Source organism: Lingula anatina, chromosome 5 (assembly GCF_051362555.1).
Source record: "Lingula anatina isolate TDL-2025a chromosome 5, LinAna3.0, whole genome shotgun sequence".
Classification (NCBI taxonomy): domain Eukaryota; kingdom Metazoa; phylum Brachiopoda; class Lingulata; order Lingulida; family Lingulidae; genus Lingula; species Lingula anatina.
Genome location: NC_141771.1, coordinates 20,275,910 through 20,416,505, shown reverse-complemented (window position 1 = coordinate 20,416,505; position 140,596 = coordinate 20,275,910). Strand labels below are relative to the sequence as shown.

The window sequence follows — 140,596 nt, the reverse complement described above, 5'->3', positions numbered from 1 at the left end:
AGCTTATCCCAGGTTTTTATTGTTGTTATGCATCATTTGTACAAATTTGAAAAACATTGGACAGGACTTGTTAAAATGATTAATGTTTAACTATTTTTAACGATGGAATTTGAAAGTGTTTTTAGTGTAATTTTGAGATTTCTCAAATATATTGTCTGAAAAAAATATTTTTCATAAGACACAGACAACTGGTCATCTTATCACAGACTTTTATTGTTGTTAGGCATCATTTGTACAAATTTCAGAAATATTGAACCATATTTGACAAAATTATTCATGTTTAACTATTTTAAGTCCTGTGATTTCCCAGTCTTTTCAGTGTAATTTTGAGTTTTCTCAAGTATATTGTCCTAAAAAACACTCTTCATTAGATACAGTCAACTGATCAGCTTATCCCAGATTTTTATTGTTGTAAAGCATCATTTGTACAAATTTGAGAAACATTGGACAAGAAGTGTCAAATTGATTAATGTTTAACTATTTTTAACGATGGAATTTGAAATTGTTTTCAGTGTAATTTTCGGATTTCTCAAATATATTGTCCTAAAAATCACTTTTCATTTAATACAGTCACTTGATCAGCGTATCACAGGTTTTTATTGTTGTTAAGCATCATTTGTACAAATATCAGAAATATTAGACTAGATTTGACAAAATTATTAGCAATTAACTATTTCAAGTCATGTAATTTGCCAGTCTTTTCAGTGTTATTTTCAGTTTTATCAGTTACATTGTTGTTTTTCCAGAGTACCCTTAACACGAAAAGGCAGGCAGTGCAAATCAGCAGCAAGAGCAGTGCTATGTGTCATCCATGTGAACAATACATGATATGTTGCAAGATTTAGGACATTGTCAAAAATTGTCCTAACAGGCGGATTCCAGAAACCCATTGTAAGGCGTCATCTGCATCTGGCATTGGTAGTAAGGAGAAGTCTTGTATGAGTATATATTGTTTTCTAGATGAGAGTTATAGGTAATTTGCAACTTCCTTCACAAACAAACACAAATCATCACATTTGCTGTTTTCTTTTACTGTGAAATATATATTGCAATATTGAAATATTTGATTTAGTTTATAGTCACATTCTTCTGATTATAAATTTCCAATAAACTTGACACTTAAAACAAACACAGACAACTGATCATCTTATCACAGACTTTTATTGTTGTTAGGCATCATTTGTATAAATTTCAGAAATATTGAACCAGATTTGACAAAATTATTCACGTTTAACTATTTTAAGTCCTGCGATTTCCCAGTCTTTTCATTGTAATTTTGAGTTTTCTCAAGTATATTGTCCTAAAAAACACTCTTCATTAGATACAGTCAACTGATCAGCTTATCCCAGATTTTTATTGTTGTAAAGCATCATTTGTACAAATTTGAAAAACATTGGACAGGACTTGTTAAAATGAATAATGTTTAACTATTTTTAACGATGGAATTTGAAAGTGTTTTTAGTGTAATTTTCGGATTTCTCAAATATATTGTCTGAAAAAAATATTTTTCATAAGACACAGACAACTGGTCATCTTATCACAGACTTTTATTGTTGATTGGCATCATTTGTACAAATTTCAGAAATATTGAACCAGATTTGACAAAATTATTCACGTTTAACTATTTTAAGTCCTGTGATTTCCCAGTCTTTTCAGTGTAATTTTGAGTTTTCTCAAGTATATTGTCCTAAAAAACACTTTTCATTAGATACAGTCAACTGATCAGCTTATCCCAGGTTTTTATTGTTGTTAAGCATCATTTGTACAAATATCAGAAATATTAGACTAGATTTGACAAAATTATTCACGTTTAACTATTTCAAGTCATGTAATTTGCCAGTCTTTTCAGTGTTATTTTCAGTTTTATCAGTTACATTGTTGTTTTTCCAGAGTACCCTTAACACGAAAAGGCAGGCAGTGCAAATCAGCAGCAAGAGCAGTGCTATGTGTTATCCATGTGAACAATACATGATATGTTGCAAGATTTAGGACATTGTCAAAAATTGTCCTAACAGGCGGATTCCAGAAACCCATTGTAAGGCGTCATCTGCATCTGGCATTAGAAGTAAGAAGAAGTCTTGTATGAGTATATATTGTTTTCTAGATGAGAGTTATAGGTAATTTGCAACTTCCTTCACAAACAAACACAAATCATCACATTTGCTGTTTTCTATTACTGTGAAATATATATTGCAATATTGAAATATTTGATTTAGTTTATAGTCACATTCTTCTGATTATGAATTTCCAATAAACTTGACACTTAAAACAAACACAGACAACTGATCATCTTATCACAGACTTTTATTGTTGTTAGGCATCATTTGACAAAATTATTCACGTTTAACTATTTTAAGTCCTGTGATTTCCCAGTCTTTTCAGTGTAATTTTGAGTTTTCTCAAGTATATTGTCCTAAAAAACACTCTTCATTAGATACAGTCAACTGATCAGCTTATCCCAAATTTTTATTGTTGTAAAGCATCATTTGTACAAATTTGAGAAACATTGGACAAGATGTGTCAAATTGATTAATGTTTAACTATTTTTAACGATGGAATTTGAAATTGTTTTTAGTGTAATTTTCGGATTTCTCAAATATATTGTCCTTAAAATCACTTTTCATTTAATACAGTCACTTGATCAGCTTATCACAGGTTTTTATTGTTGTTAAGCATCATTTGTACAAATATCAGAAATATTAGACTAGATTTGACAAAATTATTAACAATTAACTATTTCAAGTCATGTAATTTGCCAGTCTTTTCAGTGTTATTTTCAGTTTTATCAGTTACATTGTTGTTTTTCCAGAGTACCCTTAACACGAAAAGGCAGGCAGTGCAAATCAGCAGCAAGAGCAGTGCTATGTGTTATCCATGTGAACAATACATGATATGTTGCAAGATTTAGGACATTGTCAAAAATTGTCCTAACAGGTGGATTCCAGAAACCCATTGTAAGGCTTCATCTGCATCTGGCATTGGTAGTAAGGAGAAGTCTTGTATGAGTATATATTGTTTTCTAGATGAGAGTTATAGGTAATTTGCAACTTCCTTCACAAACAAACACAAATCATCACATTTGCTGTTTTCTTTTACTGTGAAATATATATTGCAATATTGAAATATTTGATTTAGTTTATTGTCACATTTTTCTGATTATAAATTTCCAATAAACTTGACACTTAAAACAAACACAGACAACTGATCATCTTATCACAGACTTTTATTGTTGTTAGGCATCATTTGTATAAATTTCAGAAATATTGAACCAGATTTGACAAAATTATTCACGTTTAACTATTTTAAGTCCTGCGATTTCCCAGTCTTTTCAGTGTAATTTTCAGTTTTCTCAAGTATATTGTCCTAAAAAACACTTTTCATTAGATACAGTCAACTGATCAGCTTATCCCAGGTTTTTATTGTTGTTATGCATCATTTGTACAAATTTGAAAAACATTGGACAGGACTTGTTAAAATGATTAATGTTTAACTATTTTTAACGATGGAATTTGAAAGTGTTTTTAGTGTAATTTTGAGATTTCTCAAATATATTGTCTGAAAAAAATATTTTTCATAAGACACAGACAACTGGTCATCTTATCACAGACTTTTATTGTTGTTAGGCATCATTTGTACAAATTTCAGAAATATTGAACCATATTTGACAAAATTATTCACGTTTAACTATTTTAAGTCCTGTGATTTCCCAGTCTTTTCAGTGTAATTTTGAGTTTTCTCAAGTATATTGTCCTAAAAAACACTCTTCATTAGATACAGTCAACTGATCAGCTTATCCCAGATTTTTATTGTTGTTAAGCATCATTTGTACAAATTTGAGAAACATTGGACAAGATGTGTCAAATTGATTAATGTTTAACTATTTTTAACGATGGAATTTGAAATTGTTTTCAGTGTAATTTTCGGATTTCTCAAATATATTGTCCTAAAAATCACTTTTCATTTAATACAGTCACTTGATCAGCGTATCACAGGTTTTTATTGTTGTTAAGCATCATTTGTACAAATATCAGAAATATTAGACTAGATTTGACAAAATTATTCACGTTTAACTATTTCAAGTCATGTAATTTGCCAGTCTTTTCAGTGTTATTTTCAGTTTTATCAGTTACATTGTTGTTTTTCCAGAGTACCCTTAACACGAAAAGGCAGGCAGTGCAAATCAGCAGCAAGAGCAGTGCTATGTGTTATCCATGTGAACAATACATGATATGTTGCAAGATTTAGGACATTGTCAAAAATTGTCCTAACAGGCGGATTCCAGAAACCCATTGTAAGGCGTCATCTGCATCTGGCATTGGTAGTAAGGAGAAGTCTTGTATGAGTATATATTGTTTTCTAGATGAGAGTTATAGGTAATTTGCAACTTCCTTCACAAACAAACACAAATCATCACATTTGCTGTTTTCTTTTACAGTGAAATATATATTGCAATATTGAAATATTTGATTTAGTTTATAGTCACATTCTTCTGATTATGAATTTCCAATAAACTTGACACTTAAAACAAACACAGACAACTGATCATCTTATCACAGACTTTTATTGTTGTTAGGCATCATTTGACAAAATTATTCACGTTTAACTATTTTAAGTCCTGTGATTTCCCAGTCTTTTCAGTGTAATTTTGAGTTTTCTCAAGTATATTGTCCTAAAAAACACTCTTCATTAGATACAGTCAACTGATCAGCTTATCCCAGATTTTTATTGTTGTAAAGCATCATTTGTACAAATTTGAGAAACATTGGACAAGATGTGTCAAATTGATTAATGTTTAACTATTTTTAACGATGGAATTTGAAATTGTTTTCAGTGTAATTTTCGGATTTCTCAAATATATTGTCCTAAAAATCACTTTTCATTTAATACAGTCACTTGATCAGCTTATCACAGGTTTTTATTGTTGTTAAGCATCATTTGTACAAATATCAGAAATATTAGACTAGATTTGACAAAATTATTAACAATTAACTATTTCAAGTCATGTAATTTGCCAGTCTTTTCAGTGTTATTTTCAGTTTTATCAGTTACATTGTTGTTTTTCCAGAGTACCCTTAACACGAAAAGGCAGGCAGTGCAAATCAGCAGCAAGAGCAGTGCTATGTGTTATCCATGTGAACAATACATGGTATGTTGCAAGATTTAGGACATTGTCAAAAATTGTCCTAACAGGCGGATTCCAGAAACCCATTGTAAGGCGTCATCTGCATCTGGCATTGGTAGTAAGGAGAAGTCTTGTATGAGTATATATTGTTTTCTAGATGAGAGTTATAGGTAATTTGCAACTTCCTTCACAAACAAACACAAATCATCACATTTGCTGTTTTCTTTTACTGTGAAATATATATTGCAATATTGAAATATTTGATTTAGTTTATTGTCACATTCTTCTGATTATAAATTTCCAATAAACTTGACACTTAAAACAAACACAGACAACTGATCATCTTATCACAGACTTTTATTGTTGTTAGGCATCATTTGTATAAATTTCAGAAATATTGAACCAGATTTGACAAAATTATTCACGTTTAACTATTTTAAGTCCTGCGATTTCCCAGTCTTTTCATTGTAATTTTGAGTTTTCTCAAGTATATTGTCCTAAAAAACACTCTTCATTAGATACAGTCAACTGATCAGCTTATCCCAGATTTTTATTGTTGTAAAGCATCATTTGTACAAATTTGAAAAACATTGGACAGGACTTGTTAAAATGAATAATGTTTAACTATTTTTAACGATGGAATTTGAAAGTGTTTTTAGTGTAATTTTCGGATTTCTCAAATATATTGTCTGAAAAAAATATTTTTCATAAGACACAGACAACTGGTCATCTTATCACAGACTTTTATTGTTGATTGGCATCATTTGTACAAATTTCAGAAATATTGAACCAGATTTGACAAAATTATTCACGTTTAACTATTTTAAGTCCTGTGATTTCCCAGTCTTTTCAGTGTAATTTTGAGTTTTCTCAAGTATATTGTCCTAAAAAACACTTTTCATTAGATACAGTCAACTGATCAGCTTATCCCAGGTTTTTATTGTTGTTAAGCATCATTTGTACAAATATCAGAAATATTAGACTAGATTTGACAAAATTATTCACGTTTAACTATTTCAAGTCATGTAATTTGCCAGTCTTTTCAGTGTTATTTTCAGTTTTATCAGTTACATTGTTGTTTTTCCAAAGTACCCTTAACACGAAAAGGCAGGCAGTGCAAATCAGCAGCAAGAGCAGTGCTATGTGTTATCCATGTGAACAATACATGATATGTTGCAAGATTTAGGACATTGTCAAAAATTGTCCTAACAGGCGGATTCCAGAAACCCATTGTAAGGCGTCATCTGCATCTGGCATTAGAAGTAAGAAGAAGTCTTGTATGAGTATATATTGTTTTCTAGATGAGAGTTATAGGTAATTTGCAACTTCCTTCACAAACAAACACAAATCATCACATTTGCTGTTTTCTATTACTGTGAAATATATATTGCAATATTGAAATATTTGATTTAGTTTATAGTCACATTCTTCTGATTATGAATTTCCAATAAACTTGACACTTAAAACAAACACAGACAACTGATCATCTTATCACAGACTTTTATTGTTGTTAGGCATCATTTGACAAAATTATTCACGTTTAACTATTTTAAGTCCTGTGATTTCCCAGTCTTTTCAGTGTAATTTTGAGTTTTCTCAAGTATATTGTCCTAAAAAACACTCTTCATTAGATACAGTCAACTGATCAGCTTATCCCAAATTTTTATTGTTGTAAAGCATCATTTGTACAAATTTGAGAAACATTGGACAAGATGTGTCAAATTGATTAATGTTTAACTATTTTTAACGATGGAATTTGAAATTGTTTTTAGTGTAATTTTCGGATTTCTCAAATATATTGTCCTTAAAATCACTTTTCATTTAATACAGTCACTTGATCAGCTTATCACAGGTTTTTATTGTTGTTAAGCATCATTTGTACAAATATCAGAAATATTAGACTAGATTTGACAAAATTATTAACAATTAACTATTTCAAGTCATGTAATTTGCCAGTCTTTTCAGTGTTATTTTCAGTTTTATCAGTTACATTGTTGTTTTTCCAGAGTACCCTTAACACGAAAAGGCAGGCAGTGCAAATCAGCAGCAAGAGCAGTGCTATGTGTTATCCATGTGAACAATACATGATATGTTGCAAGATTTAGGACATTGTCAAAAATTGTCCTAACAGGTGGATTCCAGAAACCCATTGTAAGGCTTCATCTGCATCTGGCATTGGTAGTAAGGAGAAGTCTTGTATGAGTATATATTGTTTTCTAGATGAGAGTTATAGGTAATTTGCAACTTCCTTCACAAACAAACACAAATCATCACATTTGCTGTTTTCTTTTACTGTGAAATATATATTGCAATATTGAAATATTTGATTTAGTTTATTGTCACATTTTTCTGATTATAAATTTCCAATAAACTTGACACTTAAAACAAACACAGACAACTGATCATCTTATCACAGACTTTTATTGTTGTTAGGCATCATTTGTATAAATTTCAGAAATATTGAACCAGATTTGACAAAATTATTCACGTTTAACTATTTTAAGTCCTGCGATTTCCCAGTCTTTTCAGTGTAATTTTCAGTTTTCTCAAGTATATTGTCCTAAAAAACACTTTTCATTAGATACAGTCAACTGATCAGCTTATCCCAGGTTTTTATTGTTGTTATGCATCATTTGTACAAATTTGAAAAACATTGGACAGGACTTGTTAAAATGATTAATGTTTAACTATTTTTAACGATGGAATTTGAAAGTGTTTTTAGTGTAATTTTGAGATTTCTCAAATATATTGTCTGAAAAAAATATTTTTCATAAGACACAGACAACTGGTCATCTTATCACAGACTTTTATTGTTGTTAGGCATCATTTGTACAAATTTCAGAAATATTGAACCATATTTGACAAAATTATTCACGTTTAACTATTTTAAGTCCTGTGATTTCCCAGTCTTTTCAGTGTAATTTTGAGTTTTCTCAAGTATATTGTCCTAAAAAACACTCTTCATTAGATACAGTCAACTGATCAGCTTATCCCAGATTTTTATTGTTGTTAAGCATCATTTGTACAAATTTGAGAAACATTGGACAAGATGTGTCAAATTGATTAATGTTTAACTATTTTTAACGATGGAATTTGAAATTGTTTTCAGTGTAATTTTCGGATTTCTCAAATATATTGTCCTAAAAATCACTTTTCATTTAATACAGTCACTTGATCAGCGTATCACAGGTTTTTATTGTTGTTAAGCATCATTTGTACAAATATCAGAAATATTAGACTAGATTTGACAAAATTATTCACGTTTAACTATTTCAAGTCATGTAATTTGCCAGTCTTTTCAGTGTTATTTTCAGTTTTATCAGTTACATTGTTGTTTTTCCAGAGTACCCTTAACACGAAAAGGCAGGCAGTGCAAATCAGCAGCAAGAGCAGTGCTATGTGTTATCCATGTGAACAATACATGATATGTTGCAAGATTTAGGACATTGTCAAAAATTGTCCTAACAGGCGGATTCCAGAAACCCATTGTAAGGCGTCATCTGCATCTGGCATTGGTAGTAAGGAGAAGTCTTGTATGAGTATATATTGTTTTCTAGATGAGAGTTATAGGTAATTTGCAACTTCCTTCACAAACAAACACAAATCATCACATTTGCTGTTTTCTTTTACAGTGAAATATATATTGCAATATTGAAATATTTGATTTAGTTTATAGTCACATTCTTCTGATTATGAATTTCCAATAAACTTGACACTTAAAACAAACACAGACAACTGATCATCTTATCACAGACTTTTATTGTTGTTAGGCATCATTTGACAAAATTATTCACGTTTAACTATTTTAAGTCCTGTGATTTCCCAGTCTTTTCAGTGTAATTTTGAGTTTTCTCAAGTATATTGTCCTAAAAAACACTCTTCATTAGATACAGTCAACTGATCAGCTTATCCCAGATTTTTATTGTTGTAAAGCATCATTTGTACAAATTTGAGAAACATTGGACAAGATGTGTCAAATTGATTAATGTTTAACTATTTTTAACGATGGAATTTGAAATTGTTTTCAGTGTAATTTTCGGATTTCTCAAATATATTGTCCTAAAAATCACTTTTCATTTAATACAGTCACTTGATCAGCTTATCACAGGTTTTTATTGTTGTTAAGCATCATTTGTACAAATATCAGAAATATTAGACTAGATTTGACAAAATTATTAACAATTAACTATTTCAAGTCATGTAATTTGCCAGTCTTTTCAGTGTTATTTTCAGTTTTATCAGTTACATTGTTGTTTTTCCAGAGTACCCTTAACACGAAAAGGCAGGCAGTGCAAATCAGCAGCAAGAGCAGTGCTATGTGTTATCCATGTGAACAATACATGGTATGTTGCAAGATTTAGGACATTGTCAAAAATTGTCCTAACAGGCGGATTCCAGAAACCCATTGTAAGGCGTCATCTGCATCTGGCATTGGTAGTAAGGAGAAGTCTTGTATGAGTATATATTGTTTTCTAGATGAGAGTTATAGGTAATTTGCAACTTCCTTCACAAACAAACACAAATCATCACATTTGCTGTTTTCTTTTACTGTGAAATATATATTGCAATATTGAAATATTTGATTTAGTTTATTGTCACATTCTTCTGATTATAAATTTCCAATAAACTTGACACTTAAAACAAACACAGACAACTGATCATCTTATCACAGACTTTTATTGTTGTTAGGCATCATTTGTATAAATTTCAGAAATATTGAACCAGATTTGACAAAATTATTCACGTTTAACTATTTTAAGTCCTGCGATTTCCCAGTCTTTTCAGTGTAATTTTCAGTTTTCTCAAGTATATTGTCCTAAAAAACACTTTTCATTAGATACAGTCAACTGATCAGCTTATCCCAGGTTTTTATTGTTGTTATGCATCATTTGTACAAATTTGAAAAACATTGGACAGGACTTGTTAAAATGATTAATGTTTAACTATTTTTAACGATGGAATTTGAAAGTGTTTTTAGTGTAATTTTGAGATTTCTCAAATATATTGTCTGAAAAAAATATTTTTCATAAGACACAGACAACTGGTCATCTTATCACAGACTTTTATTGTACCACCAGCGTTAGCGCTGGCGGTACACATGGTTTCGGTCCCGTCCGGATCGTTCCGCCGGCTCCGCCGGCTCCGCCGGACGGCTACCGTTACCGCTTCTCCTCCTAGACGGTAAGGGCCCCCGTACCCATCTCATGGATTTAGGTCACCTATAATCTCAACTCGTTCCACGTAAAATTTGGGCTTTGTCGGTATTGGGGTCTGGGTGTGGCACTCATTGCAATGCACCCTTGTCTAAAAATGGCAAAATTAAATGCTAATTATCTACCCTACGGAAGGAGTTATGGGAAAAATTTCTATAGACGGCTTTCCAAAAGTCATATGTGTAGATTTCAAATATACCCTTGGATTTGACCTTTGACCTCTCCTTCAAGGTCAAATGGGCCAAAATTTTCAAAATAATGAAATTTTTTACGAAAAAAATTTTTTTTGCCCTGTTATTCAGACACCACACAGACTTAACCAATAATATTATTGGAAAGTGTTACCCGTCAGGTCATCTTTCATCTCCATGAATTTGGGGTCAATCGGTGCATTTTCACGGGAGTAGCGGCCATAAGATACCGAAACTGAAAACTGCCTCTAATTCGGGAACCGTTAATGCTAGAGACCCATTCTTTTTTGCATTTTGTAGAGCATGTAAAGCCCAACACTGGAGGTGGTCTCGGTTTTTTTGTATTCCATACGGTTTCCGAGTTACGCTGTATCAAAAAGTACATATTGGTGGTAAAAGCAAAATGTGCAGTACGGTAATGGATAATAAATTTTGAACTCTGGAAAAATAAAACATAAGGCTTGGCAAAGCAGACAACTTGTGTTCAAAAATGACATTATTTCATCAAATTTGAACTTCTGAAACTTCAGAGCACCTCCTATTTCAAGAATTTTGACCAAAATGACATTTTCTTTATTTTAATTAATTTTTTCTGTACGAAATTTAAGGCACATTATGGTAACTCCAAAATTATAACATCTAGTCCCTTATATCTCCAAAACTGGCAGAGATAGGTCCATAGTTACTATTGAAGTTGAATAGGAAGTCATATACTGGCAATCTTACTATGACCTTGAAATTGACCTTTGACCTACTTTTCACCATGAACTGAACTTTGCAAATTTTTCTTCCCTTTTATCTCCAAAACTGGCAGAGATAGGTCCATAGTTACTATTGAACTTGAATAGGAAGTCATATACTGGCAATCTAAATGTGACCTTAAAATTGACCTTTGACCTACTTTACACCATGAACTGAATTTTGCAAATTTTGCTTTCCTTTTATCTCCAAAACTGGCAGAGATAGGTCCGTAGTTACTATTGAACTTGAATAGGAAGTCATATACTGGCAATCTATATGTGACATTAAAATTGACCTTTGACCTACTTTTCACCATGAACTGAATTTTGCAAATTTTGCTTTCCTTTTATTTCCAAAACTGGCTGAGATAGGTCCGTAGTTACTATTGAACTTGAATAGGAAGTCATATACTGGCAATCTAAATGTGACCTTAAAATTGACCTTTGACCTACTTTACACCATGAACTGAATTTTGCAAAATTTGCTTCCCTTTTATCTCCAAAACTGGCAGAGATAGGTCCATAGTTACTATTGAACTTGAATAGGAAGTCATATACTGGCAATCTAAATGTGACCTTAAAATTGACCTTTGACCTACTTTACACCATGAACTGAATTTTGCAAATTTTGCTTTCCTTTTATCTCCAAAACTGGCTGAGATAGGTCCGTAGTTACTATTGAACTTGAATAGGAAGTCATATACTGGCAATCTATATGTGACATTAAAATTGACCTTTGACCTACTTTTCACCATGAACTGAATTTTGCAAATTTTGCTTTCCTTTTATCTCCAAAACTGGCTGAGATAGGTCCGTAGTTACTATTGAACTTGAATAGGAAGTCATATACTGGCAATCTAAATGTGACCTTAAAATTGACCTTTGACCTACTTTTCACCATAAACTGAACTTTGCAAATTTTTCTTCCCTTTTATCTCCAAAACTGGCAGAGATAGGTCCATAGTTACTATTGAAGTTGAATAGGAAGTCATATACTGGCAATCTAAATGTGACCTTAAAATTGACCTTTGACCTACTTTACACCATGAACTGAATTTTGCAAATTTTGCTTTCCTTTTATCTCCAAAACTGGCTGAGATAGGTCCGTAGTTACTATTGAACTTGAATAGGAAGTCATATACTGGCAATCTAAATGTGACCTTAAAATTGACCTTTGACCTACTTTTCACCATAAACTGAACTTTGCAAATTTTGCTTCCCTTTTATCTCCAAAACTGGCAGAGATAGGTCCATAGTTACTATTGAACTTGAATAGGAAGTCATATACTGGCAATCTAAATGTGACCTTGAAATTGACCTTTGACCTACTTTTCACCATGAACTGAACTTTGCAAACTTTTCTGCCCTTTTATCTCCAAAACTGGCAGGGATAGGTCCATAGTTACTATTGAACTTGAAAAGGAAGTCATATACTGGCAATCTTAATGTGACCTTAAAATTGACCTTTGACCTACTTTACACCATGAACTGAATTTTGCAAAATTTGCTTCCCTTTTATCTCCAAAACTGGCAGAGATAGGTCCATAGTTACTATTGAACTTGAAAAGGAAGTCATATACTGGCAATCTAAATGTGACCTTAAAATTGACCTTTGACCTACTTTACACCATGAACTGAATTTTGCAAATTTTGCTTTCCTTTTATCTCCAAAACTGGCAGAGATAGGTCCGTAGTTACTATTGAACTTGAATAGGAAGTCATATACTGGCAATCTATATGTGACATTAAAATTGACCTTTGACCTACTTTTCACCATGAACTGAATTTTGCAAATTTTGCTTTCCTTTTATCTCCAAAACTGGCTGAGATAGGTCCGTAGTTACTATTGAACTTGAATAGGAAGTCATATACTGGCAATCTAAATGTGACATTAAAATTGACCTTTGACCTACTTTACACCATGAACTGAATTTTGCAAAATTTGCTTCCCTTTTATCTCCAAAACTGGCAGAGATAGGTCCATAGTTACTATTGAACTTGAATAGGAAGTTATATACTGGCAATCTAAATGTGACCTTAAAATTGACCTTTGACCTACTTTACACCATGAACTGGATTTTGCAAATTTTGCTTTCCTTTTATCTCCAAAACTGGCTGAGATAGGTACGTAGTTACTATTGAACTTGAATAGGAAGTCATATACTGGCATTATAAATGTGACATTAAAATTGACCTTTGTCCTACTTTTCACCATAAACTGAACTTTGCAAATTTTTCTTCCCTTTTATCTCCAAAACTGGCAGAGATAGGTCCATAGTTACTATTGAACTTGAATAGAAAGTCATATACTGGCAATCTAAATGTGACCTTGAAATTGACCTTTGACCTACTTTTCACCATGAACTGAATTTTGCAAATTTTACTTCCCTTTTATCTCCAAAACTGGCTGAGATAGGTCCATAGTTACTATTGAAGTTGAATAGGAAGTCCTATACTGGCAATCTAAGTGTGACCTTGAAATTGACCTTTGACCTACTTTTTATCATGAACTGAACTCTGCTAATTTCTTTCTCTTTTAACTTCAAACTTGACAGAGATAGGTCCATAGTTACTCTTGAACTTGAATAGGAAGTCATATACTGGCAATTTACTGTGACCTTGAAATTGACCCTTGACCTACCTTACGAAGAACTTAAATTTGATTGTACCATATATATTTTTTGCAATAGTTAAAAAATTCTTGTTGATTGCATTTTTACAGCTTGTCAAGCACAAAACTGGTGGCTGTGTCCCTTATTTTGTGTATGTGGGGGTCTATACGAATGCGTTTGCTCCAGCTGGTGGTACAATATTTGGAGGCGGTATCGCCTCTCTGATCCTCTAGTTGTTGTTAGGCATCATTTGTACAAATTTCAGAAATATTGAACCATATTTGACAAAATTATTCACGTTTAACTATTTTAAGTCCTGTGATTTCCCAGTCTTTTCAGTGTAATTTTGAGTTTTCTCAAGTATATTGTCCTAAAAAACACTCTTCATTAGATACAGTCAACTGATCAGCTTATCCCAGATTTTTATTGTTGTAAAGCATCATTTGTACAAATTTGAGAAACATTGGACAAGATGTGTCAAATTGATTAATGTTTAACTATTTTTAACGATGGAATTTGAAATTGTTTTCAGTGTAATTTTCGGATTTCTCAAATATATTGTCCTAAAAATCACTTTTCATTTAATACAGTCACTTGATCAGCGTATCACAGGTTTTTATTGTTGTTAAGCATCATTTGTACAAATATCAGAAATATTAGACTAGATTTGACAAAATTATTCACGTTTAACTATTTCAAGTCATGTAATTTGCCAGTCTTTTCAGTGTTATTTTCAGTTTTATCAGTTACATTGTTGTTTTTCCAGAGTACCCTTAACACGAAAAGGCAGGCAGTGCAAATCAGCAGCAAGAGCAGTGCTATGTGTTATCCATGTGAACAATACATGATATGTTGCAAGATTTAGGACATTGTCAAAAATTGTCCAAACAGGCGGATTCCAGAAACCCATTGTAAGGCGTCATCTGCATCTGGCATTGGTAGTAAGGAGAAGTCTTGTATGAGTATATATTGTTTTCTAGATGAGAGTTATAGGTAATTTGCAACTTCCTTCACAAACAAACACAAATCATCACATTTGCTGTTTTCTTTTACTGTGAAATATATATTGCAATATTGAAATATTTGATTTAGTTTATAGTCACATTCTTCTGATTATGAATTTCCAATAAACTTGACACTTAAAACAAACACAGACAACTGATCATCTTATCACAGACTTTTATTGTTGTTAGGCATCATTTGACAAAATTATTCACGTTTAACTATTTTAAGTCCTGTGATTTCCCAGTCTTTTCAGTGTAATTTTGAGTTTTCTCAAGTATATTGTCCTAAAAAACACTCTTCATTAGATACAGTCAACTGATCAGCTTATCCCAGATTTTTATTGTTGTAAAGCATCATTTGTACAAATTTGAGAAACATTGGACAAGATGTGTCAAATTGATTAATGTTTAACTATTTTTAACGATGGAATTTGAAATTGTTTTCAGTGTAATTTTCGGATTTCTCAAATATATTGTCCTAAAAATCACTTTTCATTTAATACAGTCACTTGATCAGCTTATCACAGGTTTTTATTGTTGTTAAGCATCATTTGTACAAATATCAGAAATATTAGACTAGATTTGACAAAATTATTAACAATTAACTATTTCAAGTCATGTAATTTGCCAGTCTTTTCAGTGTTATTTTCAGTTTTATCAGTTACATTGTTGTTTTTCCAGAGTACCCTTAACACGAAAAGGCAGGCAGTGCAAATCAGCAGCAAGAGCAGTGCTATGTGTTATCCATGTGAACAATACATGATATGTTGCAAGATTTAGGACATTGTCAAAAATTGTCCTAACAGGCGGATTCCAGAAACCCATTGTAAGGCGTCATCTGCATCTGGCATTGGTAGTAAGGAGAAGTCTTGTATGAGTATATATTGTTTTCTAGATGAGAGTTATAGGTAATTTGCAACTTCCTTCACAAACAAACACAAATCATCACATTTGCTGTTTTCTTTTACTGTGAAATATATATTGCAATATTGAAATATTTGATTTAGTTTATAGTCACATTCTTCTGATTATGAATTTCCAATAAACTTGACACTTAAAACAAACACAGACAACTGATCATCTTATCACAGACTTTTATTGTTGTTAGGCATCATTTGACAAAATTATTCACGTTTAACTATTTTAAGTCCTGTGATTTCCCAGTCTTTTCAGTGTAATTTTGAGTTTTCTCAAGTATATTGTCCTAAAAAACACTCTTCATTAGATACAGTCAACTGATCAGCTTATCCCAGATTTTTATTGTTGTAAAGCATCATTTGTACAAATTTGAGAAACATTGGACAAGATGTGTCAAATTGATTAATGTTTAACTATTTTTAACGATGGAATTTGAAATTGTTTTCAGTGTAATTTTCGGATTTCTCAAATATATTGTCCTAAAAATCACTTTTCATTTAATACAGTCACTTGATCAGCTTATCACAGGTTTTTATTGTTGTTAAGCATCATTTGTACAAATATCAGAAATATTAGACTAGATTTGACAAAATTATTAACAATTAACTATTTCAAGTCATGTAATTTGCCAGTCTTTTCAGTGTTATTTTCAGTTTTATCAGTTACATTGTTGTTTTTCCAGAGTACCCTTAACACGAAAAGGCAGGCAGTGCAAATCAGCAGCAAGAGCAGTGCTATGTGTTATCCATGTGAACAATACATGATATGTTGCAAGATTTAGGACATTGTCAAAAATTGTCCTAACAGGCGGATTCCAGAAACCCATTGTAAGGCGTCATCTGCATCTGGCATTGGTAGTAAGGAGAAGTCTTGTATGAGTATATATTGTTTTCTAGATGAGAGTTATAGGTAATTTGCAACTTCCTTCACAAACAAACACAAATCATCACATTTGCTGTTTTCTTTTACAGTGAAATATATATTGCAATATTGAAATATTTGATTTAGTTTATAGTCACATTCTTCTGATTATGAATTTCCAATAAACTTGACACTTAAAACAAACACAGACAACTGATCATCTTATCACAGACTTTTATTGTTGTTAGGCATCATTTGTATAAATTTCAGAAATATTGAACCAGATTTGACAAAATTATTCACGTTTAACTATTTTAAGTCCTGCGATTTCCCAGTCTTTTCAGTGTAATTTTGAGTTTTCTCAAGTATATTGTCCTAAAAAACACTCTTCATTAGATACAGTCAACTGATCAGCTTATCCCAGATTTTTATTGTTGTAAAGCATCATTTGTACAAATTTGAAAAACATTGGACAGGACTTGTTAAAATGATTAATGTTTAACTATTTTTAACGATGGAATTTGAAATTGTTTTTAGTGTAATTTTCAGATCTCTCAAATATATTGTCTGAAAAAAATATTTTTCATAAGACACAGACAATTGGTCATCTTATGACAGACTTTTATTGTTGTTAGGCATCATTTGTACAAATTTCAGAAATATTGAACCATATTTGACAAAATTATTCACGTTTAACTATTTTAAGTCCTGTGATTTCCCAGTCTTTTCAGTGTAATTTTGAGTTTTCTCAAGTATATTCTCCTAAAAAACACTCTTCATTAGAAACAGTCAACTGATCAGCTTATCCCAGATTTTTATTGTTGTAAAGCATCATTTGTACAAATTTGAGAAACATTGGACAAGATGTGTCAAATTGATTAATGTTTAACTATTTTTAACGATGGAATTTGAAATTGTTTTCAGTGTAATTTTCGGATTTCTCAAATATATTGTCCTAAAAATCACTTTTCATTTAATACAGTCACTTGATCAGCGTATCACAGGTTTTTATTGTTGTTAAGCATCATTTGTACAAATATCAGAAATATTAGACTAGATTTGACAAAATTATTCACGTTTAACTATTTCAAGTCATGTAATTTGCCAGTCTTTTCAGTGTTATTTTCAGTTTTATCAGTTACATTGTTGTTTTTCCAGAGTACCCTTAACACGAAAAGGCAGGCAGTGCAAATCAGCAGCAAGAGCAGTGCTATGTGTTAGCCATGTGAACAATACATGATATGTTGCAAGATTTAGGACATTGTCAAAAATTGTCCTAACAGGCAGATTCCAGAAACCCATTGTAAGGCGTCATCTGCATCTGGCATTGGTAGTAAGGAGAAGTCTTGTATGAGTATATATTGTTTTCTAGATGAGAGTTATAGGTAATTTGCAACTTCCTTCACAAACAAACACAAATCATCACATTTGCTGTTTTCTTTTACAGTGAAATATATATTGCAATATTGAAATATTTGATTTAGTTTATTGACACATTCTTCTGATTATAAATTTCCAATAAACTTGACACTTAAAACAAACACAGACAACTGATCATCTTATCACAGACTTTTATTGTTGTTAGGCATCATTTGTATAAATTTCAGAAATATTGAACCAGATTTGACAAAGTTATTCACGTTTAACTATTTTAAGACCTGCGATTTCCCAGCCTTTTCAGTGTAATTTTCAGTTTTCTCAAGTATATTGTCCTATAAAACACTTTACATTAGATACAGTCAACTGATCAGCTTATCCCAGGTTTTTATCGTTGTTATGCATCATTTGTACAAATTTGAAAAACATTGGACAGGACTTGTTAAAATGATTAATGTTTAACTATTTTTAACGATGGAATTTGAAAGTGTTTTTAGTGTAATTTTCGGATTTCTCAAATATATTGTCTGAAAAAAATATTTTTCATAAGACACAGACAACTGGTCATCTTATGACAGACTTTTATTGTTGTTGGGCATCATTTGTACAAATTTCAGAAATATTGAACCATATTTGACAAAATTATTCAGGTTTAACTATTTTAAGTCCTGTGATTTCCCAGTCTTTTCAGTGTAATTTTGAGTTTTCTCAAGTATATTGTCCTAAAAAACACTCTTCATTAGATACAGTCAACTGATCAGCTTATCCCAGATTTTTATTGTTGTAAAGCATCATTTGTACAAATTTGAGAAACATTGGACAAGATGTGTCAAATTGATTAATTTTTAACTATTTTTAACGATGGAATTTGAAATTGTTTTCAGTGTAATTTTCGGATTTCTCAAATATATTGTCCTAAAAATCACTTTTCATTTAATACAGTCACTTGATCAGCGTATCACAGGTTTTTATTGTTGTTAAGCATCATTTGTACAAATATCAGAAATATTAGACTAGATTTGACAAAATTATTCACGTTTAACTATTTCAAGTCATGTAATTTGCCAGTCTTTTCAGTGTTATTTTCAGTTTTATCAGTTACATTGTTGTTTTTCCAGAGTACCCTTAACACGAAAAGGCAGGCAGTGCAAATCAGCAGCAAGAGCAGTGCTATGTGTTATCCATGTGAACAATACATGATATGTTGCAAGATTTAGGACATTGTCAAAAATTGTCCAAACAGGCGGATTCCAGAAACCCATTGTAAGGCGTCATCTGCATCTGGCATTGGTAGTAAGGAGAAGTCTTGTATGAGTATATATTGTTTTCTAGATGAGAGTTATAGGTAATTTGCAACTTCCTTCACAAACAAACACAAATCATCACATTTGCTGTTTTCTTTTACAGTGAAATATATATTGCAATATTGAAATATTTGATTTAGTTTATTGTCACATTCTTCTGATTATAAATTTCCAATAAACTTGACACTTAAAACAAACACAGACAACTGATCATCTTATCACAGACTTTTATTGTTGTTAGGCATCATTTGACAAAATTATTCACGTTTAACTATTTTAAGTCCTGTGATTTCCCAGTCTTTTCAGTGTAATTTTGAGTTTTCTCAAGTATATTGTCCTAAAAAACACTCTTCATTAGATACAGTCAACTGATCAGCTTATCCCAGATTTTTATTGTTGTAAAGCATCATTTGTACAAATTTGAGAAACATTGGACAAGATGTGTCAAATTGATTAATGTTTAACTATTTTTAACGATGGAATTTGAAATTGTTTTCAGTGTAATTTTCGGATTTCTCAAATATATTGTCCTAAAAATCACTTTTCATTTAATACAGTCACTTGATCAGCTTATCACAGGTTTTTATTGTTGTTAAGCATCATTTGTACAAATATCAGAAATATTAGACTAGATTTGACAAAATTATTAGCAATTAACTATTTCAAGTCATGTAATTTGCCACTCTTTTCGGTGTTATTTTCAGTTTTATCAGTTACATTGTTGTTTTTCCAGAGTACCCTTAACACGAAAAGGCAGGCAGTGCAAATCAGCAGCAAGAGCAGTGCTATGTGTTATCCATGTGAACAATACATGATATGTTGCAAGATTTAGGACATTGTCAAAAATTGTCCTAACAGGCAGATTCCAGAAACCCATTGTAAGGCGTCATCTGCATCTGGCATTGGTAGTAAGGAGAAGTCTTGTATGAGTATATATTGTTTTCTAGATGAGAGTTATAGGTAATTTGCAACTTCCTTCACAAACAAACACAAATCATCACATTTGCTGTTTTCTTTTACAGTGAAATATATATTGCAATATTGAAATATTTGATTTAGTTTATAGTCACATTCTTCTGATTATGAATTTCCAATAAACTTGACACTTAAAACAAACACAGACAACTGATCATCTTATCACAGACTTTTATTGTTGTTAGGCATCATTTGTATAAATTTCAGAAATATTGAACCAGATTTGACAAAATTATTCACGTTTAACTATTTTAAGTCCTGCGATTTCCCAGTCTTTTCAGTGTAATTTTCAGTTTTCTCAAGTATATTGTCCTATAAAACACTTTTCATTAGATACAGTCAACTGATCAGCTTATCCCAGGTTTTTATTGTTGTTATGCATCATTTGTACAAATTTGAAAAACATTGGACAGGACTTGTTAAAATGATTAATGTTTAACTATTTTTAACGATGGAATTTGAAAGTGTTTTTAGTGTAATTTTCGGATTTCTCAGATATATTGTCTGAAAAAAAATATTTTTCATAAGACACAGACAACTAGTCATCTTATCACAGACTTTTATTGTTGTTGGGCATCATTTGTACAAATTTCAGAAATATTGAACCATATTTGACAAAATTATTCACGTTTAACTATTTTAAGTCCTGTGATTTCCCAGTCTTTTCAGTGTAATTTTGAGTTTTCTCAAGTATATTGTCCTAAAAAACACTCTTCATTAGATACAGTCAACTGATCAGCTTATCCCAGATTTTTATTGTTGTAAAGCATCATTTGTACAAATTTGAGAAACATTGGACAAGATGTGTCAAATTGATTAATGTTTAACTATTTTTAACGATGGAATTTGAAATTGTTTTCAGTGTAATTTTCGGATTTCTCAAATATATTGTCCTAAAAATCACTTTTCATTTAATACAGTCACTTGATCAGCTTATCACAGGTTTTTATTGTTGTTAAGCATCATTTGTACAAATATCAGAAATATTAGACTAGATTTGACAAAATTATTCACGTTTAACTATTTCAAGTCATGTAATTTGCCAGTCTTTTCAGTGTTATTTTCAGTTTTATCAGTTACATTGTTGTTTTTCCAGAGTACCCTTAACACGAAAAGGCAGGCAGTGCAAATCAGCAGCAAGAGCAGTGCTATGTGTTATCCATGTGAACAATACATGATATGTTGCAAGATTTAGGACATTGTCAAAAATTGTCCTAACAGGCGGATTCCAGAAACCCATTGTAAGGCGTCATCTGCATCTGGCATTAGTAGTAAGGAGAAGTCTTGTATGAGTATATATTGTTTTCTAGATGAGAGTTATAGGTAATTTGCAACTTCCTTCACAAACAAACACAAATCATCACATTTGCTGTTTTCTATTACTGTGAAATATATATTGCAATATTGAAATATTTGATTTAGTTTATAGTCACATTCTTCTGATTATGAATTTCCAATAAACTTGACACTTAAAACAAACACAGACAACTGATCATCTTATCACAGACTTTTATTGTTGTTAGGCATCATTTGACAAAATTATTCACGTTTAACTATTTTAAGTCCTGTGATTTCCCAGTCTTTTCAGTGTAATTTTGAGTTTTCTCAAGTATATTGTCCTAAAAAACACTCTTCATTAGATACAGTCAACTGATCAGCTTATCCCAGATTTTTATTGTTGTAAAGCATCATTTGTACAAATTTGAGAAACAATGGACAAGATGTGTCAAATTGATTAATGTTTAACTATTTTTAACGATGGAATTTGAAATTGTTTTCAGTGTAATTTTCGGATTTCTCAAATATATTGTCCTAAAAATCACTTTTCATTTAATACAGTCACTTGATCAGCTTATCACAGGTTTTTATTGTTGTTAAGCATCATTTGTACAAATATCAGAAATATTAGACTAGATTTGACAAAATTATTAGCAATTAACTATTTCAAGTCATGTAATTTGCCACTCTTTTCGGTGTTATTTTCAGTTTTATCAGTTACATTGTTGTTTTTCCAGAGTACCATTAACACGAAAAGGCAGGCAGTGCAAATCAGCAGCAAGAGCAGTGCTATGTGTTATCCATGTGAACAATACATGATATGTTGCAAGATTTAGGACATTGTCAAAAATTGTCCTAACAGGCGGATACCAGAAACCCATTGTAAGGCGTCATCTGCATCTGGCATTAGTAGTAAGGAGAAGTCTTGTATGAGTATATATTGTTTTCTAGATGAGAGTTATAGGTAATTTGCAACTTCCTTCACAAACAAACACAAATCATCACATTTGCTGTTTTCTTTTACTGTGAAATATATATTGCAATATTGAAATATTTGATTTAGTTTATAGTCACATTCTTCTGATTATGAATTTCCAATAAACTTGACACTTAAAACAAACACAGACAACTGATCATCTTATCACAGACTTTTATTGTTGTTAGGCATCATTTGTATAAATTTCAGAAATATTGAACCAGATTTGACAAAATTATTCACGTTTAACTATTTTAAGTCCTGCGATTTCCCAGTCTTTTCAGTGTAATTTTCAGTTTTCTCAAGTATATTGTCCTATAAAACACTTTTCATTAGATACAGTCAACTGATCAGCTTATCCCAGGTTTTTATTGTTGTTATGCATCATTTGTACAAATTTGAAAAACATTGGACAGGACTTGTTAAAATGATTAATGTTTAACTATTTTTAACGATGGAATTTGAAAGTGTTTTTAGTGTAATTTTCGGATTTCTCAAATATATTGTCTGAAAAAAAATATTTTTCATAAGACACAGACAACTAGTCATCTTATCACAGACTTTTATTGTTGTTGGGCATCATTTGTACAAATTTCAGAAATATTGAACCATATTTGACAAAATTATTCACGTTTAACTATTTTAAGTCCTGTGATTTCCCAGTCTTTTCAGTGTAATTTTGAGTTTTCTCAAGTATATTGTCCTAAAAAACACTCTTCATTAGATACAGTCAACTGATCAGCTTATCCCAGATTTTTATTGTTGTAAAGCATCATTTGTACAAATTTGAGAAACATTGGACAAGATGTGTCAAATTGATTAATGTTTAACTATTTTTAACCATGGAATTTGAAATTGTTTTCAGTGTAATTTTCGGATTTCTCAAATATATTGTCCTAAAAATCACTTTTCATTTAATACAGTCACTTGATCAGCGTATCACAGGTTTTTATTGTTGTTAAACATCATTTGTACAAATATCAGAAATATTAGACTAGATTTGACAAAATTATTAGCAATTAACTATTTCAAGTCATGTAATTTGCCACTCTTTTCGGTGTTATTTTCAGTTTTATCAGTTACATTGTTGTTTTTCCAGAGTACCCTTAACACGAAAAGGCAGGCAGTGCAAATCAGCAGCAAGAGCAGTGCTATGTGTTATCCATGTGAACAATACATGATATGTTGCAAGATTTAGGACATTGTCAAAAATTGTCCTAACAGGCGGATTCCAGAAACCCATTGTAAGGCGTCATCTGCATCTGGCATTGGTAGTAAGGAGAAGTCTTGTATGAGTATATATTGTTTTCTAGATGAGAGTTATAGGTAATTTGCAACTTCCTTCACAAACAAACACAAATCATCACATTTGCTGTTTTCTTTTACAGTGAAATATATATTGCAATATTGAAATATTTGATTTAGTTTATTGTCACATTCTTCTGATTATAAATTTCCAATAAACTTGACACTTAAAACAAACACAGACAACTGATCATCTTATCACAGACTTTTATTGTTGTTAGGCATCATTTGACAAAATTATTCACGTTTAACTATTTTAAGTCCTGCGATTTCCCAGTCTTTTCAGTGTAATTTTGAGTTTTCTCAAGTATATTGTCCTAAAAAACACTCTTCATTAGATACAGTCAACTGATCAGCTTATCCCAGATTTTTATTGTTGTAAAGCATCATTTGTACAAATTTGAGAAACATTGGACAAGATGTGTCAAATTGATTATTGTTTAACTATTTTTAACGATGGAATTTGAAATTGTTTTCAGTGTAATTTTCGGATTTCTCAAATATATTGTCCTAAAAATCACTTTTCATTTAATACAGTCACTTGATCAGCTTATCACAGGTTTTTATTGTTGTTAAGCATCATTTGTACAAATATCAGAAATATTAGACTAGATTTGACAAAATTATTCACGTTTAACTATTTCAAGTCATGTAATTTGCCAGTCTTTTCAGTGTTATTTTCAGTTTTATCAGTTACATTGTTGTTTTTCCAGAGTACCCTTAACACGAAAAGGCAGGCAGTGCAAATCAGCAGCAAAAGCAGTGCTATGTGTTATCCATGTGAACAATACATGATATGTTGCAAGATTTAGGACATTGTCAAAAATTGTCCTAACAGGCGGATTCCAGAAACCCATTGTAAGGCGTCATCTGCATCTGGCATTAGTAGTAAGGAGAAGTCTTGTATGAGTATATATTGTTTTCTAGATGAGAGTTATAGGTAATTTGCAACTTCCTTCACAAACAAACACAAATCATCACATTTGCTGTTTTCTATTACTGTGAAATATATATTGCAATATTGAAATATTTGATTTAGTTTATAGTCACATTCTTCTGATTATGAATTTCCAATAAACTTGACACTTAAAACAAACACAGACAACTGATCATCTTATCACAGACTTTTATTGTTGTTAGGCATCATTTGACAAAATTATTCACGTTTAACTATTTTAAGTCCTGTGATTTCCCAGTCTTTTCAGTGTAATTTTGAGTTTTCTCAAGTATATTGTCCTAAAAAACACTCTTCATTAGATACAGTCAACTGATCAGCTTATCCCAGATTTTTATTGTTGTAAAGCATCATTTGTACAAATTTGAGAAACAATGGACAAGATGTGTCAAATTGATTAATGTTTAACTATTTTTAACGATGGAATTTGAAATTGTTTTCAGTGTAATTTTCGGATTTCTCAAATATATTGTCCTAAAAATCACTTTTCATTTAATACAGTCACTTGATCAGCTTATCACAGGTTTTTATTGTTGTTAAGCATCATTTGTACAAATATCAGAAATATTAGACTAGATTTGACAAAATTATTAGCAATTAACTATTTCAAGTCATGTAATTTGCCACTCTTTTCGGTGTTATTTTCAGTTTTATCAGTTACATTGTTGTTTTTCCAGAGTACCATTAACACGAAAAGGCAGGCAGTGCAAATCAGCAGCAAGAGCAGTGCTATGTGTTATCCATGTGAACAATACATGATATGTTGCAAGATTTAGGACATTGTCAAAAATTGTCCTAACAGGCGGATACCAGAAACCCATTGTAAGGCGTCATCTGCATCTGGCATTAGTAGTAAGGAGAAGTCTTGTATGAGTATATATTGTTTTCTAGATGAGAGTTATAGGTAATTTGCAACTTCCTTCACAAACAAACACAAATCATCACATTTGCTGTTTTCTTTTACTGTGAAATATATATTGCAATATTGAAATATTTGATTTAGTTTATAGTCACATTCTTCTGATTATGAATTTCCAATAAACTTGACACTTAAAACAAACACAGACAACTGATCATCTTATCACAGACTTTTATTGTTGTTAGGCATCATTTGTATAAATTTCAGAAATATTGAACCAGATTTGACAAAATTATTCACGTTTAACTATTTTAAGTCCTGCGATTTCCCAGTCTTTTCAGTGTAATTTTCAGTTTTCTCAAGTATATTGTCCTATAAAACACTTTTCATTAGATACAGTCAACTGATCAGCTTATCCCAGGTTTTTATTGTTGTTATGCATCATTTGTACAAATTTGAAAAACATTGGACAGGACTTGTTAAAATGATTAATGTTTAACTATTTTTAACGATGGAATTTGAAAGTGTTTTTAGTGTAATTTTCGGATTTCTCAAATATATTGTCTGAAAAAAAATATTTTTCATAATACACAGACAACTAGTCATCTTATCACAGACTTTTATTGTTGTTGGGCATCATTTGTACAAATTTCAGAAATATTGAACCATATTTGACAAAATTATTCACGTTTAACTATTTTAAGTCCTGTGATTTCCCAGTCTTTTCAGTGTAATTTTGAGTTTTCTCAAGTATATTGTCCTAAAAAACACTCTTCATTAGATACAGTCAACTGATCAGCTTATCCCAGATTTTTATTGTTGTAAAGCATCATTTGTACAAATTTGAGAAACATTGGACAAGATGTGTCAAATTGATTAATGTTTAACTATTTTTAACCATGGAATTTGAAATTGTTTTCAGTGTAATTTTCGGATTTCTCAAATATATTGTCCTAAAAATCACTTTTCATTTAATACAGTCACTTGATCAGCGTATCACAGGTTTTTATTGTTGTTAAACATCATTTGTACAAATATCAGAAATATTAGACTAGATTTGACAAAATTATTAGCAATTAACTATTTCAAGTCATGTAATTTGCCACTCTTTTCGGTGTTATTTTCAGTTTTATCAGTTACATTGTTGTTTTTCCAGAGTACCCTTAACACGAAAAGGCAGGCAGTGCAAATCAGCAGCAAGAGCAGTGCTATGTGTTATCCATGTGAACAATACATGATATGTTGCAAGATTTAGGACATTGTCAAAAATTGTCCTAACAGGCGGATTCCAGAAACCCATTGTAAGGCGTCATCTGCATCTGGCATTGGTAGTAAGGAGAAGTCTTGTATGAGTATATATTGTTTTCTAGATGAGAGTTATAGGTAATTTGCAACTTCCTTCACAAACAAACACAAATCATCACATTTGCTGTTTTCTTTTACAGTGAAATATATATTGCAATATTGAAATATTTGATTTAGTTTATTGTCACATTCTTCTGATTTTAAATTTCCAATAAACTTGACACTTAAAACAAACACAGACAACTGATCATCTTATCACAGACTTTTATTGCTGTTAGGCATCATTTGACAAAATTATTCACGTTTAACTATTTTAAGTCCTGCGATTTCCCAGTCTTTTCAGTGTAATTTTGAGTTTTCTCAAGTATATTGTCCTAAAAAACACTCTTCATTAGATACAGTCAACTGATCAGCTTATCCCAGATTTTTATTGTTGTAAAGCATCATTTGTACAAATTTGAGAAACATTGGACAAGATGTGTCAAATTGATTATTGTTTAACTATTTTTAACGATGGAATTTGAAATTGTTTTCAGTGTAATTTTCGGATTTCTCAAATATATTGTCCTAAAAATCACTTTTCATTTAATACAGTCACTTGATCAGCGTATCACAGGTTTTTATTGTTGTTAAGCATCATTTGTACAAATATCAGAAATATTAGACTAGATTTGACAAAATTATTCACGTTTAACTATTTCAAGTCATGTAATTTGCCAGTCTTTTCAGTGTTATTTTCAGTTTTATCAGTTACATTGTTGTTTTTCCAGAGTACCCTTAACACGAAAAGGCAGGCAGTGCAAATCAGCAGCAAGAGCAGTGCTATGTGTTATCCATGTGAACAATACATGATATGTTGCAAGATTTAGGACATTGTCAAAAATTGTCCTAACAGGCGGATTCCAGAAACCCATTGTAAGGCGTCATCTGCATCTGGCATTGGTAGTAAGGAGAAGTCTTGTATGAGTATATATTGTTTTCTAGATGAGAGTTATAGGTAATTTGCAACTTCCTTCACAAACAAACACAAATCATCACATTTGCTGTTTTCTTTTACAGTGAAATATATATTGCAATATTGAAATATTTGATTTAGTTTATTGTCACATTCTTCTGATTATAAATTTCCAATAAACTTGACACTTAAAACAAACACAGACAACTGATCATCTTATCACAGACTTTTATTGTTGTTAGGCATCATTTGACAAAATTATTCACGTTTAACTATTTTAAGTCCTGTGATTTCCCAGTCTTTTCAGTGTAATTTTGAGTTTTCTCAAGTATATTGTCCTAAAAAACACTCTTCATTAGATACAGTCAACTGATCAGCTTATCCCAGATTTTTATTGTTGTAAAGCATCATTTGTACAAATTTGAGAAACATTGGACAAGATGTGTCAAATTGATTAATGTTTAACTATTTTTAACGATGGAATTTGAAATTGTTTTCAGTGTAATTTTCGGATTTCTCAAATATATTGTCCTAAAAATCACTTTTCATTTAATACAGTCACTTGATCAGCTTATCACAGGTTTTTATTGTTGTTAAGCATCATTTGTACAAATATCAGAAATATTAGACTAGATTTGACAAAATTATTCACGTTTAACTATTTCAAGTCATGTAATTTGCCAGTCTTTTCAGTGTTATTTTCAGTTTTATCAGTTACATTGTTGTTTTTCCAGAGTACCCTTAACACGAAAAGGCAGGCAGTGCAAATCAGCAGCAAGAGCAGTGCTATGTGTTAGCCATGTGAACAATACATGATATGTTGCAAGATTTAGGACATTGTCAAAAATTGTCCTAACAGGCAGATTCCAGAAACCCATTGTAAGGCGTCATCTGCATCTGGCATTGGTAGTAAGGAGAAGTCTTGTATGAGTATATATTGTTTTCTAGATGAGAGTTATAGGTAATTTGCAACTTCCTTCACAAACAAACACAAATCATCACATTTGCTGTTTTCTTTTACAGTGAAATATATATTGCAATATTGAAATATTTGATTTAGTTTATAGTCACATTCTTCTGATTATAAATTTCCAATAAACTTGACACTTAAAACAAACACAGACAACTGATCATCTTATCACAGACTTTTATTGTTGTTAGGCATCATTTGACAAAATTATTCATGTTTAACTATTTTAAGTCCTGTGATTTCCCAGTCTTTTCAGTGTAATTTTGAGTTTTCTCAAGTATATTGTCCTAAAAAACACTCTTCATTAGATACAGTCAACTGATCAGCTTATCCCAGATTTTTATTGTTGTAAAGCATCATTTGTACAAATTTGAGAAACATTGGACAGGATGTGTCAAATTGATTAATGTTTAACTATTTTTAACGATGGAATTTGAAATTGTTTTCAGTGTAATTTTCGGATTTCTCAAATATATTGTCCTAAAAATCACTTTTCATTTAATACAGTCACTTGATCAGCTTATCACAGGTTTTTATTGTTGTTAAGCATCATTTGTACAAATTTCAGAAATATTGAACCATATTTGACAAAATTATTCACGTTTAACTATTTTAAGTCCTTTGATTTCCCAGTCTTTTCAGTGTAATTTTGAGTTTTCTCAAGTATATTGTCCTAAAAAACACTCTTCATTAGATACAGTCAACTGATCAGCTTATCCCAGATTTTTATTGTTGTAAAGCATCATTTGTACAAATTTGAGAAACATTGGACAAGATGTGTCAAATTGATTAATGTTTAACTATTTTTAACGATGGAATTTGAAATTGTTTTCAGTGTAATTTTCGGATTTCTCAAATATATTGTCCTAAAAATCACTTTTCATTTAATACAGTCACTTGATCAGCTTATCACAGGTTTTTATTGTTGTTAAGCATCATTTGTACAAATATCAGAAATATTAGACTAGATTTGACAAAATTATTCACGTTTAACTATTTCAAGTCATGTAATTTGCCAGTCTTTTCAGTGTTATTTTCAGTTTTATCAGTTACATTGTTGTTTTTCCAGAGTACCCTTAACACGAAAAGGCAGGCAGTGCAAATCAGCAGGAAGAGCAGTGCTATGTGTTATCCATGTGAACAATACATGATATGTTGCAAGATTTAGGACATTGTCAAAAATTGTCCTAACAGGCGGATTCCAGAAACCCATTGTAAGGCGTCATCTGCATCTGGCATTGGTAGTAAGGAGAAGTCTTGTATGAGTATATATTGTTTTCTAGATGAGAGTTATAGGTAATTTGCAACTTCCTTCACAAACAAACACAAATCATCACATTTGCTGTTTTCTTTTACAGTGAAATATATATTGCAATATTGAAATATTTGATTTAGTTTATTGTCACATTCTTCTGATTATAAATTTCCAATAAACTTGACACTTAAAACAAACACAGACAACTGATCATCTTATCACAGACTTTTATTGTTGTTAGGCATCATTTGACAAAATTATTCACGTTTAACTATTTTAAGTCCTGTGATTTCCCAGTCTTTTCAGTGTAATTTTGAGTTTTCTCAAGTATATTGTCCTAAAAAACACTCTTCATTAGATACAGTCAACTGATCAGCTTATCCCAGATTTTTATTGTTGTAAAGCATCATTTGTACAAATTTGAGAAACATTGGACAAGATGTGTCAAATTGATTAATGTTTAACTATTTTTAACGATGGAATTTGAAATTGTTTTCAGTGTAATTTTCGGATTTCTCAAATATATTGTCCTAAAAATCACTTTTCATTTAATACAGTCACTTGATCAGCTTATCACAGGTTTTTATTGTTGTTAAGCATCATTTGTACAAATATCAGAAATATTAGACTAGATTTGACAAAATTATTCACGTTTAACTATTTCAAGTCATGTAATTTGCCAGTCTTTTCAGTGTTATTTTCAGTTTTATCAGTTACATTGTTGTTTTTCCAGAGTACCCTTAACACGAAAAGGCAGGCAGTGCAAATCAGCAGCAAGAGCAGTGCTATGTGTTAGCCATGTGAACAATACATGATATGTTGCAAGATTTAGGACATTGTCAAAAATTGTCCTAACAGGCAGATTCCAGAAACCCATTGTAAGGCGTCATCTGCATCTGGCATTGGTAGTAAGGAGAAGTCTTGTATGAGTATATATTGTTTTCTAGATGAGAGTTATAGGTAATTTGCAACTTCCTTCACAAACAAACACAAATCATCACATTTGCTGTTTTCTTTTACAGTGAAATATATATTGCAATATTGAAATATTTGATTTAGTTTATAGTCACATTCTTCTGATTATAAATTTCCAATAAACTTGACACTTAAAACAAACACAGACAACTGATCATCTTATCACAGACTTTTATTGTTGTTAGGCATCATTTGACAAAATTATTCATGTTTAACTATTTTAAGTCCTGTGATTTCCCAGTCTTTTCAGTGTAATTTTGAGTTTTCTCAAGTATATTGTCCTAAAAAACACTCTTCATTAGATACAGTCAACTGATCAGCTTATCCCAGATTTTTATTGTTGTAAAGCATCATTTGTACAAATTTGAGAAACATTGGACAGGATGTGTCAAATTGATTAATGTTTAACTATTTTTAACGATGGAATTTGAAATTGTTTTCAGTGTAATTTTCGGATTTCTCAAATATATTGTCCTAAAAATCACTTTTCATTTAATACAGTCACTTGATCAGCTTATCACAGGTTTTTATTGTTGTTAAGCATCATTTGTACAAATTTCAGAAATATTGAACCATATTTGACAAAATTATTCACGTTTAACTATTTTAAGTCCTTTGATTTCCCAGTCTTTTCAGTGTAATTTTGAGTTTTCTCAAGTATATTGTCCTAAAAAACACTCTTCATTAGATACAGTCAACTGATCAGCTTATCCCAGATTTTTATTGTTGTAAAGCATCATTTGTACAAATTTGAGAAACATTGGACAAGATGTGTCAAATTGATTAATGTTTAACTATTTTTAACGATGGAATTTGAAATTGTTTTCAGTGTAATTTTCGGATTTCTCAAATATATTGTCCTAAAAATCACTTTTCATTTAATACAGTCACTTGATCAGCTTATCACAGGTTTTTATTGTTGTTAAGCATCATTTGTACAAATATCAGAAATATTAGACTAGATTTGACAAAATTATTCACGTTTAACTATTTCAAGTCATGTAATTTGCCAGTCTTTTCAGTGTTATTTTCAGTTTTATCAGTTACATTGTTGTTTTTCCAGAGTACCCTTAACACGAAAAGGCAGGCAGTGCAAATCAGCAGGAAGAGCAGTGCTATGTGTTATCCATGTGAACAATACATGATATGTTGCAAGATTTAGGACATTGTCAAAAATTGTCCTAACAGGCGGATTCCAGAAACCCATTGTAAGGCGTCATCTGCATCTGGCATTAATAGTAAGGAGAAGTCTTGTATGAGTATATATTGTTTTCTAGATGAGAGTTATAGGTAATTTGCAACTTCCTTCACAAACAAACACAAATCATCACATTTGCTGTTTTCTATTACTGTGAAATATATATTGCAATATTGAAATATTTGATTTAGTTTATAGTCACATTCTTCTGATTATGAATTTCCAATAAACTTGACACTTAAAACAAACACAGACAACTGATCATCTTATCACAGACTTTTATTGTTGTTAGGCATCATTTGTATAAATTTCAGAAATATTGAACCAGATTTGACAAAATTATTCACGTTTAACTATTTTAAGTCCTGCGATTTCCCAGTCTTTTCAGTGTAATTTTCAGTTTTCTCAAGTATATTGTCCTATAAAACACTTCATTAGATACAGTCAACTGATCAGCTTATCCCAGGTTTTTATTGTTGTTATGCATCATTTGTACAAATTTGAAAAACATTGGACAGGACTTGTTAAAATGATTAATGTTTAACTATTTTTAACGATGGAATTTGAAAGTGTTTTTAGTGTAATTTTCGGATTTCTCAAATATATTGTCTGAAAAAAATATTTTTCATAAGACACAGACAACTGGTCATCTTATCACAGACTTTTATTGTTGTTGGGCATCATTTGTACAAATTTCAGAAATATTGAACCATATTTGACAAAATTATTCACGTTTAACTATTTTAAGTCCTGTGATTTCCCAGTCTTTTCAGTGTAATTTTGAGTTTTCTCAAGTATATTGTCCTAAAAAACACTCTTCATTAGATACAGTCAACTGATCAGCTTATCCCAGATTTTTATTGTTGTTATGCATCATTTGTACAAATTTGAGAAACATTGGACAAGATGTGTCAAATTGATTAATGTTTAACTATTTTTAACGATGGAATTTGAAAGTGTTTTTATTGTAATTTTCGGATTTCTCAAATATATTGTCCTAAAAATCACTTTTCATTTAATACAGTCACTTGATCAGCTTATCACAGGTTTTTATTGTTGTTAAGCATCATTTGTACAAATATCAGAAATATTAGACTAGATTTGACAAAATTATTCACGTTTAACTATTTCAAGTCATGTAATTTGCCAGTCTTTTCAGTGTTATTTTCAGTTTTATCAGTTACATTGTTGTTTTTCCAGAGTACCCTTAACACGAAAAGGCAGGCAGTGCAAATCAGCAGCAAGAGCAGTGCTATGTGTTATCCATGTGAACAATACATGATATGTTGCAAGATTTAGGACATTGTCAAAAATTGTCCTAACAGGCGGATTCCAGAAACCCATTGTAAGGCGTCATCTGCATCTGGCATTAGTAGTAAGGAGAAGTCTTGTATGAGTATATATTGTTTTCTAGATGAGAGTTATAGGTAATTTGCAACTTCCTTCACAAACAAACACAAATCATCACATTTGCTGTTTTCTTTTACTGTGAAATATATATTGCAATATTGAAATATTTGATTTAGTTTATAGTCACATTCTTCTGATTATGAATTTCCAATAAACTTGACACTTAAAACAAACACAGACAACTGATCATCTTATCACAGACTTTTATTGTTGTTAGGCATCATTTGTATAAATTTCAGAAATATTGAACCAGATTTGACAAAATTATTCACGTTTAACTATTTTAAGTCCTGCGATTTCCCAGTCTTTTCAGTGTAATTTTCAGTTTTCTCAAGTATATTGTCCTATAAAACACTTCATTAGATACAGTCAACTGATCAGCTTATCCCAGGTTTTTATTGTTGTTATGCATCATTTGTACAAATTTGAAAAACATTGGACAGGACTTGTTAAAATGATTAATGTTTAACTATTTTTAACGATGGAATTTGAAAGTGTTTTTAGTGTAATTTTCGGATTTCTCAAATATATTGTCTGAAAAAAATATTTTTCATAAGACACAGACAACTGGTCATCTTATCACAGACTTTTATTGTTGTTGGGCATCATTTGTACAAATTTCAGAAATATTGAACCATATTTGACAAAATTATTCAGGTTTAACTATTTTAAGTCCTGTGATTTCCCAGTCTTTTCAGTGTAATTTTGAGTTTTCTCAAGTATATTGTCCTAAAAAACACTCTTCATTAGATACAGTCAACTGATCAGCTTATCCCAGATTTTTATTGTTGTAAAGCATCATTTGTACAAATTTGAGAAACATTGGACAAGATGTGTCAAATTGATTAATGTTTAACTATTTTTAACGATGGAATTTGAAAGTGTTTTTAGTGTAATTTTCAGATTTCTCAAATATATTGTCTGAAAAAAATATTTTTCATAAGACACAGACAACTGGTCATCTTATCACAGACTTTTATTGTTGTTAGGCATCATTTGTACAAATTTCAGAAATATTGAACCATATTTGACAAAATTATTCACGTTTAACTATTTTAAGTCCTGTGATTTCCCAGTCTTTTCAGTGTAATTTTGAGTTTTCTCAAGTATATTGTCCTAAAAAACACTCTTCATTAGATACAGTCAACTGATCAGCTTATCCCAGATTTTTATTGTTGTAAAGCATCATTTGTACAAATTTGAGAAACATTGGACAAGATGTGTCAAATTGATTAATGTTTAACTATTTTTAACGATGGAATTTGAAATTGTTTTCAGTGTAATTTTCGGATTTCTCAAATATATTGTCCTGAAAATCACTTTTCATTTAATACAGTCACTTGATCAGCGTATCACAGGTTTTTATTGTTGTTAAGCATCATTTGTACAAATATCAGAAATATTAGACTAGATTTGACAAAATTATTAACAATTAACTATTTCAAGTCATGGAATTTGCCAGTCTTTTCAGTGTTATTTTCAGTTTTTTCAGTTACATTGTTGTTTTTCCAGAGTACCCTTAACACGAAAAGGCAGGCAGAGCAAATCAGCAGCAAGAGCAGTGCTATGTCTTATCCATGTGAACAATACATGATATGTTGCAAGATTTAGGACATTGTCAAAAATTGTGCTAACAGGCGGATTCCAGAAACCCTTTGTAAGACGTCATCTGCATCTGGCATTGGTAGTAAGGAAAAGCCTCGTATGGATATATATTGTTTTCTAGATGACAGTTATAGGTAATTTGCAACTTCCTTCACAAACAAACACAAATCATCACATTTGCTGTTTTCTTTTACAGTGAAATATATATTGCAATATTGAAATATTTGATTTAGTTTATTGTCACATTCTTCTGATTATAAATATCCAATAAACTTGAAACTTAAAACAGACACAGACAGCTGATCATCTTATCACAGATTTTTATTGTTGTTAGGCATCATTTGTACAAATTTCAGAAACATTGGACAAGATTTGTCAAAATTATTAATGTTTAAAGGGACAAAAAATAGGATCTGAAACGCTTTCTTAGTGCATGGATTGCTTCTTTTTGAACTTAACTGAGAACAATTGCTATATTTAAAACATAGAATGGCACATAAATGGCCTTAATCAATATTGCAAAAAAGTATCATATTCACCGTCCCCTTTCAAACCCCGGGCGTCAGCCATCTTGACACAATTTGAAATAACGCAGCTTCTCGACTCAGATACGAGATGTAAACAATGCAGACAGCATGGCTGAATCGAAGGTGAGCGTGGGAGAGAAGAAGAAGAGGAATTGTTCACCAATTCTTTGCAGGTAAGCAAGTTATATTTACCAAAAGTACTTTAAAATGGGAAGGTGGCAGTGGAAATCAAAATGTCTGGCAGTGGAAGTTAGAAAGCGTAGATAAATGCTAATAAACGTTTCCCTGGGTAACGCACTCGCAGCCAAACCACTCGCACTGGGTACGTACTACTAGTTACATGGAGCGAGGTAGTGCACTTTGCCCCTGAGGTGTATAGTTCTTTAAAGCAGGAGGAATACCCTTTTCTGCTCAATGTGGTCATCTACCAGTACTTACAGACTAACCTCACACCATATTCTCGCAGGGGAATCCCATGAGATATACAATATGTAACTCGAGTACTAGTGGGGATAGAGAGTGTTCTTTGTACAACACGTAACTACGTTAACTTATTTGTAAATTTAATAATATTGTCAATGAATATGATTATAAGGAATGAATTTTTTAGCCTTTCAGAGGAGGAATTGGGTGATACACCCCTTCATGCACGAGTGGAGAGATCAGGTATGTTAATAATTTTAGCAGTATAACAGGGGCGGATCCAGGATTATTTGAAAGGGGGGGAGGGGTCCGTGGATGCAAAGCCGACCCCCCCCCCCTCTTGTTGGCGTGGGGTTCTGGGCCTGCTTAAAATTTTTTGTATTTTAGAGGGCGAACAGTGCCATTTGGTACGGTTTAGCACTATACTGTAATAAATTAGCTAGTCAAAATTCTAATTCCAAGTGGGGAATATTAGTGTGATTTTTTTACATCAGTTCTTTGAAACCATGTGTGATTATGTTATTTTTTCTTGTGGCCTTTATGATTTAATGCAGCTACAGATATTTAAATTTAATTTTTTTTGCCACAATCAGACTTGCTTCTTTATTAAAAGCTGGATATCACATAGTGATTATGCCCTCTAATTTGTTGATTTTTGTTAAAGAATACTGCTGTTATGATAATATCAATACATTTTTTCTTTATAACCATTTTATGCAATTTTACTATTACAGTGCCTCAAGTTATATCTGGAAAACTCATACCAGGAAGCACTCCAATCTTACAATACTGCATCACTTCAATATCGGTGTGACAAGTTGTGTAAAAGACTGCTACAAAACATTTGCATTGATGACCACATGATCCACCACCTTTTACCAAAACCGAGTGAACAGTTTTATATTATAATTCCCATGTACATGTATTTAAAGTGACAAGACTGAGATCAGCGAGAGCCTCAAGGCCTTTATTTTCTGGGCATTGTCAACTCTTCAATAATTTTATAATTTTGGCAAATACATCCAAAGATTCAATTCTAATGCAATTCTTGAAAACTTTTTTAGAATATATTTTAATGTCGAACATGTTTTTCTAAGAACTAGCCCTTTAGTAAATTAACAACATGTACTATCCAACTGTTATTATTATTAACATATTGTTATGTACAAAGCATAAGCTGCAGTATCAATGTAGCATTAACTGGGTAGAGATTATGAATGAAATAAAAGTTTAAATATTGAAACATCTTTTATTTTTATTTGGCAAAAATACAAGAATAAACAAAGTTTGCTACATAAGTTTGGAATTTGGCCAAATCATCTTTATTATTACCTGTCACATGTAATGAATAAGACATACACAGATTTTGTAAGCTAGAATGCATAATTATTTTCATACTTAATGCTCTCTTCATAAATAAGCCTTCCATTCAAGCATTCACAAACTTTCACATTGTGCAGTACAAATTATAGTATGGTAACATTTTTGAGAGAGACTTATTAACATCGGGCTATCATGTTAAGAGTCTGACGTACATGCAGACCCATGAGGATTGCAGATCAACAAATTATCCCCCTCTCTGTCAGTGTATTGACTCATGTGAGCTGACACAAAAATCTCCATGCAAAGGGATGTGTCATAAGAAAGGACTAACCCGACTTACACAAACATAAATTGTTTCATCGGTAAGATATTCACATATACTTTTCCAAGACGTGCAGGGAATAAATAGAAAGGTAAAAATATTTCTTTAAAAAATACATGCATGGCTTCCCTGCATGAATTCTAAATAATGGCTGAGTGGAGAATTGAATACAGGCACAAGTGTTCACTCAAACCATTTTTGTAGGTCTTAAAAGAAATGACATACAGTCATTTGCCAAATACAGAATTTTATGCTGTAACAAAGTCACAAAACTGCAACTGGTGATCTTACAAAATCTGACAACACCCTGGTTTAAAATCAAGTTGAAGTCACAATATGCCACCAGTACCATATTCCATAATACATTTGATGTCATTTAGATTTAAGAAGTAAATGCTGGACCAAAATGGTTTATTCTCAATATCAGGCATATGACTTAGGTTTGGGAGGAAAGACCACCTTGATTTCCAATCTGTCTGCATTATAGCATACAAGCCAGTGCTAGATGGTTTGAAGTCAGCAGATTATGCTTTGTCACATTGGCAAGATGAATTCACTGAATATATCCTGTAAGCAGCACTCGAAAGTCAGGAAAAGTCTCTCACTATCCAACTCGTCCCCGCTTTGGACCCTCGAGAATTCTTATTTTGGTGGAGAGCCATAGAGTTCCTCTTCCATGTAAAAAAACTCTTCTTCAGGACATCATACTGGCAGTTGCTCATAACCTTAAGGTCTAAAAAAGCAAATCAAAATAATAATAATAATAATTTATTAAGATTGCAACCCAGTGGGTTGAAGTTGTACACAGTGTTAAGAAAATTATAATGAAATTAAAGTGAATATTTGCTTGAATAAAACTGAGTTAAAAGACTGCTAATTGAACTTTAAAATTATTGTACTTAGGATAAGAGACAACATAATACTATTGGAAATGTGGATATGGAAACTGCATATGGAATTAAACAGCATCGGAATCTGTCGGTCTTTAATTTTGGCACTTTGTTACTATTGTTTGATTTTAAAAGACGATTGGATTGCTCAATAAAGATGTGATTCAGTTTGTCAGAGGATTCAGTTATTTTGTAAAAGAAAGTTTTGCACAGATCTTCTCTTCGTTTATCTAAAGTACACATACATGTATCTGCCAGGTTCAGGGTTTCATCATAGTGTAGGTCAGGAAAAATAATCTTCAAAGCACGAGTTTGGACAGTCTCTAAGAGTTTGCATTGCTCTATAGTTAGTCCTGGATGCCACACAGGGCAGGCATATTCTAGAATTGAGCGCACAATACTTTGGTAAAGCTTAGCTTGTTTCAGTTGACAGAGGAAATAGAGTCTTGCATTATGTTTACATTATGTGTTGCCAATTTGGAAAAAAAATTGATAAAAGAGAAATCATGCACCTATAATGCCTAATATATGATGAGTGAATATCAGCTTATAATTATTAAAATTCTGCTTACTCTAAAGACATGTTTTAGTCCCATGTTGGATCATCAGGATCCTTTAATTCCCTCTTCTTCAGCATCTTCCTCCTCTTCCATCTGCACCTCTTCCAGTTCAGACATCCCATAGGAAAAAGTTACCTTGATACTGCAACCAAAAAAAAAAAGCAACAGTACATAAAATTAAGATAATCAAGTTTGTGAAAAATCATGTAAAAACATAACTGAAATAAGTATAAAACTCAACTGAAATAAGTATAAATGCCATTTTTCTCAATATGATCACCTTAAATTATCTAGACTGTCATCTTCAGCTGCACTAGTATTAACTTCAACTTAATTTTGAAGTTTCTTGATCACTTCATATTGGGTTAATCTCCGAAATACTGGTTGGACTCTAAAGTTAAAAATTGTATGATCTAAATTATTACTCTGGACTATTTAATACATTAGAGAGATGTACCAAACATAAACATGTAATATCCCCTTTCTGATTTATTTATTTTTAATGTAAAAAGGAGACAAATTGTCTTTAGAATATAAAATCAAAATACTACTCAAAGATATTTTCAATTATAGTTGACATGCCATTTAACATTGAGTTAAACTTAGATACAATAACAGCTTCTGCACATGCATTTTGGAATTTAGATGCCTAAAGAAATAGCATCTTGGTCATACGTCTTAATTACTGTGTTTTGTATGCTTAGATGTTAGAGGCACAAGAAATGTGCCCTCGGTAAGTCACAAATTCGCCCCGGCCATTGTAATGTACATGTAATGAGACTAGTATCTCCCACCATGTCCGTTTCTAATTAAACTTTCTTTGCTCGACATATGAGCAACACTTGCAATTTCTGTCATAGATACCACTCATATTAGTTACAATTTCATGGCATATTTTGACAGACGAGCCTGACAATCGTTAGGAAATACAACGAACACACATAAATAAACATTAATCTCTGTGCTTAATAAATATTTTCACTGGTGTCTTATCTCAAACATTATTGTAAATGGTACTTACAAACCCAGTAAATACTTCGCGGCCAGGCGATCCTTCGTATCCATGGCCACCCAAGCAGGTTTTCATCTGCCTTCTTCCTCGCCGGTGATTATTGTTTGCCTGTCGTGCATTTGCTGATAAACTGTTTTTCGCATTTTCTCTGGTGTTGATTTTTGTAAAGGGTGTTTCCTTTTTCTTTTTGTTATCTTTCTTCCCTTCTTCGATGGAGTCTCAACTAATTGAGCCACCTGTGCCATGTTGTCTTTTCCTGGCAGCTTTAACTTGTTTTAACTAGGTCGCAATACGAGAATCTGGCGAGATGCGGAAGTCTAAAGAGTTCCAGTATCAAAATGGATTTGGTTGTTGGTAAACCTCCGCTTAAGCGGAGGTTTTCTTTTATTGTATTTCCCAAAAATGTTACAGAGCGATGGCGAGTGCTGGGAATGAAAGATTAAAGGTTGGTGAATCGCGGATAAATACTGTTAACCCCGGGATAAATCAATTTTGGCACGAAAATCCTCTTTTGTGTCCTTTTAACTATTTTAAACGATGGGATTTGCCAGGTTTTTCAGTGTAATTTTCAGTTTTCTCAAATATATTGTCCTAAAAAACACTTTTCATTAAATACAGTCACTTGATCAGCTTATCACAGATTTTTATTGTTGTTAAGCATCATTTGTACAAATATCAGAAATTTTGGACTAGATTTGACAAAATTATTAACAGTTAACTATTTTAAGTCACAGAATTTGCCAGTCTCTTCAATGTAATTTTCAGTAATTTTGTTCTTTTTCCAGATTACCCTTACCATGAAAAGGCAAGCAGAGAAAAATGGCAGCAAGAGCAGCACTATGTCTTATCAATGTGTACAACACATGATAGGTTTCAAGATTTAGGACATTGTCAAAAATTGTGCTAACAGGCGGATTCCAGAAACCCATTATAGGGAGCCATCTGCATCTGGCATTGGTAGTGAGGAGAAGTCTTGTATGGGTATATATTGTTTTCTAGATGACAGTTATAGGTAATTTGCCACTTCTTTCACAAACAAACTCAAATCATCACATTTGCTGTTTTCTTTTAGAGTAAAATATACACTGCAATATTGAAATATTTGATTTTGTTAATTGTCACACTCTTCTGATAATTAATTTACAATAAACTTGACACTTAGAAAAAGACACAGACAGTTGATCAACTTATCACAGATTTTTATTGTTGTTAAGCGTAATTTGTACAAGTTTCAGAAACATGGGACAAGATTTATCTAAATTATTAATGTTTAACTATTTTGAACCATGGAATTTGAAAATGTTTTGAGTGTAATTTTCCGTTTTTTCAAATATGTTGCCCAAAAAAATACTTTTCATTAGAAACAGTCAACTGATCAGCTTATCACAGATTTTTATTGTTGTTAAGCATCATTATTGGACCAGATTTGACAAAATTATTAATGTTTAACTTTTTTAAACCATCGAATTTGAAAGTGTTCTCATTGCGAGTTTCAGTTTGCTCAAATATATTGTCCAAAAAAGAAAAACTTTTCATTAGACACAGTCAGAAATATTGGGCCAGATTTGACAAAATTATCAATGTTTAACTTTTTTAAACCATCGAATATGAAAGTGTTTTCATTGCGAGTTTCAGTTTGCTCAAATATATTGTCCAAAAAAGAAAAATTTTTCATTAGACACAGTCAACGGATTTGTTTATCACAGATTTTTATTGACAAAATTATTAATGATTAACTATTTGAAAGTATAAAATATAACTATATTGTGTTGGATTACAATGTGGGTGCCTTCATGTGAAAGGTGATAATTTCTCTAACTGCAACAAATATAATTTTGTTTCCAAACATTGCTGTATATTTTAAACTTTTTAATTCTTAGTCGTAAATGATACTTAAACAGCACTTTGGTCTTAGACGCAGACATGCTGTTTGGCAGCTTATATTATTAAATTTTGCTGGGTGACAAAAACGGGTTGTCGTGCATTACCATCATTTCCATTTTCAACTTCAGTACAAAGAATTATCTCCCATACACATGAAATTGTTCAATTTCAGGATTTAAATACCCAAAATATGCTGTTTTTCTTAGGACAAAAATGTGTAAGGAATTCCTGTCATCTGAGTGTATAATCACGGATGTTTTGACCCAGTCCTGTTTCATTTTCTTCAAACAGTAAAACCACAGCTAGCGTGTAGTTTCGTTTCCCCATTCAGAATTGGCCCAGGGACTTAGCGTAAATAGTAAACACTTCCATTGATGCGTAATGATCTGTAACATGAGAGTCATTAGCTATATCCGATCCCCCTTTTTTTTTTTTTTTGGCATGTAAATCACGAAAAATGATTTTATGTTATTGCTGTTCAGGATCACGTGCTTGCCCAACTCAGTGAAGTTAAGTGTACTCTTCCCTGATAGTTTTTGTGTTTAATGCTACATTTTCAAACTTTATGAATATAAAGCAAGATAGGATGCATATTCAAAGTTGAAGGCGTGCGCATGTGAGATGGTTTTCATGCTGTCGCTGCTTAACTGCCAATTCAGGTTCACAGCATGCTTTCCCAACCTGTAAAACCAAGTGTTCTCTTTCTTGGTAATTTCTGTATGTGTTTAATGTCACGTTTTCCAAAATTTATAAATATAAAGCATATACAATGCATATTTTAAGCAGAAAGCATGCTCACAAGATCAGCCCCATGTTGCCCATGTCCCAATGTTACCCAGTATTGTGGATGTGCATATATAACTTTTTTTGTGAAAACTAAAATTTTCACACATTGGTATTTTGAAGGTGTGACTTTGAACCTCCATGGGCTTGAAAACCTTTGCTATTCACATGTTCTGAGTATCAATGATACTTATATTTTATTATTAAACATTGATGGTCATTTTGCTGTTGAGCATTATGTAACATTGCATCAGAATTGAAGAAAACCCTATTTTGGATACTGCCACCATGACTACCAGGAAAACCATGTTACTTATGAATCTCAAACTTACAAAAAAGAACCATAGGACTAAAATTCAGTCTGCGTTGGAAAAGCAGCGTAATTGACTTCTTTTTCTGGAAGTTGAACATTTTTGTGAAATTTTAATTTTTCACAAATGGACATTTTCATTGTGGGACTTGGAATTCCCACAGACATGAAGCCTAATGGTAATCAAAATTTCTAGATGTCCATGTTATTAATTATTAATAGTAGATTGTTAAAATTGGTGATAATTATACTGTTCATAATTATTATGTTATATTGCATCAGAATTGATAAAAACTACTTTGTGCACTGCCATCACAAATGTTATGAAAAGAAATCTCTGTTACTTATTATTTTAACTTACAAAAATTATTCTTAGGATTGACATACCGCTCAAATTAGAAAACCAGCTCTATTGGATTATATTTTTATTGCAATATATATTTTATTGGTATTTTCATGGGCCTGAGGCCTTACGGTAGTTACACATTTTACTGACATCCATATTACCTATTGTGCGTAATTAATACATGGTGTTGATTTGCTGTTCAGCATAATGTATTATGGCATCAGAATAGACAGTAGCCTATTTTGCTTATCATTATTTCTGCTTTTTGTCTGTACATTTTGAAGCTTTGCTGCCTTGTCTCATTCTATGAGCTATTACATAAGATTTATTAGTTTTATGAAAGTTAACTTATGATTATAACCAACCCTAGAATACAGAATATTGCCAGTGTAAAATGAACTGTTGTATTCAGTTGGTACAGTGTAACTCATAGGAAGGAAAACAATGTATAAGTACCGCTGTAGTATGTGATTATGGTTGGTCACAAGTACTGTGTAGTAATAAAACAACACAGGTCGAGATTGCCATTAAAACACAATGATTTAAAAAGGAATACTGCTTTTCTGATTTATTTGAGCACTGTTTTTGTGTCAGTGACAATTTCCCCACAATTTCCCAATAAAGAGCAGATTTAGACTCCTTTTGTCCCAGGTAGTATATATATATATATATATGTTTGTTGGATATGGGAATCTCCTGCAACGGCAGCCATCTTCAGCAGTGGTCAGCTCTCAGCGGCCCTCTTCAGCAGTGGCCAACTCTTAGTAGCCCAGCAGTGGTCAACTCACACACATAAACACACACGCACACCATCTCTTTCACTCAATTTATAGGCCCATATGAAGAAAATTGAAAAATGAAGTTAAATACAGGTCACGAATTCTATCTTTTTTCTAAATCTCGTGAAAAAAAGTGATAAATCTGGCTTTTTTATATAAATCATTGAAAAATTCTGAATCTTAAATTGAGGCTTCCGTACGGCAGGTGGTCAACTGTTTACTGTTATCTAATCCAGGCGAGAGGTGCTCAGAAATGACCAAGGTCAGGGGAAGATGGAGAAAAAAGTAGCCTCATGTACCACACTGCTACAATTTCTGCATGAAGAACGAGACTTTGGCAATGAAAACTGCAGCAGTTTGTTGTACATTCACACGTAAGTACTGTATTGACGATATAAGATTCTGATAACTCCGCGTATTTAGCGTTGACGAATATTCCCCAAAATGGTACATTTCCCACTTCAGGCATACCGTTTTACTCATGGAGGGATACACCTTATAGTCTAAGAAATCTACCTTGAGTCTGCTATATTGTCATGTATAAAATAACTAAATTGTATTTTTGTAACGATTATATGTATGCTATTTAACCAAAAACTTTTGCATCGTCCCGTTAATGTGAATTTCTTTTATTTTCAGCTCCTAACTACTACTTACTGGATGCGTCTTCCATCAAAGACATGAGTTTAGTGTTTGACAGCACCTGCGCCCTTGTCGAGATCGTTTCGCTTGTCGAAGTTTGTCTTAATTTGCAGGGTTGATTATTAGGTTGTTACGAAATGTAATCTTTGCTTCGGAATGTAATAATACGTGTATCAGCCCAAAAATCGCACGTAACGAACGTTTTATTCATAAAACCTTTGATCTGTTGATATGATAGAATGGACTAAGTCCAAGCGCCAACCCTATATATGTTGCTGGTCTAATAATATATATATATATATATATATATATATATATATATATATATATATATATATATATATATATGCGCGTCTGAGTCGTAGTACAGTACTCATCTGTCCACGATGGTTTTTATTGTAATTCGTTAGATTTCTTTTTTAGATATCAGGTCTTGAACCTGAAACGACACTTTTGAAGTACCCCTCAAACAGAACTGATGTCGATGAAAAAAGTGCCTCGGTTAAAGGATGAATGGAAACCAAAATGATTAAGTGATCGTTACAAAATTATCGAAACTGATCAATTGATTGTAATAAAATTGTCACCAAGTCATGTCTAGGTAAAGCAATGTGCTAGTACGACCGGGTTTCTGTTTGTTTATAAAATGATATGTGCGGACAAATATTTAGTAAGAATCCTTAAGAAAATGATTGATTGTTAATCTTAATTAGAATACAAATATTCAAATTTTATAAGTGTCACTGTTGGAAGGAAACTTTGTCGCAACTCCAAGACGAAAATACATACAAAAAACATTTTCGGTATACATATATTTTGTGTTCAGTTGAAGTTGAGGGATGAACGAGATGATAATTGAAAACTGACCTAAATTATGCCACATCAGAAATAAATGCATTGTAAAACTGCAAAATATGCAGGCGTTACTGCGGAATTGTCCACACATATTGAAATGCTCTTCCTAATATTGTTATTTTGCGGCGTGACGCAACCTTGGAATATGCTAACTTTGGTTCTCGGTGTATTAATATGTGTGTCTAATTAGTGTCGGACCTACATGTATAGCTTCAGTATAGAGAGGGGGCCAATATGTTTGTTTTACGAATATCAAACCAGAGGTAGGGTGGATATATATTTTTTTAATATGTATTTCTTATTACATTAGGAAGGCAGTGAGAAAAATGTTTGTAATTGGACAACCAACACTTCCTAGCAGTGTCCACAGCTGTGCTCTTTGCGACTTTTTGCTAATGTCACATAGCAGAAATGTAATGTCTTCACCAAAAAAAACCAGTGCATCCAAGAAAATGATTTTATTTTGATTGCTTTTGTCCATTTAAAGGTATCATAATCTTTTAACTTTTTAAAAATTCGAAAAATGCTCTTCAAATTCATACTGATTACATTGGCTGTTGCAAAGTGTAATGGGTATTCCCAATTATCCAAATGAAGTTTTGTACACAATTAGTCCTATCCAGCTGGCAAAAAAGGGAAAATTCAACAGGACATTGGCAAATAAATAATGGTAGTTAAAGTAATAATAAAACAGAAATTTAAATATTCACAAACCTGTTGGTGTTCTATTTAAGGTTGATTTTGTTGCTATTCCTTTCTCTATTCAATTTTTAGCCGTGGTCATTAAATGCCAGTCCTGTTGGGTTATTTTTTGCTAAGCGTTGCTTGATCACTGAACACGTAGACCACTGTTGAGTTTATAAGCTTTTGCTGAATGAATATTAAGAGTTATTTTGAGATCACTGATTTTGTGTAAACTTTTTAGTTTGTTTGCATATCATTCATAAAGATGGCTATTACTGGGATAAGGTTGTTAACGAATCATGTCTCCCTGCTGCTTTTGATTCGCACGACAAAACTGTTCACTCAAAATGTGCCATTGATGATTGATTTAGGATTTGATGAAAAGAAAACAAAATTACAAAATTATACATGAGTTTGATAAATATTTCCGAATGCGATATTGTTTCGAAAAACACTTTTTTGTAGAGTGAAAGTTATATTCAATTATTTTAACATTTGCTAGTATTAGTTTGGACAAAAATGACGTGTATTTTTCAAAATTTATACTCAAGACTGCCTAAGCATTATTTTCTTCACTTAGACTCGAACCCTTGGCTTGCTGCCTGGTTAGCAGAAAGTATTGTCGTCTTACCCACTGAGCCGTCGCCTCAGCTTGCTTTCACACGTTCACATAGTTCTTATTTAAATTGCTTATTTGGATTTTTTTCCCCAAAAGGTAATTTGCTAGGACCCAGGAGCGCCAGGTTTCGAACTTGAGACCTTCCGTCTCAGAGGCAAGCGCGTTACCTACTCCTCTAAGTGTTCCCACCCACCCTCCCCGGGTAGACTTTCTTCTTATAGTAAGCAAAAGAAAAAAAAAGAAAGTCTCTCATCTTTATTTCCAAGTACCCGAGCCAAGAATCGAACCCCCAAGCTCAGACTTAACCACTGAGCCGCGATACGGTCAAGGCAAATACAAAGCCATTTTGCATATATTTGAGAAGTTTTTTTTTTATTGAGAGCAAAACAAATTCACATAATGTATTCATGTATTTCTAAAGTATCTCCCTTTGAACTACATTGTCTTTTAATATTATTTTCGTCATCACAAGGATCAACTACGTAGAGCGAAATTATTTATATCTGCATTATTCGAACGTGTAAAAGATACAAAATGCTACTTTTTTATTTGACTAATAAACTATTAACAACTACTTGCCTTATGTTTATCTTATTTATACTAAACGAAGTATTTCAATTTCTTCAATTAAAAAAAAAAAACAGTGGCGGATCTAGTGCTCCTCTCCCCGGAGGAAGAGAAACCCATTCTCGGCTCGCATAGTCAAATTGCTCAAAATGTCAACATTTGACCTCCTTAAAAATCCTAAATCTGCCAGTGTTTTTGTCTTTTTATAACCATAAGGAAAGATGAAAAGTCCACTGTCTTTTTTAAATTAGCGAGCGTTTTAAGTGTGGTACGTGTCGTTGAGAAGAAACATGCAGTTCGCTATGTTTTGCCAAAATTATCAAAGTCGCCAGCAAGTGACGTCATCAAATGAATTTTATAAGCGTCAAATTAGAATGGAAAATAAAGGATTTCAAAATTTCCTTAACAATATCTCTCTATATACGTATATATAATTTAAAAAACATGCAACATGTACAGTTATCAAATGTGACTTAAAATCCAAGGGACATATCCTCAAGTTCCCTACATCCATTTTCCATAAAGAAAAATCGTCTATAACAAATGATGTGAAACTTTTGTAATACTTATCGATCTAAATGCAAGAAAATAAACGTGTTAATGATAGTCTGCATCATCTGGTTGATAATATAAAATATGCTGGTAAGAGAACAATAACATTTAGAAAATAAGACAACTTTCAATAACATAAAATGCCTCTTCTTCTTTACACAAAACCAAGATTCGTTCAACAAAATAATGTTACAAATGTAAGTTATATTCAAGTATTAAACATTCTACTTCAGCTTAACTGGCAAATAAACAAAAAATGCTACAATATTTATCAAAAAAAATCTGATCATGCTAATATTCGAAAAGAACCTGCCTTTCTACCTTATAAACACACAGAGTTACTTAGCAAATTTAAAACAAAAACATACATGCTATAAAAAGCTACTTTGATAAGAATAATCCGATCATGATGATTCTAAACAGGAATCCTTTTTGTAACCAAACAATGCTTCTCAGTCTTTATCAATTTTTCGTCATCAGACAACAATCCTGTTGAAAAAATGAAATACATACACAATGTTCCAAAACCTGGTAGAAGTTTAATTTCCATCCTGTGCTGGGCAATATGTGCTGGGCAATACTGGTGCACTCATATATATTCAGATCCAGATTAGCTTCTCGATAAAATGATTTCAAATGGTAACCGAAGTCTGGATTTACTCATCACTTCACTGGAAAAACAAGAAAATTGATTGCCGGTAGTTAAAATTTTAATTTCCAAAAGATTATTTACCTCCTTTCTTATCCGAGTATTAATTGAAAACAAACGTTAAATATACAGTATAATCATCATCATTTAATAACGTGTCATGTGTATACAGAACAACCAGCCCATCGGGCTTATAAGACACCTGTTATATACAGTTTTTCCTGTCTTAAATCAAACATCTAAGCATTTGACCTTAACATAGCAAACATTTCAAACTCGTAGATATTTCAACATGTTCTCATTTATCACAACAGAACACAATATTCAAAACAACATCACTTATAGAAACACGAGTCATTTACCAGTTGAGAGTTTTAGGTTTCTAGTTGCTAAGTCACTATCTTAAGGAATTAGAAAATGGTGATTTTCACTCATGTGGATTACAATTAGATATTCTAATCATTAGAATAATTCATAAAAAGGACTTAAAGATCACAATTTTCTCACCAGTTTAGATAGGGTATACATTGGCAATTAGGGGGAAATTGCTGGAAAATTCTTACTTTGGAATATTCTAATTATTTATCTATAACTAAATGTCAGGTCACCACTAGCTGCTTTGCTGCACATAGTAGGCCTACTCTTTTCCACATGCCAGTACGGCACACGTGAAGTTATGATTGTGTTGGACCTGCTTCAAGGCATACAGGAGGATTATCGCAATACAGCCAGGTCTATAACTGGTTACCACGCGCTAAAACATGTGAAGCGTTTTGAATATTCAGGATTTCATCTGTAAAAAAATCCTCATGTTATATTGATTAAATACCACATGCAAAGATCTTTGAAAAAAGCCTTTTGAATGAGCAGCGTAATACACATAATGGTCATCAATGGAAATATATAGCAAGTAGTAAATAAATTAAACGTCCCGTATGCTTCGAAGGGTTGATCTGGTCAGGGAATTGTATCGGATATAATTCCCTGATCTGGTGATCCACCAGATTTCACCAGACTCACTCATTTTAACGACTTGAACAATTGCTTAAATTGTTCCCTTCGAGTATATAACATCTAATGTGCTAAACATAGAGATAAAAGTAAAGTTTAGAAAATATTCATTTTGGATATATATGCATTATAACAAAAGTAAAAACCCGGGTGCTCAGAATTTGGTACATTCAATTTGATTGATGTTTCAATGACTGGATTACATGTCACGGTTGTGCACAGAATGTCAAAAACCGGTGTAATGGTTTCACAGATTCTTTCGGTTTATGGGGAAATATCCTTATTAAAGAAAATTATAAATAAATAAATTGAAATAAAATGTAAAGTAAAGTAGAGTGAAGTCAAGTGGGGTGAAATGAAATGAACTTGATCGGTGCTTGTTAAAAACGTTTACAAAATGCACGAGAAGCATCATTCATTCCAGTTAATCAAGTCAAACAACTTATCTTCACGCTGGCAAATCTTTTAACAATAGAATTGTGGCTTTATCATACCAATACCTGTTTTTTTTACATATGTGGCATCATCTTCATGAACTACCTGTTATTGCATGTGATAACTCAAGAAGTTATAACTTTTTGGATAACTTAAGTCGAGCTTTAATCCGGTAGTTTTGAGATACAAGATCCCAAACATACATGTTGGTATGCTTTTGTCTCTATGTTTGTATTGAATACAGTGATATATGTGACACAATAACTAGGATTTTTCACGGGTCACTCCATAGCATCCCCCCCTCCTTTCCCTTCTTGGCTATTTCACAAGTACACATTTTGGCTTCAGTTATTTCTATAAACGAAGTTTAAGATAGTTCACAAAAAGCACAGTTGCATTTTTCATTTTCTTGGGTCATGCACAGATGAAGTTATGAATGAGGAGAAATGTTTGATGGGGAAAATATTGGGGAATGGCCTAACCACTTTTAAACACACAATTGTTTAAAACTTCAAAGATGCATCACAAATAAGTTATAATAAAATGTCAAGATTAAAATTCTTCAAACGTTGCTCTGAATCGATTGAAATTTAAACATTCGTATACTTAGTTTCTTGACTGCTTCATGTCCAGTCCCTGGTCACTCAGAACTGAAGAAGTGCATGACATCTCTTTCTTGAGGTATGGTCCACTAGATTCAAAGGGGAGAGGGCATAATGAACGGGGGCTTTTTCTCTTAAATTCACATCAATAGCTGGCAGGTGAACCTTTATTTACCATTCATCAATAAAAAGATACACAAGACGCATTGGTATTTAAAATATTTTGAAATTTACCAGAAGAACAAAATCTCAGACCCTTACCCTCCCCAAAATGTCACGCCATTATGTAGGTCACTGGTTGTCCATACATGGTCCACTGAGTAATTTTTGACACGTTTGACCTGCAGACTTTACTATAATATATTTTATTACATATTTATTTTAAGGCAAAAATGCATTTAAAATGTTCATTGGATTCTTAATTACAGGCTCGTAGTCGGAGAGGTGTCTTGGGGATCGAACGGACCGCCCTTTTTTGCCGGAAAAAGGTCCGCTCTGAGTAAAATTGATCTAGGTACACGGATGTTTTATGGTAAAAGGTTGAGGTTTTTTTTTAAAAAAAATTGAAATTTGAAATTGCTGGCTACGGGCCTGCAATAAAAAAGGAGACAACAACTTGAGAACACCAAAATATATAAATATCCAAAAAATTCATCTGGAGGTAAAAAATATCGTTTTCTTAGCAAGTTAATGTTCAATTTTTTCCTTTCATTATCATTTAATTTCAAATATCAACAGTATACACATAGCACTTAAATACCAATAAAACACTTACCACACATTAATGTTTCCCATTGAAACTATCGGTTTCCATAAATCGGACACTAACGAAACGGGCCACTTACGACCCCCGTCAAGGAAAGCTTTTATTCTTTTCTTTTTTCTGTAAACAAAGACTCAGTCTAAAACAATAAAAAAAAAAAACGTTTGCTCCATATTTACTCCCACTCTCATAATTCTGTAAAATAAATACAACACACTTAAAAACACATAAGACTCAGGGGCGGATTTAGGTCGTCTTCTGGGTCTTCTGGAAGACGGTCAGATTTTCAAGTTTACATTGACGGGTGTCCAATTTTTTCTGTCGGAAGACGGTCAAAAATGGAGGACGAATCAACAAAGATAATTTGGAAGACTGTCAGAAAATTTCGCTGGATCCGCCCCTGTTAAGTTGTTGTATCAGTTATTGGAAACCCAGGGCGATACCCAAGCGTCACACACTCATCAACAGACAGAGATACAAACAAAAACATAATATAAGTATATGCAGGCATTTGACCCTAGTTGGGCGTGGATTTGGCTAAGGAGAGTGGGGTGGGGTGTGGGCATTTTTGTCTCCAAGCAAGTATCCACTCCATTGGCTCGGCAAAGATAAAATAGGGGACGAAGATAATTTCACATATCATATTAATATAGAATACAGTGATAAAATAATTGTTTGGTTTTGCTGTTCGCAGGCTATTCGTAAAATCTATTGGACATGACCAACATCCTCCGTACGTGCTTACGAACTCGAAATTCTGTAAGAAGGACCTGCGTGGGACGTGAGATTCTGCGTAAAATTTGGACGCAAACAGCCCGTAAGAGCCCGTACTTTAAGCTGTGACCGAGGCTTAAAGATGACATTAAGAGTGCATTCCCAGAGATTCAGATTGATCCATCCGGATCGACCTAACTACCTGGGGGTTCACGCTAAATTGCAGTCAGCCGAGCGCGCACGACAGTTAATTACCCCCTTACAGCTTTTAGTAGGCGGGACAGATATTTAAGCCGGCTTAGCTGACAGTAATCTAGTAAGACTCCCACGGGGATAGATCGATCTAAAATCTGTGGGAATGGGGTCTTAGAGCTAATTTGATGATGGGTCCTTTTTCTTTATTTGTAACCTGTTTTTTAACTAAAATATGATAAAATAAAAATAAAATAAAATATGATAATGCTTATTATTTGTTATGTTTCTATTATTATTATTATTATTATTATTATTATTATTATTATTATTGCTGCGTGGTGTATGTTATAAATGATCAACTACAATAAAGTAAGCATTAACATGAAACAGTAGCCATGCCTCAGTCTTATAACACAGGCAGGGGTCCCGCATAGGGCCCATCTCAAAGTTTTTCAGTTGTGTTGTGTGTGTGTGTGTGTGTGTGTGTGTGTGTGTTTTTTTTTTTTTTTTTTTTTTGAGATTTTTTCAAAGATCAATTGATGGGTGTGGCTGATACAAGTGTTTACTGACAATATTGCAGCATTTTTCCCTTTATAAACAATCCAAATAGTTTGACGAACTTACGTAGTCTTCACATAAATATGTTTTAAAAAGTTTATTAAGCGTTTTATAGACATTACACAACGGATCTCCATACCAGCAGACATCTCGTTTACCAAGCCAAGTGGGTGACTGGGGGTGGCTTAGGTCACTAACCTGTCTGACCCTGACTGGACTAGATGACATACGGAGGTGAACAAAAAAAGATGTCGTCAGGTACGGTGGTCCATCACTACCGATCGGGTGACCAAGGTTCATTGGCATTATGTGAAAGCTCATTTAGTCACAAGTCAGATTTTGCTTTATGAGCAGGAAGTTGGTACGAGCTAAGATCTAATATACCATATCCGTTTATTAGATCTTAGGTACGAGTTAGTGGATCTACACGCCGACGTACTGGGAAGTTTATCTATCGCGGCCCATTTCTATGACAGCGTGAATTTATTGAGAGGTTTACCTAGAGAGCTACAAATATATATATATATATATATATATATATATATATATATATATATATACTTCGTTTTTTGCCCTTAGGTTATAATATCTTTTGTGATTGACAGCCAATTATCCAATTCATACAGTTTGATGGAAGCTGTCAAGTGCACACGACTTTGATTGGCCATGGTATATTACCACTTCATGGGATAAATGCTCTGATTTTACTGTCAAATCGACTTCATAGGATAAATTGCGACTTCATCTCCACATAAGATATTGCCTGCGACTTCATGGGATAATGGTGAAAAAGAACCTGTTGTTGGCCCAACGTTATGAGAGAGAACGTTTTTGAAATATAATGTTTTTGTACTGTAAATATTATCCAAAATAGGTAAACTGTACGTTTTAATTCACTTGTATGACTGAATAGGGTTTCTTTAGTAGTACTGGATGCATGTTTTGAGTAATTTTAAAATACACAGGCGTATGTAGGTGAGGGTCCAGTATTTCTAAAAATCAGTACATTATGGGAGATTATGATCAGCGTTGAAGAAATAGGGGGTCCAGACCCCCTGGGAACTTCCCTCCCAGATCCGCTTGATACATAAAACTACTGGATCAGGTAAACCAGGCTATGAAAACATAATTTACGCGTAGGTTACTGGATTATAAGATGGATAAATAAACAAATAGGGATCAATTATTAAAGATAAATGAATAGATAACAAAAAAGAAGCAGAGAAGGTCGTGTATATAAATGTACTCTACAATTATCTTGATCAAGTCGCATCCCACTCTGAAAAGCCTAAATTTTCCATGAGGTAAGACACGCGCAAGTGTAATGATTTACGTCTGTCCCTTGGTTTCCGAGATGCTCTGTTCTGGTCCTACACCTGTGAATGTCCATCATGGTGTGATCAATGGTGTCCCCGAAATGTGCCCTTGGCTGGCTCTCATTTGACCCGGAAGTATTATCTGCGGCACAGTCTGCATTTGGAAACCTGTTAATAAGGCGTTCGGAGGGGGGGGGGGGGGGGGGGTAGGCCTACTTGTTGTTTAGCAGCCTAATTAACGTAGTTGATCTGCGAGATCAACAGGCTTGTAGATTGATATTTATTCAGAATTGTGGTTGCTTGTAATTTTTACATCGTAATTTCTGCTATCTACCCGTAGACCTTTAGTAGTGGCACTTTGCAGTCCTTTGGGGGGGGGGGGGTATATGTTTTTTTATATCGTTGTTACTGGTATCCTCTATCCATTAAAGTGAGGAACATGAGACGTTGGGGATATTTAAACTTGTCATTAGGGATGTGCACGTGTCCTTCGGATTTTTGGTGACTTTGGTGACCTAGGGGTGGTTGATTATTATCTTTAAATTGTATTTTCTGCTAGGTCTTTAGGTTGAGGAAACTAAAATGTCGGGGTGTGCATAGGCAGGTATTTTTTTTTTTTTTTTTTTTTGTGACCTGGGGTGTGGCTGTCCCTGGGGATGCTACACATATATATTACCGTAATTTATTTCATCTCCCCCTAGACCATTCGAATTAGGAACATGAGTCTTTGGTGCATGGGTGGGCTTACATTAGTGTGACTTGGGGTGTGGCCGTCCCTAGGGGTTGGAGTGATTAGTGGTTTGTCAGGCAATGAAGCTGATTCCATAGATTGCAATTAAGATTCCTTGCAGAGTTGGACCGACCCAGCTAGTACTACATCCTACCCTGTATGTGTGAATCTGATGGCGGTCTTCGAGTTAGGAAGGAAGGGGAAATGTACAGAAAGCAGCAGACAGTACTAAATAACAGACCTTCAGTCGTATTCTTGAATATAGGTCAAGTTAATTAAAACCCATTCAAGACCCCATACTCTCAGGAATCCTAGGGTCCAAGTCCCATTGTTCTTTAACATAAAACACACATGTTAATTACTGCTCTTGGGAAATAAACATTTTTGTTTTGTGTTAAGACACAACAGCAGTTAAACGCTAGGATTCCTGATCGAGTGTGTGGTGCCTTGAATTTGTTTTTAATTGGATTCCCTGACCTATATTTATGCATATGGCTGGAAGCCCATTTAGTTCTGTATGTGCTTCTGCTGTTCTCTACATTTCTCAAGGACCCATGCACATTCATTAAAATGACAGGTTCATCAATCTCCGTTTCATGTTCCTTAAAATTTAAGGGTATAGATGACAGAAATAAAGTTGTGAAAAATAGAATCAACCACCCCCCGGGATAGCCACACCTGAAATATCATACTAACATTCTCGGAAACCTATGCATATCCTCAATGGTAAGCTTATCAGCCCGGAAGGTTTCATGTTCCCAACTGTAATGGCGTAAGGGTAGAAGCACGAATAACGATGTAAAATTTAAAATCAACCTCCCCAGGGACGGCCACACCCAATGTCACAAAAACCCAGAAGGACCCATACACATCCCCAAAGACAGATTTTTCAATCCCCATAGCCGTACGTTCCCAGCTTAATTGGTCTCGGGATAGATATAGCAGGAATAACAATGTCAATTAGACTCAACCGCCCCCAGGACCTCCCCCCCCCCAAAAAAAAAAAAAAAAAAAAAAAAACCCGAAGTGCCCTTCCACATTCAAAATAGTATGTAGCCACGTTTCATGCTCCTAGCATAAAATACGATGTAAAAATTAGAATAGACCACCCCCAGGGTCGACCACACCCTAAGTCACAATTGAATTCCGAAGAGCCTTTGCAAATCCCTATAATGATAGGTTTATTAATCCCCGACGTATCAAGTTCCTAACTATGATGGTTTAGGAAGTAACAATGTGAAATAGATTATGCATGTATATAATAAATTGTCCACCACAGGGAAAGCTTGACCAATGTAAGCGTACCTAGCCGAGACAACCCCGTCCCCATTCCAATTCTACCTCTATAGAACTTCTCACTAGCTATTTATTGACTAAGAAAAAATTCTGGTTGCAAAATGCGTTCCGGTTGAAAAATTCGTTTTCACGATTTTCTTTGGTTGCAAAATGCGTTGCAGTTGCAAAATGCGGCTCTACACCATTTTTATGAATCCCCAGCATTTCATTCTCCCCAACATCTATCTGGACAGTTGACCGTTTCAAATCATTCAGATTTCAGACCTTTCGACCTAAGCGTTTTCATTAAGTATATAGGCCAGGAGGTCAATCTTTTTAAACGACCGAGATATTTTCGAAACATATTTGTTGCATATCAATAGAAAAGCTTATTTTTACAGCTTGTTAAATTGCAAGTCATAACATTTATGTCATAGTTACAAAAGAGATACTTCTATAACACGAATAATGGAATAGACGGCTTGTTAAAAATATTGATGTAGACCTAGTGTGGAGCAAAATTAAACCCTCTCTGCCTAGTAGAGTTCTCTACCTACAGTGGAAAGACATACATTCTTGCTACTGTGTACTAGCCACATCTATAAACCTGCGCCGTCAATCAAACCACACATGGTTAGTTTTATGCCCTAGTTTAAAGGCAGGCAATGTGTTTATTTATACACTTCGTTTGTCTTATACATCTAGTGCCTTAGACCCGCCATGATTCAACGTCCAAATATTGTCAGTTTTTAAACGTCCTGAAATCTGAAAAATTTCAAAACTACATGGGTAAAACAAAAAACTAGCTTTATGCTTTCCGCCACTGGACCGGAGCTCTTGAAATAAAGTACATTATTTATAGAAGTTAATCTCACAGGTATCTACGAGAACATATGAAAATAACAGCTTCATTAAACTCCAACGAGATAAAATACGCACTATCATGTGAGTGAGTCATGTTACTCACCCCCCCCCCCCCCCACACACACACACACACACCCCATTTCGAATACACGCGTCACTCTGGAAATCAAGGTCTAGAATGAAACATCATATCGACCTTTACGCCTAATTTCCACATCCAACCAGAACTGAAACATGTTTGGATACAATGTATCATGAAGTGGTAATATACTACGAAGTCTCCTAAGGGTCCTTATTTTTTAACCAATGAAATCGCCTTCTATCATGAAGTGGTAATTCTTATCCTATGAAGTGGTAATATACCATGAAGTATCTTAACAAACGTCAATCACAAACATTACACAGCGGATCACTATAGTCGTCGAACATGTAAAATTCCAGCTTCCCACATCCTTTGATTGACAAGGTGCCAATTAAAGTTTATTAGTTTTGATGGTTGCTGTCAAGCTAAGATCTAATATACCGTTTATTAGATCTTAGTGTCAAGTAATAACAGCTTGATTGACGGGTTATATAAACAAACGTCAATCATCTCCGATATGATCACTATTGCTCTGGAACAGTGAGTGTGCCCAGCGAAAGAGAAAAAAAAAATGATTTGGAGAGGGAGAAAAAGGACAACTTCTTGCGTCATTTGTGGAATTTGGACAATTTCATTTCTTTTCAAAAACTACACAATTTTCAATTAAAGCTACTTATTCATGCTCATCAAAACTGACATTCCTATTATATTTGAAAAATATATTATTTTAACTTATATTTACCTTTTGCTTTGCCGAAAGTTACACGTACCTGTATTGAGCATTGGTTAAAAAACAAAAGTGTTACTGTAAACAGTTCTCATGAGTTTAATATGTAAAGCACGCATCCCCATCATGATAAACATTACTAACTTGCTTTTCTAGATATCTTGTTAGATTATTTCACTGCAGTAAAGTGTGGACGACATAATACAAATCGCCCGCACATTGCCGCTATATTTGCGGCTCAGGTGATGGGACAATGTGAAGAGGAGGAAAGGTGCAATCACACAACTCTTGCATGAACTACATGTAGTTAAAATAAGGCCACACTTTTTTTATTTTTATGGATGACATCCTCTGGGTACCCCAAAATCGGTGCGAGAGGGCGAAAAAAAAAAAAAAACAGTCCAAATTAAAAAGAAATACTGCTTAAGTAAAGGAATGCTGTCAGTACACAGCTGGAAACACAAATTTTACCACAGAAACACGTATCAAGCTAACAATATGTCTTTATCCATGCTCTCAAAATATTAAAGCATTGTGAATACTTCGTAGAAATGTAAAAAAAGTCATGAATAGATATACTTCTTATTACAAAATCTATTAAGGTTATTTCATGCATTTTGTTGGTATAGCAATCAATAAAACAAATATCAAACAAACAGTGTGTCTTTATTTGTATTCTCAGAATATTAAAGCATTTTGAACACTTCACAGAAATGTTTAAAAAATGATGCAAAGATATGCTTAATACTACCAAATCTATTAAAGGTCATTTCGGACGATGCCATTTTGTCTACTTCGACTCACACGGCCAAACTGTCAGGTGGCCTGTCCGACCTTCAGCCCACCAAATACCTCGACGCCCTTGTCGACCCTTTTTTCGCTACAGAAAACCTGGTAGCCTATGTGCTGCTTTGTACAGAATGTCACTTTTTCGGAATGAAATTTTTCGGGCGATAATCGCTGGCGGCCGCCAGCCTTTCGCACAATTGTAAAAAGGTGATATCTCCATGCCCAATATCAATGGCATACCAATCCAAAACGACGGCACCCGTTCTCTTTATGACTTTAATTGTCGTGTAATTTGAAAGTAATCCTAGAGATGAATTTGACGGCAAAGCGGCCACATTTCCACGTGGCGATAATACGCATGCGCAGAAAGCTCATTTCCTGGCAAATTCAATAACGACGTTTGCGACAACCGACTTCGTTGGGGGCTGGGGGGGGGGGGATTTTTTTTTTTTCGGAGAACGGGCGAAAATCGGTGCGCGCGCAGGATGTCATCCATAAAAATAAAAAAGTGTGGCCTAAATAGACGGTAAGGACGCACAAGCATTTCATTATTCATTTCTTATAAACAATGGTTCCTTTTAATAATGGTAATTGACCCTTGAGAGTAACTGTACGTCTAAAAGCTGCACATAGTGGCATCGTGTTATCCAGGCCCTAAACCAGCAATTTTAATATAAAGGGCTGGGGGGAGGGGGGGGTCTTTTTCTGAAAAGTGGACCTCTTTACCGTGCAACCGAACCTACATGTGTATTACTTTTTTCATAAAAGATAACCAAGGTAAAACAGACATTTAAATAAATTCTGTTTAATTAAATATACTGAAACCTTTTTCAAATAAATTATAATTCTTCACTAAAAGATATATTAAAAGGCGATATAAATATTTATGTTCATTAAGAAAAAATGATTTGGAAAAAAATCCATATAAGATACAAAGTCAGTATTTATTGATTGAATAGGTCCTTTTTTTGAATTAATATACATTTCAAATATATAGATATATATAGTAACAGATATACAGGTAAAAGACACACATCTGCAGGGGTTATTTTAGAGAGATCGTTGTAAATATTGGCAAAAACCGGATCTTAAGACCAATACTTCGAGATTTGTTTCCCAAAGCTCAACTCCTCCGACTGTCCCGAGCAATCGACTCCTATCATATAAGCACTTATTCCCAATGCAACTATCGTTCTAGGTAGATCGTAGAGAGAGGAGGTGTATGAACCTGTTAAGCCTTGATTACATTTGAAATGCGATGTCCGTACGGTGCACGCATACTGCTAGTAATACCCTTTTCGTAAGGCATCTGAGCGGAGGTAGGCGGTGGCCGTGCGAAATCGCACGGAATCGTATGGATTTAAGACCATGTAATGTAGACATACTCGGCGTAGCCCGTAGCTCCTTACGATTTCAAAATAATTCGTACGGACAGTTTCATCGCACGGCGACCAAGTAAATGTAATTTAGGCTTGAATCTGATTGCATTCAGCGAAAGTCGCCTTGGAGATGGATCGATCTACGTAGCGAATTATGAAAATAAAATTAAATGTTTGTTAAATGATATTGGTCCATTCTTCCAGGTGACATTAAAACCAAAACTAACTGCACTGGGCTGCCTCGCATATTTGTCTTCAATTCAATTTAGAAGTGGGGTCTTTCCGTAAAAAGGAGCATTGGAGAGGGGTAATACTCTGAATGTTATTTGGAAGACGAAATAAAGGTTATATATTACTAATTAAGCAATTTCCAAAAATTAAATTTTTTGTGACTTAAATCATGCTTTGTGATTTGTGGGTCTGGTCATTGTCAATAGGTCAGAGGTCACTTTTGGTTACCCCCCCCCCCAAAAAAAAAAAAAAAAGCCTATGTACACTGTTTAATTTGATTCAAGGGGAATAGGTAGTTTTTAATACACTCTTGCTCAAAATTTTGGGATGCATTTCGCCCTGTTTCTTTCATTATTATTGTTATTACCAAAAATATACCGCTTATATTGCTAAATATTTGAAGCTGGGGGTAAAGTCAAAGAGAAACAAACAATGCAAATCTAAGAAAAGCGTTTATTTATTTAGTTTTTTTAATGAGTATTTTTTCACATAACAGCAACAAGTGAAAAAATAAACATAAATTTGTACTTTGATTGACAAATATGAAATTTGGGGAAATGGTCATGAAACACCTTCAGACTTCCTTATTAATCTCAGTTGCGGGTATGCCCACCGCGAGCTTGGATTATAGCCCCCAGACGGCGTGGCATACTGTGAACTAGAGTTACATGATAGGTCGCATTCAGAACAGATGTTCCTAGGACTTACAGATCCACGGATCAAATATGTCCGACGAAGTTAAAAGGCAACCGCTTATAATCCCCTGATGGTCTCCCCACGCAGTCCACACGCGCCGCCCCCTAAGCAATAACATGTAAACCCCCGAGCCGAGATTTAATCCGCTTTACGGCGTGTGTGGAGGCGGTGAAAACATCAAGGGATTAACCGGCTTCCTTTGAAGTGAGGTCAGCCATATTTAGTCCACGGATCAGTAAGTACGCGCATCATCTGTTCTAAATGCGACCTTATAGGGAAGATCGTGCTAATTGGTGCATGACTTCTTTTTAATACCAAGTGTTGCGTTTTAGAAATAGGAGTAAAAAATCCCAAAATATTAAGTTATTTTCGACGTGTACCAACCATTTTGGGCAATAGTGTACTTGCACTGAGAAACATATCTTTATTTTACAGAACGGGAGAAAATCACGCCAAGGCTTAGAGATTGAAATAGGTTCATGGTACATTAAAACCACATTATTATGTTGATTGTGTTAATTTCTTTTGGACATATTTATTAAATATTTGGTTGAACATTCTGATTCAGAAAGTTCTCATTTATACTTTGAAATGGAAGTCATACCTATACAAAAAAAAAATAATAATAAAAATAATAATAAATAAATAAAATAAAAAACAAAAATCTAAAAATAAAAAAAGCCCTCAGACTCGATGAACTAGTCTTTAATAGTCACACAATATCTAGTTGTAGCACAGAAGTATTTTTATAACCTAAAATGTTCTCTTTTAATGGTGTTAAAGTTCATATTTAAGGAGATGCTTAAATTTTTGCTGAATTTTGATCTCATTCAACCTATTGATCTAAAGGGTATTTCTAATGAGACATGACTTTCTCTCCCCTACTCCCATCTGAAAAAATGTCCTGCTGCAGGGGTGGGGTTATATAAGGTATGATAGCACACAAAAAGCTACCAGTATGAGAAGGCTATCGCACATATTTGGGCACTAGAGACATATCAGTAGGCCTTATTAAAAATTACTGTGAGTTTCTCTACTTTTTTAGTACGATGGCCAAAAATCAGGGGTCTGGCTCATGGCCCGGGCTATCAAGTTTGAAAACGGAGCTAGTGTTATGAAATCCCAGGCAAATTTCTTCAGGCAAAGTTTGATCAGCCGAATAAAGGCAATCTTTCATGGGGTGGAGGTTCTGACACTGGTATAAATCTTTTTCTGAGAAAATCTATTAGGGTTTATGTCTCATTACGTAACTATTACACAATTAAATAAGGATATGAAATGAAGCTGTTGAAATAATCTTTTTTTTTATATGAAACATAGGTGTACATGTATCTTCGCCATGTTCTTGCCACCCCCCTCCTCTCCGCATCCATAACCCACCTTCCACACGTATTCTTTGGCGCTTGTGTTGTCATGCCTCAGCAGGCCAGTGTTTGGCGGGATTTACAGTAGGTTTCAAGCTGTTCGTGCCCAAACAAACCCATTTAAAATTTCTGAACACCCCCTTTGTCGCAGATTGTTGTTTAAAAACAAAAGTCCAAATGGGCATAACGGAACATTGCTTATGGATAAACAGGATAAAAATGGGTTCTATTAGTTTACAGGCCGTTTGTTTAGATGGATTACGCAACTGGTAATACATGCTGGTAAATCGCCTGTGCTGCCATACGTTCCTTGGCTTTAATAATTGGTACTCTGTGTCCAAATCTGTAAACAGCAAGCCCCCATTGTTGTTCTGGGTGCAGGGAGCTGGAGTGGACAATACTGCAGCGATGGGTGCTTAACTCCTGACCCAGGGTAGCAACACGCCTATTTGATATGCTTTGGTTTCTTCTTTCGGCCACGGTTGCGACTTTTCGACGGGTCTAAACCAGTTCACCTTTCGTCATGGATGCTATTCATGCTGCCTTGGAAGGTAAGGCACCGTCATGTTGCCGTGAAAGGTAAGGCACCATCATGTTGCTGTGAAAAGTAAGTCATCGACATGTTGCCGTGAAAGGTAAGACACCGTCATGTTGCCGTGAAAGGTAAGACACCGTCATGTTGCCGTGAAAGGTGAGACACCGTCATGTTGCCGTGAAAGGTAAGACACCGTCATGTTGCCGTGAAAGGCGAGACACCGTCATGTTGCCGTGAAAGGTGAGACACTGTCATGTTGCTGTGAAAGTTGAGACACTTTCATGTTGCCGTGAAAGGTAAGGTACCGTCATGTTGCCGTAAAAGGTGAGACAACGTCAAGTTGCCGTGAAAGGTAAGACACCGCCGCCGGGAATAAAGCACTAGAGCACAATGAGAGCCTGCTTCAGGTACATTCAAACTTGTTAATTTATAAGAAATATATTAATGGAACCTCGTTACGAAGAAAATTGTATTATCTCATACATGACAATAACAACCATGCGTCTGTAGGTCTCAGCATATTTCTTTCTCTCCTGATGCCCGCAAGCCTTAGGTCGTGTGAAAGCTTGGACTATAAATAAGCATTTTTCAATTTGATCGTTTTATGACGTTATTAAGTCCAATTTCCAAGACAGTCTTAAGAGACGTGACTGTTTATGTTTTTACACGATGGTGGAAAAGCTCAGTGGGACTATCCATCAATACAGCTAACCACTTGAAAATAATCACTACAAAAATATATTTGCTTAATAAAAATCGGTATAACAGAAAAACCAATCGCCACAGTGTTGCGTCTTTTTCTACTCTCGCTATTTTTTTCTAGATTTTATCCGGTTGAATCCACGCCTTCAGAAGAAACTGAGTTTTGACGAGAAGAGAAGTCTGACCAAGCTAATCGAGCAGCTGTCCGGGGTGAGTGAGGTGTCAGCTGAGGCACGCCAGACCGCTCTGGAACTGCAGCGAGTACAGGCAACGCTGGACAAGGTGAGGACTTGACTCTTGGCTGTGTGGACAGTCAGTTTCATATTGAATTAGATATCAAATGTTATGGAAGTATTTAATGAACATTTAAGGAAACGACAAATATGATTTTTTCTTTTTCAAACTTTTCTTTATATATATAATATGTTTTTTCTTTTTCAAACTTTTCTTTATATATAAACCGAGACATGTCTAAACGTTAACTCCAAGTTGAGAGGAAGAAAGAAGTAAAATGTGCAACTCAGAGTTGATGTTTAGACATGTCTCGGTTTATTCATTTATTTTTTTCAACTTGTGTATAAAATACACTAAAGCCTGCATTTGAATTTGTATTTCAAGGTAACTGAAGAAAAGGTAGAGCTCGAAAACTATATACGTCGAAAAGAAGCCATACGGAAATCGTCGGAGAGAGGTTCCGCTATCGTTTCTGACATTCGAAGTAGACGAGACAGCGTGGCCAGTGAGCAGAAGACAACGGATGTGGCGCGCCTTGAACGAGAAATTACCAGAATAAAAGGTGAAACTTACGACAAGGATGTTTGTATCAAAGGACTTAAAAAAGAAATTGAAATTTATACTTCCATTCTCACATTAGTTGATAATATACCAGAGCGTGAAAGTTTACAGAAATTTTCGGAAGAGCGGCGCATGCTATATCGCGAGGACTACATTTTGCGCCTACGCCAGGAGGTCCGAAGTAGGGAGAAGGACATTTCAGAAATAAAGAAAAAAGCAGTGGACTTGAAGAAATTACGCGCTGTACTCAATGACAAACAGGCTTGTATCAGACTGTAATATAGAGTCCATCTGTAATACTGTGTCCGACATAGGAATGTAAAAGACACTGTAAAAAAAAAAAAAAAATTCGGAAAGATAGCTCTCTACCAGTAGATTAAATAAAGTTTTCAGACAATATCCCCAATTTTTGTTCAGACTTAAAAATCTTGATTCCATTATTAAGCTTAATATATATTTGCAGAAGTAATGTAAATAATCAAAATATAATTGTTTGTCTCGGGGGTTCAATGTTGGAAAGGCCGTCAAGAGAGCAAACACTGGGCCTGTCACCATTGTTTGATTTTAAGCCCTTTTGCATTAAACACCAAAATGTCTATAATTTAACACATTTTCAAAATATTAAAATGAAGGACTGGTTACAAATAATTTCATTTGTGTAACAACCAAAAGGATCCTGCTTTTCTACAGCTACACACACTGGACAATAGAAGTGTCACCTCTACTGAACAAATACTTTGGGGGAGATAAATGAATGTGGAATGATATTCTCCTGGTATCATTTTACATGTATTAACATCAAATTTCACAAAAAGACCAACAATACAATTCCATGGTACAGCGGTTTTATACTCATTAGACCAGGCATTATAACTACTCAAGATCTGCCTATTTTGATTACTCTGATTCAAGGGGTGACACTTTTGTTGTCCATTGTGTGTACATGTGTATTAAGTCACCCGGAAGGAGTTTTCTACAGCTACATGTGTATGAACTCACCCGGAAGACGTTTTCTACAGCAACATGTGCATGAACTCACCCGGAAGACGTTTTCTACAGCTACATGTGTATAAGCTCACCCGGAAGACGTTTTCTACAGCTACATGTGTATAAACTCACCCGGAAGACGTTTTCTACAGCTTCATGTGTATGAACTCACCCGGAAGACGTTTTCTACAGCTACATGTGTATGAACTCACCCGGAAGACGTTTTCTACAGCTATATGTGTATGAACTCACCCGGAAGACGTTTTCTACAGCTACATGTGTATAAACTCACCCGGAAGACGTTTTCTACAGCTACATGTGTATAAGCTCACCCGGAAGACGTTTTCTTCAGCTACATGTGTATAAACTCACCCGGAAGACGTTTTCTTCAGCTACATGATGTATTTTGGTCGAGGATTGAGATTCACATCTGACACAAATCTGGCAAAAGATATGAAAAAAATATTAAAAAAGATATTAAATATGAAAAAGAATAGAAATAATTTTAAGCGTGTTCAACATTGAAAAAATCCATTATCAAAATACATTTTTACTATCAACAGGTCTTCTGGTATCAGTTTATACCCTGAGAGTATTACCACATAAACAGTCCCTAATTTTCTCCATCAAACGTCATTAATGATGGAGAAAATGACGGAGTCAACTTCGCACTAACATGTTGGCCTACCAGTACGCAATGCCTTAGCACTCCGATCTTTTTTCCTCTTCTTGACTCCCCAATACCCGATACAAACTAATTATGTCTACAAACTTCCAAAACATTTGACACAGGCTTTCAAGTACTGGTAAGGGTCCTATAAGGCTTGTTCAATAGAATTACTGATGCCTTATCTACGTGTGTGTTAACTATTGTTTATATAGATCTAACATCCTTCACGGTTTTAATGACACAAACACTATAAGAGTGTTACTTTTCTCTTTTTAGATCATAAACACAACTTTACAATCATGCTCACAGCATACTTTTAGCTATGTGTTTGGTTTTGTAGAAACCATACAATTTCGCTGTTGTCAACTTCATCCAGAAGGAAGGCCTACATTCTAATTTTTATTATCTTAGGCTCTATTCCCATAGATTTTAGATCGATCTATCCCCGCGGGGAGTCTCACTAGATTACTTTCAGATAATCCGACTTAAATGTCCGTCCCGCCTACTTCAAGCTGTACGGGGGAAATTAACTTTCGTGTCCGCCCGGCTGACAGCTATTTAGCGTGAACCCCCAGGGAGTTAGGTCGATCTAAAGTAGGTCGATCTAATCTATGGAAATGGGGTGTTTATGAAAACAACTTTGTTGATATTTTAGGATAATTTTTAGGGACTACTTCCTTTAAACGGTGATTAAAACCTCGTATGATTCATTTGCAAGGTTTAAAAGACACAAACACAGTAACACAAATACACACTAACACCCCATTTCCATAGATTTTAGATCGATCTATCCCTGTGGGGAGTCTCACTAGATTACTGTCAGCTTGGCCGGCTTAAGCGTCTGTCCCGCCTACTAAAAGCTGTAAGGGGCTAATTAACTATGGTGCCCGCTCGGCTGACTGCAATTTAGCGTGAACCCCCAGGGAGTTAGGTCGATCTAAATCTTAATCTTTAGATCGATCTAAATCTCTGGGAAAGCACCCATAAACACGAGCATAAACACACACACAGGCCCACGTAGACATATATATACAGCATTGGTCAAAAAGGTTGTCCCACCCCCATTTCCATGTACTTTTAATTACAAATGATCACCTCACAGCTGTATATTGTTAGAAATAGTGCTTTTTATTACAGATACCGTGTCTAACATGATTAATGGTTTAAAAATACAAAATAGAGGTAAAAATATACATATTTTATACCATTTAGTCAAATTTATAAGAGGTACCCCCTCAAATCCACTGTTTCACTGTGACTTCTACAGATGAAAAGAAATGTCTATAAAATTGAAAAGACGCCATCAAATGTCCCCAAATTCACAGACAATTAGCATTAGGGTGTGCTCGTTAAAGATCACGTGCCTAACAGCGTGTGCGTCTACCGCGTACTGCAATTATCTCCTGTAGACGGCGCGACAAGCCTTCAACACGGGTAACAGTGAAACAGTGGATTTGAGAGGGTACCTCTTATAAATTTGACTAAATGGTATAAAATATGTATATTTTTACCTCTATTTTGTATTTTTTTAAACCATTAATCATGTTAGACACGGTATCTGTAATAAAAAACACTATTTCTAACAATATACAGCTGTGAGGTGATCATTTGTAATTAAAAGTACATGGAAATGGGGGTGGGACAACCTTTTTGACCAATGCTGTATATATGACATATATATATATATATATATATGTGTATGTCCGAGTTTCATATTGCTGATCTTTTAGCTTGGGGTGACATCTTATTTGTAGTATTGATGTCAAAATGAAAAATGTTCTCGTTTGAGGGACAGTTTTTTTTTATAAACGATCACCTCAGAATTGATGATTTTTGTATTTCAGTTTTTAGTTGATTTCACAACCCAGGTGTACCGGTACGTATACAGAGTGTTTATCTAGGTGTACTGTAAATGTAACTATTCCATGTTGTTCACATATTTTTATCAAATTGGATATGTATTTAATGATCGTATTTGTTTTCAATACGTGCCAAGATGGCAGTTAAACTTTGATACTGAATATGGATGTATCTGTGGGATCATATTCATATTTTTGACAAGACCAATCTCTTTGGTCAGCAAATCTTCTTTATAGCCATTATGTGTTTTCGAAGGAAGTGGGGAAGACGACTAGAAACTTATTCCCACAGATTTTAGATCGATCTATCCCTGTGGGGAGTCTCACTAGATTACTGTCAGCTTAGCCGGCTTAAATGTCTGTCCCGCCTACTAAAAGCTGTAAGGGGGTAATTAACTACCGTGCACGCTCGGCTGACACCAATTTAGCGTGAAAAACCAGCGAGTTAGGTCGATCTAGATGGATCGATCTAAATCTATGGGAATGCACTCTTAATGTCTGTCTTATAATGTAAATCTACAGCACTCTAGCAGCGTGACCTCTGTACCATGTCATGCTCATCTAGTCCATCTGCATCAATGAAATGCCTCTTAAACGCACATAATTAGCAACTATGCACGGCAGATGTTTCCCTTCATAAAATCCAGATTAGCGTATTAACCATATATGTCCTATGCGACATCACGTTGTATTACCTGGAAAGCCTCCTGGAAGCTCCTTAATCAACCTTGATTCATATTGAACGCAGTCACTCCAGTATCTACGCATGTATTGGGTTGCTTCAGCAGGTACCGCATACATATTTCAGCGTTCTCCTATTATCAGTCTCGTTTTAAATTCTGTATATCTCATATAATAAGGGTTATCAAAACGTGATAGACTGTGCTAAGATTCAAAACAGGACCCAAGATCTATTGTGAGTCGATGTGAACAGAGCAAAGCTACACCACGGTTTGCATGATAACAATGTTCCAACAAGAGCAGTTTTAAAGGGATAATTTGTCATTTCCAGCGGAATTTGCCGGTGAGACAACTGTAACCATGGCACTGTTTACTGAACTAAATGGTAGGTAGCCGTCACGTGTGTATGAAATGTTCTGGGTTTGTGTCGTGTTAAGTTTTATGTCAAACTACAACTGGGTGGAATTATCTTGCCTAGCATTTCTCTAGAGATTTACAAGCTTTACACTGTTCGTTCGCTAGTGGTTTTTACAGCTGTGGTTGCATTTTGATCGATGATCGACGCCGATTCTTGTCGGTAGGGTAAGGTCTCATTTCTTTACCCATATCATGACTTTCCATTTTTAAGAAATTATTTTAAGGGAAAGGGAAGTCAGAAATGCATCAATTAGAGTTAATAATTTTACCTTTGTCCTTTATAAAACGCTTGCTTCGCACGCAAAATCCCTTTAAAAAGGATGTTAAAATTTCCTCATGTTCGATATCCCTCCTCCCTAGCAAACCTTGCCTCTAAAATCAAGTGTCTCTGACTTAAGGCAGCACACTATAGTGCTTCATTTTATTGGTGCCTGTTTCATGCTCAGGTCTTCATGTTCCAAGGTCTACTCACGTATAGAGGTCTGATTTGATACAAGGTTTCAGGTTATTTTGATAGATGTACATATACACATTATATATATATATATATATATATATATATATATATATATATATATACATACAGAGAGTATGAAAGTGGACCCTGCTTCAGTCTCACCAACTGCAATAATCCCCTCACCAGGGCTGCGCTGATGTTATACTGTGTGTTTTAGGCAAAAGGCGATAATAACATTTTTTGAACATTTTTCATCTCTTTATTCAATTGCTATGATAAACACACATAATTATGTTGTTTTTAACACTACTGAATAAAATATGTCCTGGCCTGTTTGTGCTAGAAGCTGATTAAAATACAAGAACCACGGCTTTATTAAGTTGTCGCAGCGTGATAAATGGGGTGATAAATACAAACCCACATAGAAATATTATATCAATGGTCGTGTTTTTGATGACCCCCCTTCTTTGACTAAGTCAGTGTAAGGGTAAGTGAGGTTCTAGTAGTCGATCAGAGGCTACTGGTAAACTGAGAACCAGCCAGACCTCCACAGCGTTCATTTAAAACGTATCAATATATGTCAAGATGTTCTACAACGGCCAAAGTAAAGCGATCACAGTGGTGTTATTTCATTTTTGATGTAACACATGGATCGCTCTGCATTTCTTCCATCGTTCTGCCCGGTTATCCGTGTTCTTGTTTTTCTTTTACAGTGACTGACTGGAGGTTGAAAGGCGTTATACACGTGGTTGTCGAGGTAGAGGAGAAACATTCTCAAAACAGCTAACAAGTAATTTTTCGTCCGCAAAATCACTTTTAATGGCTAAACTTCCATCATTTATTTAAACAAAGATGAACTTGACAAAATTGCACTTGTCTGTGCCACCTCCTCCCCCCCCACCCGCTCAGGACCATTGACTACACCTCCTCCTCCCCCCCCCCGCCCGCTCAGGACCACTGACTACACCTCCTCCTCCCCCCCCCCGCCCGCTCAGGACCATTGACTACACCTCCTCCTCCCCCCCCCCCGCCCGCTCAGGACCATTGACTACTCCTCCTCCTCCCCCCCCCCCCCCCCGCCCGCTCAGGACCATTGACTACACCTCCTCCCCCCCCCCCCCCGCCCGCTCAGGACCATTGACTACACCTCCTCCTCCTCCAAGTGCAGGCAGTCGTGTATGTATTCAAGTTAGCTCAGCCGCTCTCGTTCGGTCGTTTGAACTGCGTGCGATCTTGACTCGCTCTTTGAGTTTGATTCGTAAAGTCATATTTATCATGTTGGCGTGATAAGATATGCATGTAGCTCAATATATAGGTCCATCTAACATTTTTAAAATTTAATTAAAAGTAAGCAAGCGGAATAATGTTTTGTCCAAGTGGAATTAAACTAACATCAGTCTAGCATCTTAAAAAATAAAGATAATAATTACTATAGATTTATGCGTTCTCACAAAAACATAAACGGGCTAAATCTTAAACCTTCGTTACTGTCGCTCGCAGCACTATCTCACATTCTCCAATCGATCTAGTTCATTTTTACTTAAGTACAAAATCTGCAACTTGGCAGGAAGCTAGTATGATGTCTAACGTCTCAGGTAATGTCTTGAATGCTTATTTTAAACAACCCAATTAATAGATATCCGCTTCTTTCATGGTGTCGCCGGATTTTTAAAAATTGAAAAAAGTTCGTTACGTCTTTTGGTCGTTTGATGTTTTTTTGTAATATTTTAGCCACCAATAAAATCCTCAATTCAGTTTCATACATTATTAGCAAGATAATGTGGTGACAGGACGCAGTCAAATGTTTTACAGGAAACACGACAAAATTGTATTCTCATAGAAAGTGATATGCAAAACTTTCGCTACCAGACATTGTAAAAAAATATACTTGAGGTTGAGGACAAAATGTGTCAGTAAAATCTCATAATACCCTTCAGCGCAGTCTAATTGCTGTTAGTATTGATTACGTGCGAATATTATCGAAAAGGATTTTTATTTTTAAAACTTTTGTTACCAAAATTGGCTGAAACCTTCGTTACTGAATCCCATACTAGCAGGTCATGACTTTTAAAATGTTCAGTGATTTACACAAAAAGCCAGGTTTTTCATTTTCTGTCACCAAAAATTTAGAAAAAAGTAGAATTTGTGACTATATATTTAACATCGTTTTCCACTTATCTGTTTTCTTCAAATGGACCTCTACCGGTATATTGAGAATAAGTGAGGACGGGAAATCTGTGTTGAGTAATAATTTGAGATATCCATCAGGTATTTGTAATATACTGTTTTAAAAATGTTATTTTTGCATAATTATCTATGTTTATATAATGGTTCACATTTCAAAGCTTTGGTTACCTTCTTACATCGGACTAGCGTAAAAACTGTCACTAGAACTGATGTGCAATGGAAAAGCTTCTCAATATATCTGTTTAAAACATTTAAAGAAGTATATATAAGCGATCAGCCCTTCTGCAGTCATAGGTGCACCCCCCCCCCCCCCCCCATTGTTATTGCTTGTGTTTATTAATTCTCATGTTCATTTACGTGATCTAATCTAATAAGTACTCCGCCATTTTACCAGACGTGAGGTGTTCAAAAGAAAAGGTACAATAACGTTTTGAGAATTCGCGGACGTCAAAAAGTGTAGATTTAGGCTTCATTCACATGCAATGTCTATTTTCTAAATTCTATTTTCTATTCGCGGTATGTCTTATGATCACGGTCTGTGCCCTGAATATCCCGCGGCGTAATTACTGGCAGCGCGAGCCAGTTACTATAAGCTAAGATCTAATAAACGGATCTTAGCTATAAGTTACTATAAGTAACTGGCTCGCGCTGCCAGTAATTACGCGGCGGGATATTCAGGGCACAGACTGTGATCATAAGATAGCGCGAATAGAAAATAGATTTTTAGAAAATAGACATTACATGTGAACGAAGCCTTAGCAACAGAAACCCATTAATCCCCGTTTCACGCTTGTCTTTGATACCTGACCGCTTGTTGTGAATGGCTGACACAAAGAGGGATCTCAACAGAAATGTTATTAGTTTGTTAACATATCAAGTACGTTTGTGGAGATCAATCCTCTCCCATATTAACTGGACGCGTCCGCCCCGTAACCCACTACCTTCTACCAGGGTCCCAGTTTTTTTACTAGATAATCACAGATATGTCTCTGGCTTATCCTTGATACCATTCTCTATTATCTCTCGCTGGAGGAAAGAGCACATAATCAAACTCCGTCACATTCACAGACGAGTCAAGACAATGAGACTTTCCTCAATTTCTGCATTCAATAAGAATATTAGATTTTGCCATTTTATTAGTCTTTGAGGGCTTATAACATTTACCACGCCAGCAATACAGTTGTGATAGGTCTTATGAAGTAATGAAAACGTCTTTGTTCCATGTAAATATTGACTTACAGTTGACATTTCACACCTGAGTACAATAAGTGATCACAACAAATGGTAAAATGCCAGTAAAACGTGCGACTTAAAATATAACTACTTAATTAAGTTAAACCAACGAACAAAAACACGGGAACACTGATATCCTGCCGACGTAAACTTTACCTGTAAATGTGTCAGACAGACCTGGAGTCAGGATTTGGGTGAATAACAACTAACAGGGCCTAAATTCATCTCTCGCACGGATTAAAATCTCCTCACTGCTGTGATTTTAATTTATTGACCTCTTTAATGAACTACCGGACAAGAAAAAAATCTTAAGTCATGCAGATGACTTATCACGACTGGCCAGGGTTCTGGCGTGCTTCTGTTCCTGATACAGTAACGTTCACACCAAGATAATAAATAAACCTGAGTTTTAACTTATAAGTCTTATAAGTCTAATATGATCTGGTGATGCCATTATTTTAAAATTCCAGAAATCCAGCTCAACATTTCGGTGTCCCAAGGCCCGCCCTAGACACAAAGCACCATATTGGTCTGATGGTGTCAGGCGGTCTGAGATATATTGGATTGAAGTTTATAGCTTATCGTCAACACTTTCTTGATCTGAAACTGATCAACTGTTATCTTCCAAATATACCATTGTCCAAAATGGGGACCTATTTTCTCGCTCAGTGCTGCCGTGACAGCGCACACTTTCTCGTTACGGACTATAGCCTGTACTGCGTCCACGTCCAGTCAAAGCCACACCTTGCAATATGTGCCTGGGTGGCCCACGAGGTAACCTCTACCGGGGGGAGAGGGGGGGAGAGACATTATAGGCACATTTTTCACATTTGCATTTCAACAGAGAACCAAATGACTGTCTATTCATCTAAAGACATATCTGTGAATCTTGTGAGAAATCAATCTGTCGCCCTGGTAGAGGATACCTAAGAGGTGTATCTCCCAGCATCCGCCGAAATAAATAATGAGCAATATTCGACTTCATAGTCTACTGGAGGGCCATCTTTTATCCAGGATCAGAAAAAATGAAACGATTAATTCCCGCATTGCGTTGTCTCTGACATATTTGAATTTTGCTAAATACGAGGTCTACTGAATGTAAAATATGTAAGAGAGAGCTATTGTAGGGGTATAAATGCACTTAATAATGCCTTTCTTGGATATATAAATTCGATGTTCCTCTATATACCCAGACTTATAATGTCTTTTCTTAGATAAATAAATTGGATGTTCCTCTATACCTAGAGTTATAATGTCTTTTCTTAGATATATGAATTGGATGTTCCTATATACCTAGAGTAATAATGTCTTTTCTTAGATAAATAAATGTGATGTTCCTCTATACCTAGAGTTATAATGTCTTTTCTTAGATATATAAATTGGATGTTCCTCTATACCTAGAGTTATAATGTCTTTACTTAGATATATAAATTGGATGTTCCTCTAAACCTAGAAATGTCTTTTCTCAGACATAAACTTCGTTCTACCTATAGCTGTGGTGTGGTCACTTCCCAGCTGACCGCACAACGTGGTCAATTGACTTATGTAATGACAAGCAACGGTGGAGTTCTGTTTGGTTGTTTGTGAAATAAATATTCTGACAAAGCAGGGATTAATAGTTATGGTAGCGTTAACATACCTCCTGATTAAGTAAATATATATGTAACTTGACAAACACAGGAACTATTAAAACTGGGTGCTTTATTAGTATGATGTGTAGAGGGCTTGTTACTGTATGTAAGATAATGATAATAACAAGCCTGTTTATTTGAAACAAACACCGTTTGAACAAGAAGCTGCGCCCTAGCTCTAATCACAGTATATACATGCATTGCATGTCAAGTGAACACGAATACAAACAATAGGCCTACCACTTATTTTCTCTAGAAGTGGTTTTTAGCCTTTCCCTTTTGTACTATCCTGTGGGGGTGGATTTAAACTATGTGTCAAGTTTAAATGAATTAAAATTTATCTAATGCATAAAAACAGTATGTGGATTTGGCAGTAGGGGAGACCGGGGTAAGTTGGCCCCCCATCAATTTATGACAAAGTAACTACGGGGTAAAAGAATTGATCACATCATTTTGTAAAGTGACCGTATCCAATAGTGCTAAGAAAGCGTCGGCAGTGAGTCCAAATGAAATAATTTAGCATCTTAAAGTAACTTTATTAAAGAGACTTGATGGGGGGGGGGGGGGGGGGGGGCAACTTACCCCGGGGTCCAACTAGCCCGGGTCTCCCCTATAATGTCAAATGCAATTCGATAGAAGTAAATGACTGATCTAAATTAAGTACAAACAAACAAAAGTAACAGTTAGAACCTCGTGAAATGAGTATCTCACAATATGTAATGTCAAGAATACCGTTACACTGTGTTATGTAAAGAAATATGTGTTCAGTTACAGCCTTCAGTTGCGGCCTCCACCGAGAGATGTTCGTTCTTCGAGCAGCGAATTCGAAACAGGCTTTATTTTAGGTTGCTATTATCTGAGTACACGCCCGTGTCAGCAACACGGAGCTTGCCATTCCAAGGCCCGTCTAGTTTCTTGTCTCGAAATACCGGGCCCCACACTCAGAGTTCTTAAATGTAGGGTCCCCCACTGGACACTCTAATGTCGGTACGGACAGTCCTAGGACCCCGTGTTTTAATACCGAGAATTTCGTGATCAGCATGCGATTTTATGCACTGAGGAACAACGAACATTTTCCTTTGGGTTGATTCCATTTAGACCTGAAGTATGCAGCTTAAAACAAACGTATATTGTTTAAAAAAATTTAAACAACACGACATCAATGCACCTCCATATATAGTAAGAATAAAATACAGTGTATTCCATCTTTTTTAAATGAAAGACATTTTGTACAACTTAGCATTGATGAATTCCCTTACACTAGTACACACATGGATTCCTAAAAGATAAAATATATTCAGTAAGGTACGGAGAAGCAAGATGTATCCTGTGGATGCCACTATACAATGGACAAAATTGTTAGCCTTATACAAATATCCTTGGGATAGCAGCTGTTGTCAACCATAATATCCGAAACAAAAATAAGTATCTAGCGTTTAGAAAACATCACTTTACCCACCAGATAACTGCCAAGAGTATAACACTTCCATCCAATGATAGTGTAAACCAAAGGACAGTGTTAACCAGTGTGGATGAAACTGGTCCCAGAAGGACGCTGTGCCGACCACCGACACAGTACCGCGTACACAATGATTTCAATGTATATCGAATATTGGACAGTAGGACGCTAGCTTTCAGATAAAGATTAGTCAAGGACGTGAATTCAGTTCTCGTCCTTGGTTTATTATACAGTTGTACTATATGATTGGAGGACACTGTGTGTCGTGAGATGCAGGGTCTGATATCATTACAGTACACCCAATTTCCATGTATCACGTACACTACTATCAGGGTCCAGTTATTTTAGAAACCAGACCGTCGTACGGACTCATGGAGGACTCTCTACTGCAGGCGTAGGACACCGGTCTATGTATTGATGACTGTTATGGTAGTTATGGTAGATGCAGGTTTTAACAGGAATTTTACCTGGACTGCGATGTCTACACGTGTGTCGGAGGCGGAGTCAATGCGAAGGATAGATTCATTCTACAGTATCTTTTGTTTCTTTCACGTCTGATTCTCGCATTTAATATACCCCCTATTCTACTGTTTTGTGAAGTTAAGAAGTATAGACCTTGTTTTTCCAGATGTTTCTGGCCCGTGCTAATAACAACGCGAAAACTTCATTGCAGTATAAATGAATAACCTCCGGCTAAACAACAACACCAGTCACAATACGTGCCTGTTGTCACAGTTCCTACCCTCCCTGCATACAATAGCAAAAATAAAAAGATAAAATAACCCTAAAAGAAACCGATGTGATTCATTTATTTTTTACAACGTAACTTGCTCGTACCTTTTTGTTCTCAATAAAACGACAATGACGTGCAGTATTTGTTATCTTTACCCTGGAGACACTCTCACCTCAAACACGGCCACCTTACCCTGGAGACACTCTCACCTCAAACACGGCCACCTTACCCTGGAGACACTCTCACCTCAAACACGGCCACCTTTTTATTTTCTTGTCAATGTTTTATTTGTGAATTCAGGACCAGAGGATAACAGTTACTGCTACCGGCGTTTTTTAAACGGAAACTTAACCACTTTTGCTAATGGACAAATACAAGCTAGTAAACCAATACAGAGTGTCTCAAAAGCTAGCTGAAATGCAAAGCATGCATCGTTTGTAATAATGCTCTGTTAATAAACATTTCATGTCAACTTCTTCTCATACACTAACCAAACTGTAAGTTATACCCGTTAAACAACTGACTCAGCAGAACTAAAAAAATTATAATAATGAATGTAACAATAACAATAATAATACGAGAAACTTACTTTAGCGAACAAAGAAATACAGTAGATATATAATCATAAATATCAGATAAAGTTCAAATACTCATACAAACTTTCATTACCCAGTATTTCTATAGGAGATTCTAAATGGTTTATAAACAATGTTATAACGACAACTAAACAGCAACAACATATATTGGGCTGACTCGCCCTCGCTGACTCGCCTTGATGAACTACTGAAAATCAGTGTAGTGGGTCTAGATGACAGTGATCAGATATTGTCAATTCTCCTTAATCCACCCTGTCATAAAAGTCTCAAAGTAATAGCAGAATTTGTAAAGACTGCTGTTAAAATACATAGTTCACCTGAAATCTAGTATATCACAGCCACTTATTGTCAATAATGCTGTGAATAGCTTAATTAATTAATATTATAGCATAATTTGCATTAACACATGTATGATTTAACATACTACATATGTAAACATATATAATTGTATATCCATATATATATTGTGTAAATATTGTAGTCTAGAGAGCCTGCAAATGTATTCACATCATTTAGTGCTCAATAAACTTATTACTTATTATTATTACTTATTACTTAACTCGTCTGGCTTCTGATTTGTCACATGAAAAAAACAACAGCCCGCGCAGATGGCGACACTAAAAGAGGGAAGAGGGCAAAGGGGGAGGGGAATAGGAGTCGAAACCCTTGCCGATAAGTGTCCACGACAACACGAACAGCACGATCTGGTATCAAACTTCAGGACAACAAAAGGAGCACGTCAAAGTCCACATTGTTCACAGTCCCTTGGAACTGTACTAGCAGGCGGCTTTACAGAACAGCTACCACGTCCAACCACTTCTCCCACTAGGTCCCATTGCTCATTAAAGGTACGGGACTTACCCGCCAAAATGAATTTTCCTCGAAGACAAAACAAATTTCTCCTACTTATGAAACATCGCTCGACAGTGCAGTGCAGCTAGAAATGATCTTTTATTCCATTTTAATGCAATTGTTCTGCAATTTTTGTTCTGTTTAGGGCGCCATATATCCCTGTACATTCCAAAAGTAACCATCGACGTCAGGAACTTTAATTTGAGAGGTTTTATGGTTTTAAAGGCCAGAATTGGGAAAGATGAGTAGCTTTGCAGGATATGTAGACAAAGAAAAAAATGACTATTGGAGAATTTTCAACCGGTACTGTATACCTTTAAGATAGCGTTTTTTTTTTTTTGAAAGTGGATATTAACTTCATGTTTGCTGTTCATCGTGACTGGCGAAAACCTTACCCGACAGTAGATGGCATAGTAGGTCAAAATCAAAAAAGCAAAACCACTAATTTATTATTTTTTTTACTTTTATGAAACAAGCTAGATAAGAAAACAACAACAACAAACAAACAATAATAATAATAATAATAATAATAATAATAATAATAATAATAATAAACAAATGAAACTCCCCATATCTCATCTTAATGGTGTTAAGTCGTAACGAATGTTATCTAACCGTCGTGAATAGCTGCGAAGGTGAAATTGAAAAAGTGAAATGCAAAAATTACAAGACTTAACTCAAACAACATCTCGAGTTCAAGCCCCAATCTTTTCATCTCCCCTGTAAAAATACCAGCGTTTGTATTTACCGTGCATTGTAATATGTTTACCACGCCGCCTTCTACGTCGCGGAGCTCTAACACGCTGGATTCACTTCCACAGAATCGATGCCGATGCACGGACGCTTAGAGCTCTTAGCATTGATCATCCAGGTGATAAACTTTTTACTCAGAGACGGATGTTTTCATTATCGGTGACTTTGTTTTTAGAAAGTATTTCCCGAGACAGTTACACGACACACTGTAGAACTGCAACTTGTAATCTGTATCTGGTCGCTGCTGGTGTCTGGATTGCAGTTATCAGGGTGTGAGTCACGCTCCACGATTACACTGGGTTTGCTGGGGTCCTACTGTACAGCGTCCCTTGGTGACTTTACATGTACATCTACCTGTCCTCGACGTAGACCTGGCGTTCAAACACTAAGCGTGTCTGCGGTGACCTGTTGTAACTGTGACTACTGCAGATACAGCATTGGGTTTTGGTTTTAAACAACAAGAGATTGTTCGTGGCACATTTGTATCAACCCTGTACCATAGTAGATTAAGATGACAGAGAGGGAGATGTTAGCGGAGGACGTGTCCTTGGACTTAACAGGTAGGACCAGAATACCTAGACCAGAGAGAATGAGAGAGAGAGAGAGAGAGAGAGAGAGAGAGAGTGTGTGTGTGAGAGAGAGAGAGAGAGAGAGAGAGAAGAAACGAAATTGGACAATCATTTACATTGAAGCTGTTTGAGTGCTACTAATGTCTACATGTCATGTATGACAAAGTGGCCATGTCATGTATGGCAAAACAGGAGTCATTCATCGAAGATATACAACTCGGCGACTTGATAGCAAATTGAGATGAGATCAATATGTTGTTTCTACTAATACAGTCACATAGTTACAATCAGCTGCATGGTTTAACAGCAAAGTTAATATTTACCAATGAGTATAATTACCATTGCCTCTGACTGTATTCCCATTCAGTTTAAACCTTGTGCAGATAATCTGTATTTTTACAGTTTATGGGTATAGATCTTATCTGTTTACTTGTGATATGGAGGCGAGGTTGGTCTCAGGCATATTGCTGGTATTCGTCGTTTATTTTTGGTGTCCAAATCAGACACAGGCATATATGTGAGAGTTTAATGTGAAGGAAAACAAAGAAGATGAGTTATCTGGCAGCTGAAATTAATCTCGGATATAACCAAAGCAGCTAGAGCGGAGGAGGAAAGTTAACGTTTAGTTTTAGTTCCCTAGCGGGTCTAATTTTTAACCCCCCCCCCAAAAAAAAAGCAACATTACAAGTACATGTTAGTTTTCATGTGGTGTTATGAAGATTTACAAATGAAATTGATGATGAAGACCCCGTCTCTGTAATTTTATTTGTTTTATAAGCACCAGAAAATTCCTACAGCATAGCCAGTTATATATCAAGAAAAAGAAGCACTCAACGACAAAAATAACAACGTTCATCGCATGAATATAACATCTCATAATATCGTGTGTAAAAATGGCAAGTGAAGTCAAGAGAGGAAGAATAAAACCATGAATTACGTGGATTATTGACTCCAGTGTTAGGTTATTCAGTCACGCTACCGCTCTGTTAAACATTGACAGTTGACAGTGTCTTTGGCATTGATTTCTGGAGACTCCACTGAACATCACTCTTTTCAATTCATACCTGACTTTAGCATTAAGTCGACTTGGAGACTTGCAATTGTTCAGGGAAATCACATACTGTTTGCCGCTAGTGAATCAAATATATTAGCAAAACACTCAAATTAGAAAAGCAGGTAATTAAGCGTTAATTAGATTTCGTATTATGTAAATCAGTCTTTTGTTTTTGAATGTCTACAACAAGTAAATTTTGCTTTTCTATGACTTGGGGTATTGGCAGGAGTAGGCTGATTGGGAAAGTACATCCCCACGGTCTGATTCAATTCCCTGTGCCTCCCCCCCCCCCGGTCTGATCCATCTACCTGTGCCCCCTCTCGGTCCGTAAAGACAAACATTAAACAGCAATGGACGACTCCTGCTGGTCAGTTGGCCGGGGAGGGGGGGGGGGGGAAGAGACACCTATCCTTGCTGTAGTAACTCATGTATACAGTCCAAAAATCCGACATACATGTATTAAACCCAGAAGGTATTCAGAATTAAACAATCCTTTCTGGTATAATATGAGCAGTGTGTTGACCTGGGCGGTCTATGGCAGCTTTTACCAATGACTCTGTACAGTTTCCGCTTGATCAGTCCCTCACAACGTTTCTAAGGTGAAATATATTTGAAACAAAACACCTGGTTCAAAACAACCCAGGGAATGCCTTCCAAGCCCCCTGCATTAACAAACACACTAGGACATGTTGATTTGTGCTCGTGTTTCATTGTAGGTATAAATTCCCTGATCTTCACTGCACTTTTCACGGTCAATTTCACGTCATCTGTGTTCAAAATAACCTGTTTGTGTAAAGTTTCTGGCCTTTTCAACCATTAAGTAAATCCAATCCTTTTCCAAGACCTGACCCGAGCTAGGCATCAATCGTTTAAATGCACCCATTGTTGACGGTCACTGGTGTAATGACCCTCCCCAAGGAGGTGATGTGTTACCAATTGGTTCTATTTGCCTGTCAGTCTGCCTGTCTGTCTGTCCGTTTGTCTGTCAGTCTGTTTGTCTGTCAGTCTGTCTGTATGTCCGTTTGTCTGTCAGTCTGTCTGTATGTCCGTTTGTCTGTCAGTCTGTTAGCAACTTGATGCAAAATCTAAAAGACGAATATTAAATTGGATGAGATTTTTATAAACTGTAGGGAGTGGACCAAGTAGATTTTGGTGGTGGCCCTTTAATTAAGTTATGAATCAAAAAGAAGATATAGCTTCCATTTTCGAGGGCTGAGCAAGCTACATATGATCCTGTATGACCTCCATCTTTTGAAGTTGTGTTGGTAAAACAACAATATTTTCAAGCATACTGTATAGCATGGAGTCCAAAGTTAGCAGGTGCTATCTTCTCACAATCTAGTGCCATCATTCGATCAACACAAGAGGTTGATCTTTTCTCTATGTTTGATTTAAACCATTCACTGCATTAGATGCAGCCAGGTGGCTTATTCCGCTTCAGGTCTAACATTTAGTGCACAAAGTTCTTTTTCATTCAGAGTACACACGACATACGATCCACCTTACTTGGTGAGACCATATTAGTAAAGAACGTTTGACAGCTTAAGCTGACAAAGACTGAGTTCTCCTATGACTTACCTGTCCTCACCTTACATCTTGATTACAGCTGACGGTTCAGTGCAGACATGCAATGTGGAGGCATGTTAACGAACACACTCACGATCAGCTTACCACTACTTGATTGAATACTCCGTTAATGGCAGTGACGAGAAAACACAATCACGTGTCGTTTCAAAATTATATGGCTACGCTTTCTTGAAGGAAATCTTCCGTCTATAACAAAAAATATTTTGTATTCACCGTTATTGGTTCTTAGCTAATGCCAACCTTGGTGAGGATGCCTTTGCTCTTCAAAATAGTTAAAACATTACCTGAAATATTTTGTAAAGATATGGTGTATGACTTGACAATGCTTGTTAAAACGGTTAAAATGCACCAATTGTACATACTATCACTATCACATATCTTCATGCACCAACACACTTGTAGAATAACCTCACGTTACGCCACACTTCCAAACTCAGGGACAGTTAGTAAAACATTGAGTGCACCCCATGTTACATTGAATTGCTCTCGTCCAAGGCACTGTGACAGGTATTTGTTCACAATCTTAACATGAATATGTATGAAATGTATGCTTCCCACCACCGTTCAATGATAGGTAAGAATAGTCCTTTTGATATACGACTATGAATACAAAGCGCGTCCAGTTTAAACACATGAGAAGGTCACACATGTACATCTATAAAGTTTGTCGGATATTGTATATTTCTATTTAAGAGGTATAATCGTCGGAGAAAAAAGAAATAGTTCGCCAAAAACAGTAAAATATAGTGTATCACATTAAGCGTTTTGTTGGAAAGAAGCTAGGCATTGAGCGCACGCGTGCTTCTATTTGAAAATATCGAGGACGTAAATGGTTGGTGACGCGTGATCGGATAAACAATCAAACGATTTGCTGTTAAAGTAGTGAAATATTTTAGAAAGTCAGTCAAACTCCACTCAGCACTGGGGACATACACGAACGGTGGGGATGGTGTGGAATTTGACAAATAAGGCAGGCGAACTATCACGCCTTAATAGATGTTATAGATGTTACCCCCGGTTACGGCGAGGGGAGGGAAGTCAAAATCCATGTATGATCAGTGTCAGACAACAACCCATTAGTTATATCTTAGGATGGTTAATTTCGAAGTAAAAAAATAAGGGAGGGAGAACAAGATGCAATTCTCCATAAAAACGTATTATCTGACCTAATTGATAAAAATGTCCACAGCAAAAACAGATTTAATAATGATAGTTGCTTTAAAGAACTTTGTTTTTCAGCGGGTTCCGTAAATCCCTGGGTTCCGCCCTCACGTTGACTTAAGGCCATGCTTTGTGGGCTATCCACAAAGATTCAGTTCAACCCCATTAAGGAATGTCTTTCTTAGCTTAATGACTGCAGTACAATACTAACATGATCAACAGTACATTAAGATCATGCAATATCAATAAGTTGTATTCATTATCGAATTCAGTAATTTCCTTTGGTATACATGTACTTTCAATAGGTTTTATATTTGTGTAAAACTCACTGTTGCCAGTCACAGTCGACATAGACCGTGTATGTATTTGCTTATTTTCAATGCTTCTACGACAGATTGTGCATTTTGGAATAGACAAACATAAAGAGATTATCCACGATGCAAACCCTACATAAATGAAACTTTCAAAAACGGAAAACGGAAATCTCTGTCTGAAGTACGCTTCTTGTGTATACAATCCGTAAAAACACGCCTTGGAGGTGGTTTTAGTAAAGCGCAACCTCACATTTGCATTAAATATCGAGCCGCGTATTGTATTGTTTTGGCCTCGGTGAATAACGGTTTGTTTTGTTTTTCATCGACAGAGACGTGCTATTCGGATCACAATCATTACAAAGCTAAAAAAGTCGCAATTACCTATTATCATTTAGGTATTTATCATTTATTAGATTATATTGTTCTAAATGACTGATGATTGATTGATCTCGCTTTTACACGATATCAATCAATTCTCCCGATTTTGAAATGTTGTTTCATCCATAAACATCCTTTTTTATTTTCAGAATTTTTGAAACGTCACCCGCGCCTCCAAAAGAAACTGAGTTTCCAGGAGCAGACGACACTGGTGGATTTCGTGCGCCAGAAAGCGGTGGAAGTCTCAGAACACCTGGAGTTGAAGATCCGGGTTTTACAAAGAGAAATCGACCGACTGAAAGACCTTAACGAAGAACAGGAAGAATTCTTCCAGAGCAAAGAGAAAATCTACCATACAGAAATGGACAGACGCATGCACATTCTGGAATCTCTGAAAAAGAAAAAAGAAAAGGCGCAAAATGGCAGCACCGCGAGTGTCCTAGATATTGAAGGTGAAAACCAGAAACTGAGAGCAGAAATAAAGGAGATGGCGTTGCGGATGGCAGATATTGACAGCAAGTGGAAAACTGCCATCAAGGACAAACAGCGAATCGAAGAACAGAAAAAGCAACTGGAGATCTATTATACTAGACGAGAATTGGTCATGCGCGAGGAAGTGGAGAAAACGATATCTAGGTCCACAATGATAGAGAAGCAGAGAGTGGAGGCGGCTCCTGATCACGTGCTCAAGAAGTCACACGACGAGGAGATGGAACAGCTGGTCAACGAAATCTCGCGACAAAAGCGCGAAATGTTGGAAAAAGACTTGGCGCTGAAAACTGGGCAGATGGAAATCAAATTTTTGCAGAAACTCCTCGCTTCAGTAGAAAAAGTACATAACAGTCTTCCCGTTCAGGCAAAAGAATTTCTCAGCGGATCCAAAGTATCATCCCCTCACAAACACATACACACCCATCTGGGCGCTGCGGATCTGAAGAAAATCAGGGAAGATCTCTTCCAGCGTGATAAAGAGTTGTCAGATATATTGAAAAAATGCAAAGTACAAGGGATCGATCAGAAAACAAATGATAATGGAAAAGCAACGTTACCTACAGATAAAGCGTCTAAATAATGCAAATGGTTCATGACATCTGTAAAATACCTGTACAAAAGAATATTGTTTATTTTCTTAAGTACAGACTGAGTCAAAATGCGGACTAACTAATTCATTCTCCAATTTCTGTATGTGCCTGAATACTGCTTCTTAACTTATTTTTAGGCGGCCCTGAAGTTTACCGCGTCAGTTACAAATGTTACGCAGTTCTGTTAACTACGTCACATGTCATTCTGCGATACGAAAAAAAAAACAAAAAAAAAACAAAAAAAAAAAAAAACGAGCGTTTGCGCTCGAAACATTAATCTTCAGCCAAACTTGTCGTTGACAGCATGCGACGCATATAGAGATTTGTTAACGAAGAAATTGGAACTCGGCAGACTTGAGGTACAGGGTTGCTTTCTGAGGCGTAGTCTAGTATACATGTACCTATATCTTCAGTGTTAAGATGAGATATTGAGACATGTACGGAGGAGTAGCGCAGTCTACTCCGACATGACATGTAGTTGGGTACATAAGACACAGACACCTCTTTCTATCAATGCAAGTGTGGACTGAAGCCACAAACTCTCCTACGGTCATTATTACATACACCCACTGTATATATAAGGGATATGATTGATTGATTAAACATGCATGCGTAGCAGAAGTGGTAATGGTTTTCAAGATACTCCACGAGAATCAAATATCATTTTGTTTAGGATTAAAACGTGTCTCATTCTGTGAGATGGAGTAATGACCATCTATAGCACTTCAAACTACATCACACCTTATAACTTAATGCATTCATCGTTTTACAGATATGTTCTAAAGTGGTGTTATAATAACATTTATATATCATAATAAATGATTTACGGATTTCTTTTATCAAAAATGATATCAGTTGCTATATAGCCTTGAAGCACTTGTCGGAAACTCTACCCAAGATAATCTATCTGTATGATGTACCATTTACTGTTTTACAACTTTAAAAACTCCATGTCTATCAGAAACAATTTTTTGCCAAGTTGGCTTTCATATGTATATATTATTATATATATATATTTATTTAACTGGATATATATATATATATATTTAACTGGATATATATATATATATCCAGTTAAATGTTGACAAAACATGGCGAGTACCAGCACCTTTTTAAGATCAATCTTTTAGAAAGAGGAAGTATATTATTGCTGTTAGCATGTCCTATGCTTTACATTTGTACACCCCATTATTCAATGTTTAAAAATGCGTCCACCGATTGCAGCAGATGAGCACTCCCATTTAATGAAATGGTTCTTCTGTACCATATCCCGAGCCAGGGAACAACCCAGACTTGTAAAAATGGAATTGTTGCTTAAAAAGCCAATTCAAAATATTACGAACTCAATTTCTTACTTAGTTTCTGCTATTGTTTTATTTGCTTTCGTACAAGAACGTAAAATAACCAGAAAATCGCCATCTCTGACATTTGTACTTTCACTAATGAAACCTTTGTTTATAAGACTGCATGAAATATCTTAAACGTATACCAGCACATCATTTTCAGAAGTGAAAATATGTTAAATAGCGTCCCTTAATTAAGACCCAATATTTTGGCGGCCTCTGCCGCTAACTCTCGACGGTTCAGCTTTCCGGTAGTTGTCTTTGGAAAGTCTTTGAAAGATAGGAAATATCGAGGTGCAAGCGTTAGACCATCTGGACCGGGTAAAAAGATTTCTCCACACCACAACTCTATTTCTTGCAAATCAGCCTCTTCAGATGTATCCCCTGCATTCAGTTTGATGCAAGCGCACAACTCCTCGTACAGCCTCTCATCCGGGACGCCCACAACAAATACTTCGCTGACCTTTGAATGTCGAACAAGGACGTTTTCTATCTCTGCCGGTTGGATGAGAACCGTGGCCCTTTTAATGGAATCCGCCACCCTCCCCACGGGCCTGATGTGACCCTGCTCGTCCATCACCATCATATCCCCGGTTTTAAACCAACGGAGAGGGGTGAAAGCCCGAGCAGTTGCCTCAGGGTTGTCCAGGTAACCCGTGACGTGCATAGCGCTCCTCAGCCACAGTTCCCCCATGACGCCGCGGGCAACAATACGGTCGTCTTCACCCACAATCTTGGCTTCAAAATCGGGAGCGAGCTCGAGATAACCAAACCCAGGGTCGTTTATGGTGTCAGTCGTTCTCGTCTGAGTGCTCACTGACGTGTTTTCTGAAGAACCATAGCCTTGGAGCAATTGCATCTGTGGATGTTTCTTTAAAAAGTTTTCTACCATCTCTTTCATAATGGGTTGTCCCCCGGTGAATGCGTATTTCAAGTTCGACAGGTCAAAGTCCTGGGCGACGTCACAGTGAATGAAGTCATGCATCATGTAAGGCATCGCAAGAAAATGGGTGCACCTTTCGTCCTGTAGGATCTTCATGACGAGTTGTGTGTCTGCCTTCTTCACCGATATCTCCGGGTCCATGGAGACGAGTGTGATTCCCACCACGGAGACAGGAAGCACGCCAAGCAGCAGTCCACCAACCCAGGAAAATGGTCGTTCGTTAAGGTATCGGGACTCGGTGTTGATCAGACATCTTTCTCCGACACAGAGGGCCCGCAGAATGGATTGGAAATGGTTTGCAGAGACCACCTTCGGCTCGCCAGTTGTACCCGATGTCAAGGTGCCTACCATTGGATCTTCCATCTGGACCTGCGCCTGCGCAGCACGAACTGCTGACTCATCACTCTCAGAAAGATATTGGGGATCGCTGCCAAGCAGGGCGCGGTACTGGGAAGTCTTTGGTCCACCATCGAAGTCAACACAGACAATGAGTCGAACATTTCTATCCGGTTCCATTCTCTGGCACGCATTAACTACACTTCGTCCGTAACTCTCCTTCCCCTCATATGTCTGGACAATGATTGCCGCACACTTGTACTTCGATGCCATTAGTGAAACCTCTTCAGGAGAGGCCCCATATTTCATGAACAGCGCAAAGACGCCAATTCTTGCACATGCCATTTGAATGACGAGAAATTCGCAGCTGTTAGGAACCAAGATCAAGGCACGGTCGAAGCGAGATAGTTTTAATTGAAGAAGACCTGGAAATAAGGTTGAATTGATCAAATGTTTGTCTTTGTCAATTTAAGACAAATGCATGCATTACACAAGGTGTTTGTATATTTACTGATAACTTCAGGAGCGGGTTTATCACCAATGGCTGAGCTAAGGAGGACGGAGCAAAATGAAAAGCTCCCCCCCCCCTTCATAGGCACTACTATATCCCTTTACACTGAACTTACCATCCTTGGAATGCCTTATCAGGGTCATAAATCTAACTTACTTATTTTGATCAAACTTGAAGGAAAGTAATGAACACCAAAATATTACACTTATATGCCTTATATGTGGTTTCTTAGAAAACTTCATTTCTCAAAGACATATAAAACGTAAAATGGAGCATTGTACCTTTAATAAGATTCCTATATTTCGTTTCAGATGTCAAGTTACAACATGCAATAAACAGCAGAGATGAATCAAATATCATAATATCCAGATTCAGCTATATGTTACCCCTTGTAACCGTTATCATTTCATTTCTCAGATCCTGAAAATATTTTACAATGTAGCTGCTTTGAATGAAAATAAACATTTAAAGGGATAATAACTCTTCGTTTGGGCAAAAAAAAAAAAAAAAAAAAAAAAAGAATTTTCCTGGAGTAAACAACAATTTTCCCATACTTACCAATGGTTAATGAATCCATTTTTACATTCAAAGCCAGTCTCTGTTTTTTCTAAAAAGTTTGGTTTTTTTTGTTAAAATCTCTTAAGAGATTTTAACAGTGTATAGCCATCAGTGGAGGTCACGTGGTCTAAAGACAAGCTCAGATGTCAGAATAATAGCTATAACTGCCGTTTTTGTGATAAAACAGAATATATTATATTTCTATGAGTTATTCACAATGTTTTAATTGTGAAATATGGATCTCATACGAAGAGTTATTATCCCTTTAAAGAACAGATGATTTGAATGCGAGGAAAGACAAAAATAAAGCAGGTTTACTAAACTATATAAGTACTCAATGTCGAATACCCCAGCAACAAACCTGCGGCCACTTTCATGGACTGTATGTGGTATTGGCGGAAGGTGAGACGGCGTCGATTTCCGGAATGTGTGTACATCACTAAAGCGTCGCCATCCGGGTTGACTTTTATCCGTTTCTCAAGATGATCCGGCAAAATACTACAATCGTAGATCCTGTTGGACGGTCTGTGGATGTAACTCAGCTTGGGTTGTGAATCTATAACATTTATAAAAAAGGACTGTTAAATTAAAGCCACCTAGTATTTCCCTGTTTATTTGTTTTTTTTTTTGTGCGGTGGCTTCTGCTTATAACTAATATCATCCGACACAATAAATCCAATAATTCCGCTCGAAATTTGTACTTCTCATTGTTCATAATCGTTCAGAAAAGGTCAATACAGAGAGTGTCATTTGTACTCGGCATGTACCTTTACCAGTAGTTATACGGTATTTTCGAGCTATAACTCTATAAAGTAATTTTTGGTAAGATCACGAGGACGCCATGAAATTAACTGTTGATTGTATTCTTCATGCTGAAATCGAGTGTATGGAGACTCTGGCTGTTAACCCAGCTATTGCTGGAGCATGATTATATGACTTCAAATTATAAGATACTGTTGAATTCAACTAGCTCCATCACAAAAAGAATATGGCTATGTTGGAAAGAACGGGCAAAATGGAACTAAATACAATATGATATGGCAAACAGAAACAAAAAGATAACGCAAATACAATGTGAACAATGTGATATCGCAAAGCTAATAACAATATAACAGATTTATAAATAATAGACCAGGCATTTATCTTATAACGGAAAGGAGGGGGATGCATTATTTGAATTTAATTCGGTAGCATTTCTCTTTTATTCTCAATTCTAACATTCTTTAATGTAAATCCATCTGAAGGGAATGACGTTGTTTTTAGACTCCTATAAAGCTACGTGTACTGTCCGCAATATTTTGCTTTATAATTGACTCTATCCAGCAAATACTCTGACATGCCTAGCCTTTAAATGTGCCCTTTTAGGCCAATCCGTAACCAAAAGAAATGATTAAATTTTACACCACAAAAGTGTATTGACATCAAAATTGTATGTATATACCTTTGCCGGCGCTGGTCATCGTGTATGTCTTCCAGAAAGCTGGAGTGTAGCACGGTGTGTATGTGGAAGTGGATGTCAGCGGCCAGGTAAGATAATCTTATCACCTCCAGAACTGTGTCAGCACCTTCCACAGCGGCCGGGGTTCTCTCCACTTAAGATCATGATATCTACATTAATACTAGTTACACAAAGTCAAACTGCTTCTTACGCAAGTTCTTTAACCTTGAGTGGCAGCACTAGTTGAACCTGGTTAAACAAAACTCGTTGAATTTAACTATACATTTCATTGATAATTGTAAGGTATATGCAAATATACCTTACAATTATCATTTTATTAGGAAAATAATCAGCAAACTCAGTAAACTGTTTGAGACAAGAACAAAATAACTGAAAATGAATGGATGGTTATATATCCATAGATGTCTGTCATATTATGGACGTTAACAATATACCGTATCATGATGATTAATTAGCATAGCTCTGTGAAAGAGAGTCTATTTGATCCGTAGTGAAATGTAGAACGTCAGAACGACCTTACTAGATAAAATGTTATAGATATTCGTTGAAGTCGAGGTCGTTATCTCTAATCCTGGCGTTTTGACACCATCAACATCTGCTCTTCTCTTACACAGATCAACTTACGTTACCCGGTACTTGGACATGTTTACCAGCTAGCACATACGTTGAACTCTAAGACTGGGTTCCCATACCTAGATCGATCTAACAAGGTCTATCCATCTCCAAGGGGTTTCTCGCTAAACTGCTTTCAGCTTAAGCGGCTTAGATGTCCCTAAGGGACCATTCCCAGATCCTTTCGTACTAACTGTGGATCGATCTATCTCCCAGGGGATTCTCGCTAAATTGCAATCAACTTAAGCGGCTTAGATGTCCTTCACGCCTACTGAAGCTGTTAGGGGGTAAATAATCATTGTTTAGCCTCTTCAGTAGGCGTGCCAGACATCCAAGCAAATTAATGAAAGCAAATTAGCGAGAATCCCCTGGGAGATGGATCGATCCTTTTAGATCGATCTAAGTATGGGAACCCGGTCTAATCTGGTCCTCGACAGAATGTGACCCCCGGGTCTTGAATTGGTAGAGCTGGGTCCCGGCCCGTTCTTGTCGCAAGATCTGTTTGACCCCCAAAATACACCATTTTGAAGTTTTGGTTTCAAAGTTAATTACCAGTAGTTTAGCAACCTAAGCCGGTTTTGACCGTGTACTGGTACCGTGCGACATGCTGTGAGTAGGGTGCTACAGCATTCTACAACATGGTGTATTGTATGAATAAAGGACACATCACAGAGAAGGCTTATTTCGAATATCCTACTCATAATTCCTTGTTGGGGTTCTCTGTATGTCTTCACGCTTAGCCAGGCACTTAAGTATGGAATACTTCGATGAGACCTAGCTAGCTAGCGTAAATGAACTAATACCAACTGCACTCTGGAATTTGTTTGTTTAGAAGCTCATGTAAATTAAAAGAGCTGAATTGAATAGGATATGGACGTAAAGACATCAGACAACCATCCAAATTTTACTCTGAAACGTAATACAATTGTTTGTTTTTAAGTGTAGGGTTACCATAAAAATTAATGCAAAAAAAGAATAAAATTAAAAAATAACGGTCGTAATGCTTCAGCATGGATAGAGAATGAAACACGGATTCTCTTTTGAAATAAGATTCACAAGACAATAAAATCTGGGAGAAACAAACCCGTTTTGTTACGAGGGGTAGAAATCCAGCCGCTCCGCCATGATCACGTCGACAGTAACCGCAGTGACGACCTCTTCCTCGCCACCTGAGCCAGGTGACGGCCGCTAGCATTCGGTGAAGTGTTACCAGTACCTTGTGAATTATTAAAATTTGTGTTCGTGAGAAGTTCGAAGCTTTCCTCATTTTAAGAAAGATTTTATATACATTAAGTTTATTCAACGAGAACACATTATTTGCAGACAAACTTTTAAAAATAATTTTCTACTTGGAAAAAAATACTTGTAAATTTCTTGCAAACACGCTCATCTTGCCAGGGACCACTGTCTGGTGACCTGATTTGTCAGTCATAGATTAATGGTATGATATTAAACTCCCGCATTGGAAGTTGAACTCTTATAGTCTTTGATTCAGTGCATACGTAGCCTAAGATAATATTCACAACTCGGAAGTTCAAACATTATTCTTTGTTTCAATCGTGCACGTGGTAATATCCTTTAGGTATACCTGTTGGTACCATATGGGTCCCAAGTCTGTCTGTTTCCTGGAGGCGGGACTGGTCACGTGTTGAACTGAGAGCAAACAACCACCCAGTATCACTCTGATATAATTCACTGACATTTGAATTCATGGAGTTGTGCATGGAAACCTGACGAATACGAGAACAAGGAGAGGGTGTCTTAACCAGAGCTGAAAAGTGACCTTGGTTGTATCTTTAACTATTATAACTTGGAGTCGTACGATGCTTTCTCTTGTGCAGAGTTTGTATGACGTAGCTAGAACTTGGAATTCTGCTGCAGTTCAAGGCTCGCGTTGTCCTCAACGATGCTGATGTCTGGTCTCATATGTTGCTTTGAACGGTGCAGTTGAATGAACTGTTCTTTTAGTAATCCCATTCCCTTTCATCTGCGCTCTATACAACACGTCCACAAATATTACCAAACTCTACCATGGCCTAGAAGACCGAGGCATCACCACCCTCTATAGTCCAGTCTCTCATCATTAGTCCAATATGAAATGAATCTATAATTAAAATCTCAAGCAAAATTTCATGTAACTAAAATGGGCCATTGAATGGGCCACATCTTATCTATGTGTTTTCACTTCATGAATATTTTTCATTCTCCGGCTTGGGGTCTGGTTTGGTAGTGCATTTTGAATGCCGTTATTTCAACGATAACGAGGTCACAAATTCACGTACGCATATCGCTAAGACTAGGGTACAAGTGGGCAGACTGTTCCGGTTACTGACATCCTGGCAGTTCATAAACTTGACTTATCTTATTTGCTTAACCACATTATTCCCCTGTATTCCGTCTGGTGTAGCATGTGAACACCTTGCTGTTGCACACTGATAGGGCCTGCCACACTAGCCACCGAGATGGAGGACATGAAACAAGGTTAGCTTTCTTTTTTTTACGTTTAAATAACACTTCAAAGATTTACATATTGAAGGAAATATTACTTGTTGAACGATCACCAATTTGAACTCTGCTGCCAGAAACACTGATGCACAAAACTTGTCCCCTTAGTTTTGTCGGCGGGACATGACCCTGTCATACATACACGTACTGCCATATGTTTTTTTTATTTTCAACAAGCACGTGTATTTTTTTCTTAGAGACTTTTTACAAGAAGAGTCAAACTGCGTTTTTGTTCTGAGCTTGGCAGTTCTACCCAGGCATTGTACACCCAAACCCAATATAGAGGTGCATTTCACATGTTGAAGTGTCAAAAAATAAAAATGAATGAATTCAAAATTGTATTCAATATTTCAAAACATGTATGTATATAGAACAAAAATCCACGACTGTCTCAACTGAAATTCAATTTTTAATTTTTACCATATCTTTAACATTAAGCAAAGAGCACTATTTGGTAACGTATGTTCCAAAAAACGTACGGTAACGTATGTTCTTGCCACTTATTTTTCGTTTTTATGCCGCGTTCCGATATGTTTTTTAGTGGTTAAGTCATGGTTAATTAGACATGACGTAAGGACGTTTTTATGAATATTTAAACTGTATCTCAAGGGGCTTTGCGTCATGGCTTATACTAGGTAACGTATGTTCCCTAGAAAAATTGTCAAAATGTTTCATTTTGTTCAAGTACTTGTGTGCAAGAGATACAATGTTTTCTTTTGCTGACCGAACAATATATTGTGGTTCCATGATAGTTTGACATTTCTGATATAATCTTTGGATCATGAAGGGAAACATGTTTATTCAATGCTTATTTTACTGTCGGTAGGGCGAATATTCTGTGACAAGCAAACTTACGTCGCTCAAAAACAATTAACTGGTCTATACAGAAGATTATTATAATTTTTAGCAACGTTATACTTGTAGGAGATAAATCAATGCACAAAACCAGTGATGACTGAATTTTCAAAGTGAGTAGAACGTTTCACAGTTGGACGTTTTGTATTTGTGACAGTAACGTATGTTCCTTTTTGGGGTTAAACGATGAATTATTTTTAATTATTCATGGTTCCAGGAGAGTGAAACTTTTATACAAGCTTCTTCAGGTGGGACCCTAAAATAATCAAACACAGTTAGCAATCTGTGCAGTAAATATTTTTAATAACATGCTTGTGACATCAATTGCACCTCTATATTGGGTTTGGGTGTGCAGCGGGTTAATGGAGAGCGCTGCGTTCTGGTGTAAACTGCTGCTGGTCATTTCCGGCTGTACTGTAAGATGTTGGCCGATGCCAGCATATTGAATACGTTCCCGAAAATGAGTCTAATGCGCTCTTTTGTCTTCCCCGTAGAAATGTGAGATCTTATCCCAGTAAATTACAAACGATTGCTGCTCGATAAATCAATAGATTTCATAGATAGTGGACCGTAACGTCGTTTGACACTTGTTATAAAGCCTCCATTAATAAAGAAATAAAAAAGCATCAATTCAATTTCCTTTCCAGAAATTTTGATGGCAGTACATCAGCGTGTTTGCATGCGCGCGCACACACACACACATATATATATATATATATATACCTTTTTTCAGACTTGCCAGAGCCCCTGAGTTACACATTTCACCCGTCAAGTCGAGAATACCAGAGTCACATTCTCCCTCAATATCTCGACCGAGGGGTCAAAGTTCACCCGGAAAGAGAGGCTGCTGTCATCTATAAATCGGACGGAGAAAGAACTCGGCTCACCTTTAAGCAATACCAAAGCCAGTCTATCAAACTGGCGGCAGGTATGTAAACCACCTTCATGATACTAACCAACACCATGTTATGCACTGTTACAGCCAGCAGAGCGCGCTAATTTAGATTATATTTTAATATTTAAAATTAATAATAATTAAATTTTGAATCTTATTAACATAAAAAACCATTAAAGAAAAAATTCAGAAATAATAAAATCTTTCAAATATCTTTAGGTCTTCTTCGATCCGGTCTCACTCATGGCGACCGTGTATTGCTTGTTGCACCAAACAGCCTGGAGTTCATTGTCATTCAAATGGCCTGCGCAAGAATCGGTGTGTTTCTTCTTCTGCTTAAATTTGGGGCGTCATCAGAAGAGGTTTTACAAGAGCTGACGTATTACAAATGCCAAGCAATCATGGTTCAGTCCTGTGAGAGCAGGCCGGGGTACGCCCAGGGTGTGGTGAAAGCACTTCAGCAGAAAGACCAGGGGCAAGGCGTCGAGAGCGTCCTTGCAGTCTGCGTTTCTTTTGGCGGTGGTCAAAACACCATCTCTTATGATGCTGTCATGGGACCGAACCCCAACCACATATCGGCGGAGGAAAAAGATGCAGTTGCAACAGCTCAGTCACGTGTTCAAATGGAGGATCTGCTCCTTGGAATGATGACATCCGGCAGCACAGGGAGACCCAAGGCGGTGACAATGACCCACTTTCAATTTATTCAAGCCACTTTTACTGCTGCTGAGATAACTCGACTCGAAGATGGATCCCGGCTTCTTAACGAACGGCCATTTACTTGGGCAGGGGGTGTTGGTTTTGGTATTAACTTCATGGCGGTCACCGGAATAACGCTTGTTTCCATGGATCCAGAGATATCGGTTAAAAAAGCGGACACAGATTTAGTCAAGAAGATACTACAGGATGAAAGGTGCACCCATCTTCTTGCCATGCCTTATATGATGTATGACTTCATTTCCAGTAAAGATTTTCATAGCTACGATTTGTCACACTTGAAGTACGCGATAACGGGAGGCCAGCCAATACTACAGGAGTCAGCCGTGTCGTTTGTGGAAAAAAACCCGTCTTTGACGCTCGTACAGGTCTTCGGCTCTGCAGAATTCATTCTTACCTTCCGGCAAATGACCAACAGCAGCAACGTCAAAAGACCGGACTTCGGTTTCCTCACAATATGCAGCGGTGTTGAAGCCAAAGTGGTGGACGACAATGACCGGCTTGTGCCGAAAGGAACCGTAGGAGAGCTGTGTGTTCGTGGACCAAGCGTGTTCAGCGGCTACCTGGACAACCCCGAAGCTACAGCGCGCGCCCTAACCCCTCTCCGCTGGTACAAAACTGGTGATATGATGGTCATGAACGATCAGGGACAGGTGCGTTTTGTCGGGAGGAAGTCGGATATCATCAAAAGGGCCACTGTAAAGGTTCAGCCCGCAGAAGTCGAGGAGGTACTTGTGCGGCATCCAAAGATCGTCCAAGCGTATGTTGTAGGAGTACCGGATGCCCGGTTCTATGAGGAACTCTGCGCATGCGTCCAGTTCCATGATGACGCCAATCCTGTGGAGGAGCAGCTCCAGGAGTTAGAGACGTGGTGCGGGGAGTCCTTTCTGCCAGGTCCAGATGGCCTTACACTGGCACCGCGATACTTTCTTGCTTTCCAAAATTTCCCAAGAACAGGTAACGGCAAAATCAACCGCCGAGAATTGAGAGCAATGGCTGTTAAAAGATTGGAGTTAAGTTAGATGTTTTAACGTCTGAATGTCGCGCTTCAACTTTCCTTTTTTCGAACTTTTGGAATCACAGATGAGACATTTTTCTTGAAGGCGAACTGAAACACTCCAGAAAGACCTTTTTGTGAACAACATTAAAAATTTCCTTTTCATGACAGTCACTTAACAAAAAAAGTGTATAGACGACTATATTTTGAGTTTTATTTAAACTCATTTCGAGTCTCGACAAAAAATTTTCCAATTAAGGAAAACCTACAATTTTAGTTGAAACTTGATTAAAAGTTGGCAATAGTTCATAGGCTTATTTTACAAACCGGACCAAAATTAAGTTTATGCATAAAATATATCAAACTCTTCTCAGATATAGGCTGACGGCCATATCAACATGCCCCGTTACTAGCACTTTCAACTGAAGCTTGAGTTACACTTACGTCTGACTTGCAGTGATTGTGATAATGGCGGAAACTGTTGTTGGTGTTTTTCCCTTCCAACTAAAGCCTCGGTCACAACCGGACGCACGATTTTCAGGATCGTGCGTCCCCTGCGATTTTTAGGTGTTGCAGAGGCCGTGGAGGTCGTAGAGGTAGAGGAAAGTCTGCCTTGCGAGTCGCAAGGGCCACTTGAGATGACCTTTCAGGCAGGGATTGCAAGGAGCGATGGTCGTGGAAATTGTACTCATTTCTTGAGTTTGTCTTGCTTCCTGTGTACGTGGTACAAACTCACCACTTACGAAGGGAATGCAACGCACGGCGAAAGTAGTGCCCTTTTGCGTCAGTTTTGCTTAACACTTGCCTCACACGTTTGTGATGACGTACTGACGGCGTACGTCAGTTTTGCTTCCTGTTCTCCCCTTCTTTTTTCTTCCTCCTCCCTTTTTTCTACTATGTAAGCTTCTTTCTCTTGCCTTTTGGAGGCATTTTAGAAACTAAATAGAGCAAAAATTTGAAAATTTTGAAAATTGTTGTACACGTTACACTTGCTCCTTCATTGCTTGCGACATGCGGCTTGCACAACGCGCGTCTCTCTTGCTAACTCCGTGCGAGGGAGCAAGTTAAGCTTGCGGCCTCGCTGTTCGCAGGATATTCGTAGAATCTTTTGGACATGTCCAACATCCTCCATACGTGCTTAGGGGCTGTCTGCGAACTCGAAATTGCGTTAGAAGGCCTTGCGTGGGACGTGAGATTCTGCGCAAAATTTGGACGCAAACAGCCCGTAAGAGCCCGTACGGCCGGTTGTGACCGAGGCTTAAGGTGGTTTCAGGAGGCATAACAATAGTAGCCTAAAGATTCACTAGTAAAGATTCGAAGATGCAAAAACTTGAAAAAATGATTTTGTTTATGTTTTATTCTGAACACATGGGTGAAGAAAATAGAATCAGTTATATTTTATTATATTATATCCATTATAATCACTTTTGTTTTCATTGCATCATTTATATTCAACTTTTCTGAGAGTGTGCTAGGACGTACAGTACTACAGTACATGTATATGTATACGGGTGTGTAGGTCTACAATGTATAAGTGTTTCTATGTGTTCGTGGGTAGGCTATGTTTTATCATAGAAGTAGAAGAGATTTGAAGTTGGCATTCCATTTTCTCTACTTCTATGGTTTTATATAGACATACGTTTATATGAATGCACATGTGTGGATATTGTCAACATGATGTTATTTTAACATTGTAGCGCAAGATAAAATTGGAACATAGGAAGTATTAAATACACACGTCAGATGAAACGTTTGCTCAATAAGAGCTGTTTAGTAGGTGGTTTCCAGGTGATTCCCTATATAAAAGGGAAAGATTAAATAAATGTGTAGGTGTGGAGGTTTCTGATATATTTATTAAAATCCCTTTTTATATATTGGGGTTCGTTGTAAATAATTGAAGATGGCTTGAAATAAAACACGTGCGAGAACTGGGCAAATACGCACAGTATATGTTGTTTGTGTTGTTTTGTGCTGTATGTTTTACAATGTTGTTTATTATTTAGCAGAATAGATATTCCTCTACGTAAACTTAAGGCCATCACTGAGAAATGGCACATACGGCACCCGCACGTAATACAGTTGTATAAACGAACTCGCCGTGGGCACTAGCAATTTACTATGTCGAGAAAATGGCTCAGAAAACCGTCCACGCATCAGACAGCACCCAAAGAAAACATTAATCTAGGCTTAAGTAAGCTGATAGAAAGAAATATATTTAAAAAATGATTACGAGTTCACATTTACAGGAATTCAAGAATTTCATACCGCCTGCAGCTCAACAATCGAATAAAATAGTGTTGCAATGTCCTTTTGTTTAGTGGGCGATTATTGTTTTATTTATATCCAAGCTCCCTGCATTAAAGATACAGGTGTTATTAAAGATACAGGTGTTATACTACACAGTTGGACCGAAGCTCCTTAGAGGTACATGTACATTCAATATGCTCGTCAGCATTTATTACTGGACATGATTTCATTAAGTAGATGTTCACAAACCGAACAAAGAGAGACCGTTCCCGTTCGAATGGGGGACAGATTGCCACAAGAAACTGTTTTTCAAGGTCTTTTGCGAACCTCGGACGGATTATGTGGTATTTACGGCTGAGGTCAGATTAGATCAGGGCCCCGAAACTCGAAAGCATCGCGCATTGCGACCGAGCGCAAGCGTTTCGATTCCATAACTCGCCCAAACTCGCCCCATATAACCTCGAAATAAAAGGTGATGTCGCTATTCGGAATTCGCGATGCTTTCGAGTTACGGAGCTGTGTACTGTGTACGATTTAGAATCCCCAGACTTTCTGCTTGAATTGACCTTGACGCTTGCGCGTGTCGCTCCTAGTGTGGTTAGGGAGATGTAACATCTGTCGGATCTGTAATCGGGGCTGTACTCCCTGATAGCATCAAAATGCTGTTAGACTTGACTCTTACCATGGCTTCTGAATAGGCAGTGGCATGATTTTCCTTGAACAGGTGATAATATGAAAAACATGGAGATCCAAATTATTAATTCAACGTTTATTTTTTAACTTATTATCAACCAGGTTTTTTGTAATGCTTTATTGATGACTTCAGCTGAAGAGCTATTGCCATATAGAAGATTGACCATATTTAGCCAGAGACATTATCTGTGAACATCTAGTGAAAATTCAATCTGTGGCCCTGGTACAGGGAACAGTACCCAGGGCGAAGTGCTCCAGTAACTTGCCTGTCCATTTGGCAGCCTTGGGCAATATTAAATATCCGAGATGGCTGGCAATTTCCATAGAAATATACACCCTTGCATATTAAAAGCACTAGATCTTGGTTGATGGCGCTATTACATCCAAATATGTAAGCCGTGTACACGTACAAGAAATTCATAAAAAGGAATCTCTTTATTGTTTAAAACCATTTGGTGCATTTTGATGAATCCAAATTGGCCGCCAACTGTCAAATGCTTGCTGACTTAGATCTCAAAACTGAAGATGTCCACCAAGTTAAATAGAGAAATATACAACATACTTATGCATTTTCTTAACATTGAATTATATCACTTTTCTGTCACAATTCTGAACGTATAACATACTCCAGTAACTAAAGTGAAATATTGGGCATTAATCCCAATGAGTGAAATTATTATAAGATTGTTGATTTTCACATTTTTTACAATTACATAATTAGTTCCAAAGTGGTAACCGAGCTAAATTTGGTTTTAGGATCATCCATTTTTATCATCTACTCAGAAGTCTACAAAGATTACCCCTCCCCCGGTTCGTTCGGTACAAGGTTAAGAGTTAAAAATGATTACTTTTAACATCACTTTGGGTCATCAGTTTTATAATTTTTCAAAAGCGTACAGAGGGCATTACCCCCCAGATTACGGTTAACCGTTTGTAGAGTTATTTCCATATTCATCAAAGGTGACACACACATCTGTCACATATGGATGTTTCGACGGTCACATACCCAAAACAAATTAATATTTGTTATATCATCTGTCTTTATTTAAAGAACGTGGAGTTAATCATGTACGTTTTGTTTCCATCATTTACGGTGAACCTATTCAACCTACGACAATTCCGAATCTGCTCTACATTGTTGACATGCTTCTATAGAGGTGATTATCAAAGAGTGGGGTCTGTCACATGTAATATGATTTGGGTGTCATCTGTCAATGTATCCGTGTTAAGACCATGCTTAAGTAAAACGTCTTCTACTGGTTACATATACAATGAAAAAAATTAACGGGCACAGACTCCTTGAAACGTGCCAGATTCTATGGTACGAAATCCAGTGCAGAGGCTTGATATTAAAGTACTAAAATACCATCCTTTGCTTATCTATGCAAAGCATGGTGCCGTTGTTAGCTGTCATGAGAGCTTTTTTTGTGCCTTGTCCTTTTCTATATGCTGATTATGTATCATACATATGATTTGAAACTACATAACTATACATGGTAATATTCGGGTCGTGAATCGGTCGGTAATATTGCAACACATCTCTGCATAAGCCTTGTATAGGCACGTTCGTGATGCAAAATAAAGACTTTTCCGCAATTTTGAAAGAACTGAAGCTGGCACTGCACTACGCTCTTTGATGTTTGTGTGTGTAATAATCAAATTTAAAGCCCGTTTGCCAGAATGTTCGACCAAAATGATCAAAAATGATTGTAAAAGACAACTACTTTATCTTTTGTATGATCTAGATAACATTAACATGAATGCATAAATAGCTAAAAAAACTTTTAACAACATTTCCCGTTGTCGTTCTATGACAGCTGTATTTCTTTTAGACAATTATTTTCTTAAAGCCAGTTTGCCATTTAACACATGTACATGTAGGTACATGTACACTGTACATTAGATGTGTAGATGTTCTAACTAAAATGTTTAGGGCTGTGCCAGTTGTTTTATGGCCAGCGTCTTCAATTCTCGCCTGTTGATCTTACCGTTGCCTGTTTTAGGGAACTCCCGAAAAGAAAGGAAATATCGTGGAGCTAGAGTCAGCCCATCGGGGCCCGGCAAGAAAGTCTCAGCGCACCACGCCTCGATCTCCTTCATCTGGTCGACGTCAGCGATCTCGTTTTCATTCAACTGGACGCAAGCGCACAGCTCTTCATATAACCTGACATCCGGGACTCCGACAACGTATGCTTGGAGAACTAGCGGGTGGCGAACTAGGACATGCTCAATTTCGGCTGGATGTATTTTTACTGTCGCTCTCTTGATTGTTTCCGAAATCCTCCCGACAATGTGCACCTGGCCGTGGTCGTTCATGACCATCAAATCACCGGTCTTGTACCAACGGAGCGGAGTCAGGGAACGAGAAGTCCCCTCCAGGTTGTCAAGGTAACCGATAAACACCATTGGTCCACGCACCCACAGTTCACCAGTGGTTCCCCTGGGGACAACGCGTTGATTCTCGTCCACCAGTTTAATTTCGATATCACTGCCTACTTCAAGATAGCCAAAATCGTGCCTCCTTACATCACTTATGTCTGTTATTTGGTTAAAAACAAGTATGGTTTCTGCCGTACCGTAGGCCTGTATGAGCTTGAACGTGGGGTTTTTCTCCAGAAATGCTACTGCGGATTCTTGTAAAATTGGCTGACCACCGGTCATGGCGAACTGAAGGGAAGACAGGTCGTACTGCTGGGCATCCTCGCTCTTTATGAAATCGTACATCATGTAAGGCATTGTCAGTACATGGGTACATTTCTCATCTTGCAGGATCTTTCTGACCAGCTGGGCATCTCCCTTCTTCACGGATATCTCGGGATCCATAGACACGAGCGTTATTCCTATGACAGCAATAAAGTTAATACCGATTCCAACGCTCCCCGCCCATGGGAAAGGGCGTTCGTTGAGAAATCGCGATCCCTCCGACATTTCCGCCAACTCGGCAGTGGCGAACGTTGCCTGGATGAACTGAAAGTGGTTCAAAGCAACAACCTTTGGTTTCCCTGTACTACCGGATGTCATCATTCCAAGCAGAGGGTCTTCCATCTGGACTTTGGACTGGACAGACCAAACGGCTGTTTTCTCCAGGTCGGAAATGACGTCGGGGCGGGGGGTCGTTAGTGTATCATAGGAGATGGTGTTCGGCCCACCATAAAAAGAAACGCAAATGAAGAGTGTTGCATCAGGTGCGTTTTCTTCAGGGACGTCTCTCAAAAATGCCTTGACCACGTCCTGACCGTACGACTGCCCACTCTCGGATGACTGGACAATTATTGCTCTGCATTTGTACTTCGCTGCCATTTGTATAACTTCATCTGGCGAAGCTCCATATTTGACGAATAAGACAAAGACTCCAATTCTTGCGCAGGCCATTTGTAGTATGATGAACTCCAAAGTGTTTGGAGCGACCAGCAGCGCCCTCTGACCGTGTGTCAAACCAGACCGAAGGAGACCTGCATATACAAGAATACATGAAAACAGTCAATTTCAGTTGAAGGAACTGTCACTGTTTGCGCTACAAATATTTATCGAAATATTTCTTCAATGTGATTACTCTGTTTACTGACATATTTAGGAGCCACATATGTGCGAAGTTCAAGGTACGGGGCAAGTTTGCGTGAAGAGTTGTGCTCCAAGGCATACCGAACGATATGAGGGGAAACAATGTGTATACGTCTTGCAGGTAGTTGGCCTAAACACTCACAACTAAGGGAAATACTTTGATTCTCCTATGATGTTAGAGAAGAAAGTCATCAGCTATGTTAAGTTATAAGAAATACGTGATTTTTCTTCAGTCAACAGCTTAATATTAATAATGAATAGAGGCTATTCACCTGGATAGCCTCATTCCCTGATGAAGATGTTCTGCTAGACATATTGGAGGTAAAAACTTTTTCAATACTAAGCTCTTGACTGATAGAAAATTATTTCATTCCTATGATGCTGTGTTGGATAAAATCTAGATTGTTATAGATCTGTTGGTGAGGGAGATCTTACAACTTTAGGTCGCTGTTTTGGAGTGGTAAATGTGTTCAGATATTCAGCCAAAAACAAATCGTTGCTGTAGACCTGGATGCTGTTAGCACATCGTGTCATATCATAAAATGATATACATATATTATATATTGATTTCCACAAACCTGGCTTCACTTTTTACAAAGACATTTATTTGTATTGTGGCGACGTTCGTGCCAAAATGTTTCACTGCATGTTGACTGAGTGGCTTTGGGCGGTTATAAGACAAAAAAAGCAGCATGATCGGATTATTTTTAGTTTTCGAAGAAATAAATATTGTTCCAGTGTGTGTATTCTGCTTGGTTGCTTGGTGTTCATGGCCAGCGTTGCTGTATGGATTGTGTTAGCTATTATACAGAGAGCTGTGCTGCAATGTATATTGGCAATGTGATAAAAAACACAAACCTGCCGCCACTTTAATGGACTTGTCATGATACTGCCTGAATGTGAGACTAGAGCGTTCCCCAGCCTCTGAGTACAGAACTACGGCTTCTCTTTCAGGGTGAACTTTGACCCGTCGATCAAGATAATCAGACAAAATACTGCTGTCATATGTCCTGGTAGACGGCTTATACAGATAGCTAAGGGCCACGTCTGTCGCTGAAAATACAGAGAAAATGATAAGAAAATCTCTCAGAGATGGGGCAAATGATAGTAATTACTCCGTTTTAATAATAAAAGATAATAAGAACTCCTTTTCATGTAAGTTGAAAAAACATATAAAAAACAGGGCATACTAACACTCTCTCTCACGAACGAACATTGATATTAACATAGTTAGAGTACACTGTATCCTTACAAATAAACCAAAGATCTGAGCGAAAATTTTACTTCACTGTTTTAAAATAATCTGCAGTACTTTCAGAATCATACAAACATTATTGGAAGTTTACAAAAACTGCAAATTTTCAACAACTGAGACAAGTTTTGGCTCTGGTATGGACGGGAGGAGGAGACGAGAATGGCTGACGGACACAACATAGAATTTTTGAATCCGACAAGAACTACATCTTGAGAAAAAGCAGAATGTTCGTTCTATAATTACCCCCCCCCCCCCCCCCCCCCAAATGGATCGGTTTAAGAATTTCAGGAAAAAAACACCAGCTGAGCAATCCATACTGCAACCAAAGCAATGCTTGTGACTCCTTTTTAAGACAACAGCAATGCTTGTGCGTCCTCTCTGCGTCCCTTGAGCGACCTTACAGCATGCTTCCTTCATCGCATTTTCTGTGCGATTGTTTCAAACATGCTCTAAACTATGCAGCGACCATGGCGTCCTCAGCGATGCTTGGAAGTTCTTTGTGGGATCACCGTGCGTTCTTTGAGCGCCCAACGGCGACTTGGCCAGTTTCATGGTCGCACAAAGGACGCAGAAAGGACGCCGTCCAATGTAAAGGGGGTTGTAAGCCCCAAAGATTAAAAAGCAGAGGATATTAGTACTTACTTTTCTTCACAATGTCCATACCGGTAAATGTCCGCGATCAGAGTGAGACTGCTGTGATAAAGAAGGGAGCATATGTTATCTGACATGTACATTCGTTTTACCGAGCAATGACAGATAAATGACAGATAAAGTTTAACCCGACTAGATATAGTTAGGACAGTTTACACACAGACCTTTACCTACATGTAACGACACCTTTGATTATGAGCAAAGTAGCCCTTCACCAAATTTCAAATTTCTGGTTTGAATAGAAAACTATAATGAATACATGAGTATGATGCATTAAAAATTAAATTTTACCCAAATTTGGTTTCCTGTTGTGCTGAACTGAACTGTGATCATGTTTAGTGAGACAGCGTCAGTTTGCTGACCCGTTTTGGGGTGATGTCCCCTTTAAGAACCGATGCCCTGGGTGACCCACATTTAAGGGAATCTATCAGAGTTAGATAAGTCAGCCACTGTTCACTGTACATCCAGAGCGTGATAGTATGAACAGATTACATCGTCACTATTTAACCGCTACATACGTGGTAAAAGTTTATTTTTTATTTTTTTAATTCGTTTGTTTTGTATATAACATATAATTATTGTTCACCAGAAAGGTAACGCACATACGTGCCTTCGCGCAAACACTTAAACGTGTTTCCAGCGTGCCTGCACGTGTAATGTTTCTATGCCTTTCATAACTACATAAACACCCATACGTTCTCTTCTACATTGATTTGTGCGGGGGAATGTACGTAACTGGCCCTCATTTTATGTGATACCCCATCCCACACGCGTGCGCGCGCGCACACACACACACACACACACACACACACACACACATAGAGAAAATTGTAAATTTGTTGGGTACAAACAGAACTAAGGAGCGTTCAGATTAACCCATCATACTAGCTGGATCGATCCAACTCTGTAGGAATTTTTCCCTAAATGAATTCAATATATTCGGTACACACGAAAGTGAAGTTACCCCTAGCTTCTCAAGGCGGCATGTCAGAAAATTATGCTGATAACACTTGATGCAATTTAGCGAGACTCCTCTGCGGAGTTGGACCGATCCAGCTTTTTTTAAACAACGTTTATTCAAAAGAAAGAAATGGAGGCAAGGCGCTGGAAGCATTATATGCTCTCCACAAAATTAAATAAGTAAATAAATAAATAAATAAAACAAATGGATACATATATACAACAGAGTAAATGTAAAACTTCAAATATTATGGAGCACAAATTAAGTACAGAAAGAAAGAAGAAGAAAAGAGATAGTACCTATTAAGTGATGACAAAGTTTTCGAGAAGAAAATTTGCAACAGTTTCGAAGATAATTTCATTTTGGGTGGGTGATAAAGATCCATGACCGTAGAGAAATAGGGACAGCTTTTCTTTTTGTGTTTTAAAAGAGGTCTTACTTTCATGTAGAATTTCATTTACTTTTTGGTAAAGGGTAGGGTACCTTAAATTGAGTGAGGGGCATCTGAAAAAGAAGTGCAGAGGAGTTTCAAGGGCACCACAGGTGCAGTGTGGTGTGTCAATAGTAGTCCAGTTATGCCTAAACAATTCTGCTCTAAATAAACACCCGACCCTCGCTCTGTTAAGATTTTTTTCTTGATTTCTGTCCAAGTTTAGTGTTGTTGTTGAAAGCGACCCAGCAGTGAGGTGATTTTTTATCGAGTTCTTGAAAGATGAGATTGAAGGTAAAGATTTAGTGGAGGAGGAGAGTTGATCCCATGAAGACATTAGAAAATAGTTAACTGAGGTACGGGGGTATTTAGGAGGAAGTTTAAAGTCTCTTTTGTTATTTTCTCGGGTTATGATTGGAAAAGGGTTTCTGAATGGGCGGAATATATCAGAAACATAGGAGGGGACCAAATTAGCCATAACTGAAAACATAATTTTTTGAGCGTGCATTTTTCTTCTATCAAATAGAGAAATCCAATTTAGTTGTTCAAATATTTTGGAGGTACCGATCCAGCTGTTCTGAACCCGCTCTTAGTTTTTCTTTCATTCTAGAACTCCCAAAAGTTTCCATCTCTGTGTAGGATATCTGAATAGCTATTTCTCCCAAACTGGCCTTCAGGGGACCCTCAAATTTCCAAGTCTTCAAATACATTTGTTTCCGGTCATCCGAAGTACTAGTAAATAAAAATAAAATGCATTCATTAAGATCAATAATAATTGGCATAAAGCGCCCAAGCTTTCACCTTCTTCAGTGTGATTAAAAATAAACAAACCTTTTATCTTTTAGAAAGCAACAGCCTTTATTCTTGTGTGGAATGGTCTACCAAATTTTATTAGAAAAACAGAAGACTTTGACAATTTTAAATCTCTTTTAAAGACCCACATTTTTAATTCTGTCTATATCTCTTAGATTTTATTTAAATATATACATGTTTTTTAATAAGATTGATTTTTAGTAGTGTAAATTTTAAATGGTTTCCAATGAGAGTTTATGATTAAAATATTGTAGTCATTTTAATGATTTTAGTATATTAGCCATTATTGTAAGGCGCCTTGAGATAGAATGTAAGGCGCCATAAAAGAATCTTGTTATTATTATTATTATTATTATTCTTTCTTTTCTTTCTTTCTTTTTTTCTCGCTCGCTTTAATTTATTTTTTAGCATACTTAACACGTATGTCAACTTAGTTAACTGAGTTCAAAGGTAAGATCTCAACAGACTGGTTCATAACACTAAACTAAATTTAATGCATTATTTTACCGACTTGAGAGTGTAAACTCACCTTTTGTTTTTGGTTTTCTAATTCACATTCATTTCAAGAACAACACACTGCCATGCAGTTTACTTGCTGGTGCCATATACAGTAATGAAAGTGGGATTACATAGCGAGCTCATATGTAAATATAGGTATTTTTTCTTTATCTCTTATGCAATGTAGATTATATTAGTTGCAAATCAATCTGTACCAGAGAGCTAGTGGCCAAGTTTATGTACCTGCTTAATGGAAATGGAAGGCATTTTAATAAATTTACCAAATCAGCCTCTGTTAAGAAATTGAATGATGCCTTTCTCCTCCCTTCTGATATTGCACCTATGATGTCATCAAAGTGAGAGGATCCCCAATACAGGAGTACTGGATGCAGTTAAAGGTGCTATAATTGCTACTCTCCTGTAGAACATGATACACTTCAGTCATATTCTAAACTTTACTATAACAATTGAATAATAAATAGTTAATAATAATAATAATAATAGATTTAATATTGAATAATAATAATCTAACTTCCATGGAAGAAATACTGAGGTGGTATTTGTGCTAATAAGACCCTTCTGATGCAAGTACTTGTGTTAAAACATTTCTTCATATTAAAAGAACTGGTACTAGTAATAGCATGAAAGTATCTAATATCTAGGAGTACCAGGAAAGATAGCAAATAAATAAATAAATAAATAAATAAATAAATAAAAATGTGTTATTGTTTTCTGCTTAAACATGGTTCTGAAAGCAATACAAACCTCCACAATGTTGCTAGCTTTCCTATTTTTATTTGTAATTTATCAAATCTAATTCATTTGTCTGTGTGAAGGAAATGGATATCAACTGTAAGCATGTCACTGCCTGTTCTAGATACTACAAGTGTTCAAGAATATTTGTTAAAGGATTTTAACCTCAACAAAGGGTTTAATGTTGGGTTGGTGGTAAGTACCCCATAGCTTGGCCTCCAGCAGCCAGAAAAATGCTCAATTTTTAAAGCTGTGAAAACTGTTTTGGGATGGACAGTGAAAGTTAATACTCAAGCAAACAATGTCTGAGTATGAATGGATAACAGTCAGGGAAGAAGAGGTCAATACCATTATCACATTCTGTATATTTGATACATAATATTTCCTACCTTGTGTTCAGATAAACTTGGCCTATCTACACATATACAACAGGTGAGGGACTTCAGGTACCAATCACTCTACCTGACAACCAAGAATATATGAAAGATAGAAAAGTCTTGCTTACAAGTCGGTAGCACACTGTAAATACCCACATTTTTACAACTGTCACAACACTGTAATGTTTCCAGTGTCAGGAGTCTCAATGTCATCAGATATTCCATCCTGCATATTTGCAGTGGACCAGGCTTACTCTGAGTTACCTCTCTCCAACTGTGTTCTGCTGACTCATTTTTTACATAACACTGTGGAACAAAGTAACTGATTTCCCATCATGGTTCCTTTTATACATGTATGTTACACGTGGTCTCATTCAAAAGACCTATGAACTTAAAACAATAGCAAACTCAATGCTCAGAATAAACTGTCAGAGAAGAAATAGTATATACTGGTATACATGTATGTAAAAATCACCACTCGTTGTTGGCAGTTTTAAAAGAAATTTGTTGGTTTGCATTTCCAGTACAGCATAATAAGATGTATTTCTCATTGTAGGATTCCTTTTGTAAAAACATAACAGCATGTCCTTTCCTGCTCCAAGAAGGCACTTCCAGGACTGTTCATATTTACATATGAGTGGCACATATATCTGTTGCATAGTCTTCGCACTATGTACCCTTCCCAGGTCTGCATTGCTCCATCCATTCTGAGACACATCTCCTGCACATGCAAACCCATCTTTTATATAGTCCACATGCTCAATGTCCTACATCTTAATAAGCAGCCAAATTGGCAGGCACTGAAAAAATTAAGACATATATTTTCGTTTGTTAAAACAATACCTAGTTTTAAAAGTAGTGGCACTAGTAATAGCATGGAAGTATATAAAATCTAGGAATACCAGGAAAGATATAAATCAATAAAAAATTAGTGTTTTGATGTATGTACTTCAATATTGTTCCTTTGATGCTTGCTGTTAATACCCCCGTCACACTAGAGGCAGAATGAACAAGGATGCCGTCGGAAAGACAATTCATTGTGCATTCCTGGATATTCAAAGAGCATGCATTCTAAAAATTCCGAGCGCATTTCAAATAGTTTTACCCATTCCTGTGGTCGGCCTGAATGTTAAAAACTTTCGAAGTGCATTCCAAGTGGAATCCAGCCTTTAGTGTCTTATACATTGATTACATAACTTTTAAAATCACTCAACAAGCTGACGCCAGATAAGTTTTTGGTCTTTATCTCACTTACATGTATATTAATACTTCTGGGGATAGTGTGCTCTCAACGGCGTATTCATTGTTCGACAACTCAATCTATCAATCACGAGATGTTAAGAGTTCTTTTATTCTACAAAGGAATTGTAGGAGCAGTCTTTATTATAAGGCGAGATAAACTATACGTATAAAAACGACTGAAAATTGTTTAACATAATACAAGTTAATGATCACCGCAAAACAAATTCTCTCAGACGATTAATTTCCTTTTCGAGTGTTGTACGTCTGTTCACGGTCTGCGTTAGTTGGGTGGTTGTATTCCCACATAAAATAACATCAGCAATCTACGTTATTATATACAGGTTCTGAACAACACTTTACTAAAATTTAGCCAAGCAAAGTCTTATACATTCCATGCGTCCGTAATTCGAGGCCTAGGACTAGCGAAAACGTTCTTCAAATTTGTAAAGTGTGTTGTAAAGCGAATGACTTACGTTTTCACTAATTACAGATAACAATTAAAGCGAAATCAAAAGAGTAAAAGGATAGAGAGTTATTGAGTGTAAGTTAAGTTTCATCAAGAGTCAACAAGTGTAGAACATGTTTTTAGTGTCAGAAAAAGATGGAAAAGGTCAAAGTCAGTAACAGTTTATGTGATTGGTTAATTTCATAACATATTTTAATTTTGATCAACTGTATATCACATGATAACTGAGTTTCGGATAAGGTCCAAGCATGAGTAATCCAAATATAATATTTTAGATATCTTTAATTGAAAACAAGTCTCTCAGGGATTACCTCATAAGGAAATGATGCATGGTGACTTGCAACATGCGAATGGAAAATATTTTGTAATCACGCAAAGACAATGGAAAAGAAAACAAGTAAATGCGTGATCAGTATGGAGAAATTGAGTATAAATATTTGTGAAGTTGTATGAAGAGAGAGTCGGTGAATAAACATTCGAAAGCTCCAGATCGTTGTCGTTATTTCTCACTCTAACAAGTGTATTGAACGAAACTGATACGGGCACTCAGCTGTATGTATGGAGTCACAGACTACATATTCCTCCGTTTGAATCGCACCGCACGCACAGTCTGTTCTCGCGTGGTCTTCTGACCCACCTGTCCATCAATCATCACTGTACTAAAGTTAATATTTGGTTTAAGCTTTCAAGTAAGACCATATTTTTAATCAATGATAAGGCAAAAAAAAAAAAAAAAAAAAAAGATATCCTCCAATTAAAGAAAATGTTATTCGTTGCAAATAATAGTACTAAGGACTAGGTCGGTTATAAAAATTTGAAATTTCTTGCAAAAATAATTTGAAATCGGATATACATACATATTCTGGAGTTAAATAGACTAGATATGATTTGAGAGAAAATAATAAAGCTTGATAAAAGTATTGAGCAACTAGGCCTAAGATCATTAATATAAAGCGTGTTATTATAAATAGGTGAATATTTACAAACTAGAAAAGCACTCCGAGAGTGCAGACCTCCGCCAAGACAGCGTTTTTTTATTATTATTGAAAACTGATTGATTATTGATCCGGATCATCACCAAAAGCTTATCATCTCTTCCTTGACCAACTTCTGACAGTTCCTGAAAATTTCATCAAAATTGGCCCATAGTCATGTTGATGACAAACAAACAAACAAACAGACAGACAAACAGGGGTGAAAACATAACCTCCTTGACGGAGGTAATAATTACCTTCAGTTGTTTCGGCTTCTCGATTCTAGACAACGTCTCGACATGAGTTTCCAGAGAAAAAGCGTATCGCCTGCAGGGGCCTCAAGTACGGTTACCACTGTTACATGGCACTCTTTTACATAGGAATGAAATTCATGAAATTTGGACACTTTTGAAATAAATGCTTTCAGTATTTAAAAAGAAATTAAAAAAAAAACTTTTTATTATACTCCGGAGAAATTATAAGAAAAATGATCAAATCAGCGCCCTCTATCATTTATCACTGTCTTCACTAGCACAATATGATGAAATTCATGGACAGCGTCACAATCATGTTGAGACAGACTCTGACGTCAAATACATTAACCCTTTGTAACTCAACTTCCTCTATTCTCCCGGACCATTACATACCTGTCAACATTGACAATTGTCAGAGAGGGAGATTCCCGCGCACGATCTACTACGTCCCCCACCCCGACACACACACACAAACACACACACACACACACACACACACACACACATTTTTTATGCTTTGGAAATAAACGCCTCGTTTAGAAATGTGTTGTTAGCAGTTTGCTATAATAAAAAACTTTGATAAACAAAATGATAAAGAAAATAAAATCGGCAATAAAGAAATATCTGCTTCCTCAGCTGGGTCAGATGGTGTTATTTTAAACGTTAATTGAGGAAGTCTACTTGTAAAACCAATTATTACAAACAATGTCCACCTTTTAAGTGGTCGGTAACTTTCAGAAAAAGCTTTGTCCCGTGTTGTCATAGTGTCATAGTGTTCAGGATGATACTCACGTGGTTTTGTTTTCGGCACTTCCTCCTTATTGTTCACTGCAATGACTACCCTCCATCAACTAAACTAAGAAAGCGTGACGGCACATTTTCGTGAAGGAAATCACCACATGTCTAATAAAAGAAAAGAGGGAAAAGTCTGATAGATCAGGAGATTTTTAGTCTGAATGGAGAAATACATTTATGTCTCCAAATGGGAAGACTCCCAACAATATCGTGTGTTTCAATCTGTTCAGAATAAACTCGAGTTGTCTCTGCACTCTCACGACCTCAACCCCCAGATTTTGCTGTGTGGGGGTATCTGAAGGATGTAGTCTACATAAACAACCCTCACACCATCCCAGAGCTGCATGCACTCAAGAAATCAGAGCTGTACCTAGAGAAGAATGCATCAATGTCGTCGACAATTTTGCTCGTAGAATTCAATGTGTCTACAACATTTGGAACATATTCTATAAATGACAACATCTTTGCCAGCTGAGCACGTGACAAGTTGTTTGTATTAGTAGATTTGTTTAACTTCTGCAGGTCCCAGATATATATGAACTGTGTATAATTTGTAGACAGAAAATAAACGGCGTTCACATTACATTTATACTAGGACACCATGTATTTCAAGTTGTATCAACCGAATATATCATTATTGATTCAATAGATGTCATCTTTAAAGTTCATCTTTGTAAATTACTATAGTTGCAACATACGGTAGTTATATAAGTAAAAGAAATAAAAGTAAAAGAAATAAATCTGCACAGGTTTTTTTAGAAACAAAGGTACATTTATAATAGATACATTAATAATCAGATACACTAATAAAACCGAAAATCATTATTTCAGTTATAAGCAGACATAGTTAGGGATGATTAAATTACACACAAATATATAAACCAGAAAGTATGTCGGAGATTGTTATTGTGTGTGTGTGTGTGTGTGTGGGGGGGGGGGGGAGCTATGATCAACATTATTGTCAGAAACTAGTCAATCTCTGTGCAAAATGCAAAAAATCGGACTGCCATATTAAAAAGTTTAAGACGGTGATAAACGAAAGTATTAGGTGTGAAGATTTGCGTTCTGCTAAAGGCTACAGGTAGGTTACATTTTTCACAGACGCCGTACGATGAAATCCAAATCAATGGTGTTCTTCTTGGGAAAATTCAGGGGAAAAGAAAGAAAGAAAGCCTAACACGGGAAGTTATTTGTACCTTAATTAGATCCGCTAGTGATGGTGATGAAAAGAAGATAAATGAATAAAATAACTATTATTTTGAAACAGTGTCACTTTATGTTCCACTTTCGGAAGACAAAATCCGAACTCATTTTTAAATTTAGAACACAGACTGTTTTATGCAACTAAGCATGTTGTATTTTCTCAACAGTTTTTAGGTATTAGTACCCGTAATCGGGTCCGTAGCCGAGTTGGGGGTTCGAAATAACTCTTTTTGCTGGGAAAATGTCTGGATAAATTTGGTCTATTTGGTAAATTTGCACAGCAGCCCGGAATTCGATACAATTTACGTAGGTACACGCAGAGTTGCTTCAGTTTTTTTTTTGTTTCATCACAAAAAATTTTTTTCGACCGATATGGTTTTAAAAAAGTCCTCTTTATATCTTCTGGGCCATAGGCTAGCGGAGGAAAATGCTCGGTGGAGCAGGAGTAGGCGTACAGTAACTATGCGCAGAAGGTCGGAGGTTATTTGTATCGCCTGTGGTACACATGTAAACTACTACTGGAAGAAAAATAAGACACTTCTTATGGAGTGGATAAAAGGAAAATGCTTTTACTTTATAAAGATCCCCATTTTCCCCACATTTCTCTCCCCTTCCCAGAAAGCGTTTTTTTTTTTTTTTTTTTTACCGTGTACCCTTTTATTTCTGTTTCTACGGCTCTCACGGGTTTTGAATATCAGTAGCACGAGGGTACAGACAACGTTCTGAATGTAATTTATTTGTGGCATTTTAAGCTGGAAAGAAAAATGTAGAAATTTGGACTATATATCCGGAATATAGAGTAAAATGTGTTCTATTTACTTACATTTTATCCACTTTTCCCGATTAAAATTCTTTACATCACCGATTTATACAACACACTGTCGATCAGATATAAGGAAAACTACAACAAAATATTTATTTTAATATTCTTTAAATATATTGTAAATTTGAACAACACACACTGGGAGATCAAGATAAATTATACTCGGCAAATTAAGAATGGCAAACCATGAAGTGATAATAAAAACCGGGAGTTGGGACAATATTGATGGAAAAGATGTATTCTTCTCTATTATTTCAAGACAAATTCAGTTATTTTCTAGAATGTAATAAATATCAATAAGAGTAAAATTATATTAACAGTTAAGATTTTTGGATAATTTATATATAGTACAAAGTTTGTAGTCAATTAAAAACCTGGAGCATTCAGCAATAAAATTTAGATTGAAGAGTTTTGATTTGTGTCTTATCACTACACTCTGTGATTCTCAAGTGCATTCACTATAGGTTTTTAACCTAGCTTTACATGATGTAAGAAGTTAGGCCTATTTATAAAATGATCTTAAGTTACCATTTAGAATATACTTTTGAACTAAGAACAGTAAGTATATTGAATAAAATAAATATAAATATTGTAGTGTCAGAAGCATTTATGCTTGAAACGTTCTGAAGCTAAGAAAAGTATGTCATTAACAATTTATAAAAAAAAAACATTACCAGCCCGGGAGCCACCGGTCTGCCGCTAGGTGGCTTTTAACCAAACCGAAAGTTTTTAAAAGAATTTTTTTACAGATACAGTAGTGTGTTAGAAACGGTGGAATATCTCGGCTATTAGGGGTAAAGAATTTTGTTATATATAATGTCATTTTAGGGAATAAATTTCAAATCATGTGAGATGCTCCTCGAGTTGACATAAAACCTATTTTGCGTACAAAGGGGAGTTTGAAATCGAAAATTTACTAAAGCTAATAACGGAAGCTCAACTTTAACTCCAATGCTTGTGTTCTTAGAGAACATGTCGGAATTCTAAATTACCAGCAAGTTGTGGCAAATTTATTCAGCTTTCTGTCAATGTAAGCATGTAACTGTGATGTAAGGAACTTAAACTTCATCCAGAAATGGCACAAATCAATTCAGAGTATGCAGGAAAAAAGGCGTACTTGCAATATCCGTGTACCAGCCTCGTTTTGACTTGGTACATTCTAGTTCTAATCCAACCTAGTTTTGCATTTTTTCTGCACAATATTGTCTATATAGAGAAACAAAGCTTGCACAGGAAGAATGGGAAAAATAAAAAAAATATCTTATTTTTTGTTTGTAAAAAAGCATTTATCTATTACATGAGGCCAACTGATGAGTTTCTTTTTATGAAAAGACAGATAAAAGGCTAAAAAATGACATTTTTATCAATTGACTTTGCTTTATTTTATTTTTTAAGTACTGTATTGTCAACAGAAAATATCAATATTTGACACTGAACAAGGATTAAAGCTGTGCAAATATACATGTATATTTGTGACAAAAAGTTTTATTTTTGCAACTTATTGATATGGTGATCATTTTACATTTCTTGATCAGTACATATATAGTTAGCCAACAAACACGCTACTCACTTTTAAAAACTGGACCAATATTAACAAATGATATAATTTTATAAATTTACCTCGGGTCAGCAGTTTTTCCTCAGTGACACCCAGTTATTCCTGTGCTGATCCATATTTGCATTTGAATTAGCTTTTGTTTTTCTAAGTATAATATTTGTCTACAAGTCACGTCATGTATGCAATATACCCTACTTTTGGTGCATGGTTCAAACCCATCAGTAAGATAATATGACAAACTTAGTTATACTGATGATCAATAAATATTATTATTATTATTAGCATCAGCTAGCGCAGCACAAAAATATTTTTCATCCCTAAAAAGAATGTCAGGTTGCGATGGTGCTCACTGCCACACAGCATTTGGAAATGATAGGTGCTTCTGTCATAATAACTGCAGGCCAAGGAATGGCAAAATGATTAATCCTGGTCCCATTCATGTTCCTCAACCCTAGAAAAATATTAAATACAATGTAACATAAAAACATTTTTCTAACTGCAAATATCTTTCCACACACAACAACAACATGCACACTAAAATCAATATAAATAATAAATCACAATCTTGGCAGTGGGGAAGCTGGTAACAATCGAATTATCTAAAACAGCACTTTTTAATCTCAAAGTGTATCAGTATAGATAAATAAAGCTCATCAGGAGTTGCACTGTGGCAAATATGCACATCTTCAAATCAATTAAAATCCCATTGAAATAAAACCCTTAAGATTTTAGGAAATACATACTGGGGTACATGTTTACAAACTAGTGTTCACAACTATCATATCCTAATTATTGTACTGGTTCATTTTGTTTCACAAAATACACAATACATGTACATGTATGTATAATTAAAACAAAGGAGTTTTACAAAGATTAAGTTTTTATTTCATGAAACACTTTTCTTTCACAAACTTATAAGCCAGGCGTTTGTAGATGTGTGCAAGTTTGTGTGACGAGAGACAAAGAGAGTTATATGGCAGTCAACTTGCAAGACAAAGTTATGGTAACAAAACAATGCATACATGTATGATGCCATATCCTCAAAACAAAAGCATTAAGATATTTTCCGCTAACTAGAGAACCACACTTCTGTTGGCAAATCCAGCAGATACTAAAAAAAAAAAAAAAAAAAAAAAAATATATATATATATATATATATATAGAAGACGAATGTAACTTCAGAGAATACTCAGTGAAATTGATACACGAACATTCCTCTATTTACAAAATATAACTTCAGCATATACTGTATTGTCCTGTCAAATTTATTATTACATAAATCAACTGGTCATTGTATTAACACATGTACATCTTACCTGTAATTATGCCTTCTTCTCCCCCCAGTTCTTCTTAGAGCAACCGCTCCCTTTTTGAAAACGAGGCCAAATCTAATATTTTCCTAAATAACTCAAACTGTCATGAGCTGGTGGCTCCTGGGCAGTACTAAAACTGCATTTAATTTAATAAAAAAGAAAAATACTTGTAATAATTGCTTCCTTCCATGTTTCCCTTTACTGTTTAGAGTTTGTTCAAGAGAAATAAACTAAAAATCAACAGAACAGTGTTTCTACACACTCGAATTACAAAAATGCTGAACAGACTGCACTTAAATGGTGGTAAAAAATCAATTTGAATAAGATGCCATCCACATCTTCACTACAGTACCAATGTTTGTTAAATAGTACACATTGCCTTTTCTTACTTTACCCAGGAAATGACGAAGAAAACAGCCATCAATACATGCATGTTCCTTTCAATGATAACTATTCCAAGTTTATTTATTACTGCAAGTAAAATAATGACAGAAAAGGCTATGTAAAAGACTAAATTATGCAATATTAACAATTAACTTTACGATTAAAAAATATATTGGTCTATATTGGTATCACATCATTAAGTGAACTGTTCATTGTTCATATAAATGTCATAGAGGCAAACTGCCCACATAAGATCACTAAAGATATAAAGAGCTGTACACTGTAGCCATCAAAATCGCTCAGCTTCAGGTACACGGCTTCACACTTTAGTACAGATTCATATTTAAGAGTACAAGCAGAAAATTTTTATTTCAACCAAAACCAGGCTGCATGAAAACTACCAAGAGCTAATAAGTGTTTTTACAAATGCATAAGCTGCATTTCATTGGAGGAATACAAACAGGAATTCAGGTATATCGCTTCTGGTAATGTCTGGTACCATGTATTATTCAGATGAAGAAATGTCTTTAATAATTTTGTTCTCAGCTGAAAATGCATACTACAAATTAAATGATTTATATTTTTTTCACTGCACTCTCTATTGACGGACTGCCTGCAGTTAAGTAAGGTGGAAATGATAACACGTGGCTTTGTTTGCTGGCTAGACGGCTGGTGCTGCTGTCAGGTAGACTGGGATCACATTGACTATATCACAACATACAGAGTCCAAATGAGAACAGGGCAAAGGTGGCTGCTTTTTTTTTTTTTGGGGGGGGGGGGATTCATTAGTTTGCTGTCTACAGAGCCAAAGGCAGTGGTAGATGCACTGGGGCACTCTGCTGCAGGTGTAATGGTAAGACATCTAGACATGAATCACTGATGAATCACTGAATGACAGGTCTATATCAGTTCTCTTGCTGCCTTGTAACCGCTCCCTGAAAAATAAACAGGTAAAACTGATTTAAATAAAATAATACATAACACTGCCAGAATGAAAAAAATGAAAATACTTCAAAAATAGTATAAATTTAAACAAAAAAGATAATCCTTTAGAGGTGGTTTTCTAATTTGAGCATCCCAGGATAACCAAGACTGCCAGCATCATGGCAGGACAGCCGAGACTGCCAGCATCATGGCAAGACCACCAAAATTGCCTGCATTAGCTTCACCATAACTTTAAAAGACCCCTTCTCTAAAACAGAAGGTTCTAAAATAAGGTAATTTTCAGTATTAAAACATGTGGACAGCCGTGGTGAGTTAAAACACAAGACTGGATAAATAGATGGGTCTTTGTGTGTGGATTGCCTTAAAAATAATACAAAGTACTTTATAATCAATCCTCTGCTTCACTGGCAGCTAGTGTAATCCTTTCAGAATGGGAGTGATAAGGTGTGTTCTATTGCACTTTACTTGACAAACCAGTCTTGCAGATGAGTTTTGAATAACTTGTAATTTTCTCATCTGATTTTTTTTTTTTAACAACGTTTATTCGAAAGAAATGGAGGCAAAGCGCTGGAAGCATTAAATGCTCTCCACAATAGTCACATACGTATACCAAAAAGGAGACTATTGCAGTAATCTTATCTTGACGATTTAAATGTATGAACTAATTTTTCAGTGGTTCTGTTATTTAACACTTCCCTTATTTTTCCAATGCGCCACAGTGCATAAGATGCTGACACACTTCAGATATAAGCTTCCCCATAGTGCCATTTTCATTGAGGGTAACTCCCAGATCTTTTACAAAACTATCTCCTATGCAAATGTTGGCATTAGCTGCATTTTCCTATTTGCCTTGAACCCTGATGTCAACCATATCGACTCAGTCTTAGTACCATTTAAAGCCAACATGTTCACATAAAAATCACATTTATCCTTTCTCGAATCTCTGCAGGACAAGCCTCCATATAAGTGATTGCTGCAGACTGGTTGCTCTTGCATGTAATATAGACTTGTGTCATCTGCAAAAATGACATTGTTCAGACCATGTTTAAGTATAACTTCTACAGGTAGCATGTATTATGAGAATTGGATTGACCCTAACACAGCATCATGGCAGGACAGCCAAGACTACCATCATCATGGCAGGACAGCCAAGACTGCTATAACATGGCAGGACTACCAAAAACTGCCAGAACATGGCATGACAAGTGAGACTGCCAGCATCATGGCAGGGCAACTGAAGACTTCCAGGAAATGGCAGGACGACCCACAGTGCCAGGATCATGGCAGGGCAACCGAGACTGCCAGCATCAGCTTTACCATAACTTTTGAAAGACCCCTTCTCTTTTTATCTGATGGTGACATATACCAAAAAAGAGACTAATGCAGTAATCAAGTTATCTTGATGATTTAAATGCATGCACTAATTTTTCAGTGGTTTTGTTATTTAACACTTTCCTTATTTTTCCAATGCGCCATAGTGCATAAGATGCTGATTTACACACTTCAAATACATGCTTCCCCACAGTGCCATCTTCATTGAGGGGAACTCCCAGATCTTTAACAAAACTAGATGGTTTTATAAGAACATCTCCTATGCAAATGTTGGCATTTGCTGCATTTTTCCTATTTGTCTTGAACCTTGATGTAAATCAAATCAACGCAGTCTTAGTATCATTTAAAGCCAACGTGTTCACTTTCAACCATTCTGGAATTTCTTCAAGACAAGCCTCCATAGAAGTCTGGTTGCTTTTGCATGTAATATACACTTGTATGTCATCTGCAAAAATGACAGTGTTTAGGACAACTGAGACTACCCGCATCATGGCAGGAAACCAAAACTGCCAGAACATGGCAAGACAACCCAGACTGCCAGAATATGGCAGGACCAACGAGACTGCCAGAACATGACAGGACCATCGAGACTGCCAGAACATGGCAGGACCACGAGACTGCCAGAACATGACAGGACCATCGAGACTGCCAGAACATGACAGGACCATCAAGACTGCCAGAACATGGCAGGACCACGAGACTGCCAGAACATGGCAGGACCACGAGACTGCCAGAACATGACAGGACCATCGAGACTGCCAGAACATGGCAGGACCACGAGACTGCCAGAACATGACAGGACCATCGAGACTGCCAGAACATGGCAGGACCACGAGACTGCCAGAACATGGCAGGACCATCGAGACTGCCAGAACATGGCAGGACCACGAGACTGCCAGAACATGGCAGGACAACCGAGACTGCCAGAACATGGCAGGACAACCCAGACTGCCAGAACATGGCAGGACGACCGAGACTGCCAATGTCATGGCAGGACGACCGAGACTGCCAGTGTCATGGCAGGACGACCGGGACTGCCAGTGTCATGGCAGGACGACCGAGACTGCCAGTGTCATGGCAGGACAACCGGGACTGTCAATGTCATAACAGGACAACCGGGACTGCCAATGTCATGGCAGGACAACCGAGACTGCCAATGTCATGGCAGGACAACCGAGACTGTCAATGTCATAACAGGACAACCGAGACTGCCAATGTCATGGCAGGACAACCGAGACTGTCAATGTCATAACAGGACAACCGAGACTGCCAATGTCATGGCAGGACAACCGAGACTGTCAATGTCATAACAGGACAACCGAGACTGCCAATGTCATGGCAGGACAACCGAGACTGTCAATGTCATAACAGGACAACCGAGACTGCCAATGTCATGGCAGGACAACCGAGACTGTCAATGTCATAACAGGACAACCGAGACTGCCAATGTCATGGCAGGACAACCGAGACTGCCAATGTCATGGCAGGACAACCGAGACTGCCAATGTCATGGCAGGACAACCGAGACTGCCAATGTCATGGCAGGACAACCGAGACTGCCAATGTCATGGCAGGACATCCCAGACTGCCAGTGTCATGGCAGGACTATCAAGACTGCCAGCATCATGGCAGGACAACCCAGACTGCCGGAACATGGCACAAAAATTGACATTGCCAGAACATGGAAAGACAACCAAGTCTGCAAGCATCATGGTAAGACAACTAAGACTGCCAGAACACAGCAGGACAGGCCAGACTGCCAGCTTCATGGCAGGACAGCCGAGACTGCCATCAGAATGACAGGACAGCCGAATCTGCTAGAAACATGGCAGGACAACCAAGTCTGCCAGCATCATGGCAAGACAATTAGACTGCCAGAACATGGCAGGACAACCGAGACTGCCAGAACATGGCAGGACATCTCAGACTGCCAGCTTCAAGGCAGGACAGCCGAACCTGCCATCAGAATGACAGGACAGCCGCATCTGCTAGAAACATGGCAGGACAACCAAGTCTGCCAGTATCATGGCAAGACAATTAGACTGCCAGAACATGGCAGGACAACCGAGACTGCCAGAACATGGCAGGACATCTCAGACTGCCAGCTTCATGGCAGAACAGCCGAACCTGCCATCAGAATGACAGGACAGCCGCATCTGCTAGAAACATGGCAGGACAACCAAGTCTGCCAGTATCATGGCAAGACAATTAGACTGCCAGAACATGGCAGGACAACCGAGACTGCCAGAACATGGCAGGACATCTCAGACTGCCAGCTTCATGGCAGGACAGCCGAACCTGCCATCAGAATGACAGGACAGCCGCATCTGCTAGAAACATGGCAGGACAACCAAGTCTGCCAGCATAATGGCAAGACAATTAGACTGCCAGAACATGGCAGGACAACCGAGACTGCCAGAACATGGCAGGACATCTCAGACTGCCAGCTTCATGGCAGAACAGCCGAACCTGCCATCAGAATGACAGGACAGCCGCATCTGCTAGAAACATGGCAGGACAACCAAGTCTGCCAGTATCATGGCAAGACAATTAGACTGCCAGAACATGGCAGGACAACCGAGACTGCCAGAACATGGCAGGACATCTCAGACTGCCAGCTTCATGGCAGGACAGCCGAACCTGCCATCAGAATGACAGGACAGCCGCATCTGCTAGAAACATGGCAGGACAACCAAGTCTGCCAGCATCATGGCAAGACGATTAGACTGCCAGAACATGGCAGGACAACCGAGACTGCCAGAACATGGCAGGACAACTCAGACTGCCAGCTTCATGGCAGGACAGCCGAACCTGCCATCAGAATGACAGGACAGCCGAATCTGCTAGAAACATGGCAGGACAACCAAGTCTGCCAGCATCATGGCAAGACAATTAGACTGCCAGAACATGGCAGGACAACCGAGACTGCCAGAACATGGCAGGACAACTCAGACTGCCAGCTTCATGACAGGACAGCCGAACCTGCCATCAGAATGACAGGACAGCCGAATCTGCTAGAAACATGGCAGGACAACCAAGTCTGCCAGCATCATGGCAAGACAACTGAGACTGCCAGAACATGGCAGGACAACCGAGACTGCCAGAACATGGCAGGACAACCCAGACTGCCAGCTTCATGGCAGGACAGCCAAGAATGCCACCAGAATGGCAGCACATCTTAATCTGCCAGAACCCTGGCTGGACAACCATGTCTGCTAGCTTCATGGCAGGACAACCAAGACTGTCAGCATCATGGCAGGACAATCGAGACAGTCAGCATCATAGCAGTCTGGATCTGAAGCCTAGATCTTTCATGGAGCATATATCCTATTTCCTGGAAATTCAGTAGGTTGGAGTCCCTGAAATTAGAAGAAAATCAGATTAAGAAAACAAACAATTTGATAAAGCAATATGTAGATCATTACAGCATCTTATTTGGCATTTACATATAAAATTCTATTCAACTTTAAAATAATATGAACATATTTAATGAAGCACCACATTTTCTTAAGTAGAGGACTTTACAATGGAGTCATTCTCATTCTTTTATACACTGTACATATTGTTTAACGTCAACGTGCTTCTTTAGATTCATAAGTTAGATGCGATATGAAAAGAGCCTGCACTTATATCACGGAAAAATTCACAGATATGTAAAAAAATCAGATCGGTAAACGAAAACATTTGATGGGCGAAGTGTGCATAAGATTGACAGGATCGAAAAATACATGTGCATTATCTAGGCACGTTTTCAATGGCCAAGCCAAGGTTTTCTGGGGAGGGGGGTTCAGGAAAATAAAAACAGAAGACGAGGAGACATTAAAAGAATGACATCTGTTCGTATGAGATTAGTATTTCCCAATAAAAACATTATAAACAACTCATACATGTAGAAATATAACAGACTCAATTTTACCACAAAACAGTGGTAATTATACTGAAATCTGTGCTTGCCAACAAACCATATATATGTGGTTGATTATGCCTCTGTAACAATCTCTTAACAAATTATTACAAGAAAAAAAACTTTTTAGAAAAAAAAAACATGGACTAACTTTGAATGTAGTTAAACATTGGTTAGTATGGGTATGGGAGATAGTCGTTTTCCCCAGATAAATAATTTCTTTGCCAAAACAACCAGTTGTTATCCCTTTAACAGTTTGTAGGGCATATTGATGAAAAACTAGTCAATGTCCTCTCCAATAAAACAAAACCCATAAAAAGAATGTATAATACCTACCCAATAGTTTTACACTGTTGAAGACGGATGTCTATAGTTCAGACCTTTTGGCAGCCAAAATAAGCACATCACTTCCTTATTGGCAAATGCGTTTCCTTTCTAAAATAACAAAATATGTATTATTCAAACTTATAGTTGATTTTTGACTGCTAATTAAGTGTATTTGACGTTTGTACAATGTTTCTACGGTCATAAGGACTAAAGCAAACTGCATCATTTGGGCCAACGTCGTCAACACAAAATACGCAATTTTATATCATGTATAGAATGCAAATTGATGTCATTTTTTGTGCTTATTTTTTGGCCGACATGTGGCAATTGTGGCAACGTACCCTGAATATCTGTCTCCTCCATCTTCTACTGACCTTTCTGAACACCTCTCATCTGAATTACATAATAATGTACAGATACCCTGTGGGAGCAACCGGCTCACAGCCTGGGCAGCAGACGGCAAGCATGGCGGTTATTTAGGAAATTTTTAGACTTGGCCTCGTTTTCAAAAAGAGAGTTGAAGCTCCAAGAGAAAACGGCGGGAGATAAAGGCATAGAGACCTGTAAGATGTAGGGGTGTTTATACAATGGCCTTTCGAGTTTTATACTAATTAACTTAACTAGACGATACGGTATATAATTATCTAACATTTTATACATCAAAGGAATATCTGTGTATCGATTTCACTGAATATTTTCTTAAGTTACTGGCGAGTAGCGAAATGACCGCACGCAAAACATATACTTTTGAATTGTGCCAAATCTAGCTTAACGTTTTTTTTTATCTGTACCTGTTTTTTCATAGTTTGGCATTCACTTTTGAACAAAGAAAATGTTTAAAATGTGCGATGGCCTGTAACTTTTAGATTTTCAACATTTCCAACAAGCTGTATATTCACCGTACCGGCCCGGTAACTATCATTTTGTCAATCGAGTGATGGATACTTGGCTTCTTATGCAATTTCTTCATGTTTTTTTTGTGAATAAGATGATTAAGTGGTTTGCGGAATCACGTTGTCACCTGTCCTGCATACACGTACAGTACACATTGTACCTCTGTATGTGCATATGGTGGTGTACAGGTACTTGTTTGCAGGTGGGGGAGGGGGGGGGGATTGGTACATTGTACTAGCTATAATACATGTATAAGTACATGTAGTTGTGAAAGGTACAGCATTATAAACTAACCATCTAACCATAGGCATGTTTTAAAATATATGGACCTTAAATTTGGGCTTTAAACATGTGGGGGGGGGGGGGGGAGCAAATGTGTTGTGTTAATTTTGACATAAACCCAAAATAAATTTTAATGCCGCATTGGTTGGGGGTTTTGAGTGGAATAGTGTCATAAAAATGGCAGTATAACACAGATGAATAATATGTATGTGTCTTGTCAGTAAGTGATAGGCAAAAAATCATTTATAAGGAACAGCTGATTTTGACCATTACGGAATTGTTTTTGTTAACCCACTGGATTTGTCAGCAAAACTGTGGTTTATACATGTAGTCTGGTTAGGGAAACCAATTTTGATGCTCTTGAGGATATGGCAGCATGTGTGTTTTGTTATCATACCTTTATCTTCCATTTGTGTATTGCAAATTTAAACATGGGGAAAACTTTGGAGGTACTGAAGGTCTGGAAGACCTGCACTTCATGTTCCGGAAATCTACAGGTCCTAATTCTGTGGAGGTCTGTCAGTCACTGCTTATATATGATTAATTTCTCTCTCTCTTTCTCTCTCTCCTTCAGTTGATGTTTACATATGATTCATTGCTTTCTCTCTTTCTCTCTCTCTCTCTCTCTCTCACACACACACACACCTGCAAATGCATGACTTTTAAGTTTGTGCTTTTAAAAGGAAATTACAGTTGTTCCACAAAAAAAAAAAGAACATACAGTAAACACTCAATCTTTTTGATGGGCAAAAATTATCAAACATTCAGATACTTAAATTTATAAGTATAATATCTATTCTTTATAGCATTTGTGGTGCTTTTTCTGCATAGAAAAGAACTATATAGTAGCATGTTTTAAATTTGTTTGTACTGTACGTCCCATAGGAATGTTCTGATTTTTAGAAATTATGAATTTGAAAATACTGAATACAATATTTGTAAAAATCACAACTTTTTTCCTATTGAAAAGGTCAAGTACATATAATTACTGTATAATGGGAAGATGTAGATCATCTGTAAAACTCATCTTTTTAAATCTATAATTATTGTACATTAAATGAAACAGGACCTTCAATGGTAAGGGCATGATAGTGGGGAACACCACAGATTGTGGTGCCTTGACTTGCATGGGTTTTCCAATATTTTCAGGCCTTGATTCAAATTGGATTTTTAATTGCTGATGAGTGTGCAACTTTGCCCAAAGTTCTATTCCAGATGAACTTTGTTTATCAATACTGATATGAATTAAAAGATTGATTGTAAATGGTGCTGTTTAAGTTTACCTATTACAAAGATTGCAACTTATAATTATTAATTTCAGTGTGTATGTGTGTGAGCATGTGATAAATGTAGGTAGAAATTATTTAAAAGATATTGTATTGAAAACTCCATTAATTTTTTTTCTAGGCTTGAATAGAATGACTAGGACCAGGATTAATCCTTTTTTCCGTGCCTTAACCTGCAATTATCATAACAAAAGCACCCATCATTTTCAAATGCTGTGTGGCAATGAGCACCATCACAACCTCTGCAATATACTTATAAGGTATGGAAAAGTAAATTCCTGAGTTGTGCTCTTGCCAATATTAATAGCTATTGGTTATCAGTATATATAAATGCAGTTTGTGGATTGAATTATTTATGGCTTTAACCACATGACGTTAGTTAAAAATGTAAGGTATATGCAACTAAACAATGCATTGTTTTATTTTTACTGTGCAAGTTTATTTCATATATGTGGTTTATTCAAATGCAAATATGGATTGTCAGGGTGCAAGTCTTGGTCCTTGTAGCTGTTGATTTTCAGAGCGCAAGTTTTGCACCCCATTTCCATAGATTTTTAGATCGATCTATCCCTGTGGGGAGTCTCACTAGATTACTGTCAACTTGGCCGGCTTAAGCGTCTGTCCCACCTACTAAAAGCTGCAAGGGGGTAATTAACTATGGTGCCCGCTCGGCTGACTGCAATTTAGCGTGAACCCCCAGGGAGTTAGGTCGATCTAAATCTTAATCTTTAGATCGATCTAAATCTCTGGGAAAGCACCCTTAGTCCTTGTACCGTGTAATACATCTCTGCCTCTCACATGCCTCCCCATGTGTCTGATCAAATGGAACTGAGATTTAATTACTGTTCCCCTTCAGGGACAATTAAAGCTTGGGGAGGTGTGTAAGAGGCGGAGAGACCATTACAGGATTAAGCAGTCTTCCTTTCATGTAGGTCTGACATATTTAAGCTGTGAACCAGTTAGCACTCGGATCTTCTCATTCTGAATGGCCCTTGAACCGGTCCATTTTTAAAGCGTCGAATCATTTTTGATATCATTGAGCGTCTTTAAACGAAAGCTTTTAAGTGACAAAAACAGAACTGTGTGGTGATTATTTATTAAAGCGTAGGTTTATTAATCATGAACTATTTTGTAAACAATACTTGCCTAGATTTTACTTGGATTGATCATCGTCACTGTTTGGCTACTCGCCTATAATGCGTGCTGAACGACAGACAACTTATAAATATTATCTGTGTTACTGTGTATATGACCACGTTAAGTTAAAATAGAACGGTGTCGGTGATTTAATCCATCCAATATATATTTCTATTATTATATTATCATATTTCTTCTTTTAAAACCAGTGTTAGGTTAACATAAAGTCAATGCAAGCCTTGCAGATTGATTTTGTTTAAATTTTCATAAATTAAGTAAAGCTAATTAAAGCCTGTTTCTAGTTCATCCACGCTATAAAACTGCATGAAGGATAACAAGTCTCTGTACCCAATTAACTTTTACAATGCCCTGTGCTTTAGAATCCCATGTTATACAAGAAAATGAGTATGGCCTATCCTACCTGTATATCCTATGGAAAGAAATGTTGAAATGGTCCTTTAACATTGTCAAATACATTTTGGTCTATATTTTAATCTATATCATAACTCGTGAATAACAAATAAATGTGCCATCTTATTCCAGAGTTGAACTACATGTACAAGCCTGAAGTCCACACCAGTGGTAAGTCCTCACCATTGCTCTATTCAATCAACTAGATGCTTTTTTTAATCTTTTGGCAAGGATTCAACAATGCCCTGACTCTCAGGGTGCAAGTCTGGACCCTCAGGGGCTGTTGACAATGAATTTGGAGACCTAGCTAATGTGCACGAACTCCATGGGAACTCTCACTGAATACAATCAGATTGACAGGCTAACACACGCTTCTCTTTGTCTCCATCATACTCCAACATACTCACATAATTGGTATTCCTTAAAATTCAATTCTGTTCTTTCAGGTGATACCAAAGAAGAGAATACTGTAGCAATTGTTAAGACCCTTGAGGAAATAGGTAAGGCTGGAATCTCAGTAAAATAATAATATTATGAATTTTAATATACTTGCACAAATGCATACACTAACAAACACACATACATGTACATACCGCAAGCATGTTGCTCAAGTGAAGTATATATGGTCTTTTACTTAAGAAGATAATTTATTTATTTATTTTTAAGTCAATTAAATCTCTGAATGTGTCTTCATCAAATTGTAATAGGTCTACTAAATCCTTTTGGAATGGAATGTTAAGTTTGTATTTGATTTCATTTTTCTCTGTAACTGATATCAAAGACAAAGAGTGTGTCAGATGCTGAGGGCAGCAAGGATCCGAGAGAGGTAATTAAGACAGTAAGGTCAATTAACAGGTGTTCATTTAACACACTTAAAATGTACACACACACAAACAGGCTCTCAGACACAAACAGGGGCGATTCTGGGTCTTCTGGAAGATGGTCAGAATTTTTCAAATTGACATTGATAGGGATCTAATTTTTTTTGTCAGAAGACGACCCATAATGGATCAACAAACATAATTTGGAAGACTGTCAGAAAATCTTTCTAGATCAGCCTGTTACAAACATTGTGTTTTTATTCCTTGTTCAGTGAGCTAAATCTTTGAATGCGTCTTTTGACAGTGGTATTGAATCCTTGTTGTGCACAGGCATGGAATGTTTAATATTTGTGTTTCATTTTTTTCTACAGTTGATGTCAAAGGCACAACAACTGTGACAGAGGACATTAAGGAGAGAGGTAAGACAGCATGGTCTATAGAATAGGTATCTATTTATTGCACTGATGACATGTGATTGTGCATGTACATTGTACACACACACACACACACACACACACACAGGTACTGTACTTGCATATGGATGTTGCACAAGCAAAGTCTGACCTTTGACAGACTTAAGAAGATACTTTATCTTCTGATAAATTAATGCTTTTGCTCTGTAAAGATTGAACACACATAATGTTGTCTTGAAAATTCAGTTCTGTTCCGTAACTATCTTTCAGTTGATACCAAACTGAAAGAAAAGAACAATGTAACACTTGTAAAGACTCTTAAGTATTGATGAGATAGGTAAGACAGGAATCTCAGTAAAATAGTTATGACTTTTTATATATACTTATGAAGCATGTGTGCACACATACATAAACTAACAAACCCACATACACACATGCACATACACACCACAAGCATGTTGCTCAAGCAAAGTCTTTAGCATATTTAAGTCATTAAAATATTTGAATGTTTCTGCCATAAATTGTAATACTGAATCCTATTTGAACATGCACAGATATGGAATGTTAAGTTTTTATTTTATATCATTCTTCTTTAGCTAATTTCAAAGATAAAAATTGTTTCAGATGTTGAGGACAGTATAGAAAAAGTGCATGTAAGACCCCATTCCCAGAGATTAGATCGATCCAAACGAGATCGACCTAACTCCCTGGGGGTTCACGCTAAATAGCTGTCAGCCGAGCGGGCACAAAAGTTAATTACCCCCTTACAGCTTGTAGTAGGCGGGACAGTCATTTAAGCCGGATTATCTGACAGTAATCTGGTGAGACTCCCCACGGGGATAGATCGATCTAAAATCTATGGTAATATGCCCTAAGACAATAAGCTTAGGACAATTTAACACACATAAAAATGTAAACACACAGATGGACTTTAGGGTGGAGATTCTCACACACAAACACTGAGTTTAAATTTTTTATTCACTGTTCAGTGATTTAAATCTTTGAATGTTTCTTTGACTATGTTAAATAATGTATTGGATTCTTGTTGTGGACAGGCATTGAATGTTAAATTTGTGTTCCATTTTTTTCTTCAGTTGATGTCAAAGACACAACAACTGTGACGGAGGATGTGAAGGAGAGGTAAGACAGCAGGGTCAATAGAATAGGGATTAGTTTATTACACTGATGGAATGTGATCGTGCATGTACACGTGCACACACACACACACTGCATATTGATGGGTTGACACAGTGTGGACTTTTTTCAAGTTTAACTTGTCCAATTTGTTTATTTTTAATAATTGTAAAAAATTTTCAGTACAGTTGCATGCATGTAAATAATAAGGTGCACTGAACAATTATTGAAGAATATATATTATAATTAAATATTACATATTATTAAGCAATATAGTACATACATTTCAGGTCCCAAGGTCCATCGCCAAACACGACAGAGAAGATTTTTAAATTTTTTCACGTCATGCTTTAGGCACAGGACAAGAATATAAATGGTTATTATTATTTTTATTATATTATAAAATAAACCTTGATTTTAACATTTAAAAATGAGGACAATTCAACACTGTATTTTAAAAGAACAGCTTCATTTTATAGTCACTAAGTTCTTTTGCTAGTTTCCTTGTTTTGTTGGCATCATAACTTGAAGTTTTTAAGAACAAAATTATGTCAAATAGCTGGTAAAAACTACATGAAATCCGTTTTTATGTAATAGGAGCCAGGAGCCGGTGGTTGTTGAGTATTTTACCACTAATACATTTTAATTTTTACTGTTTTACATTTAAATTTAACATTAGCTTCTTCTTATTTTTCAGGATTGTCAGTGCAGAACTATTATAACCTCTTTGGCTGCAAGTTTAAAAACTTCAAAATGTTATTTTTTTACAATAAAATATTAATTGTATGCAATCAAATGAGTTTTGTTTTTCTTTCTTTTCTTAATTACCTCCGCCAAGGAGGTTATGTTTTCATCCCTGTTTGTCTGCTTGTCATCAACATAACTCAAAAAGTTATTGATGAAATTTTCAGGGTAGGTCAGAAATGGGTTAACTTAGAAGTGATTAGTTTTTGGTGGTGATCAATTATCAATCAATAATAATAATAATAAAAAAGGTTATGGGCCGATTTTGATGAAATTTTCAGGAACTGTCAGAAGTGGGCCAAGGAACAGATGATTAGTTTTTGGTGGTGCTCTGGATCAATAATCAATCAATAATCAAAAATAAAAAAAACTAAGTTATTGACCGATTTTGATGAAATTTTGTGGAACTGTCAGAAGTGGGCCAAGGAACAGATGATTCGTTTTTGGTGGTGCTCTGGATCAATAATCAATCAATAATCAAAAATAAAAAACTTTAAATTATAGATTGAAAATTTAGGGGTGAAACGGCATTGGGTGAGAGGTCTGCGCTCTCAGAGTGCTTTTCTAGTTTAAATTAAAAACAGTATGAAAAGCATAATACAAGTGACTCTTATTTAAAAGTTATTTGGCACAACAAGCCAGTAGCCAGCAATTTCAAATGAGTACTTTTTCTGAAAAATTGACTTTATATCCCCCATAGTTTACCCAATGTGAGAAATAGCACTGAGCCTAACTCAAATTCAGAGTAGACCTTTTCCAGCAAAAACCCCAACTCTTTCTACCCGGTAATCCCTCCCCCTAAAATTGTAAGTGTTAAAAATTATACATTTCACAAATATTTTTCAGCCATTTCATGTCCCTGAAATTATAATCTGCTGATCTTCAGATTGCTGTCGAGACAATCAATTCTTTTTACTCCAGAAAGTGCTGAAGGTATCTTTATGCGTCGTTACTATGAACGTAGCACGGTAATGGCAGTATGTGTGGGATGTAATAGTAACAATACACTGTCACCCAAGCAAAGTATATGCCAGAACACCCTAAGCTTCAGTGAATGCTGTGTGATTAAAGAACGAAAAATCATCATCTCATTACTACATGTACCTGCTTAGTACTACCACTTGACTTAGATTTTCAATAAACGAAACACTATTAATTACCTTTATTGAATTTCCCTGAGTGCACCAGCATTTCTGATTCCGTGAACCGAGTGCAAGTTTAGCTCAAAATTTAACATCATTTTATTCTTTTATTTAACTTAATAAAAATTTTGTACAATCTCTCTCTTTCTCTCTCACACACACACAAACACACAAAATAAAAAAATAAATGAACAATTTATAAATATGTAAATAATACTGTTTTTTAATTTATAGGAAAGAGAGTCTGTTACATGGTACTCTTTTTTTCCTATAAAAGAGATTCAAGAAATTCAGACACTTTTGAAACAAGTGCATTCAGTACCAAAGTTTCGAGCATTTAAAAATTATCATGAAGAAAAAAATGATCATATTGATCAGCGCCCTCTATCATTTATGGCTGTCTTCACTAGCACAATATGATGAAATTCATGGACACCGTCACAATCATGTTGAGACAGACTCTGACGTCAAATACATTAACCCTTTGTAACTCAACACTTCCTCTTTTCTCCCGGACCATTACATACCTGTCATCATTGACAGTTGCCAGAGAGGGAGATTCCCGCACGCCCTACGTGTCCCACCCCGAAACACACACACACACACACACACACACACACACACACACACACTATTTTTAGGCTTTGGAAAGTAACGCCTTGGTTAGAAATGTGTTGTTAACAGTTTGCTATAGTAAAATACTTTGACTATACAAAATGATGTAGAAAAATCATATAGGCAATTAAGAAATTTATTACATTCAAATTCAAGTCTTTTAATGCTTCAAGAATTTCAAACTTGGTCACACTAACAGCTTGTTTTAATTAATAATTAAAACAAGTCAATTTTTGCTCTCCAATATTTCAGTCTCCGTTATTTTTATGTGGTTTTCATCGGGCATTCAGCTTTTTGCACACCTGAGGTAGAGGTGACACTCACGTCGCTAGCCCAACTTTCTATATTACTGGAACATTTTTGAAATATTGTTGAGATTTCTTTGTAAAGTCCTAAGTATCTCACTTCGTAAAAATAAATCCATTTTTTAATTTAAAAAAATTCTGTCCTTCAAACTGCAATCTGCACTACTATGGAGACAGTTCAGCAAAGCAAGAAAACGCATTCATTAGCACTTCTGTTTTATTTTTTTTTTTCTAATGTATTTTCTGGTTAGTCGCGCAAATAGACCTTAGTGCATAAATGAAAATGTCGGCAAACATACTTGATGTGAAAATTAATCGCTGACAGTTTGTGTAGTTCAAAAATTGCAAACTTTGACTCCACGTAGATTCTGTCGGCACTTAATGTTCCATTTGTAACTTTTTTTAGTTCCTTTCGTAGCGTTGAAGATTTGCCAGTCAATTTTCCAGTGCTGCGTTTTTAGTAATGGCGCTCTTTCTCAATAGACGACATCTTTAAAATTCATCTTTGTGAATTACTATAGTTGAAACATACGGTAATTATCTAAGTAAAAAAGATGAATCTGTACAGTTTTTTAGAGACAAAAATTGTAAAAGTTTGTATAACCTGGCGTGTTAAAGTTAAAGGACAATAGTAAACACGCTCTTGAACTCAATTTCCCCGACTCTCCCAAACCTTTTATACCATCATCATACCATCCCCCATCATTTTTGTGCTGTTTTATTTCAGCATATTTCCTTTTAATCTAACTTTCTCTACTGAATAGTTTGTCGACATTTAATTTAACTAAAATAGCATATTGTCATTTCCAATGACTTATTAGTTTCTTTATGAACATTTCATCCCCCTCCCAGTCTCGCGTTATGTCTTCACTAACACAATCGGCTGATATTTGTGGAGTCCGTCACAATCAGGGTTGAGACAGTATCAAAATCAACACACTGCAGCATCTGGCAACCCTCTACCAGGACCATAGATTGATTTTTACCTAGATATTCACAGATGCATCTCTGGTTAAATAGATGGCTAATCTCTGTACTGTAAAAGCAAAAAATGTCCACAGCACAATAACTGCGGCCTTGGTAAGAGGGAAGCCTATGGCTCATTTCCCGTATTAACTGAGATTGTTCATTTGAAATGTCTTCACGGTGACAGAGAACATACATGTATCTTATGTAAACGAGAAGGATAAAGTGGTTAAAACGAGTGAGAAAGGGAGGGGAAGAGCAGAAAGTTAAAAACAGGTTTATTCGAGACATTAATATAATAGAAAAACAAATTAATTCAGTTATAAACAGGAACATCTTTATGGATGATTAAATTACTCACAAATATCTTAGAACGTATGTAGGAGATAGTTATTGTGTGTGTGTGTGGGGGGGGGGGGTATTATCATCATTATTGTCAGGGACAAAATGCAAAGAAATCACAGCTGCCATATTAAAAAGATTAAAACGGTGATAAACGAAAGTATTAGGTGTAAAGATTTACGTTCTACTAAAGCCTAGGTTACATTTTTCACAGACGCAGTACGATGATATAGAAATCTATTTTCCATATTTTTGTACTGTAAGTGTCTATGGGCTACCATGCTTACGTTCGGTACGGGCGCCATACCATTTCTCCCACATGACTTTGAGGTTAAAGCCTAGGTCCCAACTACGTTTTGGACGCACGGCTTTTAGGTTCCTTAGGACGTTCCTTTTAGGACGTAGCTAGATCGCAGGGAAGAAATCAAGTACATTGGTGAAAAGATTCTACGTGCTGTTTGCGTCCTCCAAAAGTCGCACGATGGACGTGCTCCTCACGCACGAACTCCCACGTTTTCCCCATTTTTTGGGCCGTAGACCACACGTAGCAGCCCGTACGTTCGGTTGGGACCTAGGCTTAAGTAACGGACGCCGCACGGGTAGGGGCATATGGACACCATACGGACATCGTATATACGACAAATCTAACCCAAGATTGGATATTTGGTAAATTTTAACTATATTTATCCGGGAATTATGTGTGCAATTTCAGAAAGATAGGAGGGTGTATCCTCTATTTTGGTAGCGGGCAGTATGGTGTGGTGCTGAATATCGTGTGAGTTTGTTTGAGTTAGAGCAGCGTCTCGATTGTATTGTTGACAATAGAAATCTCTACCAGGGCCATACGGAGAATTTTTCATTAATATTTCACAGATTTTTTTTCTGACCAATTCTGCACCATTTTTTGTGCTGTCCAGCGAGAAACTTTGCTAACAAAAATAATAAAACGCCAGCCCAACCCCCAGCCGACCCAAGGTCATATTGGCTGCCCTCCTCACCATCGGGTCCGTGACAGAATATAACATATTTGTATGGTATGATCTATTAGTGTATTCATTACGGACAGGAGCGATGCATAAATTTTATTTGAGTTTCTTAGCAATGCTGTCATATTCAGTTTCTAGATTTAATACATATGTAATACATGTGTGTGACTTGCCAGTTAACGAACTTTTTTATTAGTTCTTAACGGTTGTTAACTGAGATGACAGGTGAGAGTTATCGTTTGAGTCTGGATTGAGGTCGTCTTCTTACCAGACCTTCAGGGGCACACTAATATATTCAATCTCAGCTCAGTTCAACCGGTCGAGGGACGACGAGTGGGGAGCCGTGTGAGAGGCGGAGAGACCATTACAGGATTAAGCGGTTTCCCTTTCATGTGGGTCTTTGTAGACCTGGGCTCCTCTCGATGTGAATGCTCCCTCAGATAACGTTTAGCTCACGATCCCAGCGACAGATAACCGCAGCTCTGGAATCATGTCCATGGATTCTGCCTTCAACTTGTCCCAAACCACAGACTAATAGGACTAGGCAGCTCACCACACTGTGTATCTGCCTAGGGGATAACGCCGTCGAAACACTGTCGTTGTTCTTCTTCCTTAACGTCTGCCCAAATCGGACAAGATCTAAAGATTTTGTTCCTGTGATACAGCATTTACATATTTAGACTGATGTGGGGGTGTCTGGACACAGTAACATATTTTCTATTTCGCGGTCAGATTCTAATGCTGTTTGTCACGACAATTGGTGACGGTATAATTAGACCTTGCACTAAGGCGCCGTCACACCTAGCGTAAAAGAAGCGCGTATGAGTATGATATATACACCATGCATGCAATTTGTAAGGGATACGTTCCATACGCTGCAAGTTCGTCATTATTACGTTGCGTACACTCTATACATACTCTGCCTATACGTCTTGTGTCTGTAGTAGTACGTTGCATACACTCTATGCATACTCTGCCTATACGTCTTGTCTCTCCAGTATCACGGGAAAAAAGAAAGTCGATCACTAATGTAAATATATTTACTGGGAGAAATCTGATGGGAGAGTGGTCTTTATCTATTCTCTTTCTTTCCAATTTTATTGCACAATTATTATCTTTCCAAGCTTCTTTGGTTAAGGAATACTGCGTGAAATAAAGACTAGCAAAAGAAGAATCTTCTCAATGCGCCCAAATGCTGTACGATGTGACAAGATTATCAGCAAGACAAAACCTGACAGCTGTGAGTTCAGTTGGCACGGGTGTAAGTGATTATACATTTTTTGTATTACTTCTGGTAGGAACGCACAGCTACCAGTCAGTCATAGGCATATTCAGTGCTTGACAGCGTGTTTCGTCTACCACCTGCAGCTCAAGGATGGCTCTAACAGCACTTTAGCAGCAGAATCTGTATTTTACTATTGGGCCACACTTATGTAATTTCATGGACAACATCATTTGGAGACCTCAAAGCCTATGTCAGAAGGCAAAAAAAAAAAAAAACAAAAACAAAAATGCTGCTAATATAAAGTAATGCACAGATGGAAATTAAGCACATGGAACCACAGAAAACAGTATACCAAACAAACAAAGCATCATTATTGTTGCTAAGAACACTAAAGAGTCAGGAGCCATCTGATATATCTCAGTACATTTGGTCCACTTTTATCTACTTCAAACCAGATAGAGCAACCCAACTGGGAAATGGACTGTCCAAACTTCAGGCCACCATTTACCTCCAATCCTTCTCATTTCTCTTACTGATGTAAAAAATGTGGATGCTTACCTGAATAGGATGACTTTGAAGATGCCTGAACGCTAGTTGCTATCTACTAGCAGTCTCTTTTATACTGCATCATTTATCTTTTTTTATTGAGTACAGGCAAAAATAAATGCACATGCAATGTTTATTCACGAAAATGAATCAGAGCAGAGATACAGGGTTACCACTTAATATGGAATTTTTTTTTTTGGCGAGTAAATTTTCTACAAAATATATAATTTCTCTCTAACTACTTAGAATCCAAAGCTGAGGTGTCACTCCATGTGTAGCCAGGTGTGTTAACTAATTACCACACAACTCTCGAAACAATTGATGCATGCAGTTGCATGTTCTGTGGTAATAAATGTGAGGGGTGGTCTTTTCGGCAATTTCTGCCCTTGTATAAAAACGCATGGGTTTGGTCAATCTTTGGAGTGTGTTTAGAGAAGCAATAAAGGGATCGCTCTGAAACTTGACAGGTACCTTAGTGAAGATATGGTTCGACAGCTAAGCAACGCAGCTTACTATGGGATTCTTGCTCTCAGAGAAAATGGCCAGAAACGGACAGCCATTGCCAGGTAATTCAACATTTATCAGGAACCGATTGTGAAGTCCTCCAAAGAAATGCTGCAACAGGGGCACCTACTCCAATACCTCGACCAGGGTGTCCGTGTATCACACCAAGAAGACAGGATCGCCTTCTCCTTAGAGGACGCTGTGCTGGTCGTACAAAGACAACCAGTGTCCTCAGAAAAGAGAGTCAGAATGTCATTAAAACGCCCGTTTCAAGGTCCCACGTGAACAAGAGATTTCTGCAAGCCGGTTATTTTGCACGAAGGCCAGAAGGGAAACCACTATTAACAGCAGGTCATATACAGCGACGTCTGCAATGGGCTGGGGACCACGTGTGAGGCCAAATATGGATTTTTTAGGGTTGATCGTCGAATCCGTGTCCACCGACGTGTATGAGGGGCATAAAACAATGATTGTGTACTGCCTAGGGTGCAAGCAGGGGATGGTAACGTCTCTGTTTGAGGAGCATTTCATGTCGGTGCCAAGAACCAGTTGGTTTTTCTAGGAGGCAACCTCATCCAGGATTCCTACAGAGACATTCTACAGCAAACAATGCTTTGATTGGTAAGAGTCATCTGCAGGAACAACTTTGTGTACCAAGACGACTGCGCAACCCCACATCGAGGCCGCAGAATCAGTTTTTCTTCAAAACCAATGGGTTCAGCAACTGCCCTGGCCTGCAAACTCTCCAGATATGAACCCAATTGAAAATCTGTGGGCGGAAGTAACTCCCAGAATTAATAGCTATGGTCCTCGGCCGGTAAATAGTGATGAACTGCGACAGGCAAATATCACTGCGTGGAATGATATCCCCACCCAAACTCTAAAAACGTGTCACGGTATGCCATGTAGGATGAGGGCGCTGCAAGCGGCTGCTGGAGGTCATACCCGCAATTACTGACTTTTCATGATTTACTGTAGTGAGTTCTTTGACTGTGTAACATATCACTGTCCGGAGGCTATCATTTTCTTTACTATCTTATCTTAAAATTTATACTGACATCAAGCTGTTGATATGGTTTTCTGGGGGTGTTCCTTTCTTTTGAATGGCATCTTATGTCAGATTTGATATTATTGACCAAAATATATCACAACAGAAGACTGTATGTTATTATCACTCAGTGACATACTTTTTTAATGACTCAAGCCAAATAAAAATTTAACCAGCACTCAAAAATAACAATGATAAAAAATATTCCATATTAAGTAGTAACCCTGTAGAATAAATAAGAAATAGGTAACGATATTCTCTCCCACATCCTTTTTTAACACTAGAACTAAACTGATTTGAAGCTCTTGTATTGGTTTCAAATTTCCAACTATATAAAAAAGCTTCCAAAACCCCATTCAAATATCGTAATAGAGATGGAATTTATCAAAAGTTATGTAGAAAACATAATGATGGCCCATGTTCTCTGTGAAGAATTTACTTTATTGGTTATTTTTCGTGATAATGCATAAAAAGTTTGGTATTCCTAACCCAAAATTGTTACCCCTGTACAACGCATGGCTGATTCTAAGGCCAATATTGGTTGAAGGCTGGAAAGCCAACCAGAAGCTTTGTGCCAAGGTTGGCACATCATTGTACAGACTTTGGCCCACTGTCATTGTCCAACCATGAAATGCCAACTTCCACCACTGTGCCAACGTTGGCATAACTATGCACAAACTTTGGCCCACTGTCATTGCACAACCATAGGCATCAAGCCTTGGGCCAACCACATGCCAATGTTGGATTTCTGACGGTTTTGGATGCCAAAGTGGGCCCCAATGATATATGCTA

The 140,596-nt window shown here is 36.1% G+C and overlaps 6 protein-coding genes and 6 long non-coding RNA genes across 18 annotated transcripts; 6 read left to right on the top strand and 6 right to left on the bottom strand.

Moving 5' to 3' along the window:
• Positions 1-35,274: 35,274 nt before the first annotated feature.
• Positions 35,275-37,556, top strand: LOC106150482 (uncharacterized). Its single transcript, XR_001237132.2, has 4 exons — positions 35,275-35,497; positions 35,972-36,063; positions 36,501-36,556; positions 37,048-37,556. It is a non-coding gene; the product is annotated as an uncharacterized LOC106150482 (long non-coding RNA).
• On the bottom strand, positions 37,549-40,701 carry LOC106150481 (uncharacterized). The gene is made up of 3 exons (XR_001237131.3): positions 40,430-40,701; positions 39,421-39,550; positions 37,549-38,691 (listed from the first exon to the last, which is right to left on the bottom strand). It is a non-coding gene; the product is annotated as an uncharacterized LOC106150481 (long non-coding RNA).
• A 489-nt stretch (positions 40,702-41,190) lies between these two features.
• Positions 41,191-47,135, top strand: LOC106150484 (uncharacterized). 3 transcript variants are annotated; one of them, XR_001237134.2, is made up of 4 exons: positions 41,191-41,432; positions 44,759-44,896; positions 45,162-45,290; positions 45,588-47,135. It is a non-coding gene; the product is annotated as an uncharacterized LOC106150484 (long non-coding RNA). The 3 variants fall into 3 exon arrangements; XR_015334595.1 differs by having other exon boundaries at positions 41,192-41,432; positions 45,162-47,135; XR_015334596.1 differs by lacking the exon at positions 41,191-41,432 and adding an exon at positions 44,493-44,615 and having other exon boundaries at positions 45,162-47,135.
• Positions 47,136-47,682: 547 nt separating this feature from the next.
• On the bottom strand, positions 47,683-51,242 carry LOC106150485 (uncharacterized). The gene is made up of 3 exons (XR_001237135.2): positions 51,143-51,242; positions 49,654-49,883; positions 47,683-49,112 (listed from the first exon to the last, which is right to left on the bottom strand). It is a non-coding gene; the product is annotated as an uncharacterized LOC106150485 (long non-coding RNA).
• An 11,763-nt stretch (positions 51,243-63,005) lies between these two features.
• On the top strand, positions 63,006-66,357 carry LOC106150495 (uncharacterized). Of its 2 annotated transcripts, none has more exons than XM_013523349.2 (3): positions 63,006-63,372; positions 64,180-64,340; positions 64,677-66,357. In XM_013523349.2, exons 1-3 carry the CDS (start codon positions 63,345-63,347, stop codon positions 65,130-65,132), a joined length of 645 nt encoding a protein of 214 aa, XP_013378803.1. In that variant the 5' UTR covers positions 63,006-63,344; the 3' UTR covers positions 65,133-66,357. The 2 variants fall into 2 exon arrangements, with proteins under 2 accessions (XP_013378803.1, XP_013378802.1); XM_013523348.2 differs by having other exon boundaries at positions 63,008-63,400.
• A 13,035-nt stretch (positions 66,358-79,392) lies between these two features.
• Positions 79,393-86,454, top strand: LOC106150492 (uncharacterized). The gene is made up of 2 exons (XM_013523346.2): positions 79,393-79,928; positions 84,581-86,454. The coding sequence occupies exons 1-2, from the start codon at positions 79,880-79,882 to the stop codon at positions 85,501-85,503; spliced, it is 972 nt and encodes a 323-aa protein (XP_013378800.2). The 5' UTR covers positions 79,393-79,879; the 3' UTR covers positions 85,504-86,454.
• A 418-nt stretch (positions 86,455-86,872) lies between these two features.
• LOC106150490 (medium-chain acyl-CoA ligase ACSF2, mitochondrial) lies at positions 86,873-90,880 on the bottom strand. Its single transcript, XM_013523340.2, has 3 exons — positions 90,646-90,880; positions 89,566-89,760; positions 86,873-88,560 (listed from the first exon to the last, which is right to left on the bottom strand). The coding sequence occupies exons 1-3, from the start codon at positions 90,662-90,664 to the stop codon at positions 87,047-87,049; spliced, it is 1,728 nt and encodes a 575-aa protein (XP_013378794.2). The 5' UTR covers positions 90,665-90,880; the 3' UTR covers positions 86,873-87,046.
• Positions 90,881-93,591: 2,711 nt separating this feature from the next.
• On the top strand, positions 93,592-99,192 carry LOC106150486 (medium-chain acyl-CoA ligase ACSF2, mitochondrial). The gene is made up of 3 exons (XM_013523337.2): positions 93,592-93,756; positions 95,369-95,563; positions 95,750-99,192. The coding sequence occupies exons 1-3, from the start codon at positions 93,738-93,740 to the stop codon at positions 97,267-97,269; spliced, it is 1,734 nt and encodes a 577-aa protein (XP_013378791.2). The 5' UTR covers positions 93,592-93,737; the 3' UTR covers positions 97,270-99,192.
• Positions 99,193-101,204: 2,012 nt separating this feature from the next.
• Positions 101,205-105,826, bottom strand: LOC106150487 (medium-chain acyl-CoA ligase ACSF2, mitochondrial). Its single transcript, XM_087013538.1, has 3 exons — positions 105,643-105,826; positions 104,604-104,798; positions 101,205-103,636 (listed from the first exon to the last, which is right to left on the bottom strand). Exons 1-3 carry the CDS (start codon positions 105,659-105,661, stop codon positions 102,114-102,116), a joined length of 1,737 nt encoding a protein of 578 aa, XP_086869664.1. The 5' UTR covers positions 105,662-105,826; the 3' UTR covers positions 101,205-102,113.
• A 2,387-nt stretch (positions 105,827-108,213) lies between these two features.
• LOC147761854 (uncharacterized) lies at positions 108,214-113,684 on the bottom strand. The gene is made up of 3 exons (XR_015334842.1): positions 113,212-113,684; positions 112,423-112,534; positions 108,214-110,283 (listed from the first exon to the last, which is right to left on the bottom strand). It is a non-coding gene; the product is annotated as an uncharacterized LOC147761854 (long non-coding RNA).
• Positions 113,685-116,618: 2,934 nt separating this feature from the next.
• On the bottom strand, positions 116,619-125,774 carry LOC106150493 (uncharacterized). Of its 4 annotated transcripts, XR_015334588.1 has the most exons (5): positions 125,345-125,509; positions 125,057-125,111; positions 118,115-119,430; positions 117,821-117,909; positions 116,619-117,249 (listed from the first exon to the last, which is right to left on the bottom strand). XR_015334588.1 is itself a non-coding variant. In XM_087013547.1 (3 exons), exon 3 carries the CDS (start codon positions 121,759-121,761, stop codon positions 121,090-121,092), a length of 672 nt encoding a protein of 223 aa, XP_086869673.1. In that variant the 5' UTR covers positions 121,762-124,131; positions 125,013-125,111; positions 125,378-125,774; the 3' UTR covers positions 118,546-121,089. The 4 variants fall into 4 exon arrangements, 2 of the variants coding, with proteins under 2 accessions (XP_086869673.1, XP_086869672.1); XR_015334587.1 differs by lacking the exons at positions 116,619-117,249; positions 117,821-117,909 and adding an exon at positions 120,133-124,131 and having other exon boundaries at positions 118,546-119,426; positions 125,013-125,111; positions 125,345-125,770; XM_087013547.1 differs by lacking the exons at positions 116,619-117,249; positions 117,821-117,909 and having other exon boundaries at positions 118,546-124,131; positions 125,013-125,111; positions 125,378-125,774.
• Positions 125,775-129,119: 3,345 nt separating this feature from the next.
• On the top strand, positions 129,120-131,758 carry LOC147761853 (uncharacterized). Its single transcript, XR_015334431.1, has 6 exons — positions 129,120-129,184; positions 129,460-129,513; positions 129,795-129,839; positions 130,206-130,253; positions 131,342-131,387; positions 131,672-131,758. It is a non-coding gene; the product is annotated as an uncharacterized LOC147761853 (long non-coding RNA).
• The last annotated feature ends 8,838 nt before the right edge of the window (positions 131,759-140,596 follow it).

Excerpts from the sequence above, each read along its gene's own strand:
- LOC106150495 (XM_013523348.2), top strand. The coding sequence starts at position 63,349 with ATGCTATTCATGCTGCCTTGGAAGGTAAGGCACCGTCATGTTGCCGTG. Across the intron at positions 63,401-64,179 it reads CCGTCATGTTGCCGTGAAAG|ATTTTATCCGGTTGAATCCA; the intron begins GTAAGGCACCAT and ends ATTTTTTTCTAG. Across the intron at positions 64,341-64,676 it reads TACAGGCAACGCTGGACAAG|GTAACTGAAGAAAAGGTAGA; the intron begins GTGAGGACTTGA and ends TTGTATTTCAAG.
- LOC106150492 (XM_013523346.2), top strand. The coding sequence starts at position 79,880 with ATGACAGAGAGGGAGATGTTAGCGGAGGACGTGTCCTTGGACTTAACA. Across the intron at positions 79,929-84,580 it reads CGTGTCCTTGGACTTAACAG|AATTTTTGAAACGTCACCCG; the intron begins GTAGGACCAGAA and ends TTTTATTTTCAG.
- LOC106150490 (XM_013523340.2), bottom strand. Across the intron at positions 88,561-89,565 it reads GTCCATGAAAGTGGCCGCAG|GTCTTCTTCAATTAAAACTA; the intron begins GTTTGTTGCTGG and ends CCTTATTTCCAG.
- LOC106150486 (XM_013523337.2), top strand. Across the intron at positions 95,564-95,749 it reads GTCTATCAAACTGGCGGCAG|GTCTTCTTCGATCCGGTCTC; the intron begins GTATGTAAACCA and ends AAATATCTTTAG.
- LOC106150487 (XM_087013538.1), bottom strand. Across the intron at positions 103,637-104,603 it reads GTCCATTAAAGTGGCGGCAG|GTCTCCTTCGGTCTGGTTTG; the intron begins GTTTGTGTTTTT and ends TTGTATATGCAG.
- LOC106150493 (XM_087013547.1), bottom strand. The coding sequence starts at position 121,761 with ATGACATTGGCAGTCTCGGTCGTCCTGCCATGTTCTGGCAGTCTGGGT.